Below are 141,014 nucleotides of genomic sequence, written 5' to 3' on the forward strand. Positions count from 1 at the left end.
GAGCAAAGGAAGACAAAACATACGTCAAACATTGGTAGTTTGACGATGGAATGTGTGGTGGTTGAAAAATAGATAGTGACTAGTTCAAAACACGATTAGAGATGCATTCGTGTCGGAATAGTGCCACACAATTTCAAAAAGGCGTTTGTGCTTCTTAGGTTTTTACTATGAAATTTGGATCTAAATCAAACTACAAAGATAGATTTACTCATCATGACGGCCTAGAAACTGGTAACATAAGTTCAGACCAATGAGAACAATGGTAACAAAGTTACGTGAACAAGTGACAACCAAATTAGAAAGAATTCATCATTGAGTAAGGATAACTTTAATTTCAAAAGTAAACGGCCAAGAAGAATTAATAAAACTACATCTTATGCCAAATCAGGCAGAAGAATCTATTCATGCATAATACAGGTACAAAACTTCCTTCACTATATCATATCCTTGTCTAAACAGCTCTAAATTATTGTTCAGATATCTTTAAATAAACCATCTGAGTGTATCCATTAAATACAGATTTGTCAAGGTTGGCCAAACCTAGCCTTTGGAACAAGCCATACCGACCATCTTCAACAATAGGAGGGGGTGTACGAGCAGGATCATATCTGGTTTGATGGGTGAGAGAAGGACCAGCAACTGGAGGTAGCTCCCAGTAAACATCAAGAATAGATTCAACATACCGGCTATTCTGGAAATGTTGTGCATAAGATATTGGCTTATTACTATGATTAAAATTATCCCGCATATAGCCTCTAACTCCCCACCATGCTTCATCTGGCCCACACAGTTCTTCTATATCAACTGCTTTCTCCCATAGTTTCTTCCTTCTTGACCTGATCCTAGCTTCATCACTGTCTATAAAGCAACTGTGCCCCCCACCTAAGATCAAAAGGAGAAAAATAAAGTGAATTTCTATATATGGATCAAGGTATTGCTTACCAGATACTGCTCCTAATGCTAATTGAATAATGAATTAAAATTTTAAAATAGAGAAAATTAGTTCCACACCACTTAAAGAATATTCGACAGGTATCTGAAACCTGTAAAGCATCGGTACTAAAATGTTTCACGTATTTGTATTCGATATCATACTCTAGGATATTTCAGCCATACATATCATACTCTAGGATATTTCAGCCATACATATCATACGTGTTGGTGAAGTATCCACACTTTTAAAGCATTTATATACAATAAAACTATAAGAAACATATAAATATATAGAAACTTCTCTCTTCATAAACCGAGGGAAACTGATCTCTTCATGAATCACTTTTAAAATGTAATGAGATTTGATAGTGTTATATATAAAAATAAAAGAAAGTAATTTACCATGACAACGATTTACATTTATTTATTTATTTCAGCAATGCCTAAGAAATGGTTTTTAGTTTGGATTTGAATAATTGCAATTGTACATTTATTATGTTTTATGATTTTGTTTTACACCAACCAAATACTTTCCAACTAGATGGTGCCCTTATTAAAGCAACAATGCAAAATTTTTGTAACTAAAACCATAAATTGAGAAAGTTTTTAGCATAGAATAAATCACTTTTCTAGGAATAACTCGGATGCAATTCCACATTTTCTGCTGCTTTCTCAAACTGTCTAGTGTTTCTAAGCCCTCAATTTATCTAATACAACACATCTCAGTCCTTCAAGTTTAATATTTAGTTAGTCTAGCCAAAAGCCATCAATACTAAATAATTGAAACATATCAAGCCTTCACAAATATGTCAAGAGGAAATTCAACACTGATGAGTGTCTATAACTCGAGTTACGTACAGTCCTCATTGAAACAAATAAAATTAAGTATAATAATTCTAGAAATTGAGAGTTGACATTACCTCTTATATAAGATTGATCACATATCTGTCTTAATGAATAATGATCACCAGTACCAGTGTCATAGTTATCCTCAAAGACAAGATGATGGAACCCAGCTTTCAAAGCTTGTTCAACTCTGCTCAGGACATATATAAAATATAATAGAACTAATCAATAACAGTTTCATCAGGAATCCTCAATTATAAAATTCTGCTTCTCAAAGATATTGTAAGTCACCTTTTCAATTCATTCTGATGGTCATCAAAAAATATAAGAACCCGACTAAGGTCCAAAATTCCGTGTTCTTTCAAGACTTTGGGCCAGTCAACACTCCCAAAATCCACAAAGTCCTTCCCAGCAAAATATGTGCAATTTCCGTCAACATAGGCCGGTCCCTTTTTCAGGTACTTTTCTGGATGCCTAGGCGAAAGAGAAATAATGGGTGTGTCTGGCATAGCCTGGCGCAAAACCCAAGTGGAATGTCCCTTGAAAGCACCACTCTCGATCATCAGATTTGGCTTCAGCCAGTGGGCAATAAACCAAAGCCCAAAGCTGTGGTCAAAACCCATCCCATACATGTTGTTCTTGATTGGCCGGGTTTCATATATAGGAACAAACTCTTCTAGACCCTTGAGCAAATCTTTTGATGTCCATTCCACAGTTTTACCATGTTTCGATCTGCCTTTACCAAGGATAAGCTTATAAGTATCCAACAACAATTCAATTGCGTGATTTCATGATTCCAAATACGTAAGGATGTGAAAGAAACAGCGTTAAAATTAAAAATCAAAATTTTACTCCAATTCCAGAGTGTTCAAAAGGACATGCTCATTCATTAGATATTATTTTGGCGACAAACACTTCACACATTTCCGTTACCTAATAACAATAGAATAGATCTGAATCCCCTATCCCCTACATCACGCACCTAATCCTGCTCCTCCTCCTTTTCTGTAGTCAGTATTGAATGTTGTTAATATTTCTAAGACATTAAATGCATTTACTCCTATATTTATATTTTCAATCAGGAAAATTATAGAAAGATTTCTAGGAAGCTATATTGGAGATACGACATTGACTACTGATATGTGTTTATAAGTGAATAACAACCTTCAATTCATAACTTACCTTTTGAGAGTGATTTAGGCTTAAATTTAAATTCTAAAACAGCATAGCAGTCTGTCTTAATAGTTCACATAGAGCACGTTGGGCCACCGAATATTGGGAGATCATCGTATCACTGGCAAATTGAAGTCCTCAGTGAAAGGAAGTGAGTTAGAGATCTTACAGCGATGTGGTAAAAATTGTGTATTAAATGGGCGACAAATCCAAATTCAAAGATGAAACAGTACTCAATAATACAAAGGAAACGTTTTATTGGAAATTAGAGCATTTATTTGAAACCAAAACTTTCCTTTTATTGAATTCTTAAGGATTAACTTAAGAGCAATGTTTAGCAGAATTGATAATTCAATTAAAGCACAGCTACATTACAACCTGTGAATAGCTGGCCAGTATAGCATACACTTCACCACAGGTTGGATTTCGTCAGTACTATGATAATGCCAAATCCAGAACAAAGAATTAAGGAACAACACAAGCAATTCCAGGATCCGGAACCAGAACTAGAAAATCGAACGCAGCATTTAATTATTTTATTTACTTTTTATCTTCCGCACCTCGGAACCAGGAATTACTTGCCCCCTGGATCCAGACGAAACCGAAAAAATAGCGAAGAAAGAGATCAGATCAGCGCAAAGAGACTTACAGCAGGGCACGCCGAGGGCTCCGAAATCCGCGTCGATGCCGTCGAAGTCGAAGAAGGCGGTGCTTGAGACGGGTCTGTAGGAAGAGGAGATGCAGACGAAGCCGCGAGAGGTGAAGAGGAATGAGAGGCAGAAGAAGAGGAAGAGGGAGACGACGATGCAAGGGAGGTAGAAGGAACCGGAACCGGCGATTCGGGCGAGGTAATTGGATGCTCGGGTGGTTAGGCGGAAGAAAATGTGTTGGTGCTTTTTGGTCTTTGATTCATCGGCGCCTCCGCCAGCTTCGGCGTCCCCTTCGCCGTAGGAGTTAACGCGGCGGGAGGAGAGTGTGCGCTCCAACATTGAGGGGGCGGAGAGATTCGGATAGCGGTGTGTTGGGGTGGTGCTCTGTACCTGTAACACTGGTCGAGGAGATGACATTCTTATTCTTTCTTTCTTCTTTTTCTTTTTTTTTCTTACTTATTTTAAATCAATAAATAACCTTTTCTATCTATCTAACACACCCCTCTCTTCTCTTTGTAAAAACCCGTCCTTTATTATTATCATATTATTTATTTAAAAAATAATAATAATATAGGCATAAATAATCTTATAATGACACACTTTTACATTTTTAAGTTTATTTGACACGTAACATAAGACTAAAATATTACAAAAATATAATTTTTTACACTTCTTTTAAAAAAAGTAAAAGATAAGAAAAATAGTATCAAATAAAACATTTTAGATATATTAAAAAATATTTTATTTTTATATTTCGTGCCAAAAATAAATGTAAAGGTACGTTATGATACCGTTACTCATGTGTATCTATAATCAAGTAAAGTACTTTTAAAAAATAAATAACAACACTTGTGTTATATCTATGTTATGTGATTAGAAATTATTGAAAAATAATTTTAAAAAAAATTCAAATTTTATGTCTGAGTTTCTGTAGAAAATTTTATGAAAAGGAAAAATATTCTTCTGTTTCAGAAGAACTTGTAATACAGGGATAGATTAATTTTTAATTAATTTGAATAAAAAAAATGTGGTGGAATTTGCAGGAATAGAAATAGTGAAAGCGTAGTACTTTGATTTATTCCTTATTTGATAAAGAAGGGACGAAAACGATGGTGTGCAAAGGCAAGAATACTCCTTGAAAACTCAAAAGTAATCTGCCATTAAAGGAATTCAAACCCTTATAAATTCTTCATCATCAATGCAAATAGCGTGTTCAAATTATGCCATGGTGTGTCTGGGAGCTCTGTTTGGATGCAGGCGCTCCAATTCCTTCGTAGCCTATCTTCTCTCTGCTTTGGTCTCCGTTTCAATTCTTTGCGTTTTGCGTTTGCTGTGTTACGGCCTTGCCCGGTTACTGAAAAGGTGGAGAGGTCGTAATCCAAACAGCTCCTTAGAAATGCAATCACACAACACAATTACAACGCATGTCCAATAGGTTCTTCTACCAACAAGACCTTTTCTTTCTTTCTTAATGTATTTTTCGCTCTAATCTATAGAAAAAGAGACATTGTTGTTCTTATGTTTCTAACAGAGCAAACTGACACTATGCATTTCTAAATTATGTCTTATTTTAGGCATTTTTCATCTTCTCTCTCTTCTAGCTCACGCACCAAAGTTGAAACTGTACCACGACTAGAACTACAAGCTTAACCATTAACACAGTTTTATTCTTCTCTGAGTATTCTTATTGAAATCATAATTTTTCTTTGATTAATGTTGTCGCTCGTTAATTTTAAACCATGTTATTCTTTCATCAAATTTACCTTCTCTTTTTAAGAAAAAGTGTCTCTATCAATCTGATTTTCTGTGCTACTTTTAATTATTTGATTCCACGTATGTACTTACCGATCACTTCTCTGTTGTTATTACATCATAAAACCTATTTTTTTCAATAAACAAAAAATAAATATGCTGCAATACTCAAATATTGGATTGATATTAGTTCTCAATATATGTTAGGGATACAACAAAAAGAAGTAAATGCTTCTGTTTTATTCTTTTGAATGATGGGTTGTGAGGAATATTTTTGTTCAGAAAAGACTGGTAAAAATGAAGTAAAGGAATTTTGATACATAAAAATGGCATGCAAAAAAGCATCACAATCGTGAAAGGAATTCCAACTGGAATATATATAGCACCTCACGAAAGAATGCATAATTTTTTTTAGAAATAATACCATCACACACTTTATATTCATTTCATACCTAACACAAAGGGTTATAAAAATATAAAATTTTGTACTTCAAAAAAAAGTAAATAAAGTAATGTCGTATAATTGTAAAAAAAAATGTAAGTGTGTCAAAGAATATTTTTTTTTTCTTTCTGTATTGTTTCGGTATATAGAATTAAGAATCACATCTTAATACTTTAGGTCATTTTTTTTATTTTGGATGGTCTTTCTTTCCACGATATCTTATTAAGTCTGTTTTCTTTAAAGTCGAACTTAATTCAATTTTTAGTTATATCAATTAGTTATCACGTTTAAATCTTAAATATTCAATAAATATAATTACATATTTTATTATTTTATTTTTATATTTATAGATTTTGAAATAAACCTTCTTATTAAAACTCATCGGTTCCAACCTAATATTTTATAAGCTAAACATTGTTAATTAAACTGAGTGTAATATCCTCAGTGTGTGTGAGATATCAAACGATTATTAACACTGATGAGCGATCGTTCTACACTGTTTAGGAGATTTTAGGAGATTAACCTACCGGATTGCGTTGACTGGTGAATCTATACGGTACACTTTCAAAATTCATTGTCTATATGGTACACTTTCAAAATTTAAGAAACTTGATTGTAAATTCAAAAATTTAAAAATAATATTGGCAGAGTAAGATTTAGTAAGTTCTAATTATATATATCTATGATTTTAAGATATTGAATAACCTAACGACTGTACAAAAATTTGAAACTAACAGTTACGTTGTGTGAAGCTTGAAGAATGCAAAGAAAGAAGAGTAGAAAGGTAAAAAAGAAAAAGAGTGATAGTAATATTGATCAAAGATGCTTGTAGAGTTCAAAATACTTGGTGGGAGCCCCGGGTGGCGATGAACAGTGATTATTAAGAGTCTTATGAGTAACACGCCAGACCTTGAGGACCCCATCAAGGCTACCAGTGCAAATGGTGCAACTATCTTGGTTATCTTCCACCAATCTTCCTCCCATGAATGCTGTCACACACCTAATTGGTCCTCTGTGACCCACCAGAACTGCCAGACACGTGTGTTGCCCATCTGCTTCTCTTCCTCAAACCCTGCTCGTCGAGTCAGCTGACCCACTTACCACATATTTGCCCACACTCGCCAGACACATCACTGCATGTGTGTGCCCTTGGATCGACCCTCCGTATTGTAACTGTCCTGCAAACCAACCCTTTAGCCAGTAGTGTATGTAGCCATCGGTGCACCCACCATACAATATTCCGGCATCTGGGGTCAGTGTCAGGGCCTTCACGGGTGAGTACTTGGCGTGCAAGGTTACCGTCAGAGAATGAGGCTGGTCATGGCTGCAAAAGTTTCTACGCCAAACTCTCACCGTGGCATCATCCGAGGCTGTGTATAGGACCCCATCATCAGCCACGATCATGGCGTTTATCGGTTCAGGGTGGGCCTTTATGGTCTCTATGCACTTCAGGTCTGAGATTCGCCACACTTTCACCGTTTTGTCCAGTGAAGCAGTGTATAGAATGTCCTCCGCCGTGTTGATTGCCATTGACGTGATTATCCCCTTGTGCATCTGTTAAGCCAAATAATCAACAAAGGTTTATCCTTTTTCCGATAACTAGTTTGCAGGGAAAAGATAATCATAAGAAATTCGTATGTAAATACTTGTTGTTAGGAGTCACTAAGATAAGGCCATATTTAAACAGCATTTTTAATGTATACCAGAGGCGGTTGATGAGATGGTGTAGATAGGATAGAAGGAGAAGCACGTGGGGGCACATAAAACACTGACAAACGTAGCAGATATATACTTACTGTCTTGTCTTTGCCGGCGATGTAGCTGCGGACATAGCCGAGTGCCTTAGGGATGGTAGCCAATCGGACATGCTTGAGAACCTTATCCCAAGTTCTTCTCCACACCCTTATCTTGCCATCACCATAGGCTGCATAGACGGTGTCATTGGAGACTTCGAGAGCGACCACCCTGCAAGCCTTGGTCCGGAGTTGGCCGCATTCGGTGAACTCAGGGAGCTTCCAAACTCTGAGAAAGTTGGAGTCAGAGCCAGTGTAGACCAAGCCGTTCGAGGAGAAGGCGATGGAGAGGATCTGGCCATCGTTTCTGAGGACAGAAGAGGCACAATGGTAAGTGGTTTGAGGGTCAGAATCAGAGAGTTTAGTAGGAGAAGGAGGAGAGAAGTGATGATGGGGATGAAAAGGAGATGAAATAGGAGAGTTTTGAAGGCTGCGAGAAAGAGTAGGGCAAGAGAGGCGTGGTGGGGAGTTAGGAATGTTTGAGAAAGGTGTTTCTTTTGTAGAATGGCTTCTCGAGAAGTTGTTCTGAGGAGTTGTGGGTGTTGATCTAAAAGCAAAGGATGCGTTTGGATGGGGTGAGTTGGAGTCATCCATTGATCGATGAGGTAAATGATCATTGATCTTCTCTTGCTCTCGACCAAAAGAAAGATCGTGGTGGCTTTGTGGTTATGAATTGTGAATGAAGTTGGTGTGGTGTGAAGACTGATTGGAAGGTGGTAGATGTTGGCTATTACTTCGTTTATTGCAATGGTTGAAAATGGAGATTTCACATTTATGCATTAAATAACTCAGAAGCATTGGTACATTGGCAGGCCATGGACATATACTTTGTTAGATGCGGCATTACTTGCTGCTTTACTCTAACTATCAACAACTTTTATGGAGCTCGTCTTTCTTTTCTTTGCCTTTAGTTCTGCAATTTGGACTTTTATTACATCAATGCAGTTTTTATACAGATTGCTAATGGTTTTAGTCTCTTTATCCATGCTAACTTGTGAAACAATACTTTAACCAATAAAAATTGTGGCAGAGTTTTTTGGTGCAGGAAAATACCATAGCGCATAAATGGAGAGTCCTTTTAAGATTATGACATGTGAAGGAGACTGGAAAGTGCGATGGGGTGTTAAACAGATTTTTTTTATTTTGTTGGAATTTGAAGTACAAGCATGTGAATGTGATAAATAAAAGGTTTGGCACCTATTATATGGATTATATGGTTTTATTACAATCTAGAAAGTTTTATGATTAAAAAGGGTGTACAGAAATTTACAATGCAATTTTATTTGAGAAACATCTATAAATATTTTATTATATTTGATATTTTTTAAATAAGGAGATTTGATTTTTCTTTTCTAATTTTTCGTCTTTTCCTCTAACAAATTATACCAGAGTTAGGTTTGATATTTGATATTTTTCATCTTTTCCTCTATCAATATTTGATTGTATTTGATATTTTTATGTGAGGAAATTTAAGTTTTTTTTACCTTCTTCCTCAGACGTATGGAAGAAGAATAATATACAGTGATTTGAAGGAAATTAAGAGAGAAGGACATATGCTTTTTCTACTCCAAGTTTTTTTGGTGAGTCATCTCACCTATGACATTAATTAGATGTTGTATTGTAGGAATTCCTTGAAGCTCCCATCATAAAATGGCTCACCAAACCCTCTGGAATTTGACATCATAATTCTCACTTAAATTTGGTTAGGCAATTGCTGAGGAAAAGAACAAATAAATGTGCAGAAACACAAATAGATGGCAGTGGTTACAGAAAAATTCACCAACTGCCACTGACATCATATTCACCACAACACAGAGTATATATCATCATTAGCCTCCAACTTTAACCAGCTAACTGTGGCTCAGTATTGATCATGAAAAATGTTTTTGTTTTCTCTGTTGTACTATTTTTAACTGCCACTCCATCTAGCTTTTTTCTTGCAAGTTTGAAAATGGAAGTGTTAGTCAGGTGAGTTTCTTTTATGAATTGGGTCCATAGATGTTAGCCAAATGGCCTAAAATTGTTTTTCTTTTTCCAGTAACAAACTATTTATTTATTTATTTATTTTGGAAATAGCTTTATAAATTTAGATAGACCTTCTCATGAATAATTTAAGGCATTGTTAAACAACTAATCTGTCACGAGATAATACTATTATATTTATAAACATAATTAATTTATTATGAAAATTAGTTTCTATGCCAAAATATAGATTGACCATGGATTTTAAATTGTTAATAAGAAATTAAAATACTTAACTTGTTTTTGCATATTTATTCCATATTGAATAGAATAAACATTCAAACTAATTCACTGGTTATTTAATTCTCACAACAGTCCTTCTGCTAACTCATTACATATACAAAACGTAATCAATGTTTTACAAAAACTTAACCGTAGTCCTTATTTATAAAAAGTACATCTACTATTAAGGCCCGTGCTTACCTCGTTACTCAAATCTAGAGTACCTGTAACCCTGTTTTCTAACAGAAGTATGAACAGAGCTGTTACTATATGGGTACACCCGACCCGCCCGGTAAGGCACGACAGCTAACCAAGTCCACTGGACCAAAGGGTCGGGTTACATAAAATGATTTCAATGTCGTTTGGTCACGATAATAGTTTGACTGCAATCAATACGGTAACGACTATTGATGATGGGTTAAGACATATATTAATGACCATTAAATGATAAATTAATTGGCTAGATTCTTATAAACTCTACAAATAGAGATTTAATTTTGTGGTAATGTTTACGCTTTCATAATCACATTACTTTAGACATCCAGAGTAAAATTCTAACGTGTATTCTGTAGATGACTCCCTCAAACCGATCAGTCACCCCGAGAGAGTTGAGTAGGAGTCATCTTCATGAGAAACAAGAGCCAAAATATAAAACAAAGAGAAACGTTTATATACACTCTGACTTTCTAGTTGGTAAAGTAACCAAGACCAAACAAAGAGTGAAAGATGAATCATGGCTTGTCATTTGATCATACCCCCTGGATTTTTGTTCCAAGACAAATAAGATGGATCCCCAAGAGGCCTGCAATTAACATCACCAAAAATTTCAGTTTGAAATTACAAGTTTGTGGTGTAATGGGAAACTGCCTCTGCAAAATCATGATCTTTGCACATAACTGAAAAAAGGGTAGATCCATATGATATGATATTACCTTGGCTTGATGACATAGAGAAGTATGAAGGCTATAGTGAAGAACAAGGAGAGACTACCAATGAAAAGGTATGCTGTCCCTACAAAGGGATTTCTTCCTCCCATAAGAGTTGCGGTTGAGAGAACCAGCTTCTTTGTCCCTCCAAACATGTACGTGTTATAGTTGTTTTCTATGACTATTTCTATCTCATCCTTCGCTTCAAGATCAACCTCTATCTTCCCATAGAGTTTTCTGAATGTGGGTAGTGCAGCCGTTCGCATCCAAACTATGAGATCCTCTTGCTGCCTCAACTATGCATGCAAGCCATAACACAACACAAAGGTTAAAGAAAAGGCAAAAGGCAAAGCAAGGTAACAATAGTTAAAAGGAATAAATATATGCGTTTACTGGTAGACTCTCATTGAGGTGTCCACCTCCAATCAAATCTCGCCTCTGAAAGTTTTTTGGATAAACATCAGAGCCAAATCTGAACCTTCGGTCACTCCCCCATGCAATGTCCTTTCTGTTCACCGTCAAGTTCTTGTTTTTGGATACAAATTCGTATGTGTCATTGAAGATGCTCCATGCAATGAGGCCGCAGGGAACAATTGGCTGTTTTTCCTTCGTCATGTCTTCAGGATAACAGTTCAATGTTTCCCCCTCTTCTGCCTTGCTCCACAGTTGCTTGTCGTTTCTACTCTTCATATATCTTCAACAACCACCCAAAAACCATGTCATCTTATGGATAAAGAACATGTTAATAGCTTTCCATGCTAAGAGTTCTTGCTAATTTGAACAGTCACTGATACGATTTTATAGCAGTATCAATTATGCCGAAATATGGCCTTATATGAATTTTTTATACGGAAGATGAATCTTCTGCAAAATGTAGATACAAACCTGCGATGGTTCTGATAGTAATTGTCGAGCTGATAATAGATATAAACAGGAGCTTCCATTCTATGCTCAACCTGTAAACTTGCAAAAAAACTGTTTTCAAACAAGTATCAAACGAGGAACTGTAGTTAAGAAAATAGTGAAGGAAAAGAAAAAAGTCTCTGGTGCCAAATAGGTTGGAGAAATTTGTTTAACAAAATTGAACATGTTTTCTTACAGAGGAAGTGTACTCACAGTCCATTTGGTGACGCAGGTCTTGTTGGTGGTATGGCTTTGAATATATGCCATTGGATCGTTGACATGTGAGCTAGGAAGGCAACTCTCATCATATTGTATTACAATTTCCTCCACCTGCATGCATCAGCATTTCTTCATTTATCAATGAAACATTCAGCTTCAGCACCAAATCCATTTCACGCTATGTAAGTATGTTATATGTATACGAGATGTTACACTCTCTGATGAAAACACAGTTGCAAGACCAATAGGGATGAATATGACTCCAACGGCAAAAAGTGTGGCAATAACCTGAGAAAGCAAAGATAAACTAGCCAATCAATTGTTAGAAGAACATTTGCAAAAACAGTGAGACAAGTTTGCGTTGAACGCCGTACCCATCCCGGTGTTAAAATTGGTTTCCATTCTGGAAGTTCTTGCTGTGAGAATTCCGTATCTACAAGAAACCAAAACTAAGATCATATTATGAGCGATAATAAATGCAAACACAACTTTGTCCATGAAATTCAAGTCCTCCATATTTTGGTGCAAACTTGGCATTTGAGCAATTGGCCTTACAATTTACAAATAACTGAACAAAGCATTGAAAAATGTTTCAAACTCCAAACAAACCATCGTAACAAAGGCATGGGCAGTTTAATGAGAGTAAAAAATTGTTACTTTTTTTATTTGTTGAATGTACTATTGTTTGAAGCTGCCCGTGAAATTTACATAAACTTGGTTAACACGGAATACAAAGAAATTAAAAGTCGCATTTATATATGTAACCGAAAGCAAGTAAGAACACACATATGGGTTTCTTGGAAGAACTGTGGGAAGTGGTAGCGTCGTCTTCATCGGACATATCGCTGGTTGTTGAGACGGACTAAACGAGGGGATGTGAAAAAAATTACAGAGCGAGAGAGACAGAGACAAAAACAGTAACTGTAATGTGGTTGTGGTTAAGATTTGGAGAGAAAGCGGTTGGGGCGGACCACAGAATCAGATTAACGTTGTTGATTGGGACCATTTCACCACCGTAACTAGCGTTCGCCCCGCCTTATTCGTCTACTCAAAATGAATTTCATTTTCCACTTTCACCATACTATAATGAGAAGGGAAAAAAAAATTAACAACCACTTTTTTTTTTCACGAACATTTAATTATTTGACAATATTTTTTTAATAATAAAACGTTTAACTAAAACGTAAATTAAATTATTTAATAAAAAATTATTAACATATCGAAACCCTACTAGATAAAGGATGGAGTACTTTTTTTTTACTAGTAATAACATATATCTATGGAATATAATTTTTTTAAACTTTTTACTCAATTGATACCATTAATTATCCATTAATTTTAGAGTTTTAACCTCTCATGTTGTATGTATACTTTTCTCCATATACAAAAGAAATATGGGGATAAATAATTTTTTTTTCAATAAGAATTTAACTGTTTGAAACCGTTTTTGGTATGAGAATACATACTAACTAAAACTTTAATTTTAATAATTCACAAACTTAAGTTTTGATTTTATTTTTCAATTTAGTTTTAAAAGTGAGTGTTTATTTATTTATTTAGGTTTGTGAGTTCTTAAGAACCAATATCTTATTGAGTTAAAATCATAAGGGTTCCTGAATGAAAAGCACATGGACGTATCTGTTAATGGTGTAAACAAAATACAAAAAAAGGTAATAAAATGAATAAATAAATATAAAAAATAATCAAGCTAAACATGTGCGAGAGAGACGGGACGAGATGACTTTGTTTTTGCCAGAACTAAAGAGGAACAAATTTTGTTAAATACAATGCTAAATGAACTTCCACAAATAATTTTGTCAATGGCACATGCCTGAACAAATTATTAGAAGGCATTCAGACCGTACTCCCTAAACAAACGCTACCATATTATTGTACGGCCTGTTATATGGGTATAATCATAATTAGAAATAAAAATAATACAACAATGAATGGGTCATTTTGTCAAGAACCTGAAGTCAAAGCCTCAATTACATCATCTGACTCGTCAACCGACATTTCATTTCTGAAAAGCAATTTCAAATATGGAAGAACCTTGGGAAGCACGGACAAATCAGCTGCATTGACACTCATCATGTCAAATGCAATACATGTTCTATGCATGTGTGCTTCATCGAACACTGGAATTTTAGGATATCTTTGGCTGAAATGAGTCAGTATGGTTCGATATGCATTAGCAGACTGTCCCATTTCTATGGCTTCGTTTGTGGTGCTGTGATTTCTTGCTATAGCCTCATCTACCATGGCATCCTCAAAAGTTGCCTGCAATTAAAATAGAAAAATTAAATGCGGCCTCACTAGTGATTGCATTACGAAAAGCCAATGTTGAAGGAAATACATTAACGTCGACGATAATATATATTATTAGGATTAAAGAATTCATTGCAGAAAGAATTGAAGTAAAAATATCATAAGACTATCACTTTCATATATAAAAGATCTAAGAAACATGTAATTTTTCGATCCAAAAAACAACTACGTAATTAAACGCAAAAGAATAAACAAGGATACAAATTCTAATGTAAGAATTAATGAGAAAGACGGTTGGTTTGGCAAAGATTTACCAAAGGGCCAAAAACTTCTAGATTTATAGCTTGTTGTGTTTATCATATTGTTGGATCAGAAATATGACTAGGATCGCTAATGTTTGAAATCGACTATAATCACCTTAGCTTTAACAAGGGAATAGTAGAACACTTAAGACAACATACTTCCTAAAGTGATCTCATTCCTCATCCTTTTATGATAATTCCAGCAAATGCTAAATAACCGTCAAAAGCTAAAACAAGATCAAGCAATTACTTGCCTCGTGTATAAGAACTGTTGCACCACGAGACGCTTCTATTAGCTCTGGGCAGGGCCTCGTGTCACCAGAATATACAATCTTCCAGCCAGGTATCACTTTTCCAACACTATTAGTCTTCTCTTCTGCTTTTAAAACAACACCAAATGCCTGAGGGCAATGTACAACGGGGAAACTAACCAAGGCCTTAAGACCAGCTTCCTGGATTACCTCCTTAAATTTCTTTAGGATAGGAGAAACTACATCTTTGTCAACAGGACTTCCTGGTCTTCTAAAAAAGCTTTGCATACGGGATCCTCTGGCAAACAAAGTTGAATCAACTTTTGATGCAATAAGGTCCCCATTGTTGTTGTTCAGAGTCTGAGAATTAACTGAATTTCCTTGGAAATCATCCTCAAAAGCATCCAATGAAGCTTCTGTAGTGTGCTTGCAGTCAAGAAACAGCAAATCTAAATCTTCAAGTCTTTGGTATGCATCTAAATATCTCTTAAGCTGTCTAGGTCCAACAACAAGAACTGGTTCGTGAGGTACCCCCTTCAGTAAATCACGGCGCAGAGCAAGAATCCTAGCCAAGCCTGTATGGTGATCAGCATGAATATGGGAGATCCAAATACACTTTAAAGTTCTCACGGCATCATCAGCACCAGTAACACCATATCTGTTTCCAAGGGATACATCAACCAATAGTTCATATCAAAAGATGAATGAATGTTAATTATATGGATAGACTTACCTTCTTTTAAGTTGTCCCAAGGTTCCTTCACCGCAATCCATGAGCAAACCTCCTCTCGAAAAAAGATTTATATATATTGAGCTAACATTTCGGTATTTTGATGGCTGGGATGAACCGGTTCCTAGAAGAACTATCTCCAAGTCATCTCTCCTTATATTTTCCAGACAAGCAGGAATACTATTTGCGCATAGCCATGGTTCTTCAATCATCATATTATGATCCACCACAGGAGTTAAGTCGTCCTTTGTCTGACTACATTCTTGCCAGAGCTGACTTACATGATTAGCTGCTTCAGAAACCTCTGGAATCTCTGACAGTAAATCATCAATGATTTCTGAGGAAGACACTGTAGTAGGAATACAAGATCTATCCAACCCAAGATGAGCATACGGACGCAAAGTAAACTGTACAGCAGAGTGGTACATCTATCAATATATAAACTTGGCAAAAGGAATAGACAAAGATCAATTAATTGAAACTATAGTCCTAACGTGACCACTGCTGACAAATGTATCTGGGGGATAATTGGTGCAGCACTATCAAGGAAAAGATGATAAGAAATCTCCTAAAGTGATTTGGTCATGTCAGAAGATTAAGAGAAGCTCCATTTAGGCAAAGTAGGTCAAATCAAAGATAACAATTAAAAAAGATCGTGAGAGTCTTCAAAAGAAACATGCTCAAATGATTACACATGAAAAATTGGAGTCTTAAGAACTTGCTTCAATATATTTGTTTTAAATTCGTGATCAGGTCCATGATGAACTAGTCTCCACTAGGACTTGACAAGAAGAATATCACTCTTATGTTCTTTCTAAGTGATGAATACAAAAATGTTGGACCACCAGAAATGTTTACTTAGAAAGTTATTTGAGCCTGTACATTAATTAGCCTATCAGACTCCAAAGGCTTTATTTTTTACTTCTTTGAGAACAAATAAGTTAACGGACAGGTGGCCAGACCACATCAATGTTTCATACCTTAAGAAGATTTTCAGCAGAAATTACTTCAGAAAGATCTGAAAAAGAACACTGCAATGGAATCAAATCAAACAATTTAGTTAGAATGGTTTATGTCTTAATTGCCTTTGTCAATCAAATTTCACCTTGTATCATGAGACAAACCTCATTTAAAGCAAGAGAGCCGAATTTTGAGCTATTATTAGGAACGGACCCACATCCTGGAGCTGGAAAGAACTGAGGACACAAGTAATTAAGTCGTGTTGCAATTCTTGCGCTAGCTTTCAAAATAGGAATCTCTACATTCTTCCTGCAAAGAGAACGAGCAACCAGGTTTAATCAGTGATAATGCAGGCAGGAGAACCACAAAAGAGACTCTCCAGAAAGACAAGCATCTTACTTTTCATGTCCAGCCATGATATGTTGTGCAGAACTGAATTTGTTCATCCATTTTTGGTAATTTGAACAACTCACAACAGATGCAGGAGTTAGATGAATTACACAATTGACAATCTTACTAGCCTGTGCTAGGTTGTCTGTTTGATCACAATAACTAGCAAGTGATTGTTCAGAAAATAATGCTTCCAAATGGGATTCTGTTGGGCAATCCACAAGAAGTACTATGGGGCCAGGAACAGAAGGACCCAGGACATCACTTGGATGAACCTATTATAGGTTGTAACAGAAAAGAAGTTACTTTACAAGGTACGGAAGCCCAACATTAAATTAAAATAAACAAATGCATTTCTTGAACAGATTGAAAGCTGTCTCAAATTCTAATTATTTTTCTAAATGTGCTTATACTCTGCTTTAGGTAAATAATGTGGAGTTTTGAGACTAACCATGATATTCTGGTGATCAGATTTCACCGAGTTTCCAAGTTGCAGTTCCCGATACTTGGGCCCAGGTTTAAGCCCAAGAGCCTTAGCTTTCTCTGGATCAAACTTTCCCTTGATTTCAGGAAGTTCACAAACGTATACCACAGACATATCACCAGGTTTTGAAGCAGGTAATTTTCTGCCATTGGGGGAATCAAGGGTATCTGGACTTTGGTCCATCCTCTTCTCTGAAGAGCTTTCAGAAGTTGTCAGACCTTCAACGAAATTTGGTTGTAGGATTATGGCTGATATTTTGACCACCTCATCGTTAATAAGAACAATGGGGTCCAAAAGCTTGCTTTGACGTGGCACAGTGGATCCATCGGTATTGAAGATAGGCCCAAAGCTTTTTGTGTGAACCATGGCAGCACTGGGAATAAAAGATCTCATGGCATCTACTAAATACTTAAGGTCTGAAGGCCCCCATATATTAAGCTACAAATTGAAAGAAACTATTTATTATAAGAAATATATATGAAGAGAATGGAAGATCAAAGGAAGCTAAATGCTACTTACGGACATCCCTTCTTCTCCAATGCCGGCCAAAGTAAGCAGTAAACCTGTGAGTTGAAAAAAAAAAAAAAAAAAAAAGCCCTCTAGTTGAATCACCAATCTTACCAGTAAAGAAGAAGCAATTTGCACGTCAAAGAAAACACTACATTATTAAAGAAAAAAAAAAGACGTGATATGCAATACACAACACGGATCATGACTAAAACCGTAAGGTTATCGACAGTCCAATACACACCTGGAAGGCCACCGGCAGTCTCAGAACAGACGCGTGAAAGAAATATGTGATCTATCTGAAGAAAGATGAACAACAGTAAGAGAAGAAACAAACTATATTTTTACGAGATGAAGCTAAAGATATAGGATACCTTTGATAACTTAATTTTATGCTCTGTGCAAAACCTTTGCAATCCCTGAATAGAAGATGGAATGTAAAACACAAGCCTCGACGCAGAGATAGAAAAGCAGATAATAATATGAAGCTGAAGAAAAGAGGAGTTATGGTTTGGAGTTACCTCTCCAGCATTGAATATAAACCTTTGATTGTCGAAGAAAAGCAGGACTGAAGGAGACGTATCCTGAGTATCCATTCCAGTCCCCAGTATCTGTGATTGAAAGCAGAGGAAAGCAAAATTGTAATTAGGCAAAATAAGTAACCGTTTTGGAAGAGGAAAGAAAATTTAGAGAGGAAGTTTAATACCTGAACATATGAGATGGTATTGATAGGGTTGAGCTTGCGAACTTTGAGTTGGAGGTTCTTCCTGGGGGCGTCGCCACTGTCTCTGCCCTCGGCCCTTCTTTTGTTGAAGCTGGATTCGTTCACTTCCATTGGTGTCGGCGTTGTGCTTTTCCTGCGGAGAGGAGGGATGTCACGGTGTCGTTTGGAGGAGGCGATAACGGTTAGGAGAGAACGGAATTGGACATTGAAGGGTTTGGAGAGAAAAAGGGGAGAGGAGGAATGACGGGGGAGAAGAAGAACGTTTCGAAACTTTGAAAGTTGGGCCATTTAACTGAAGAGGGTTTTAGACTTAGCCCTGATAAAACCCCCACTCCCACGCCACCTCTCTTTGCTCCCTTTCCTTCATTTTCCCTTTTCAACTTAATTTTTTTTCTTCTTTTATTATTATGATAAAAAATTATTATACTTATCTATATTTATATATAAAGAAATTTCTATAATTTTTTTCAATTTTATATTTTAAATAGTTTTTTAAATTAAAATCTATTAATTTTATACTTTAAGTAACTGTTTTTAAAATTTAACTATTTTTTAATATTTCACATTTTTTAAAATTTAGTATATTTTTAATTATAAAGCTATCTACAAAATAAATAAAATTTATTTATAATATAATTATAAATATTATTATTTCATGATTATAATATTAATAATAATTTTATTATTTTTTATTATCATAAAAAAATAATACACATATATTTTCAGTAGTTAAAATAATATATATATATAATGAATTGAAAATTATTTTTTATTATAAATAATTATTTGAGTTTGAAAAAATAGTTACTAAAAACCAACACTCAAGAAAATTGAGAACACCAAAAAATAAATTATCGTATAAATATATTAACAGATATAGATTATATGTTTTTTGGCCACTGTTTAAGTTAATTTTCATTAGAAGACTCAATTTTTTTACTATGAAGAGTTGTTACTACTTAATTTTTAAATTATGTATATATCTCATTACTTTACTCATAAATTTTTTTAAATTATTGATCATCCTTTTTTTTATTACTATTAAAATTTTAAGATGGGGAAATCAGATAACATAGTTCAAGTTAAATAAAATATTCAACTATCAATAAATGATGTTTTAAACACAGGACTTGTTCTATATCATACTGTGTCTTGCTTTACTCAGTCAACCTGGCATATATGAATTAGATGATGTAAGGACCATGCATATTTAAAAAAAAGAAGAAGAAGAAAGTGGTGGGGCAAAGGGAGGCACGTTCCTGGAAGAAAAAGGAGGGGCGGCTGCATTTTTGGAAGTGGATCTCTCCACCATTGCTGAACGTGCTCCAAGCACCACCAGGAAGCCTCCATCAGCATTATCTTCTATTGGGCAGCAGACATGGTGGTGGGTATTCCCACTTTGAAAGTGCTCCAAGCACCATGAGAACACCATCATCTCCTTCCTTGGTGGACATAGCACTGAGCAGTGGCTGTGAGAAGCAACGTGTCTTTCTTCTTAAAAAGGGAAATCAGGGAGTGAAGGAGGTTGGATGCTGCATCTGGAGAAGAGAGTAAGCTTGCTGCAGACTTGGGAGAAGTGAGGTAGAGGTCGTCCGACGTTGCAGCTGCAAGCTTGAGGCAGGTAGATTCAAGTGAAGTGTTGGGTGTTACATCCAGAGGTGAGGCAGAGAACGTCCAGAGCTTTACTGCATTCAAGATTGCTAGGAGGTCTTCAAGAGGTAAGGGGAGTTGGATTTTCTGGATGTTGATAGTGGTTGCATGAGTAGGATGCTGGAAAATTGTGGTTGTATGTATGGTTGGATTGAAATTGATGTGTTGATCCATGTATGTAATCTTGTATGCTTTGGAATTGAAGGAAATTGGAATTTCATAGCTTTTTAGTCATTTGGAGAGGAAGTGAGGTAGTAATTTTGAGCATTTGGGGTCTAGAGTGTTATTGAGCCTTTGGAACAGTTTCACCCACTGTATTATGACTTGTTAGAATCATCAAATTGATCAAAATAGGTGTAAAGTGGTAGAATTGGATTTTGAGTATCAAAGTTATGAAAATTGGTGTTTATGGTTAAATTTGAGTATGAATCCTTTAAGAATTGAATAAGGAACGGTTATAATCAATTAGGTAAGTCCAATATAGTATAAAACATGAATTAAGGGTGTTAGAAGTTAATTAGAAAGGGTTGGAAATGGTAAGAGAGGTTATGACCTCAAATCTGCAGAATTCTGCAGAATTCTGCATTCTGCATCTGTCGCGCACAGCATGTCGCGCTCGAGCGCGAGAGGCTGCAGAGTGCTTTCGTCCGAGCCAAATTGGACGTTCGTCCAATTTGCTCGACTAAGCGTTCGACCTTAAGTTTCAGTGACTGAGCGTTCGTCCATTCGTCCAAACTGAGCGTTCGTCCATTCGTCCAAACTGAGCGTTCGTCCATTCGTCCAAACTGAGCGTTCGTCCATTCGTCCAAACTGAGCGTTCGGCCTGCTTTTGTGAGTGAGCGTTCGTCCGAATAGTGTCCAGTAAATAGTGCTCGTCCAAATAGTATTTTGCAAATATGTTGAATTTTAAGTTCCTTTGCTTTTGGATTGAATTATGTACCAATGTTTGGAATATTATCTATGACATGAAATATGTGAATGTATGAAATATGTCGGATTTGTTGTGTTAATATGGAGGTATCTGATTATTCATAATTGTGGTTAATTTTCAAAGTAACAATATGATTCATGGACGTAATTCCATGATCCTCAAGGAGAGGATACATGGTGGTGTTTTGGGGTTGTATAGAATGATTACATGGTAGCTCAGTTTTGGGGGTCATCCTGAAACTCCAATGGTCTTTCTTCTCATGTAGAGAGGATTGAACATGTGGTGAGGAGTAGCAGGAGGTCCTAGTCTTGGATGCTTCCATATGATCCAAGGTGAGTGATAACGGATTAACCTCGTGATTGTGGCCGGGCGGGAGTGCCCAAAGTTTCACCAGGCGGGAGTGCTCAAGTTCCATAAAGCCACCACGAGTGCAAGACCCGCCATAGCTCGGTAATCATTCTGGTCCGGACGAGTCGGGATATAAAGTAATAAGTCGGGGTTTAACGTAATAAGTCTTGTGATATTGATTTACCATGTATGATTGACTTTTGTATATCACTTTAAATTGTATAACATGCTTTTTATATCTAGCTCACCCTTGCATCGTTTTTGTTATGTGCTGTTTGGGTATGTTTCTTTGACGATGATCATCCATTTGGATGGGAGTAGATGTTGTCGCGGAGTTTCCCTTGGATCAAGAGCTAGAGGTTGCGGATATTGTGGGGTAGTCTTCTTAGAATTTATTGATTGAACACTTGTAGTGTTTAATCCTTTCAACTGTTCAAGTTTAAATTTTCAGTTTCTTTTATTTATGGATGACTGTAATTTCACATTTAATTACACGTCATACTCCGACTGTTCTCTATATTTGGATGTTAACGTCTTTATTATATAATATTAATTATTATATAATTGGGATGTTACATTAATGGTATCAGAGCCTAGCCTCTCCCAGTACGGTGTGGTTCGAGGACGAACCAGACGGAAGCTGGTGGGCATGTGACACCCGGGCACGGAGACGAGGGCGGGGAGTGACGCCGGTGCAAGAGGCATGGTGCAGGGGGCACAGACAAGGAGCGGCTCCTGGCAGCTTCGGGTGGAAGGGGTACATGGATGAATCGAACATACACCGGAATGAGAGGGATTTGGAGACTGTGTAGGTATGGGACTATACAGTTGAAGGATAACTTAAAGGAATTGATTTGACTACTCATATCACCAAAATGCATTTGCTTTTCGGTAGCCTGACCCATAAGAACTCCATGGTTAAGCGTGCTTAGCTTGGAGTAATTCTGGGCAGTTTTCGTTCAGGGTGTTTTCTCTTCTGTTATTCCGGTCCAAGAGTGGAACTTGGAAGACTTTCTACAACATCATCCAGCCCGGTTTGATGGAACTACAGTTCGAATGAAGCTGATAAGTGGTTTAAGGACATTGAGAGAATTTGTAGTGTTAAGAGATGTCCAGATGAGGACGAGGTATCATATGATGAGTACTTCCGTACAGTGTAAGGTATGACCTGGAGATTGAATTCCTTCAGTTAATACCAGGAAATAGGTTGGGACTGAGTATGCATACAGGTTCGAGCACTTGCTCTGATTGTACACCATGACTTCGGTTACTTATAAAATAAAATAAATAAATAAAATTTGTTATCCATTATGAATTTAATTCTCCCTGTCTTAACCTAGATGATGTGTTGTGTTTGGTCCATCGCTCGTGTTTAAGCCTAAACACTGTTTAAACCGTTTTTGTCATCAAGTTAATGTCTTAATCCAGTCACGCTCAACCTTGAACATTTATTCATTTCATTAACATGTATCATTTTTGGGTTATCAACCTCTATGTGTCTAAACCAGATTTCAGCTCCCGTTCATATGTCTTTTGTTTTCAATGTCATTGTGAGCCAATCTAATTTTTCAGTTTCACCCAGTTCAGGTTGTGTTAAACATGTGTTTTGTGTTTTCAAAGTTCATTAATACTTTGTTATTTTTGCCTTAATGTGAAATCCTATAGATTAAATTGGAGTCTACGAACACAAAGGTTGTTTTAAAATTGGGGCAAATTCGTGTTCTGTTTACCTTATCGAGTATTGTAGCATTGTTAAAATCTTGATCAATTTTAGACATAATTTTCATGCGTTTCAAACTCATTGATAACTTATTATGTTTTTCGTTTGGGCCTGAAAAAAAATAAAAAAAAAAATAATAATAGTTGAGAATAACTCTGAGTCAAATTTCAAAATTTTGTAATAAATTAATTTATATGAATTTATGAACAAGTACATATATATATATATTTTAAATAAATACAATAAAAATTACAAACAGGTGGTTGTGTTTCTGTGAAGTTTTTCTCTTCTGATATTCTTGAGTTTGGTAAGACGTTAACCTGTAAATAAATCGTTAGAAAAATATATAACTAGCAGGGCAGATAAATATTATAATGCATAATTAAAATAAAGATGTTCTAGAGTCGATCATACGTAATCGTTAAATATTACAGTCCATAAAATACGCAAATAAGGCAAATAAACAAAAGCAAATAAAGGGTGTTCGGGATTCGATCACTCGTGATCGTTAAGTTACAGACAAAAATAAAAATAAAAATTTAATGGAAAAATTCTCGAACGGGTTGTGGTGGTCTAAGGGAGAGCTCCGTCGAGGGAGCTCTGGTTCGGAACGTGAGAAGCATGGGTGGAGGGATTTGTCGTTCGTCCCTGTCATCGTCGATGATGATCGGAACGGGAAACAAATTCAGCAGCCTCGGCGCCCTCATAATTACCCAGCCATATTCTTCAAACAAAAAAAATTGTGTAAACGATAGAAGGGGAAGAATAATATAATTTAAATAAAAATGAAAATAGTGGTAATTAGGGTTCTTACCATACATGTACAGCGGCATCTGAGAAAATACGGTGCCAGTGGGGTCTAATTCCGCTTGCCAGCGCCTGACCCGGTTACCATGATTGTTGAACCAGCAGTGTACATTATATTCACTGACTTCTCCAAAGGCCCTGAGTCGAGATGCAATCTCGACGACTTGGGCTCTGCTGGGATGTGTGACCCCGTAGTTGAAGATATTGGTCATCATTTTGACCTGATCATCAGTAGGTTTCCACCGCTGACCGGTGTACCTCTCCATCTCCATCTCACTCATCCTTCCTTTCAAAGTGTTTCTAAAGCATAAAATAAAGAGAACAAAACAAAAATCGTCAGTGTTTATTGATTTGTTTTGGTTCCTTTTAAGTTTACTTCGTCCAGGCGGTCTTTGTTGTTTCGGTGTCTAGTCTCTGGTATGTTTCACGGTCCTCGCAAATGTTCCTAAACGGATCTATGTCCATTTGTCTTTGTCCATTATTGTCCATGTTCGGTTCATACAAATGAAATTCCTCTTTTTAAGTTTTCTGTTTTTATGGGGTACGTGGCGTTGTTCTACCCGATTGTCTCTGCCATACCCTCAATCGAGGGGAGATTAACGTCTGGTTTCCAGCCGATATACCCCTTATCTTTGTTAAGGCAGTGTGTTCTTAGATTTTAGTTAATAAAAGGAAAATAGAAGAAGAAGAAAGTAAATGCAGGAGCAGAAGTGAAAATAACAAAACGGAAAGTAAAGAAGAAAGTAGAATGTAAGTGCGAGTAATAAAAGCTCAGAAAAGAAATAGTGTGTGAAAGGAAGCAAGGAAAAGAAAGGAAAGAGAAGAAGGAAGAAGTAAAGAAGAAGGAGAAGCTGGGTAAAAGAAAGAAAGAAATAAGAGAAAAGAAGTACTTACTCGAGGCGGAGCAAAACCTTGGAACGGGAAGATTGAGTTTGGCTAGAAAGGGCTCCCGATCTCACGTCCAAGATCTCCGATCTCCAACTCTCAGGGGTTCAGATCTCGCAAGCTCCCATACTCAGAACTCTCTGTGCTCAGATCTCTCTCAGATACTCTAAAATCTCAACGTTTCGAAATGTCGCCCAACGCGGCTAGCATATTGTTTTATAGCCAAGGAACCTCACTGTGTCCACAGTTCCGGTCACGCATACCGGAACCTTCTATAGTATCGGTTAAAAAAAAAAAATTATAGTATGCGGTTTTTGCCACATTTTGGGAGTAAGAAACATTCAATTGGAAAGGATCTCTTGCTATGTGAGTAAGTGTAGTTTTGACCTGTTTTTGGTGTGAGATGTGTTATGTATGTTGATCTAGAATTGTCTCTTTGTGTGTGGTGGGAGTTGTCCTAATGAGCTCTTTAAACGGTGGGAACTGTCCAGATAAGTTTGCTATATGAGTTGTGGTATGGCAACTCTACCTAAGAGTTAGAGGACAAGATGAGAGAGACGTATATCAACTTGTTTTGGGTAAGCCTAATTTTCGAGGACGAAAATTTTGTTGTTGGGGAGAATGTAAGGACCATGCATATTTAAAAAAAAAAGAAGAAGAAAGTGGTGGGGCAAAGGGAGGCACGTTCCTGGAAGAAAAAGGAGGGGCGGCTGCATTTTTGGAAGTGGATCTCTCCACCATTGCTGAACGTGCTCCAAGCACCACTAGGAAGCCTCCATCAGCATTATCTTCTATTGGGCAGCAGACATGGTGGTGGGTATTGTAACATCCCGATTATATAATAATCAATATTATATAATAATGGACATTATCATTCAAATATAGAGAACAGTCGGAGTATGACGTGTAATTAAATGTGAAATTACAGTCATCCAGAAATAAAAGAAACTGAAAATTTAAACTTGAACATTTGAAAGGATTAAACACTACGAGTGTTTAATCAAGAAATTCTAAGAAGACTATCCTGCAATATCAGCAACCTCTAACTCTTGCTCCAAGGGAATCTCTTCGACAACGTCTGCTCCCATCCAAGTGGATGATCATCGCCAAAGAAACATACCCAAACAGCACATAACAAAAACAATGCAAGGGTGAGCTGGATATAAAAGCATGTTATACATATAACATAGGTATTTCATATAATCATACTTAGATTTGTATAAGAGAACAATTAGAGCATACTCATTAAACCACAATTCACCTACTTACACGACATGCAAAAGTCATTCAAACATGGTAGACTAACATTACAATACTTGTTACTTTATACCCCGACTTGTTACTTTATAGACCGACTCGTTACTTCATAGACAGACTCGTCCGGACTAGAATGTATGTAGAGCTGGGGCGGGTTGTGCACTTGTGATGGCCTCTACTGCTTTGCAAAGCCATTGCCGAGGGGTTTCACCCGACCATACACAAGGTTAGTCCGTTACCGCGGAATAGACCTCCAGTGATAGCGCCTACCCTGGGACCTCCCTCTACTCCCACCACACGCGTCAATCCTCTCTAAGTGAGAATGAAAGACCGTTGGAGTGTAGGGATAACCCCCCATATGGAAGCCTCTTACATTCATTCAATACACCAACTGATCCCACCGAGAGATCTAAATTTCCGATTCAATCCGACCATTTTAAATCTCATGATATTTCTTTTGGATCAACAATGTACATCATAAACCACTTATAACCATACTCTTTCAACCAATCTTGATTACATGAACATGCATTTATAAATTGCAACCGAAATATTTAAATAACATAACTTACTGTTACTTTGAACCTTAACCCCAATTATGAAAAATCAGATACCACCATATTATCCCAACAATTCCAACATATCTCATACATTCACATAATTCATGTCATAGATAATATTCCAAACATTAGTACACATAATTCAATCCGAAAGCAAAGGAACTTAAAATTCAACATATTTGTAAAATACTATTTGGAAGATCACTATTCACTTAACCCATTCTGGAACGAACGTTACTGGACGAACGTCGTTTTCTAAGCATTTAAACCGAACCCTAATTTGGACGTACGTCAAATCCGTACACCAGGACGAACACAATTTAACCGAACGTCACAAAATAGTTTTGGACGAACGCTATAGGACGAACGCTCAACAACAGGCCTAACTGGACGAACGCTACGGGACGAACGCTTAACAACAAGCAGAACACTTCTCTGGACGAACGCTGTGGGACGAGCGCTATAGAACAGGCCGAACGCTCACTTCAATACTTAAGAACGAACGCTCACCACCAGAATCAAATAAAGGTCGAACGATATACTCATATTTGAAGGACAAACACTATACTCATATTGGGAGGACGAACGCTTAAGATTCACACTTAACACTATCAAGTTAAGAACGAACGCTTATACTTTCTACTAAGACCGAACGCTCAGGATAGCATACCGAATCAGGGACGAACACTTACAATCTCTAATCTACTAAGACCGAACGCCATAAATTTCATCTGATTAAGGACGAACACCTAACATTACTAATTCACTGGGTATTGATTGGACGAACGTCTAGTGTATTTCTAACTTTACTTAAGGACGAACGCTCAACAACTTGGACGAACGCTCCACTAGCGAACGCTCACTGGGAAGGACGAACGCTCACTGGGACGAACGCTCGCTGGGAAGGACGAACGCTCACTCAAATGTAGAACGAACGCTAATCTCAAACGAACGCGAACGATCGTCAACTGAAAACCGAACGCTCAGCGTATTAAAAACCGGACGTTCAGACTTTGGCTATATTGGACGAACGGTCAGAAAATACCGAACGTTCACAAATTGGCTAAGCCATTTTGGGACGAACGTCCAATTTGAAACCAAATTGGACGAACGGTTCTGCAGAATTTCTGCAGAATTGCAGATTTCCAGAAACATCAAATTCAACCCTTTCTTCCCAGATTTTACCCAGATTTGTATCATACAAAGCATATACAATCAATCAAACAAAAGATCTAGCTCCCCTTACCTGGTTTTCTCCAAGCACTATGTCCAGCACCCGCAATCCCATATCCCGGACTAGCACCTTCACCTCTTCCAGCTTCTTCCATCACCATAACCACCCCCTTTTGCTCCATCTCCGCCAAACCGGCCACCGCGCCACTGAACCAGCCACCGCGACCCAACCTCCGATCCTCCTCTCAGCTCTTCTAAAATCGGTACTGCTTCCCATGGTGTTCTTTGGACGGCTGGAAAATGGAGGAAGGAAGGCTCCCTTCCTCTGGCTGCTTTCTCGCTCCCTCTCCCATGCCAAAATGAAGACACCCACTTTTCTCAGCTTCCTCCCTGCCCCTTCAATAATGCAGCCCAAATAGATGAAAAAGTGGTGCCCACCATGCCCAAAATTCACGGGTCTTACATTCTCCCCAACAACAAAAATTTTTGTCTTCGAAAATTAAGCTTATCGGAACAATCCTAGGTAGGTTTCTCCCATATTATCCTTTAACTTCGAGATAGAGTTGCCTTTATACCATCCCAGATGACCTTGACTCACTTGACAGTTCGTCCTCAATCCTTACTTGTTGCACTTGAACTGACAAATCCTTTCTGGCTTGCATACTCTCAACCTCCAACACTGACCTTAGGTGATCTTCATGTCCCTCTCAAGTCTTAGAATAGACCAGTATGCCATCTATAAATACTACCACAAACTTGTCCAAGAAGGGTCTAAAATTTCAATTCATATAGTCCATGAAAATGGCTGGAGCATTAGTTACGCCAAACGACATAACCACATACTCGTAGTGACCATATCTAGACCTGAACGCCGTCTACTGCACATCATCCGCTTTCACTTAAGATGTGATGATAGCCAAACTTCAGATCAATCTTAGAGAATACTGTAGCTCCGTGTAGTTTATCCATCAAATCATCTATTCTCAGCAACGGATACTTACTCTTGATCGTCTGTTAACATAACCTTACCTCTAGATTGCCACTATAACTCAAGACCACAACTCAAATAGTCTCCTTCGCCCATTGACCCACTCTTCTCATTCCAAAGCCACTAACACTTTCTCACTTTAAAGTTGACCCTGTAGCTTGCAACCCAAAAGCTCACTTATCTTCCCTGCCTGACACATGTTTCTTTCACACCTAAACTCACTTCTGACTCTTGAAGATTACCAAACACCCCCGACTCATGCTCATATAACAACACCAATACTGTTTCAAAGAACTCGTCCCTCACAACCACAAATCCACAATTTTGAAAGTTCTTCATGCATACCTGTTACTGACAATAACATGCTCACCATCATCCGCTGCGCTACTCTGATACTTATACTTCCTTACTCACCAATTTACTTAAAAGAACACTTCCTTCATGACAACTGTAACCAGCAAAAGATCACCCTCGAAGAACCTGTTTCAGGACTTCTATATAACCTTACAAAACCTTGAAAACTCTTCCCTTGCATAATAGCTTTGTCATTCCATTTCCTCAACACTGTTTTCTTCTCCACAAAGCGACCATGCCCAAAATCACTCCTGATTTAAAACTTATACTAGACTATACCAACATGTCCTCTATTTCTCTTCTGCGATTCTTCAACCTTGTAGTTCTCCCTATGATTATACTGAGTCCAAAATATTATTGCTCTAACTCAACATCCATTTCCCTCTTGCACTACACGGCTTAAACATGAATCACCCAAAAATTTCGGACACTGGTGTTGCCTAAGACCTCACTCCAAAGTGAATTCTACTTTTCCAAGTTATAAAATCCCATACTTGTTGCAGAAAACCAACCAAAACCCTTACACCAGAAAAAATGTATCTTCTCTTTTTCACATATTCATCACTCATAATTCTTCTTGCACTCACCCCGTCCAGATTAACTTAAAACCTTCTTCTTCAAGAATTGCCCTCTTCAACTCAGAATCGTCAAAATACAAACCCTATCTTTAATCCTCCAAACTTCAAGATACTCTTAACCAACACCACTAATCTTCTGACCTTATCTGAACTTATCAACTCACTGCCTTTTGCAATCCATCATTCAACATCCACTTCTCTCTTGATCAAACTCAGCCGAACACTGAACATCACCATAAAACCATACCCAAAGAAAATTAACTTTATCACCACATGCAACTTCATAACTCTAAACATCTCAACCAACCCAAACTCTTCTGATCATTCTCGATACCCTCTTTAGCAACTTATACTACAACCATCCTTTATCATCTATTCTAAAACCTTTCTCCATCCACTGTGCTCTTAATTCTCTGACCTTATACTTTCTTACCAAACTGACATTCTGACGTATTCCTTCCCTCACAATTTGAAATCTCTCATCTCAGCCAATGATCAAACATTTATTCTATACGAACCACTAATCTTGAAACATTCTTCTGAACTTGACTATGCATTCTCCAATAGCAATTAATGCTTAACCACTCCATTTGGTTATTCAACTCACAGTCCTATAATACTCCAATCCTCCTCACACACTTTAGGTTCCCTCAACTTGGAGATCCGACTTCTATTACACCCTCTTTAAATCCGTTCTATGTTTTACACATTGTTCCTCAAACCCTTCTTCTTCTATTTCCTATCAAAATAACGATTTCCCGTGGTCCACTTATTTCTTTCTTAACTTAAGCTTCAAACCATCTATCACTTCTCTTATTCAGATTCCAACCATCACTGATATATTGGTCCATGTTACAAATCTCACCCAATGCTACTCCGTCGCTCACCAACACTTCCCTTTCTTCTAACCTCTGACGTTACTGATACACTGAACTAAATTGATCTCTCAAACTTTGTCACACCCGTGCTTACCCAAAGCTCATCTTATTATAACCTTTAAACCCAACTCTTCTTGTGGAATACACGGTATCTGACCTTCTGACTTTGTTTTCTTGAAATTTTCTTCATCCATAACATTACTTCTAAACTCCAATATCTTACCTCGACCTCCGAAGCTTAACTTTTAGTCTCCAATCTCCTATCTTCAAGGCAAGAATTTGTCTCAAAGGCTTAACCCAATTCCAATAAAGGTATACAACTCAAGTTATCCTCGAATATGCATTCCAATACTACTATAGAGCACATAACGCTACCACAAAACAAGAACAAGACAGGAATTTCTAAGGGAAACAACACTGAAACTCTAACTCTTTCTTACCTCAAACCTTAATAATTAAGAAAGGAAAATCATCTACGGTAAAAGTCATGAGTGTGCACCCCCATTACTCTTATCAAGACGTTTTCTGTTCTCAAAACTTCTAGTTAGATACACACATTACTATATAGACTTGAAAGAAATGGTAAATCATACCATCTACACTCAAGTCTTCACAGAGAAGACACGGTAAACCCACAACACAAGGTCATCCTAAGGACGAACTGCTCTGATACCATTAATGTAACATCCCGATTATATAATAATCAATATTATATAATAATGGACATTATCATTCAAATATAGAGAACAGTCGGAGTATGACGTGTAATTAAATGTGAAATTACAGTCATCCAGAAATAAAAGAAACTGAAAATTTAAACTTGAACATTTGAAAGGATTAAACACTACGAGTGTTTAATCAAGAAATTCTAAGAAGACTATCCTGCAATATCAGCAACCTCTAACTCTTGCTCCAAGGGAATCTCTTCGACAACGTCTGCTCCCATCCAAGTGGATGATCATAGCCAAAGAAACATACCCAAACAGCACATAACAAAAACAATGCAAGGGTGAGCTGGATATAAAAGCATGTTATACATATAACATAGGTATTTCATATAATCATACTTAGATTTGTATAAGAGAACAATTAGAGCATACTCATTAAACCACAATTCACCTACTTACACGACATGCAAAAGTCATTCAAACATGGTAGACTAACATTACAATACTTGTTACTTTATACCCCGACTTGTTACTTTATAGACCGACTCGTTACTTCATAGACAGACTCGTCCGGACTAGAATGTATGTAGAGCTGGGGCGGGTTGTGCACTTGTGATGGCCTCTACTGCTTTGCAAAGCCATTGCCGAGGGGTTTCACCCGACCATACACAAGGTTAGTCCGTTACCGCGGAATAGACCTCCAGTGATAGCGCCTACCCTGGGACCTCCCTCTACTCCCACCACACGCGCCAATCCTCTCTAAGTGAGAATGAAAGACCGTTGGAGTGTAGGGATAACCCCCAATATGGAAGCCTCTTACATTCATTCAATACACCAACTGATCCCACCGAGAGATCTAAATTTCCGATTCAATCCGACCATTTTAAATCTCATGATATTTCTTTTGGATCAACAATGTACATCATAAACCACTTATAACCATACTCTTTCAACCAATCTTGATTACATGAACATGCATTCATAAATTGCAACCGAAATATTTAAATAACATAACTTACTGTTACTTTGAACCTTAACCCCAATTATGAAAAATCAGATACCACCATATTATCCCAACAATTCCAACATATCTCATACATTCACATAATTCATGTCATAGATAATATTCCAAACATTAGTACACATAATTCAATCCGAAAGCAAAGGAACTTAAAATTCAACATATTTGTAAAATACTATTTGGAAGATCACTATTCACTTAACCCATTCTGGAACGAACGTTACTGGACGAACGTCGTTTTCTAAGCATTTAAACCGAACCCTAATTTGGACGTACGTCAAATCCGTACACCAGGACGAACACAATTTAACCGAACGTCACAAAATAGTTTTGGACGAACGCTATAGGACGAACGCTCAACAACAGGCCTAACTGGACGAACGCTACGGGACGAACGCTTAACAACAAGCAGAACACTTCTCTGGACGAACGCTGTGGGACGAGCGCTATAGAACAGGCCGAACGCTCACTTCAATACTTAAGAACGAACGCTCACCACCAGAATCAAATAAAGGTCGAACGATATACTCATATTTGAAGGACAAACACTATACTCATATTGGGAGGACGAACGCTTAAGATTCACACTTAACACTATCAAGTTAAGAACGAACGCTTATACTTTCTACTAAGACCGAACGCTCAGGATAGCATACCGAATCAGGGACGAACACTTACAATCTCTAATCTACTAAGACCGAACGCCATAAATTTCATCTGATTAAGGACGAACACCTAACATTACTAATTCACTGGGTATTGATTGGACGAACGTCTAGTGTATTTCTAACTTTACTTAAGGACGAACGCTCAACAACTTGGACGAACGCTCCACTAGCGAACGCTCACTGGGAAGGACGAACGCTCACTGGGACGAACGCTCGCTGGGAAGGACGAACGCTCACTCAAATGTAGAACGAACGCTAATCTCAAACGAACGCGAACGATCGTCAACTGAAAACCGAACGCTCAGCGTATTAAAAACCGGACGTTCAGACTTTGGCTATATTGGACGAACGGTCAGAAAATACCGAACGTTCACAAATTGGCTAAGCCATTTTGGGACGAACGTCCAATTTGAAACCAAATTGGACGAACGGTTCTGCAGAATTTCTGCAGAATTGCAGATTTCCAGAAACATCAAATTCAACCCTTTCTTCCCAGATTTTACCCAGATTTGTATCATACAAAGCATATACAATCAATCAAACAAAAGATCTAGCTCCCCTTACCTGGTTTTCTCCAAGCACTATGTCCAGCACCCGCAATCCCATATCCCGGACTAGCACCTTCACCTCTTCCAGCTTCTTCCATCACCATAACCACCCCCTTTTGCTCCATCTCCGCCAAACCGGCCACCGCGCCACTGAACCAGCCACCGCGACCCAACCTCCGATCCTCCTCTCAGCTCTTCTAAAATCGGTACTGCTTCCCATGGTGTTCTTTGGACGGCTGGAAAATGGAGGAAGGAAGGCTCCCTTCCTCTGGCTGCTTTCTCGCTCCCTCTCCCATGCCAAAATGAAGACACCCACTTTTCTCAGCTTCCTCCCTGCCCCTTCAATAATGCAGCCCAAATAGATGAAAAAGTGGTGCCCACCATGCCCAAAATTCACGGGTCTTACAGGTATTCCCACTTTGAAAGTGCTCCAAGCACCATGAGAACACCATCATCTCCTTCCTTGGTGGACATAGCACTGAGCAGTGGCTGTGAGAAGCAACGTGTCTTTCTTCTTAAAAAGGGAAATCAGGGAGTGAAGGAGGTTGGATGCTGCATCTGGAGAAGAGAGTAAGCTTGCTGCAGACTTGGGAGAAGTGAGGTAGAGGTCGTCCGACGTTGCAGCTGCAAGCTTGAGGCAGGTAGATTCAAGTGAAGTGTTGGGTGTTACATCCAGAGGTGAGGCAGAGAACGTCCAGAGCTTTACTGCATTCAAGATTGCTAGGAGGTCTTCAAGAGGTAAGGGGAGTTGGATTTTCTGGATGTTGATAGTGGTTGCATGAGTAGGATGCTGGAAAATTGTGGTTGTATGTATGGTTGGATTGAAATTGATGTGTTGATCCATGTATGTAATCTTGTATGCTTTGGAATTGAAGGAAATTGGAATTTCATAGCTTTTTAGTCATTTGGAGAGGAAGTGAGGTAGTAATTTTGAGCATTTGGGGTCTAGAGTGTTATTGAGCCTTTGGAACAGTTTCACCCACTGTATTATGACTTGTTAGAATCATCAAATTGATCAAAATAGGTGTAAAGTGGTAGAATTGGATTTTGAGTATCAAAGTTATGAAAATTGGTGTTTATGGTTAAATTTGAGTATGAATCCTTTAAGAATTGAATAAGGAACGGTTATAATCAATTAGGTAAGTCCAATATAGTATAAAACATGAATTAAGGGTGTTAGAAGTTAATTAGAAAGGGTTGGAAATGGTAAGAGAGGTTATGACCTCAAATCTGCAGAATTCTGCAGAATTCTGCATTCTGCATCTGTCGCGCACAGCATGTCGCGCTCGAGCGCGAGAGGCTGCAGAGTGCTTTCGTCCGAGCCAAATTGGACGTTCGTCCAATTTGCTCGACTAAGCGTTCGGCCTTAAGTTTCAGTGACTGAGCGTTCGTCCATTCGTCCAAACTGAGCGTTCGTCCATTCGTCCAAACTGAGCGTTCGTCCATTCGTCCAAACTGAGCGTTCGTCCATTCGTCCAAACTGAGCGTTCGGCCTGCTTTTGTGAGTGAGCGTTCGTCCGAATAGTGTCCAGTAAATAGTGCTCGTCCAAATAGTATTTTGCAAATATGTTGAATTTTAAGTTCCTTTGCTTTTGGATTGAATTATGTACCAATGTTTGGAATATTATCTATGACATGAAATATGTGAATGTATGAAATATGTCGGATTTGTTGTGTTAATATGGAGGTATCTGATTATTCATAATTGTGGTTAATTTTCAAAGTAACAATATGATTCATGGACGTAATTCCATGATCCTCAAGGAGAGGATACATGGTGGTGTTTTGGGGTTGTATAGAATGATTACATGGTAGCTCAGTTTTGGGGGTCATCCTGAAACTCCAATGGTCTTTCTTCTCATGTAGAGAGGATTGAACATGTGGTGAGGAGTAGCAGGAGGTCCTAGTCTTGGATGCTTCCATATGATCCAAGGTGAGTGATAACGGATTAACCTCGTGATTGTGGCCGGGCGGGAGTGCCCAAAGTTTCACCAGGCGGGAGTGCTCAAGTTCCATAAAGCCACCACGAGTGCAAGACCCGCCATAGCTCGGTAATCATTCTGGTCCGGACGAGTCGGGATATAAAGTAATAAGTCGGGGTTTAACGTAATAAGTCTTGTGATATTGATTTACCATGTATGATTGACTTTTGTATATCACTTTAAATTGTATAACATGCTTTTTATATCTAGCTCACCCTTGCATCGTTTTTGTTATGTGCTGTTTGGGTATGTTTCTTTGACGATGATCATCCATTTGGATGGGAGTAGATGTTGTCGCGGAGTTTCCCTTGGATCAAGAGCTAGAGGTTGCGGATATTGTGGGGTAGTCTTCTTAGAATTTATTGATTGAACACTTGTAGTGTTTAATCCTTTCAACTGTTCAAGTTTAAATTTTCAGTTTCTTTTATTTATGGATGACTGTAATTTCACATTTAATTACACGTCATACTCCGACTGTTCTCTATATTTGGATGTTAACGTCTTTATTATATAATATTAATTATTATATAATTGGGATGTTACAGATGACACGCACAAATTTATTCAACTAAGATTTTAAACTATTTAGAACAAATTTAATATTTAATAAAGTCTGTCAAACAAAATTTGGTAAGTAAATTGAAAATTTAAAATATTAGAATATATTGAATTCAAAATCATATAAACTTCAAAACGGAAAAATTTCTTAAAAATTAATTTAAATAAAAAATATACTGAGTAAATATTTCCAATCTTTTTGCTTATCTAATAATGGCTTGTTTTAAAATATCTTTAATAGATTACAATGATATTTGGTTAAAAGAAACGTGATTTTTCAGGAATTCTACTAAATTGAATAAAAAAACAATCAAAAAATGTAAATAGTTCAACGTTATTTTAATATTTTCTATTTTTATATCACAATAATTTTCTTTTGACACATTAAACCAAATTGATTGGATCTAAAAAATATACTTAAAAAAGTTTGTAACTAAATAATAATCTTTAATATACTTTTTAGTTTTATGGAATTTTCACTTTTCTATAAAATATTTTACAAATAAAATCTAAATACTAATTTTTTCTAAATTATCTAATATAAAATGTTAATTCACTAACAAAAATAAGGATTATAACTTATGATATTTTAGACTTTTTTATTACTTTTGCATGACATTTATTACAGAGACAACAAACATTAATTTGTGAGGTTTTTTTAAAAAAAATTCTAATATTTTTCTTCACTAAATCTATGAAAAATTAATATACAATATAAAATACACTTACAAAAAAATTTAAAATTTTGTAAATACTTTACACATCTCAAATAAGTTATAAAGTATGAAAATTTAATAAAAAAAGAAAAAAAAACACCTTAATTTTATCTTGATAACAATAACAAATAATTTGTTTGTGTTTTTTTTTTCTTTTGTTTGTCACTAATTTAGTTGGAAAATAATGTTATCTTTTGTTGCTTTTAAGGAAAGTTTGGATTAATGATTCAATAAAATGATATTTTTACAATTTTTTTTAACAAATTTTTTATAATAGACTAGGTATCAGTGTTTTATTGGTTCGTATATTTGAAATGAATCAATTACAAATCACTAGATAAGATATTGTAAAAAAATTGTTAAAAAAATATTTTCAAAAAAGAAATAGCAAAAACTGATTAAATCTACCTCTATAGTAAACTTGAATGTACATGAAAAAACCAACTCTACATGAAACCTAAACATAATGAAAAAGAACAAACTAAAGATCTATCCACATAGTGTTTGTTTTGTGCTTTTAGTTAGTATTTAAAATGTCGAACTCAACTCAAAAAGCTCTATCCAAATTTCTCATTCAATCCACAAAGCCGAACTCAACCTCAACCATTGTTTGCCCTCACCTTATCCCTTTATTAATTCATTTTTCTTTCACAGTACTACCAAAATGTTCCATTGCTATTGTAACTAACAAACTCTATCAGATAAGATCATCGCAGAAACAACCACAAACGACAAGCCCCATTCATTCTACTACGCTCAAATCCCCTGCAACCAAAATATCATCAGTTCAACAAACCACAGGACAAGAACCTTTGAAAATATCACTGATGTCACTCCTCCAACTCCAATTCACTTCTCAAGCATTGCGTCCTTCTTCCCACAACTTCAGGCCCAAAAACATACCTCTTTATGCCTCCAAGCGTGTTTCCTTTGTAAGAACCAAAATCAGAGCTGTCAGCACAGTCCCTGAGAAGGACTCAGGCTCAGACACAGACACAGTATTAGACATCGATGACCCCAACAAGCCACCTTATGTTGGCTTCGTATTTGTCAGTGTAAGTACTTCAACAACTTCGATGATGCTACATTCATTTTTCTAAATTAATCTCACTGATGATTTTGGTGCTCTCTTCTGGGTTGGTTTGGTTAGTCTGTGCTGCTGCCAGATGGAACACCAGACGTGCACTTTCGTTCTGCTTGTGGCGGCCAGACGCTTAGGAAGATAATGATGGATTCCAACATTGAGCTCTATGGACCCTATGTAATAACCTCAGCAATTTCAAACCAAACAGTTTCTTTTATCAAACAGTTTCATGTTAACAACGTTCCTGTTTTCCAGCTTACAAAACAAACTTTGTTTGCTCTTTGCAATAGTTTGATCTGAATACCTATTTTATTGTGTGAATATGCTTTTGGTAATTAACTTGTTACCTTCCCCAGGCCAGAGCTCTGTTAAATTGTGCAGGAGGTGGAACTTGTGGCACATGTATGGTGGAGGTGAGCTATATAATGATAACCTTAAACTCTTCTATTTCATGTTTGGTATGAACTGTTCTAGAAAACTTCTCCTAAAACTGTTTTTACGAACAGAATTTCATCGAAAATATGAGAATCCAAAATGCATTCATAACATTCTTACTAACTATGATTTCCAAATTCTTAAGAAATTTAATTCCTAACAATACCTTTTACTGAACAACATCTCAGAATAAACAACAATGGATACTTTTCCCGTGAAATTGAGTCGATAATCTGTAATTACATGGTAATATAGTTAGAAGACGATCGAATAATGTACACTGCTAATTCTACTTTGCATTCCTTAGGTTCTTGAAGGTCAGGAGCTTCTAAACCCTCGCACTGATAAAGAGAAAAAGTTACTGAAGAAGGTAATATAGATAGTGGGATTCAGTTGAAAATTTGTTTGTGGCATTTAAGAAGAAAGTTAAGGTTGTCATGTGTGTTCTTTCTCCTTTTACCAGAAACCAAAGAACTGGAGATTAGCATGTCAAACAGTTGTTGGTGAACCAGACACGAGAGGAGGGGTTCGTGATTTATGTTACTGTTACTTCTTTATGCAATCGTAATTTATTTTTATATATAAGTAAAACATTAATTTATATATCTAAAGAACAGATTAAGAATGTGTCATATATAATTTTTTTATGCATTCTCCTTTATATTTAATGTATATTAAAAAATAATAAATGATCGTGTACATGTGGATTTTTATATTTAGTATTTATTATATTTTTAATTAGTTTTGATTTGATGCAGCTTGTGATTCAACAACTGCCTGAGTGGAAAGGGCATGAATGGAGATACACAAAGCGTGGGGAGCCCAGCTGGGATTCAGAGGAGTCTCTGTGAAGCCCAAAACCAAATAATAATAATAATAATAATATAAATTCAATTCTTCCTAGTTATATATGCCGTGCATTTTAGTTTTGCTTTATCTTATTTTTTCACATAATCAACAAAATCTTGAAAACCTGCAATTACCACCTCTAAATATTTTTTTTACAATAATAACATGATAATTAAATTATTTTAAAGTTTAATTCATAAAAAATTAATTATAGTTTTTTTTTCATAAATATTATTTTAGATAATTAGTTTATAAATTAATATTTAAATTTTACAATAGAACGTGAGAGCAGTTTTCCTCCTTCTTAGGAATTGAACGTGAGAGCAGCAAATTGCTTTTATGTAGTGCTTTGCAACGAAAATGAAAGACTTTGCAAAGACGCTCCAACTAGTTCATATAATGTTAATCGTGCGGGTTTTTTCCAAAAATGAGCAAGTTTACACGAAAAATAGTTTTGTAATAAAATTAAAATATTCTTTCACAATCTAAATTTTTTACATTCATTTAATATTATTCTTACTTATTTTATTCTCTTTCTTTAAAAAAAATACAAAAAATTTACATTCATATATGACCATGTTATCTTATTTGTATTAAATTGTATTAAATGGACGTAAAAGTGTAATGATTTTATCATAAAACTAATTACGCACTTTTCTAATTACGGGAGATATTTTGTACAGGTTTGCGTTTTTGGTTTGAGTTCGATGAATTTACTTAAACACAAAATTTAAGCTTTTTTTAATATAGTTCCTCAGAATAAACATTACTGTGAAATGAAGATGACTCTCCAGAATATGTGGTTCCCTAAAAAGTACATTTGTTCAGCATCATAAAACAGGTAGAGAGCTACTCCATATTGGAATTGGAATTACAGGTTGGTGGAGTGCAATGGTGAAACTCTTGAACACTTAAAAGTACTACAACTTTTTGCCATCCCGGCCCTCCCTCTACCAAAATGTTTTTCATTGGTGTCACTTGTTCTTACTTCCTTGTCTTCTATTGCTTGGATTCCTTTCCTTCTAACCTTTTTAAATGTAATAATTCCCTCTTGCTGGCCCCATTCACACCAACACCTATTGCCCACCACCCATATGCCCTTTTTCCATGTCCATCCTAAATTTGCAGCACTATGCACAGATTCTTCAATTTTCATCTTACATTTTTACCCTGCATGATAAAAGCCTAAAAGACAAACCTTTCAGTTCCACTTTCTGGTACATTATAGTCAACCACAAATTACACCATTGTTCATTAATAGTATAAGATGTTTCTCTTTTGTATCTGCTTTATCATTGCTCACTTTCATTTATCAAACGCTCACTAAACTTCTGCCTCACCGGTTGATGTTAATGATGGCACACTATACTGGTTAGTCCTCCTGGTTTAAAACTAAAAATTAAGCTATAAATGAGATACAACAATGTTTTAAGAAAAACTACATCAGCAACCTCATGAATTCGTACAAGAAAACAATGACTCCAACTTTACATTAAAAGCAAAATGAAAAAGAAAAGGCTGAGATGAAAAGAAGGAAAAACAAGACTGAGTTTTCCTCCTTTATTACATAGAAACTAAACCATGATGCGATTAACAAAGGGTATTATTGAGTGAATCAAAAATCAGTGGCGAGAGGTGCATGGTGCTGGGTGGGAATGAAGGCATAGGTGTAGATAAGACCAGCCAAACCACCACCAACAAGAGGGCCAATCCAGTAGATCCAGTTGTCATGAAAGTCACCGCTGACAACTGCAGGGCCAAAGGAACGTGCAGGGTTCATGGATCCCCCAGAAAATGGTGCTGCAGCTAAGATGTTTGCACCAACGATGAAACCTATGGCAATGGGTGCAATTGTACCAAGTGAACCCTTCTTTGGGTCTGCAGCTGTAGCATACACTGTGTACACTAATCCAAATGTGATGATGATCTCAGTAACAACTCCTTCTCCGGCTCCAACTCCCGCAGCAACACCGTGGATAGGAATACTCTGACAACAGATAATGCCCACTGTTACTATCTTTTTTCTAACAACAACAGTATCAGACTTTATTAATTTTAATCATACGGGGCAATAGCACATTTACATTTAAATATAAACAAAGATATTTATTTAGTTTCACATTGATTAGGAGTATCAGTAAGATGCATGAATGAGAATTTTACCATGTTTGTGACTGTGACACAATTGAAATCTTATATGGATGGGTTGAGTTTGAACTTACATAGCCAGTGACAAACTTGAGGAGAAAGCAGGCCACTATGGAGCCAAGGAGCTGCGCAATCCAGTAGAAGAGACCAGTGAGGATGGTGATGTGACCTCCAAGAGCCAACCCAAAGGTCACAGCAGGGTTAACATGGCCACCAGAAATGTTGGCTCCGACTGAAACAGCAACGAAGAGAGCAAAACCATGGCCAATGGCAACAGCTACCAACCCAGCAGGATCAAGAGCTGCATCTGATGTCAACTTAGCTGCAAAAGATTTGGTACAAGTCAGGTTCAAGTTGAAATTATGGAAACAACGTTTTTCAGGAGTTTGGTTATCCAAAATTTCTGCATGTATACGTACATAGTTCAAAACACTTCGTTTTAAGAGTTGTTTTTTGCAATGTTAGATCTAATAAAGTGTTGTGCTAGTTGAATTAATGTATAAAGAAATGGCATTGCGAATATAGAGGTGTGAGGTTTGTAAATTGTCCATTAAAACAGAAAAACTGACCATAGGCTATGGCTGAACCGACACCAGCAAAAACAAAGAGAAGGGTTGAGATGAACTCAGCAATGTAGGCCTTGATGGAGGCAAAACTAAAAGAATCATCGAAGCGTCCGAATGCTATGCCAGCCATCTTGAGAGATTTTTGTGAGAAGCTGAAAGAAGGTGCAGTTGGGAGTTAGAAATATGTCACAAAAGGCTTCCATATCAGAAGCTATATAAATAGAAGAAATTGTCAAGCACAGTGTAAAGCTTATTAAATAAGTTAATGACAGCAATGTTATTGGTCGGTTTGTCTATCATTAATTTTAGTTAAAGAACTTGGTTAATGACTTTTGTCAAAAATCTCATATTCTAAACTTTTTGTTTTTCTAAATTTGAATGTGATAAATAGAAGTAATCTGAGTGAGATATTGAATGCATATTGAAGGTGTTCTTTTTGTGGGAAGCTTAGCTGTCAATGGCGTGAAACGCGATTTATTAGAAATGTCGAGAAGCTGATGAATGATTGGTTCATGTGGGTAGTGTTTGGTGGGGACAACTACAATGCAATGTGAAGCAAATAATCACACAACAAAATGAAGTCAAGATAAATGGAGTACATGAATAACTTTTAAGTAATGGTAGAGTGAGAGACTTTTTAAGTTCATTTGATATAGGATAAAATGGTTATCAATAAATAATTTTTTATATTTTAAAAAAAAAGTAAAAAAAAAAAAATAGTATCAAATGAATGAAAAAAAATTATATATGTCAATTTATCATTTCTCATATTTAAAATGTCTTGTTTGTTTGGGTGTTAATGTCACGTAATGCTCCATGATTTTGAAAAATGTGATCGGCAAATTGGAGCTAAATAAAGTATAGTCTTTTTAATACATTTTGGCCTCTCTTCTTTTTTATTGCTGAAACGACTTTTTGTAAATAGCTAGTTTAGGATCATGTCATAATTAATCTAGATTCAAATTGTTTGTCTCATTTTACTAGTTTTTCTGTCCTCTAATTTAATTGAATAAAGTAGCATTTTCTTTCTTTTACACTTCTTGTTAGTTACAATATGCAAATTCTATGTATTATCAATGAAAATATTGTGTGGTTATCTAATTAAATTTTATTTTATAAAATACGTTGTTAATTTTTATGATAATTATATTTAAAAGTTAAAATCATCATAAAATTGACAATATGAAATCTTTAGACTGTGAGAAGTTAAACTTAAATGAAAAGCCCTCAAAAGTAAAGTTGGGTGGAAAGTGTCCATTATCACTCTTTTTTTTCACTTTTTTCAACTATTCACATCATTTTTTCCCTAAAACATCATTGACTAAAATGGACACTTTAGAAGTCCATCATTTTAATTAGACATAAAACATGGAATAAGACATTACTTTCAATTTATTTTGAAAATAAAATGAAACAAAGATCATCTCCTTTAGACTAGGCTCAGAATTAGATACTTCGTGCACTAAAATTGTTTCACGTGCATTTATGGAGAAAATATACAATGTGATGCTGAAATTTAAAAAAAAAAAATGAATGTATGAGAGACTTGAAAAGATGAAAAAGAAAAAAAAATGCTTTTGAATATCGACCCGTTATCCATCCAGCATGATGATTTTGTCCTCTCCTACATATGCCAAACTGGAACATGAAATGTCTGGTAGTTAGTTATGGAGCTTTCGTTACATGTTTTAAACACAGCTTAAAGTTGTTCATTTCTAAGCACCAAAAAAACAATTAGATAGGAACCCTTCTTCCTATACTGATCAATTTTCCAGAAAGATTCATTCATATAAGCCACAATTGCTAATCAAAGAACTTCTCTAAGCTACTTTACAGTTATTTATAGCTGGCAGACCCACTTTCCCCTGTTTTAATTTTTCTTATTTTTATCCAAGAAAAAAAAATGAATGTTTATTTAGTGAAATAAGTGCTTAATATTTTTAATTTAATTACTTCTTAACGGGTATTTTGTTACTATTAAGACAGTAATTCTGTCAAAGGAATCTTTATCTGCCAACTTTTCATATAATAATATTTTTATTTTACTATGAAGTATAAATAATTTAATTTTACTTAATATTTTTGGGCAAAATTTTACTTTTTTGTATTGGATTATTCCAAAATAAATCAAGGTAATTTAACACGAGGGGATAAACGTTAGAGCCGAAAGATTTAAGCTTACTTTATATAGCATATATTTCGTAATCCAAGATCCAATCATTTGGATAAATACAAAGTCTGTCATTGACACACAAAAAACCAATTACTAAACCGACTTTACTTACTTTCTAACCAAACATGATTAATCTAAAACAGTATTTTGACACCGACGATCATGTCCATAAAAAAAAAAACTAATCTTCAGTACTCTGCAATTTCATAAGAAAACACTAACACTGAAAATTGATCTAACCACAGGCATTTTCTTTAAGTGGTAGAAAGTTTAATATATTTCATGAAGCTACCACTTAAATCCTTATTCCACAGAAAAGATAGTGCGGTAATAATGAACAAAACATCAATCATTCCACCTGCACATTTCCAGGAAAAGGAATTGAAGCACAACAATGATAGTATCCATTTTCGTCGAAAGAAAATCTCTGCGAAAGATGAGCTTCATGAATAAGATACTGCCCCCAGTCCTCCGATCCATACTGCTCAAATATGCCTCGTGCATCAAAAGAATAAACCTTTCTTTTCCACTTAGTCCTAAACACAAGCAGCACATATCAGCTTACTGAGAAATCACCAAAACCTTTACAAAGGAGATTGTCGAGCAGATAAAAAGGGTGGGGGGAGTCGCACCTTTCACTATGTCCCGTGTTCATCACAGTGGCGTGTAGCTGAAAAACAGGAGAAAAATAGAGTTTGGTGTTAAGGTTTCCTAGCACGGCCATGAAAAAAAATAGTATTTCCAAACTTTAATAATCTAATGCTGGAAAGGGACTATCATTCGGATAATTAAAAACTAAAAATAATGTACAAAGAGCACTCGGTAAATGGGAATTTGTCCCTAATATACAAATGCTTGGATGATTTATATGCCAAAACATGAGCTGACACGATATTAAGAAAAATCTGACATTCTGAAATGGAAAAATAAAATATATCATAAAAAATTGACATGATAAACAGTAGATCAGTACAGTAAAAATGGCCTTTAATAAAGTCATTTAATTGAAGGTAAGTTCAAACAAACACCTCTTTATAATTTATCCAAAAGCAACAGATATAATTCGGATAAATTTAGTTTACCTTCAGTTTGTGTTTAGCATCACGCTCTAAGACGAGTCCAGCTTCAACATATGCATCAATAATGACTTCTAAAAATGCTTAGAAAAAGACAATTCTTTGAGAACAATATATAATCAAAATCAGCAACCAAACACTGATCCATAATTATATGAGCTTTTCATAAAACTAAAAATGAATCCTTAACTAAGCACCACCGTCCAAAAAAAAAAAATCAAAAAGAACAATCCACATATGGATACGACAAGCACGTAAAAGACGGCCCTCACTGCCAATTTCTTCCACAGGAGCATACAGAACACGGGCTTTTGCCAAAGAACCTTTCATGCATTCCTACAAGAGTAAACATAAGTTTCTCTCGTCAAAGATATCAAACAAAATCACAAAGAGGATCAATTTGATAGTAAAAGTTTCTATCATACACGGTAGGAAATCTTCCAGTGAAGCCTAAAAGTTTACACGCAAGCTTTCAAAAGGGAAATAAAAAACTACATATCAACCTTTTAACTAGTATATTGTTCGATTACATCATTCCCTAAATTTAGTGAATGTACTATTAGGAATGTCATTCTACATCTTGTCAGATAAGCAGCACTTCATATGAATAATATCATTAAAATGGTACTTAAAGTAGATGCATACCAGTCCCTTTAATCTTATAGAGAGTGGCCGATTATCCAAGGCTTCCATAACTTTCGAGGAGATACTCTACACAGCATCAAAAACATAAATGAAAAAATCTAATTCTTAGAATATATTATTATGATGAATTTAACAAAACTTACCTGCAGAACCTCAGTGGCTGTCTTAATTCGTTCTTTGTTCCATAGCTTAAGCATCAGTACTGTAAGGTGAAATGTTTTAGGCCTGATGAATATAGATTTGTCAATACCCAGATCTGTAAGTGCAATATAACAGAAAAGCTGTTATTTAGCATAAACATGTGATCCCTGCTGAGTTTTTACATGACAGTGAATTCATTAACCATGAAAACAACTGGTTACTAGGTAATATGGATATGTTTTAGGGTTTGGGGAAGTAGCCATGACACCCTATATAATTTAACAAGAATTCGGGGAACAAGATCCACAAGCGGAAATTGTGGAGTACAGTAATATAACAAAGCACGTGAAATGGATATAATTTCACTGTTGATTCAAATTCCCTCAGCTATAAATATCGTAAACAAAGGAAACCAGATTGTTTTGATACCGGATGAAGCAGCAGACTGGAATGCTTTAGGTTTGTAACTGACAAGGGGTATCTCGGTAAGATTAACTTTATGTTCAACTGCAACACCAGCATTTTTACCTTTGGTGTCAGTAGTACCCTCCTCTTCATTGGAATCAGTATAAGTGCTCCTATCCTTGTAAGAAACATTTCCCAAAATTGAGTGTTCAAAATTAATGAGTTTCTTAACTAACCCAGGATGAATTGCCAGTGGAATGGATATGAAGTGTGAATAATCAACGTTTCGACTATTAACACTCTGTCATAAAAACAAGAAAACACAAGAATATTAGTCTGTGACTGCAAAGTAAACATAGGAAACAAAAAGAAAAAATGAGATAAATATAATCAAAGAGGCTTGTTGAATCAGAGAGACTGCCGACAGGCAAACTGACCTCATCAATTATATCCTGTATCCTCTCCGAAGCTGAATTCACACTGTCGATTGAAATGCCTTCAATGGCTGCAACAGACATTTATATTGAATAGTTTAGAGATCAAATTCCGTTCCACTCTTATGAGCGTAATCATGGTTGAGAGCAGCTCCCAGGCTATAGAGGAGGGTGGAGCCTCTACTTTAAACAGAAGTTCTGTATCACACTCAATCAATCTCATACTCCTGTCAAACATATTTATGTTTTGGCCTTTCAAAGGAATTGGACTTTTGCTTAGAAAGAGTGAACAAACACAACTTGAACCAAAGACCTATTGACATCATTATGATTGTCAAATGACAATACGCTCTATTCTTTTGAACAAAAGAGAATTATAACAAATCAAATATAACTTAAATATCTCAAAGAATGACAATAATCAAAGTCATAACACAAACATGGAAAAGGATAACTATCTCATAGCTGACCAACACAAAATAGACAGCAGATTAGGTAACCAAAACTTACAAATGAAATCGTCATCTTTTGAAGTAGGCATTATTATTTTAACCCCCATCTCCTCTTCTATCCTTTTCTGTGTGGATCCCCTGAAATAGTATCAAGCATATAGAAGCATTTAATTTAATTAACATGTCATAAGAACAATCCTCTACCCTTTCCCTTTGATAATAATAACAGCAAAAAGATTTGGGCAATCGTATCCCACATGGTGTAGGCAACATGAATCTCAAGTCAAAATTGATACAATTCTTGACATGAATATAACTATTCTTTTCAGCCTATTTTATCGAAGCATATTTTCCTCTGTCCCTTCACAATCATAAAAATATTTTTCTTTAGCACTTTCACCTATGTTTTTTATACCTATAATTAGAAATCATTATAATAGGGAGAAAAGGAGGGTCAAAGGGGTTATATTCTGTATATAAATAAAGGTAGAGGGAATCAGAGAGGGGTATTGAGAAATTTTATAAAATAGAGACGCAAGATTTACACAATCTTGAGAGGGTAGGACTATTCCATAATCTGAGAAGCTTTTACGTTCTTGACTTGTAATTCTTTCTACTTCACATTGGAGGAGCCTGTTATTGCAATTAAAGTTTACATTTTTCATATTCCATCCCAGACAGTTTCTATCAATGTCATATTGAGCCTCTCCTTATCTGATATTTATCTACTTCAAGTTGGTTAAGAAATGTTATTATAATGCCATTATGCCAAAGAGAAATTAAAATGTAGGTTTTTACCATTGTCCTTTAATAAAAGGAAATAGAGAAGCACCAACCTGCAGAACAAACACAAAATTAAAACAGAGATGAAAGACTAAAGCATTTGACTGTCCAACATAATCAGAAAAGAGACCAAAACCAAGGACCAAGAAAGATAGTTCGAATGAAATATTCTGAAAAAGCAACAAATAGCAAACAATTAAAACTATGGAAAGATTCAAATAAAATCTAGGAGAGAACATATAGGTAACATAAACTTTAATGAAAGTCTTCTTATGAATTCCTTCCTTATTTTGTTGAATTCATAACAAACTGACTAATTCTAGCACTAGAGTAACCTTTAACGTACATGAAGCAGCCAATACTGCATGAAACCTAAACATAACGAGCAAGAACTAACTAAAGATGTATGGTCATAAACAGCATGTAACAGACGCAAAGAACAAATATTGGTTTGTATCTTCGTAAATATGAACTATCAATTCAAGTAAAGTAAAAGGATGTGAAAAATTATAATCTTGCCTGCACAGAAATTGAATGCTTTTCAGAGGAGACAGAAGAATCTCCTCGTAGCACTCTGTTTTCAACATTATCCTGCAATTGGCTTGAACTAGTAGCTGATTTAGCTATTGCATCTATAGCTTCAGTAGCTACCTTCATGACATGATCATTTGAAACAGTGGTAGATGTGCTACCGCCCGTTTCCTGAACTGTGCCTCGATCTGACTCAACAATTGCATCCTTTATCAAGCTTTCGTAAAAACCAAATCATATAATATGAATAAACGGCCTACCCAGACTCTTATCCTATGGAGTAATAAGTATCATGTTTTTCAAAAATCACACTACCCCATAGCATCGAGTGATTGTCAAGTAAATAGCATGAAATATACAAAAATGCTAATTTTGATTGAGGAACTAAACCGTATGCATATAAATATAAGAAAAAAGCAACTAGTTCCAAAATGTCGCATTTCGCAAAAGAAATAATAAAAATCATAGGCATAACACAAAATTGTTGGTAGTTGCTACAACCGGAAGTTGAACAGCGGCATGTCCCAGGACAAAAAAAGACAAACCTTCACAAGCACTGGCCTTAGTGGCAACTGGTCTCCATATAGAATTCACATTTTTCTGTTCCATGCTAAGGTCTTCAAGATATATTTTCTTCTGCCTACCACCCGTCATAAAAAAAAAATCAGAAGATAACTCCAAGTGTGTGCTCAAACACAATAGTTTTAAAATTACAGATCATAACATTAATATCGAGATACCAAATTCGCAGTTCCTGATTTTGTGAGAAAAATTGTTTGTTAGACGAACCTGGTGAGAGACCTGCTGCAAGGTATTATCCCAACGAATGGATAAGGATGTGTGCTCAAATGTCGGCTGAGGGCAAGGCCTGTTTGCTGAGTTCAATTTTTCTTTTTTTTTCTTGTTGGTTTAAATCCTAGTTTGGTGCTTATATTTACTCGTGAATTTCAAATGTGTCATTTTTTTTTCGGTTTCAATTAGGTTCATAAACTTATAAATTATCTCAATTTAGTCTAAATATTTGAAAATTGAGTCAATTAAGTCATGTCTGTTAACTTTTCACAAACGACGTTAAAATTAGCTGATGTGGTACACACTTAATGTGGTGATGTGGTACACACTTAATGTGCTGACGTAAAACTAATATACTATATGGAATTTTTAAACTTAATTAACCGTGTTTGACGTGGCACAGTGAATTAGCAGTGTTAAGAATTTTTTAGGATTAGAAAGTTTTTAATAAAATAGGGTTAGAAAAAGGGAATTATGAATTTCATCTCTAAATCCAGTAGAAGAACACACGAGACAACACTCAACCATTGTTCTCCACCATCATGCAAGCCCTAAACTCACTCACCCTCCGCGTTTCTCCCTTGGACATGATTCGCGCTCCCAACAATGCCGCCAACAGAAGGGTCGCCACTGCTAAACGCGTCTTCTTCGTCTCCGCCACGACGTCATTCATGTTTCACAGACAACAACCACCCCTCGTTTTTGTTGGGAAACAGCGGTACTTTTTCCCTCCTCTGTGAACCCCAAAATGGGCACTATGCGGAAGCGTAAAATGAAAGCGTAGAGAAAAATAACACCTGGAATTTTAACGTGGAAAATCCTCTCGGAAAAAACCACGGGACCTAGTCCAGAAAAATATCTCCACTATGAAAGTAGGATTACAGTGTTTCTCTCACTCTCTGAGGATCTCTCAATAAATATCTCACCCTCTCGGATGGTACACAAAACTCTCAGTTTTTCACACTCACAAAATAGACTCTCTCTGTTTTTCACTCACACTACCGTGGCTTCACTTCACCGAAATTTTCTTCTTGGTGAATGTCTTCACCTTCACTCTCTCACGGAAAGTTTCTTCTCGGTGGAGGATTCTTACTCTGCTGCACACACTGGCTTCCAATTTATAAAGGAAAAGAAGCAAATAAAACAAAGCTTGGGTGGCTGTGCTGAAAAACCGGAAAAGTTGGCACCATTATTTGTGGTATGGGAACAAAAGTTCCTGAATTCCAGCTTATTGGGACCCATACTTTTCGTTTTATCCCAACAAAACTCCCCCATAAAACAAATAAATGGGTCTTCTATCTGGAAGATACCACCAGACCAGCACCTTGGCAACAATCTTCAACCTTCTTGGTTGGTACTGATTTAGTCATCATGTCAGACCAATTCAAGTCTGTATGGATTTTTTCTATCTTCAATTTCTTCTCATCCAGCGCTTCTCGTATCCAGTGATACCGCACGTCGATATGCTTCGAGCGTGAATGGAACATGGGGTTCTTGGTTAGATGAATGGTACTTTGATTATCACAATTCACCACATAATCATCTTGATCATGTCCTAATTCACTTAGGAAATTCTTCATCCATAGCATCTCTTTAGAGGCTTCAGTCACCGCTACATACTCTGCTTCAGCAGTAGACAATGTCACACATTTTTGTAGTTTTGACTGCCAAGAAACAGCTCCCCCTGCAAAAGTAATCAGATAACCTGATGTTGACTTCCTTGAATCGACATCTCCAGCCATGTCTGAGTCTGAATATCCGATTAGCTTTAGATTTCCATTGCCAAAACACAAGCTTCTTTTGGCAGATCCTCTTAGATACCTCAGTATCCACTTAACAGCTTCCCAATGCTCCTTTCGTGGATTTGACAGGAATATGCTCACAACTCCTACAGCATAGCCAATATCTGGCCTTGTACAAACCATTGCATACATAAGGCTACCCACGGCAGAAGAGTAGGGTACCTTGCTCATTTCTTCTTTTTCTTCTTCATTCTTTGGACATTGCGACTTGCTGAGTTTGAAATGTCCAGCGATTGGAACACGAGCAGGTTTGGCATTGTGCATGTTGAACCTTTTGAGAATCTTCTCAATGTAATCTTCTTGAGATATCCATAGCATTCTTCTAGAACGATCTCTGGAGATTTTCATTCCAAGTATCTTCTTTACTGCACCCAGGTCTTTCATGGCAAAAGACTTGCTCAATGCCTTCTTGAGAGCAGCTATTTTAATTTTGTCCTTCCTTACAATCAACATATCATCAACATACAAGAGAAGTATGATGGACTCACCATTTTCGTAATGCTTCACAAACACGCAGTGGTCTGCGGAGGTCTTCTTGAAATTATGTTGGATCATGAAGGAATCAAATTTCTTGTACCATTGTCTTGGAGCTTGCTTCAGACCATATAGACTTTTCTTCAGACGACACACAAAGTGTTCTTTGCCTGGTTCTTCAAAACCCTCTGGTTGCTTCATGTAAATTTCTTCCTCTAGGTCTCCATGTAAGAATGCTGTCTTGACGTCCAGTTGTTCAATCTCCAGGTCTAGTGTTGCTGCCAGACCGAGAATTGCTCTAATGGATGTCATCTTCACTACTGGTGAAAATATTTCGTCAAAATCTATTCCTTTCTTCTGGTTGCACCCCTTCACGACAATTTGTGCTTTGTACCTTGGGCTTGGGTTGTTCTCTTCATTCTTGAGCTTGAACACCCATTTGTTCTGCAATGCTCTTCTTTCTTTTGGTAATTCTACCAAATCATAAGTTTGATTTTCCTTTAAGGATTGCATCTCCTCTTCCATGGCTTGCAACCATTTGCCTTTGTCTTCCGTCTCCATTGCTTCTACAAAGCTTTGAGGTTCACCTTCATCAGTAAAATTAACATATTCACCTGAAAAATACCTTCTTGACGGTTGCTTCTGTCTTGTTGATCATCTCAATTGGGGTTCTTGTTGCGGAGCATCCTCAATTGGTTGATCTTCTTCCGTCAGATTAGGTTGATCTGTTTCTTCAGTCATCTCATCAAGTTGTAACTCCTGATTTGGCTCAGCTTGATGAGTCTCTCCCCCTGAGTTGTTCATCACAATAGGGCTTTGATCACTTATCAGCTTAAGTGTTGGTTTCTCCACTTTCTTGATGTCTTGGATTGTCTGATCTTCAAAGAACACCACATCTCTGCTTCGAACAATCTTTCTGTTTACAGGATCCCATAATCTGAAACCAAATTCATCTCTTGGAAAACCAAGGTATATGCACTCTTTCGCTTTAGCATCGAGCTTTGCTCTTTCATCTTTCGGAATGTGAACTGATGCCTTACATCCGAAGACTCTCAAGTTGCAATATGAGGCCTTTTTACCAGACCATACTTCTTCTGGGATCTTACCATTCAATGGTCTTGATGGTGATAAGTTGATCAATTGAGTTGCTGTTAGCACTGCCTCCCCCCAGAATGTCTTGGGAAGTTTTGCGTGAGACAACATGCTTCTGACCTTCTCGGCAATCGTTCTGTTGAATCTTTCAGCTACACCGTTCATTTGAGGTGTTTTGGGAGGTACTTTCTCATGTCTGATCCCATGAGTCTTGCAATAGTGCTCGAATGGACCTTTGTACTCTCCACCATTATCACTTCTCAAGCATTTCAACTTTCTACCAGTTTCACGTTCAACAGAGGCGTGAAACTCCTTGAAGATTCGTAGAACTTCGTCTTTTCTTTTCAATGGATAGACCCACAATCTTCTAGAGTGGTCATCAATGAAGGTAACAAAATATTGAGCACCACCAAGGGACCTTTCGGATGTTGAACAGACATCTGAATACACAAGATCCAAAATATGCTCTCTTCTACTTCTATTATCAGATTTATGGAAAGATACTCTGTGCTGCTTACCTGATAGGCAGTGTAACACCCAAATATTTTAAAGGATATTACTGATAGTAGAGACTAAATTAATTCGATATCTCATATAAACAATCAAACTTTATTTCAATTACTCCAAAGTACAATACCAAACTTACAAACTTTAAACAATATAGTATTCACCGTTGACATTTCAACTTTTAAATTTTACACAACATAATCTTCCCAATACAAATTTATTCTTTTTACAAAAATCCATGAAAGGTTTTCCCCACATCTCTCTCATCTCTAAGCTTTTTCAACCACATCTGCAACATTATCTAATCACATATAACATGAGTTATATGATCATAGCATAAACAAATAAGGGTAAGCCAACCATATCAAATCCATCATTAAACTTGTAATAAGCATAGTTTAATCATTTATTTCTACAATTACTCAAATATTATTACCCCGATGTCATTAATTCATCATTATCAAAATCATCTTCCTCAATTTCATAAACCTTACAATTTATACTATGCTTACTCATGAAGCCTTATGGTCAGACCGCTCTCTGCCTGCTTCCTTAAGCCTCACCTGTATACTATGTCTTACTCTCTGAAGCCTTATGGTCAGACCGCTCTCTGCCTGCTTCTATAAAACTTATGAACCACATATTTATGTCAAAGCCTTATGGTCAGACCACTTGCTGCCTGCTTTCATTAACCTCAGGTGTTACTTTGTTCATACCAAGCTCTCATGGTATAACCGAACATACTACTTCTCGTAGGAAACATCATTTCATAAGCAATAATTTCTTATATCCACTCCAACATTTCATCACATCAATATTTCATACTCTCTTCTCCACTCCAACATTTCATCAAATCAACAATTCATAACCTCTTCTCCACATAACTCAATCATGTTCATTCTCTAATCATAATTTGACAATAACCTATTTTGGTGTCAATAAATTAAACATATCGCCAGCTATCATACTTCATATTATGAACTCATTTTTGACCATAACAAGTATAACTCAACATATTTTCACCAATTAAAGATTCATAGATCAACCAAAACATTTCATCATATCTTAGCCACTACGTATTAAAGTCTGAACTCAATGTAACGATAAATAAAATATATATGAAGTTTTTACCATGATAACTTTATGCATCTCTAATTAACTTATTTTATTTTAATTTCATCCTATTAGAGATCTTTCTTTACCCCAATTGGTCATCGGAGAGGACCCAGATGTCTGAACGCATCAAACTCACCTTCGACGCCAACACATATGACTAGTTACAACTGACTGGACCAGGCCAGGGCTGCTCTATGATCAGGGATGTGCCAACTCAGGTTTTTAAGGTTCCTCTATCCTACCAACAAAGGGAGGCTTTCAATAATTAACAATTTATTTATTTAAATTATCTACCTTGTTCGCTTATGCTCTAAATCTAAAATGCCTAATTTTAATATTTTTACTTCCTCTTACAACAACCTCAAATAGTATCACTACATCTATTTAATACTCATATACAAGTTATTACAGAATCCTTACTCCAGACCTTCCAACAAGATCAATTTCAGCCAAGAAACTCATTCATGATAGAATTCATACAAGATAATTATAAACAATTACCCATAATAAGATATTACTATAAATGGTCATAGAAGAATACAATATTTGACAATCATAAGAATAATCTTAATATAAAAATTCATGGGAAACAAGAAGTTGAATCTGGCAGAGCCGGTTAGACAACTTCTAATCCATCCCAAAATACAATATAATTAAATAACAAGAACAATACATGTCTGGGGAAATAAGAAGTTGAATATGGCAGAGCCGGTTAGACAACTTCTAATCCTTCCAAAAATGCAATAAAATAAATAAGTAAAGCAATAAATAGTTTGGGGAAACAAGAAGTTGAATCTGGCAGAGCCGGTTAGACAACTTCTAATCCTTCCAAAAGTGCAATAAAATAAATAACTGAAGCAATAGAAAGTTTGGGGAAACAAGAAATTGAATCTGGCAGAGCCGGTTAGACAATTTCTAATCCTTCCAAAATACAATAAAATTAAATAAGGAAAACAATAGAATGTTTGGGGAAACAAGAAATTGAATCTGGCAGAGCCGGTTAGACAATTTCTAATCCTTCCAAAATACAAAAATAAACAACTAATAACATACAAGTGGCATAACATAATCAACATTACATTTTACAACTATCACACTTGGTTATCAACACAAAGCATACTCTCATTAAAAATTTAAGATCATACAGAAACAAAATACTCCATATTCAAGATATAAGATCAGAAAAAGCAAAATATAGCATATCCAAGACTCAAGATAATACAAAAGGAAATACTCAAAGTTTGGTCCCCTTACCTCTATTACAGACTTAATCCCCTCGTCCTCTGAAAACTTCCAGAATATCCCCTTTGCAAAATTTGAAATTCTTCCAACTCTCTTCTCTCAAAAATTTTCTAAGTTCTTTGGTGTAAATTTTCAGCCTCCCCCCCTTGGCTATTTATAGTAAAAAAATTTACTATTCATTTTTACTATTCATTTTAACTATTCATTTTTTTATTCATTTTACTATTACAAAAATAATTTTTTATTTGCAATTTGATAAATTCTGATCTCAAAGCTACGTGGAACACTTATCCTTTCCAAAAATATTTTTATTTATTTTTTTTTTTACTATTCACTTTTTACTATTCACCTTTTACTATTCACTTTTTTTTTATCTAGTATTTAACTTACAAATATTTTTCAAGGATCTTACAATCTCCCCAACAACAATTATTTTCGCCCTCGAAAATTATTTATTTAAACAAAGACTATCTAACAAAAGATTACTTACAAAAGAGATATGGATATTCCTTTATCATAAATTCTTCCAATTCCCAAGTCATTTCCTGTGTGTCTTCATTCCAAAGTACTTTTACTGTGCGAATATCTTTCCCTCTTAGCTTTTTCATTTGAACATCTAGTATACGCACTGGTCCAACTTCCATTGTTAAATTTTCCTTGACCTGAATTTCATCAACTTCTAACACATGCTTTGGATCTGGAATATACTTCCTCAGTTGGGATACATGAAAAATGTTATGCAAATTTGCCAATCCAGGTGGTAATGCTACCTCATAAGCCACTGGCCCAATCTTTTTGAGAATCTGATACGGTCCGAGAAATTTTGGTGTCAGTTTCCTCATCTTGATAGCTCTCCCGACTCCTGTAGTTGGTGTTACTCGTAAGAATACATGATCTCCTTCTTCAAATTCTAACGGTCTTCTTCTTTTGTCGGCATATGACTTTTGTCTACTTTGAGTTGCTTTCATCCGATCTTGGATTAATTTTATTTTTTCTGTGGTTCGCTGTAATAGCTCGGGTCCCACTGTTAGTGCTTCCCCATCTTGAAACCAACACAACGGGGTTCTACATCTTCTTCCATATAAAGCTTCATATGGTGGCATACCAATACTGGAATGATAACTGTTGTTGTAAGTAAATTCTACTAATGGTAGTATCTCATTCCAACTTCCAAGATGATCTAATACACAAGTTCTTAGCAAATCCTCCAAAGACTGAATAGTCCTTTCTGTTTGACCATCAGTCTGAGGGTGATAAGCCGAACTCATCCTCAACTGCGTTCCCAGAGCCTTCTGTAGCGTCTGCCAAAACCTTGAAGTAAACCTTGGATCTCTGTCTGACACAATGCTTGTAGGTATTCCATGCAACCTCACTACTTCCCTAATGTATAACTCCGTCAGCTTTTCTAGAGACATACGTTGATTAATGGGAAAAAAGTGAGCGCTCTTGGTTAGTCTATCAACGATAACCCAGATAGAATCGTGACCTTTTGATGATTTTGGTAAATGTGTTACAAAGTCCATCGAGATACTGTCCCACTTCCATTGAGGAATGTCTAACTGTCGTAACATCCCTCCCGGTTTTTGATGCTCCACTTTTGCCTTCTGACACACCAAGCAGGCTGCTACAAACTCGGCCACATCTCTCTTCATTCCATTCCACCAAATTCAAGTGGTTGGCCTTTTATACTCTGGAGATGATCTTTCGCAAGGATCTCTAATCCTTTCTCGCTCATGTGGCCCAGTCTTTTGTGCCATAACTCCTTACTTTCTTCTTGAGCAACATTTGTCTCTCCTTTGCATATCTTTCCTTGCATGACGTACAAGGAGCCTTCCTTTTTGCCTCGAGCAACAATCATGCTTCCTCGGCTAAGTTTCCATTTTCCATCTCCAAACTGGTTGTTCATTCCAGCATCATCTAGCTTACCAACTGAGATAAGGTTTAGACGCATTTCTGGTACACGTCTTACCTCTTTCAGCACAAGTTTGTTTCCATTTTCTGCTGTCAAAGTCACTTCTCCTATGCCCACAATTTTGCTTGTGACATGATTACCCATCTTCACTGTTCCAAAATCTCCTTTTTGATAGGATGAGAAGAATCCCTCGTGAGGAGTAACATGGAAAGATGCTCCGGTATCTACTATCCAAGTGCAATCATCAAAAGCAATATTTAGATAGTTTACCTCAGTGATAAGGAACACATTCTCATCATTTGATACCACCGCTGTTGTAGTCTTTTCCTCCAACTTCTTTTTGGGATCTACCACATCAGGGTGTACAGTTCCATTCTTCTGATCTCTTTTCAGGAATCTACATTCTTGCTTCTTGTGACCATCTTTTCCACAATAGAAGCATGTCAGACCTTTGGAACGAGACTTGAATCTTCCTCGTGACTTTTCACGTTTTCCTTTGCTTCTGTTTCCACTCCTTTCTCTATTCTCAACATCATTGGCTTCTGAGTGACTACTCGATCCCCTTTCTTTCCTTCTGGATTCTTCATTCAGTAAACTGTCTGTGATGTTATCCAGACTGAGCTTTCCATCTGGTGCTGAGTTACTGAGAGTGACCACCAACGTGTCCCAACTCTCCGGTAGAGAACTAAGGAGTAAAAGAGCTTGTAACTCGTCATCAATCTTCATATCCGCCTTCATTAGTTGGTTCACAATACCTTTGAAGGTGTTGAGATGCTCGATTATATTCTGGTCGTCAGTGTACTCCAATTTTACGAGTCGTCTGACAAGGTGAGCTTTATTTCTGGGAGTCTTCTTTTGAATCATTGATTCAAGCTTTGTCCATAACTCATACGCATTGGTATAAGTCGATACATGCTCAAAGAGACTTCTGTCGATGTATTTCCGAATCATAGCCACTGTTTTACGATTCAGAATCTCTTAGTCTTTTTCGGCCTTCCCTTCTGGAATTTCCGGATTTGTGATCGGTTCATACAAATCCTTGCAGTATAGATGGTCTTCCATCATCGGCTTCCAGTAGGAGTAATTATCCGCAGTTAACTTGAACATGTCTCCTTCCATCTTGAGTTTCACAGGACCGTGACTTTTCGAACCGGTAGCTCTGATACCACTGTTGGAAAACAGCGGTACTTGTTCCCTCCTCTGTGAACCCCAAAATGGGCACTATGCGGAAGCGTAAAATGAAAGCGTAGAGAAAAATAACACCTGAAATTTTAACGTGGAAAATCCTCTCGGAAAAAACCACGGGACCTAGTCCAGAAAAATATCTCCACTATGAAAGTAGGATTACAGTGTTTCTCTCACTCTCTGAGGATCTCTCAATAAATATCTCACCCTCTCGGATGGTACACAAAACTCTCAGTTTTTCACACTCACAAAACAGACTCTCTCTGTTTTTCACTCACACTACCGTGGCTTCACTTCACCGAAATTTTCTTCTTGGTGAATGTCTTCACCTTCACTCTCTCACGGAAAGTTTCTTCTCGGTGGAGGACTCTTACTCTGCTGCACACACTGGCTTCCAATTTATAAAGGAAAAGAAGCAAATAAAACAAAGCTTGGGTGGCTGTGCTGAAAAACCGGAAAAGTTGGCACCATTATTTGTGGTATGGGAACAAAAGTTCCTGAATTCCAGCTTATTGGGACCCATACTTTTCGTTTTATCCCAACAGTTTTGCACCCTTTTCTCTATCTGTACCAAGGCCCGTTTTTTATCGCACCCCAACTCTTCTCCCACCTAATATTTTGATGCCCACCACTCATCTGCTCATTTCTGGATTTCAACACTACGCTATTGTTTCGCCTCTACACTTCCACTGTGTTGGGATTCAACTTTTTCCGTTAGGGTTTTAACCATCTAAACTCTTCTCTTATTGCAACCAAGCAACTCTGTTATTGTTTGATTCATTTGGGTGTTTTGCAAAATCTGGTTTTGGTAACTTTTGGGGATTCGATTGGTGCTTGGTGGGTTCTCCGAAATTGTGTCGTTCCATCTATCTGTGTTAATTTTGGGTAATACCCATAATTAGTTTGTTGAATTTCAAACTTTTTTCCCTTATTTTTACTGTTTAATGTTTTTTGACTATTGAGGGAATTAAGTTATGTCTTGGTCTGTTTGTTGTGCAAGGGGAGAAAAATTTCCCCTTCCGAACCCTGTGGAAGAACCCTGAGATAATAACTATCGCTCCATTGTGATTCTCATTGTTATCCATATTGTCATTCTTCTTTAACTTATCCAGTTTCTTTGTCCTCCGTTTCACTATTGTTCTCCCTATTATCCTTCAATGTACTCTGACTCTCCTTGTTGTCCATATTTTGATTCTTTGGATTTGTTTCTGCTTTGGAGGGTACCCTTCTCTCAAGTTAAAGTGTCAGATTTGCAAAGCTCTTAATTCTAAGATATGTCAACTGGCATAGATGAATCCTAATAATACTTAGACAATACTTAATAACAAATTAAATAACAAATTCCACGTAACATAAGACATCAGCAGATTAAGTGTGCATCATGTCAGCCAATTTTAACGTCGTTTGTGAAAACTTAACGGACATGGCTTAATTGACTCAATTTTTCAAATATTTTGACCTAATTGAGATAATTTACAAGTTTATGGACTTAATTGAGACTGAAAAAAAACACGATGACCCACTTGAGATTGATCAACCAATATGAGGACCAAATGAGAGTTTAAACCTATTTTGTTTAAAGTTTTTCCATTAAGAAAGATTCAACTTGAGGTAACGGAGTTTTATTTTGTCGAATTGTTTCCATTATCCAAACACGGCGTAATGACACGTTCTAATGTGCGCTGGGAGCGTAGGAATAAGTTTCAACATGCCGTGGGTGAGTCAGCAACTGACGTGTGACGTCCTAGGTGAATTTTATGTTTTCATGGTAAAAAGCCTTCGTCTCTGTTTTTACAACAATTTACAATAATAAAGTTCGTGAACAAGCTAATTATAAGGTAAGTGTGGTTTTTTTTAATCTTGTTTTCTAATAGTTGATTGTTTTTGTTGTTGCACACAAAAGTCCGGACACTTGTTCACAATTTTTTAATATAAAAAATATCCATTTTGGTGTTCATGCATCTATATAATGTCTTGAATGGTGTCAACTATAAGAACCTAATAAACCAAACTTGGCAATGGAACAAATTTTGGACACGAAATTTCACTTTTTTCTTCATAAATGTTTAATAGAAAAAGTATTCATTCTCATATTCCTAAAGTCATCAATGGTGGAAATTATGACCAAATAATAAATCAAATTTATCAATTGAACATTCAAAATGATGAAGAAAAAAAACTATAGAATTAGGGGGAGCATAGTTTGATTAAGTGAAGACCTACGTGTAAACCTTTTTCTAAAAAGGTCCACAAACTTTTTCACATATGTTTTTTGAAAAAAAAAATTAATTTACATGTTAATACAACCTAAGGTCATCAATTGTAGAATTTAAAAAACCATATAACAAACGAAATCTATCAACAAAACATCCAAAATGAGGAAAAAATAATTTGGTCCTCACTTATTTGAACTGTGCTCCCAACCTAATTTTGAAGAATTTTTTACTCTTTTTTTATATTCTGTTGACAGATTTTGTTTATTATGTTGTCTCCATTTCTACCATTGATGATGTTAGGTGTGCATTAGAACGAGAATGACTATTTTTTTGTATTTAATATTTGTGAAAAAGAAGGTGGACCTTCGTGTTAAAAAATTTAAACATGAGTTTTCACTTATTTGAATTGTGTTTTCTACCTAATTCTGTAGGTTTTTTTTCTTATTTTAGATTTTTTGTTGACAAATTTTGTTTATTAAGTGGTCATAGTTCCACCATTTTATGACCTTATGGGTGCATTAACTTGAAAATGAATTTTTTGTTTTTATTGAAAATTGATGAACAAGTGTTTAAACCTTCATGTGAAAAAGTTTACACGTACATCCCCACTAATTTGAACTGCGTTTCTTACCTAATTCTAGAGGATAGTTTTTTTCTTATTTTAGATTTTCTATTGACATATTTGGTTTATTATGTGATCATAATTTCACCATTGATAATCTTAGAGGTGCATTAACATGAGAATGAATATTTTTTCTACTAAACATGTCGAAGAAGAGGGTCATTGATAATCTTAGAGGTTCATTAACACGAGAATGAATATTTTTTCAATTCAATATGTTTGAAGAAGGGGGTGAACCTTCTTGTCCAAAATTTTAGTTGAACTATGTTCTCCACCCAATTCTGCAGGTTTTTTTACTCATTTTGGATGTTCTCTTTCGATTTATTATGTGGTCATAATTGTTACCATTGATGATCTTGGAGGTGCATTAACTTCAGAATAAATATTTTTTATTTTAAAAATTTATAAACAAGTATATGGAACAAAAGACAAAACAATCAACCATTAGAAAACGAGATTCAACATAAAAAAACAATTTCACTTATATATATTTACTTACTTTGCTTTCACGTTTATTCTGAAATGGCTTCCATTATTGTAAAAATAGAAAATCATAACATCCAAACAAACAAAATCGAAACAGAGTCAACTCAACGAAAGAGGACACCAAACAATAAATCCTACAATGCACAACCATAAAAGAACAAAACAAACCCAAACAAGAATGCAAAACTAAGAAATAGGAAAAACCTAATTTTCATGAAAAAATAAAAATTCAAAACAAAGCAAAAAAACATAAAATTTTCAATGTTGTAAAAAAGAGACCGAAAACCTAAAGCAGAAAACAAAGACAAAAATTTAAGGTCAATGAACGACAGAACTTCAACATGAACAAGGGTGAAATGGTGATTTGATGAATAATGTTCTTTTGTTAATAAGGTCTCAAAACGAAGAAGAATTTTAAATCCTTAATATGAACCCACGAAACCAAATATCTCAAAATGAGTTTTTCACATCACTTCATTCATTTAAAAAATCATGTTAATTATACCAATGACTATTTTTTTGACAATGTTAAAAAGTTGTTAAAAAAATGTTATGAATATATCATTATGCTGTTTAGAATGCCTCAATATAAGCAATTTTTTGGGTCTTAATGTCACATAATGCTCCATGATCATGAAAAATGTGGTCGGCGAATTGGAACTAAATCAAGTATAGTCTTTAGCATTTTTTGGCCCCTCTCTTTTTTTCTCGCTGAAATCACTTTTTGTAAATAGCTAGTTTGGTTAATTAGGATCATGTCATCATTAATCTAGATTCAAGTTGCTTCTCATTTTACTAGTTCCTCTATTCTCCAATTTAATTGAATAAAGTAGCAATTTTTTTTCTTTTACACTTGTTAGGTACAATATGCAAATTCTGTGTATTATCAATGAAAATATTGTGTGGTTATCCAATTGCAATTTATTTTATAAAATAAGTTGTTAATTTTTATGATAATAACATTTAAAAGTTAAAATCACCAAAAAATTTACAATATGAAATCTTTACACTGTGAATGTGGGAAGTTAAACTTAAATGAAAAGCCCTCAAAAGTAAAGTTGGGTGGAAAGTGTCCATCATCACTTTCTTTTTTCACTTTTTTCAACTATTCACACCATTTTTTCCCTAAAACATCATTGACTAAAATTGACACTTTATAAGTCCATCATTTTAATTAGACATAAAACATGGAATAAGACATTACTCTTAATTTATTTTGAAAATAAAATAAAACAATATTAAAAAAGAGAGAACAAGATCATCTCCTAGACTAGGCTCAGAATTAGATACTTCGTGCACTAAAATTGTTTCACATGCATTTATGGAGAAAATATACAATGTGATGCTGAAATTAAAAAAAAAATATGAACGTATGAAAATGAAAAAAAAAAATGCATTTGAATATCGACCCGTTATCCATCCAGCATGATGATTTTGTCCTTTCCTACATATGGAACATGAAATGTGTGGTAGTTAGTCATGGAGCTTTGGTTACATGTTTTAAACACAGCTTAAAGTTGTTCATTCTAAACACCAATAAAACAATTAGATAGGAACCCTTCTTCCTATACTGATCAATTTTCCAGAAAGATTCATTCATATAAGCCACAATTGCTAATCAAAGAACTTCTCTAAGCTACTTCACAGTTATTTATAGCTGGCAGACCCACTTTCCCCTGTTTTAATTTTTCTTATTTTTATCCAAGAAAAAAAAATGAATGTTTATTTAGTGAAATAAGTGCTTAATATTTTTAATTTAATTACTTCTTAACGATTATTTTGTACTATTAAGACAGTAATTCTGCCAAAGGAATCTTTATCTGCCAACTTTTCATATAATAATATTTTTATTTTACTATGAGGTATAAATAATTTAATTTTACTTAATATTTTTGGGCTAAATTTTACTTTTTTGTATTGGATTATTCCAAAATAAATCAAGGTAATTTAACACGAGGAGATGAACGTTAGAGCCGAAAGATTTAAGCTTACTTTATATAGCATATATTTCGTAATTCAAGATCCAATCATTTGGATAAATACAAACTGTCATTGACACAAAAAACCAATTACTAAACCGACTTTACTTACTTTCTAACCAAACATGATTAATCGAAAACAGTATTTTGACACCGACGATCATGTCCATAAAAAAAAAAAACTAATCTTCAGTACTCTGCAATCTCATAAGAAAACACTAACACTGAAAATTGATCTAACCACAGGCATTTTCTTTGGGTGGTAGAAAGTTTAATATATTTCATGAAACTACCACTTAAATCCTTATTCCACATAAAAGATAGTGCGGTAATAATGAACAAAACATCAATCATTCCACCTGCACATTTCCAGGAAAAGGAATTGAAGCACAACAATGATAGTATCCATTTTCGTCGAAAGAAAATATCTGCGAAAGATGAGCTTCATGAATAAGATACTGCCCCCAGTCCTCCGATCCATACTGCTCAAATATGCCTCGTGCATCAAAAGAATAAGCCGTTCTTTTCCACGTAGTCCTAAACAAAAGCACATATCAGCTTACTGAGAAATCACCAAAACCTTTACAAAGGAGATTGTCGAGCAGATAAAAAGGGTGGGGGGAGTCGCACCTTTGACTATATCTCGTGTTCATCACAGTGGCGTGTAGCTGAAAAACAGGAGAAAAATAGTATTTCCAAAGTTTAATAATCTAATGCTGGAAAGGGATTATCATTCGGATAATTAAAAACTAAAAATAATGTACAAAGGGCACTCGGTAAATGGGAATTTGTCCCTCATATACAAATGCTTGGATGATTTATATGCCAAAACATGAGCTGACACGATATTAAGAAAAATCTGACATTCTGAAATGGAAAAATAAAATATATCATAAAAAATTGACATGATAAACAGTAGATCAGTACAGTAAAAATGGCCTTTAATAAAGTAATTTAATTCAAGGTAAGTTCAAACAAACACCTCTTCATTAATTTATCCAAAAGCAACAGATATAATTCGGATAAATTTAGTTTACCTTCAGTTTGTGTTTAGCATCACGCTCTAAGACGAGTCCAGCTTCAACATATGCATCAATAATGACTTCTAAAAATGCTTAGAAAAAGACAATTCTTTGAGAACAATATATACTCAAAATCAGCAACCAAACACTGATCCATAATTATATGAGCTTTTCATAAAACTAAAAATGAATCCTTAACTAAGCACCACCTTCCAAAAAAAAAAATCAAAAAGAACAATCCACATATGGATACGACAAGCACGTAAAAGACGGCCCTCGCTGCCAATTTCTTCCACAGGAGCATATAAAACACGGGCTTTTGCCAAAGAACCTTTCATGAGTTCCTACAAGAGTAAACATAAGTTTCTCTCGTCAAAGATATCAAACAAAATCACAAAGAGGATCAATTTGATAGTAAAAGTTTCTATCATACACGGTAGGAAATCTTCCAGTGAAGCCTAAAAGTTTACACGCAAGCTTTCAAAAGGGAAATAAAAAACTACATATCAACCTTTTAACTAGTATATTGTTCGATTACATCATTCCCTAAGTTTAGTGATTGTACTATTAGGAATGTCATTCTACGTCTTGTCAGATAAGCAGCACTTCATATGAATAATATCATTAAAATGGTACTTAAAGTAGATGCATACCAGTCCCTTTAATCTTATAGAGAGTGGCCGATTATCCAAGGCTTCCATAACTTTCGAGGAGATACTCTACACAGCATCAAAAACATAAATGAAAAAAAATCTAATTCTTAGAACATATTATTATGATGAATTTAACAAAACTTACCTGCAGGACCTCAGTGGCTGTCTTAATTCGTTCTTTGTTCCATAGCTTAAGCATCAGTACTGTAAGGTGAAATGTTTTAGGCCTGGTGAATATAGATTTGTCAATACCCAGATCTGCAAGTGCAATATAACAGAAAAGCTGTTATTTAGCATAAACATGTGATCCCTGCTGAGTTTTTACATGACAGTGAATTCATTAACCATGAAAACAACTGGTTACTAGGTAATATGGATATGTTTTAGGGTTTGGGGAAGTAGCCATGACACCCTATATAATTTAACAAGAATTCAGGGAACAAGATCCACAAGCGGAAATTGTGGAGTACAGTAATATAACAAAGCACGTGAAATGGATATAATTTCACTGTTGATTCAAATTCCCTCAGCTACAAATATCGTAAACAAAGGAAACCAGATTGTTTTGATACCGGATGAAGCAGCAGACTGGAATGCTTTAGGTTTGTAACTGACAAGGGGTATCTCGGTAAGATTAACTTTATGTTCAACTGCAACACCAGCATTTTTACCTTTGGTGTCAGTAGTACCCTCCACTTCATTGGAATCAGTATAAGTGCTCCTATCCTTGTAAGAAACATTTCCCAAAATTGAGTGTTCAAAATTAATGAGTTTCTTAACTAACTCAGGATGAATTGCCAGTGGAATGGATATGAAGTGTGAATAATCAACGTTTCGACTATTAACACTCTGTCATAAAAACAAGAAAACACAAGAATATTAGTCTGTGACTGCAAAGTAAACATAGGAAACAAAAAGAAAAAATGAGATAAATATAATCAAAGAGGCTTGTTGAATCTGAGAGACTGCCGACAGGCAAACTGACCTCATCAATTATATCCTGTATCCTCTCCGAAGCTGAATTCACACTGTCGATTGAAATGCCTTCAATGGCTGCAACAGACATTTATATTGAATAGTTTAGAGATCAAATTCCGTTCCACTCTCATGAGCGTAATCATGGTTGAGAGCAGCTCCCAGGCTATAGAGGAGGGTGGAGCCTCTACTTTAAACAGAAGTTCTGTATCACACTCAATCAATCTCATACTCCTGTCAAACATATTTATGTTTTGGCCTTTCAAAGGAATTGGACTTTTGCTTAGAAAGAGTGAACAAACACAACTTTAACCACAGACCTATTGACATCATTATGATTGTCAAATGACAATACGCTCTATTCTTTTGAACAAAAGAGAATTATAACAAATCAAATATAACTTAAATATCTCAAAGAATGACAATAATCAAAGTCATAACACAAACATGGAAAAGGATAACTATCTCATAGCTGACCAACACAAGATAGACAGCAGATTAGGTAACCAAAACTTACAAATGAAATCGTCATCTTTTGAAGTAGGCATTATTATTTTAACCCCCATCTCCTCTTCTATCCTTTTCTGTGTGGATCCCCTGAAATAGTATCAAGCATATAGAAGCATTTAATTTAATTAACATGTCATAAGAACAATCCTCTACCCTTTCCCTTTGATAATAATAACAGCAAAAAGATTTGGGCAATCGTATCCCACATGGTGTAGGCAACATGAATCTCAAGTCAAAATTGATACAATTCTTGACATGAATATAACTATTCTTTTCAGCCTATTTTATCGAAGCATATTTTCCTCTGTCCCTTCACAATCATAAAAATATTTTTCTTTAGCACTTTCACCTATGTTTTTTATACCTATAATTAGAAATCATTATAATAGGGAGAAAAGGAGGGTCAAAGGGGTTATATTCTGTATATAAATAAAGGTAGAGGGAATCAGAGAGGGGTATTGAGCAATTTTATAAAATAGAGACGCAAGATTTACACAATCTTGAGAGGGTAGGACTATTCCATAATCTGAGAAGCTTTTACGTTCTTGACTTGTAATTCTTTCTACTTCACATTGGAGGAGCCTGTTATTGCAATTAAAGTTTACACTTTTCATATTCCATCCCAGACAGTTTCTATCAATGTCATATTGAGCCTCTCCTTATCTGATATTTATCTACTTCAAGTTGGTTAAGAAATGTTATTATAATGCCATTATGCCAAAGAGAAATTAAAATGTAGGTTTTTACCATTGTCCTTTAATAAAAGGAAATAGAGAAGCACCAACCTGCAGAACAAACACAAAATTAAAACAGAGATGAAAGACTAAAGCATTTGACTGTCCAACATAATCAGAAAAGAGACCAAAACCAAGGACCAAGAAAGATAGTTCGAATGAAATATTCTGAAAAAGCAACAAATAGCAAACAATTAAAACTATGGAAAGATTCAAATAAAATCTAGGAGAGAACATATAGGTAACATAAACTTTAATGAAAGTCTTCTTATGAATTCCTTCCTTATTTTGTTGAATTCATAACAAACTGACTAATTCTAGCACTAGAGTAACCTTTAACGTACATGAAGCAGCCAATACTGCATGAAACCTAAACATAACGAGCGAGAACTAACTAAAGATGTATGGTCATAAACAGCATGTAACAGACGCAAAGAACAAATATTGGTTTGTATCTTCGTAAATATGAACTATCAATTCAAGTAAAGTAAAAGGATGTGAAAAATTATAATCTTGCCTGCACAGAAATTGAATGCTTTTCAGAGGAGACAGAAGAATCTCCTCGTAGCACTCTGTTTTCAACATTATCCTGCAATTGGCTTGAACTAGTAGCTGATTTAGCTATTGCATCTATAGCTTCAGTAGCTACCTTCATAACATGATCATTTGAAACAGTGGAAGATGTGCTGCCGCCCATTCCCTGAACTGTGCCTCGATCTGACTCAACAATTGCACCTTTATCAAGCTTTCGTAAAAACCAGATCATATAATATGAATAACCGGCCTACCCAGACTCTTATCCTACGGAGTAATAAGTATCATGTTTTTCAAAAATCACACTACCCCATAGCATGGAGTGATTGTCAAGTAAATAGCATGAAATATACAAAAATACTAATTTTGATTGAGGAACTAGACCGTATGCATATAAATATAAGAAAAAAGCAACTAGTTCCAAAATGTCGCATTTCGCAAAAGAAATAATAAAAATCATAGGCATAACACAAAATTGTTGGTAGTTGCTACAACCGGAAGTTGAACAGCGGCATGTCCCAGGACAAAAAAAGACAAACCTTCACAAGCACTGGCCTTAGTGGCAACTGGTCTCCATATAGAATTCACATTTTTCTGTTCCATGCTAAGGTCTTCAAGATATATTTTCTTCTGCCTACCACCCGTCATAAAAAAAAAAATCAGAAGATAACTCCAAGTGTGTGCTCAAACACAATAGTTTTAAAATTGCAGATCATAACATTAATATCGAGATACCAAATTCGCAGTTCCTGATTTTGTGAGAAAAATTGTTTGTTAGACGAACCTGGTGAGAGACCTGCTGCAAGGTATTATCCCAACGAATGGATAAGGATGTGTGCTCAAATGTCGGCTGAGGGCAAGGCCTGTTTGCTGAGTTCAATTTTTCTTTTTTCTTTCTTTATTTTGTTTAAAGTTTTTCTATTAAGAAAGATTCGACTTGAGGTAAAGGAGTTTTATTTTGTCGAATTGTTTCCAATATCCAAACACGGCGTAATGGCACGCTCTAATGTGCGCTGGGAGCGTAGGAATAAGTTTCGACATGGCGTGGGTGAGTCAGCAACTGACGTGTGACGTCTGGGTGAATTTTATGTAAGGTCATGAATGATGTGAATTATAACAACCTAATAAACCAAATTTGACAATGGAACAAATTTTGGACACGAAATTTCTCTTTTTTTTCTTCATAAATGTTTAATAAAAAAAATATTCATTCTCATATTCCTAAAGTCATCAATGGTGGAAATTACGATCGAATAATAAATCAAATTTATCAATTGAACATTCAAAATGATGAAAAAAAAAAACCTGTAAAATTAGGTGGGTTTTTTTATAAAAAGATCGACAAACTTTTTCACATACGATTTTTGAAAAAATTATTAATTTACATGTTAAGCAACCTAAGGTGATCAATTGTAGGATTTAAAACCACATAACAAACGAAATCTATCATCAAAACATTCAAAATGAGTAAAAAAAACTATAGAATTGGTTAAGAAGGATAGTAAATCAAATTTGTCAACAAAAAATCTAAAATGAGGAAAAAAATAATTTGGTCCTCACTTATTTGAAGTGTGTTCCCAACCTAATTTTAAAGAATTTTTTTACTCGTTTTTTATATTCTGTTGACAGATTTGGTTTATTATGTTGTCTTAATTCCTACCATTGATGATGTTAGGTATGCATTAGCACGAGAATGACTATTTTTTTTTGTATTTAACATTTGTGAAAAAGAAGGTGGACCTTCTTGTTAAAAATTTTAAACATGGGTTTTCACTTATTTGAATTGTGTTTCCCACCTAATTCTGTAGGTTTTTTTTCTTACTTTAGATTTTTTGTTGACAAATTTTGTTTATTAAGTGGTCATAGTTCCACCATTTTATGACCTTATGGGTGCATTAACTTGAAAATGAATTTTTGTTTCTATTGAAAATTGATGAACAAGTGTTTAAACCTTCATGTGAAAAAGTTTACACGTACATCCCCACTAATTTGAACTGCGTTTCTTACCTAATTCTACAGGATAGTTTTTTTCTTATTTTATATTTTCTATTGACATATTTGGTTTATCATGTGATCATAATTTCACCATTGATAATCTTAGAGGTGCATTAACATGAGAATGAATATTTTTTCTATTAAACATGTCGAAGAAGAGGGTCATTGATAATCTTAGAGGTTCATTAACACGAGAATGAATATTTTTTCAATTCAATATGTTTGAAGAAGGGGGTGAACCTTCTTGTCCAAATTTTTAGTTGAACTATGTTCTCCACCCAATTCTGCAGGTTTTTTTACTCATTTTGGATGTTCTCTTTCGAATTATTATGTGGTCATAATTGTTACCATTGATGACCTTAGAGGTGCATTAACTTCAGAATAAATATTTTTTATTTTAAAAATTTATAAACAAGTATATGGAACAAAAGACAAAATAATCAACCATTAGAAAACGAGATTTAACATAAAAAAACAATTTCACTTATATATATTTACTTACTTTGCTTTCCCGTCTATTCTGAGATGGCTTCCATTATTGTAAAAATAGAAAATCATAATGTCCAAACAAACAAAATCGAAACAAAGTCAAATCAACGAAAGAGGACACCAAACAATAAATCCCATAAAAAAACAAAACAAACCCAAACAAGAATGCAAAACTAAGAAATAGGAAAAACCTAATTTTCATGAAAAAAAAATAATTCTAAAAATGCAAAACAAAGCAAAAAAACATAAAATTTTCAATGTTGTAAAAAAGAGACCGAAAACCTGAAGCAGAAAACAAAGACAAAAATTTAAGGTCAATGAACGACAGAACTTCAACATGAACAAGGGTGAAATGGTGATTTGACGAATAATGTTTTTTTGTTAATAAGGTCTCAAAACGAAGAAGAATTTTAAATCTTTAATACGAATCCACGAAACCAAATATCTCAAAATGAGTTTTTTACATCACTTCATTCATTTAAAAAAATCATGTTAATTACACCAATGACTTTTTTTTTACAATGTTAAAAAGTTGTTAAAAAAAATGTTATGAATTTAGAATGCCTCGATATAAGCAATTTTTTTGGCTCTTAATGTCACATAATGCTCCATGATCATGAGAAATGTGGTCGGCGAATTGGAACTAGATCAAGTATAGTCTTTAGCACTTTTTGGCCCCTCTCTTTTTTTCTCGCTGAAACCACTTTTTGTAAATAGCTAGTTTGGTTAATTAGGATCATGTCATCATTAATCTAGATTCAAGTTGCTTCTCATTTTACTAGTTTCTCTGTTCTCCAATTTAATTGAATAAAGTAGCAATTCTTTTTCTTTTACACTTGTTAGGTACAATATAAAAATTATGTGCATTATCAATGAAAATATTGTGTGGTTATCCAATTGCAATTTATTTTATAAAATAAGTTGTTAATTTTTGTGATAATAACATTTAAAAGTTAAAATCACCAAAAAAATTTACAATATGAAATCTTTACACTGTGAACGTGGGAAGTTAAACTTAAATGAAAAGCCCTCAAAAGTAAAGTTGGGTGGAAAGTGTCCATCATCACTTTCTTTTTTCACTTTTTTCAACTATTCACACCATTTTTTCCCTAAAACATCATTGACTAAAATGGACACTTTAGAAGTCCATCATTTTAATTAGGCATAAAACATGGAATAAGACATTACTCTCAATTTATTTTGAAAATAAAATGAAACAAAGATCATCTCCTTTAGACTAGGCTCAGAATTAGATACTTCGTGCACTAAAATTGTTTCACATGCATTTATGGAGAAAATATACAATGTGATGCTGAAATTTAAAAAAAAATGAATGTATGAGAGACTTGAAAAGATGAAAATGAAAAAAAAATGTTTTTGAATATCGACCCCGTTATCCATCCAGCATGATGATTTTGTCCTCTCCTACATATGCCAAACTGGAACATCAAATGTGTGGTAGTTAGTCATGGAGCTTTCGTTACATGTTTTAAACACAGCTTAAAGTTGTTCATTTCTAAGCACCAAAAAAACAATTAGATAGGAACCCTTCTTCCTATACTGATCAATTTTCCAGAAAGATTCATTCATATAAGCCATAATTGCTAATCAAAGAACTTCTCTAAGCTACTTTACAGTTATTTATAGCTGGCAGACCCACTTTCCCCTGTTTTAATTTTTCTTATTTTTATCAAAGAAAAAAAAATGAATGTTTATTTAGTGAAATAAGTGCTTAATATTTTTAATTTAATTACTTCTTAACGGGTATTTTGTTACTATTAAGACAGTAATTCTGCCAAAAGGAATCTTTATCTGCCAACTTTTCATATAATAATATTTTTTTATGAGGTATATATAATTTAAGTTTACTTAATATTTTTGGGCTAAATTCTACTTTTTTGTATTGGATTATTCCAAAATAAATCAAGTAATTTAACAGGAGGGGATGAACGTTAGAGACGAAAGATTTAAGCTCACTTTATATAGGATATAAATTTCGTAAACCAAGATACAATCATTTGGATAAATACAAACTGTAATTTGACAAGAAAAACAATTACTAAACCGACTTTACTTACTTTCTAACCAAACATACACGATTAATCTAAAAGATTATTTTGATACCCACAATCATGTCCATAAAAAAAATACTAATTGTATGGTATACAGTATGAACCGTTTGGTCCATTCACTCAGGACTGTTTGGTCCATCTGCTACTTCAACAATGTTAAGCCCTAATTGGACCAACATTTAAGTTACTATTGGACTAATAGTCCAATAGACAATAAAATAATTAAAGATATTTGATTAAAGATAGATAAACTGTTTATCACTAACTGACCCAACATAAAAGTATGTTTGTTTTTATTCTATTGGATCAGTGTTAGTTTAAGATCCATTAGATGACTTATAAATATAAGGGCAGGACCAAAAGTCAGATACGTTCTACCCACTCTCTATTACGTCCAAATATTCAATAGTGATAACAATTCACTGAACATTCAATTGTAAGCAAAAGTTCTTCAAACACATACCTAACTAGGCAAAAACAACTAACACTGAAATTTGATCTAAGCCGCAGGCATTTTCTTTAACTGGTAGAAAGTTTAATATATTTCATGAAACTACCACTTAAATCCTTATTCCACATAAAAGATAGTGCGGTAATAATGAACAAAACATCAATCATTCCACATGCACATTTCCAGGAAAAGGAATTGAAGCACAACAATGATAGTATCCATTTTCGTCGAAAGAAAATCTCTGCGAAAGATGAGCCTCATGAATAAGATACTGCCCCCAGTCCTCCGATCCATACTGCTCAAATATGCCTCGTGCATAAAAAGAATCAACCTTTCTTTTCCACTTATTCCTAAACACAAGTAGCACATATCAGCTTACTGAGAAATCACCAAAACTTTACAAAGGAGATTGTCGAGCAGAAAAAATGGGTCGGGGGGAGTAGCACCTTTTCCTGTGCCTTGCGTTCATCACAGTGGCGTGTAGCTGAAAAACAGGAGAAAAATATAGTTTGGTGTTAAGGTTTCCTAGCAGGGCCTCGAAAAAAAATTAGTATTTCCAAACTTTCATAATCTAATGCTGGAAAGGGATTATCATTCGGATAATTAAAATTTAAAAGGAATGTACAAAGAACACTCGGTACATGGGAATTTGTCTCTAATATACAAATGCTTGGATGATTTATATACCAAAACATGAGCTGACACCATATTAAGAAAAATCTGACACATTCTGAAATTGAAAAATACAATATATCATAAAAAACTTACATGATAAACAGTAGATCAGTACAGTAAAAATGGCCTTTAATAAAGTAATTTAATTGAAGGTGAGTTAAAACAAACACTTCTTTATAATTCATACAAAAGCAACGGATATGAATCGGATAAATTTAGTTTACCTTCAGTTTGTCTTTAGCATCACTCTCTAAGACGAGTCCAGCTTCAACATATGCATCAATAATGACTTCTAAAAATGCTTAGAAAAAACAATTCTTTGAGAACAATATATAATCAAAATCAGGAACCAAACACTGATCCATAATTATATGAGCTTCATAAAACTAAAAATGAATCCTTAACTAAACACCACCGCCCAAAAAAAAATCAAAAACAACAATCCACATATGGATACGACAAGCACGTAAAAGACGGCCCTCACTGCCAATTTCTTCCACAGGAGCATACAGAACACGGGCTTTTGCCAAAGAGCCTTTCATGCATTCCTACAAGAGTAAACATAAGTTTCTCTCGTCAAAGATATCAAACAAAATCACAAAGAGGATTAATTTGATGGTAAAAGTTTCTAGCAGACACGGTAGGAAATCTTTCAGGAAGCCTAAAAGTTTACACGCAAGCTTTCAAAAGGGAAATAAAAAACTACATATCGACCTTTTAACTTGCATATTGTTCGATTACTTCATTCTAAATTTAGTGAACGTACTAGTAGGAATGTCATTCTATATCTTGTCAGATAAGCAGCACTTCATATGAATAATATCAGTAAAATGGTGCTTAAAGTAGATGCATACCAGTCCCTTTAATCTTATAGAGAGTGGCCGATTATCCAAGGTTTCCATAACTTTCGAGGAGATACTCTACACAGCATCAAAAACATAAATGAAAAAAATCTAATTCTTAGAATATATTATTATGATGAATTTAACAAAACTTACCTGCAGGACCTCAGTGGCTGTCTTAATTCGTTCTTTGTTCCATAGCTTAAGCATCAGTACTGTAAGGTGAAATGTTTTAGGCTTGATGAATATAGATTTGTCAATACCCAGATCTGCAAGAGCAAAATAACAGAAAAGCTGTTATTTAGCATAAACATGTCATCCCTGCTGAGTTTTTACATGACAAAGTAAATTCATTAACCATGAAAACAACTGGTTACTAGGTAATATGGACATGTTTTAGGGTTTGGGAAGTAGCCATGACACCATATATAATTTAACAAGAATTCATGGAACAAGATCCACGAGTGGAAAATGATGGAGAACAGTAATATAACAAAACACGTGAAATAGATATAATTTCACTGTTGATTCAAATTCCCTCCGCTATAATATAAATTTCATTGTTTTGATACCAGATGAAGCAGAAGACTTGGATGCTTTAGGTTTGTAACTGACAAGGGGTATCTTGGAAAGATTAACTTTAACTGATTCACTGTTATCATCAACTTTAAGTTCAACTGCAACACCAGCATTTTCCTTTGGCAGTTGATCCACACCTTTGGGGTCAGTAGTACCCTCCTCTTCATTGGAATCAGTATCAGTGCTCTCATCCTTGTAAGAAACATTTCCCAAAATTGAGTGTTGAAAATTAATGAGTTTATTAACTAACTCAGGATGAATTGCCAGTGGAAGGGATATGAAGTGTGAATAATCAAGATTTCGACTATTAACACTCTGTCATAAAAACAAGAAAACACCAGAATATTAGTCTGTGACAGCAAAGTAAACACAGGAAACAAAAAGCAAAAATGAGATAAATATAATCAAAGAGTGAATCTGAGAGACTGCCCAGAAAGGCAAACTGACCTCATCAATTATATCCTGTATCCTCTTCGAAGCTGAATTCACACTGTCGATTGAAATGCCTTCAATGGCTGCCATAGACATTTATATCGAATAGTTAAGATATCAAATTCCGTTATCCACTCTTATGAGAGTAATCATGATTTAGAGGAGCTCCCAGGCTATAGAGGAGGGTGGAGCCTCTACTTTAAACAGAAGTTCTGTATCTCACACTCAACCAATCTCATGCTCCTGTTACACATATTTATGTTTTGGCCTTTCAAAGGAATTGGACTTTTGCTTAGAAAGAGTGAAAAGACAACTTGAACCAAAGACCTATTGACATCATTATGATTGTCAAATGACAATACACTCTATTCTTTTGAATGAAAGAGAATTATGTCAAATCAAATTTAACTTAAATATCTCAAAGAATGACAATAATCGAAGTTAAAACACAAACAAGGTAAAAGAATAACTATCTCAAAGCTGACCTACACAAGATAGACAGAAGATTAGGTAACCAAAACTTACAAATGAAATCCTCTTCTTTTGAAGTAGGTATTATTATTTTAACCCCCATCTGCTCTTCTATCCTTTTCTGTGTGGATCCCCTGAAATAGTATCAAGTATATAGAAGCATTTAATTTAATTAACATGTCATAAGAACAATCTTCTACCCTTTCCCTTTGATATAACAACAACAACAAGATTAGGGCAATCGTATCCCACATGATGTAGGCAACATGAATCTCAAGTCAAAATTGATACAATTCCTAACATGAATATAACTATTCTTTTCAGCCTATTTTATCAAAGCATATTTTCATCTGTTCCTTCACAATCATAAAATTATTTTTCTTTATCAATTTCACCTATGCTTGTATACCTATTATTAGAAATCCTTATAATAGGGAGAAAAGGTGGGTCAAGGGGGAATATTCTGTATATAAATAAAGGTAGAGGGAATCAGAGAGGGATATTGAGGAATTTTATAAAATAGAGAAGCAAGATTTACACAATCTTGAGAGGGTAGGATTATTCCGTAATCTGACAAGATTATACGTTCTTGAATTGTAATTCTTTCTACTTCACATTGGAGGAGCCTGTTATAGCAATTAAAGTTTACGTTTTCTTTTTCTTTCCCAGACAGTTTCTATCAATGTCATATTGAGCCTCTCTTCATCTGATATCTATCTACTTAAGTTGGTTAAGTAATGTTATTATTAATACCATTATGCCAAAAGAGAAATTAAAATATAGGTTTTACCCTTTTCCTTTAATAAAACGAAATAGAGAAGCACCGACCTGCAGAAAAAAACACAAAATTAAAACAGAGATGAAAGACTAAATCATTTGACTGTCCAACATAATCAGAAAAGAGAGCCAAAGGGAAGTGTAACTCTTCCTTGTAAAACAATACAAACTAGAGACCAAAACCAAGGACCAAGAAAGATAGTTCGAATGAAATATTCTGAAAAAGCAACAAATAATAACATTACTTTTCACAGTAAAATAGTGACAAAAAAAAGAGAAGAAAAATAGCAAACAATTAAAACTATGGCAAGATTCAAATAAAATCTAGGAGAGAACATATCAGCAACATAAGCTTTTATGAAAGTCTTCTTATGAATTCCTTCCTTATTTTGTTGAATTCATAACAAACTGACTAATTCTAGCACTAGAGTAACTTTTAACGTACATGAAGCAGCCAATACTGCATGAAACCTAAACATAACGAACAAGAACCAACTAAAGATATATGGTGATAACCAGCATGTAACAGAAGCAAACAAAAAATATTGGTTTGTATCCTCGTAAATATGAACTATCAATTCAAGTAAAGTAAAATGAAGTGAAAAATTATAATCTTGCCTGCACAGAAATTGCATGCTTTTCAGAGGAGACAGAGGAATCTCCTTGTAGCACTCTGTTTTCAACATTATCCTGCAATTGGCTTGAACTTGTAGCTGATTTAGCAATTTCATCTATAGCTTCAGCAGCTACCTTCATGACATGATCACTTGAAACAGTGGTGGATGTGCTACAGCCCGCTTCCTGAACTGTGCCTCGATCTGACTCAACAATTGCATCCTTTAGCAAGCTTTCGTAAAAACCAGATCATTTAATATGAATAACCGGCGTACCCAGAATCTTATCGTACGAAGTAATAAGTATCATGCTTTTCAAAAATCACACTACCCCATAGCATTGAGCGCTTGTCAAGTAAATAGCATGAAATATACAAAAAGGCTAATTTTGATTGAGGAACTGGACCATATGCATATAAACATAAGGAAAAAGCAACTAGTTCTTCCGTGTATTACATTTTCCAAAATGTCGCATCACGCAAAAGAAATAATAAAAATCATAGGCATAACGCAAAATTGTTGGTAGTTGCTACAACCGGAAGTTGAACAGCGGCATGTCCCAGGACAAAAAAGACAAACCTTCACAAGCACTGGCCTTAGTGGCAACTGGTCTCCATATAGAATTCACTTTTTTCTGTTTCATGCTATCGTCTTCAAGACAAATTTTCTTCTTCCTACCACCCGTCATAAAATTGTAGCTTAAACAATGATAAGCACCTTGGCCCAGCTGTTAAATGAAATAACTTTAAGTTGAAAAAAGGAGTTCAAAGTTCTTAGACTACTGATAGAAAATTTGAAACAATAACAACTCAGTGAGACATCATCTCAGTCCAGTACAGTATTAAATGTACAAGTAGACGCAACATAACCAGTGTAAAACAATTCTTTGCGAGGGTAAAAGTGATTAGATAAGGACTAAATTAGATTACAATATACAAACAAATCACGGGAATAGAAGCCGGGAACCTGTAAGTAATAACGTGTAGGCCTTGAATTTGACGCAAGATATGTATTGGTAAACTTGAGAACTCGGTCCACTCTACAAAGCAAAAGCACAACAAACTTTTAGTTTTGCAAGGAGAGTGCGATGCAAAATGAATAGAAAAAAAAAAATCAGAAGATAACTCCAAGTGTGTGCTCAAACACAAGAGTTTTGAAATTGCAGATCCTAACATTGATATCGAGATACCAAATTCGTAGTTATTGATTTTGTGAGAAAAATTGTTTGTTAGACGAACCTGGTGAGAGACCTGCTGCAAGCTATCATCCCAACGAATGAGTGAGGATGTCTCGAGTGTAGACTGTGGAATGAGGGCAAGGCCTGTTTGGTGAGGTCAGGTAACGGAATTTTATTTTGTCGAATTGATTCTAATATCCAAACACGGCGTAATGGCACGTTCTAATGTGCGCTGGGGGCGTAGGATAAGTTTCCAAATGGCGTGGGTGAGTCAGCAACTGACGTGTCACATCCTGGGTGAATTTTCTGTTTTCGTGGCAAAAAGCCTTCGTCTCTGTTCAATTACGTTCCTTCATCGCTCTGTTTCTCAGTTCCATTCCGAATCTCGAACTTCAACTATTTAGATATAGAAACTAGAGAACAGCGTCATCAAATTGCAAGGTGTTTTACTCACTGTAGAGCGAAGTTGAGAATTGTGTTGCCATAAATATAAATAAATTAAATCTGTGTAGGTGAAGAGAATGGAATCGAGTCGAAGAGCGGTGGAATCGTACTGGCGGTGGCGCTTGATCGATTCAGCTACCTCCGATGAAGAGAAAGTCACACCTGTCTATAAACTTGACGAAATCTGCGAGCTCCTACGCTCTTCTCATCCTGGCATCGTCAAGGAGCTCTCAGAATTCATCCTTAAACGCCTCGACAATAAAAGCCCCGTCGTCAAACACAAGGTATGCATGCAGCTTTTTATTTATCATTGTTATTATTATTCCCTGGAATATGAATAAAAAATATATTGAAATCAGATTCCGATCATTGTGTTGGTTTGCATTTGACAGGCTTTGAGATTGATCAAGTATGCGGTTGGAAAGTGTGTAGAGTTTAGAAGGGAAATGCAGAGACATTCAGTGGCAATTCGGCAGATGTTACAGTACAAGGGTCAATTGGATCCTCTGAAAGGCGATGCACTCAACAAGGCTGTTAGAGACACTGCTCAAGAGGCTATCTCTGCTATTTTTTCTCCAGATGATAACATCAGCAAGCCACAGTCTTTGGCTTCTGCTTCCGCTGATCTCAATAGACGGATCGAAGGGTTTGGGAACACCAACTATCAAGCTCCTTCTCAGGATAAGAAATCGTTTCTCAGTGAGGTTGTGGATATTGGAAGTGCAACCATTAAGCAAGGACTCAGTGCCTTCACACAGGGCCATTCTTCGCTTATCAAGAATGAAGCTGCGAGTGGAACATACAAGGACAGATATGAACCCACTGCGTATGATAGTGGAATTACGTCGGCACTTTCGAAGAATCAAACTGGTGGCCCTTGGAATCAGGATGCAGGCGTAACTAGGATGGAAATGTCGAATGGGAAAACTGGTGCTGGTTATGCAGAGAGTAAGACACAAGAGGAGAGATTGCTCGAGACAGTTGCAAGTTCTGGAGGCGTGCGCCTGCAGCCCAGTCGAGATGCCATTCAAGTTTTCCTAAGAGAGGCTTCAAAGTTGGATGCCATGTCTTTATGTCATGCCCTTGAACAAAAGCTCCAATCCCCAATGTGGCAGGCATGTGTATTTTGTTGACATTTCTGTGAAAATTAGAATTCATACATGTTTTCGATATCAAGTCAATTACACAACTCTGCACTTGATATTTGCTGCATATTGATGTATGTGTCATCTCATCTCATTTTGACTTCTTTTGGGGACTACATTTTCAGGTTCGTGTCAAAGCTGTTTGTGTCCTAGAATCTATCCTTAGAAACAAAGATGATGATATTTTTTTACGTATGGCTATTTACTTTGCTGAGAACAAGGATCTGGTGTTGAGATGTTCGGATTCCCCCCAAGCCTCTTTAAGGGAAAAGGCAAACAAGGTACACAATTTCAACTTCTCATTAATTTCATTTTTTCTTATATCAAGTCATATTGTTCTTTTCTAAATTACTTTTAGTAGTTTTGACTTTAACCAGAGCTATTGAACCATGATTGGTTAAAACTGAAATACTGGTTATAGGCATATAAATAAATGCATGCCTAGGCCTAAATATATAAGATACAAAGCTTCCCCTCTTTATTTATTTTTCTCCTTGTTCCCACTTAATCGGATAACCTGCCTTTTATTTTATTTCCCATTTTTCTATTCACTCAATTATGTTTGTCATTTACACAGGTTTCATTTTTAAGATCTTAATTCTTTCTTATTTACCATCATGTCCCTCTGTCATCATCCCACTAAGAGCTGATATCCTATATAGAATATTAGAAGGAAGTCTAAATTGTGAGAAAAAACTTTGATAGCTGATGGCAGTTAGTAGTATGAAATTATAGATGCTGGTAAAATTTCAGTTATTTCTCAGAACGGTGCAAAATATTTTGCAGTTCTCTCTTTTTTTTGGGTAAAGTTACAGAAACAAAAGGAATCACCCTATACCAAATTGCTTAGAAAGAAGCTTTCAAATTTAAGAGCAACCTTTGGAGTGCAAGATTAATATTTTGTAATTAAATTTAGCTCTTGGCCATTTGATGGACAGGTTCTTGGTCTTTTAGGTGGAGGCCAACCAAACAGTTCCATTAATTCAGAGAAGGCTATGAAGATGGATAGTGCTGCTGTTGCTGAGTTTCCTGACTTGTTAGACACTGGTGATTTTAATGACTATCATGGAACAGGCGATGCTACAAAGAGAACAAATGACACAAATATAGCAAATTTGACACCATCCATACCTCCGGCTCTGGCTGATGATTTATTTGGAAATTTTAGTAACTCTGGAGTAGCTAGTAGCGAACGAAAAAATGATGATGACCCCTTTGCCGATGTGTCATTTCATTCTAATGAAAACAAAGAGCATAGCGATGTCTTTTCAAGGATGACTGTTGGAAATGATAAACTGGGTCATCATGTGAGTAATGACATTTTTGCCACTAATTCCAGGCACGGAAATAATGGAGAGTTTGTTGATCATTTATTGGCTGGCTTGTCTGTAGATGAAAATACATCCAGTGCAAAACAGAAAGCAACATCCCCTGCCATGCAATCTGATTATTTTTTTTCTGGTTTAAATAATCATGCTAGTCATCTGAGACCGGACAACGGTTTTGGTGGCATGTTGGGCTCTCAGGCAGTTGGCTTCAATGTAAATTCCGTATTTCCTTCTGGCCATCCATCTTATACTGCACAACCTGGCATTATGTTGAACCAACCATATTCTTCTCAGCCACTTAATTGTGGTGCCATGGGAAATCTCTTGGCTCAGCAGCAATTTCTGGCAACAGTGACTAATTTCCAAAACCTCAATATTGTCAACAGGCATGATGCCAGTTCTGCTAAAAATGCTGGAAGCAATGAAAGAACACCTCTACCGGACATATTCCAATCAAAATTTTCAGCGCAAACTCCTAGCTCAATGATCAGCAGTTCAAAGAAAGAAGAAACTAAAGCATTTGATTTTATCTCAGTAAGTCTTGAACTAAATTTATTAACCGAAAAATGATATACTTTAAGGATCTTAATGATCTGCAATGAATTTTTTTGCTTTGTAGAATACAAACTTGTTCGGTAAAGTTTAACTGCATGAAAGGAATTCAGTCATTTGAATGTGATTTATCGTAAGAAATTAGTCATTTCATTTGTTTTGTTGTACAAGCCCTTTTTTTATTTGGAATGGTAGAAGTCATAAGAAATTCATATTTGAACACCTTGAATACCGCCAGGATGAACAATTTAGCCGTCAGGTCATGGTTTCTGTTTTATGGAAACTATAGGTTGAGTTTGATATACTGGATTATTTCATAATAGGGTTGTTGCTCATATATTATTATCATTATTCCCTTTTATTTTCCTAAGATTTAATTTGATCTGTTTAGGACTGATTACTCATTTGGAGTAGTCAGACCAGTTTTCCTGCCCATAATTCTAGACTGGCATACATTATGAAAGCGCTAAATCCGCTCTGTACAATTTTCAGTTATCTAAAATCATGTTCATTTTTCCTCACATTTCAAGATATAGCTTTAAGAATACTTTACCTAGTTTTTGGTTGACGCACTTAATCATGTTATTTCGTGCTTGTAGGACCATCTTGCTACAGCAAATGATTCAAGGAGAGTGATTTGAAATTTCAATATCTTACTATTGTTGACAAAGATTTATGGTGCTTTACAACGCTGTGGTGGATTTCACACGAATAAATCAAACCGGTTCATAATTTCCGATGAAGAAAGTTGATTTTCTTTGGCATGATGGAGCATTGTCGATGTTTTTCTATTGCCCATGTCGTCAACAAAATATGAGCACAGTTATAGCAATTGGAAGAATATGAAATGGTTACTACCAGTTCCCAATATTTTGAACTCTTTTGCCGTTTTATTCATTTAGTTTTTTTTGTAAGTGTGAAAATGGTATTGTATTGAATGAAATGGTTCTCTTACATGTTACATTCCTTCTCCTTAATCCTATACTTATAGGATTAAGGGAGTGGTACACACCTCACACACACTCACATACAGCACACTCACAACTCACACCTAAATACAAATACAATGATTCTAACAGTAAGTAGTTGAGATTTTTTTATCTGTAGTACGAGCACTATCAGCAATACCATATGCATCCGGCGCAATGTCTTACTTTTCCTGCAGCAATGTTTGAGTTCTGTTTTTCCCTTTCTTTATAGTTTTTTCTCAATGGAAAATGATCCGTCCTGTCTCCTTAATGTCCAATGTAAATCTAGCACCCCTTAGAAACAAATTCCATGCTTTGTTCAATTGTTTGCTCGGATTCAGCTTGCTTGGAGTGTGTTGAAATCTTAATTTCTTTTACAGAACCAAAGGCTGTGCAGAGCAGAAAATGAAATTGTTAATGTGGATCACAACTCGAAGGTAAATTATTGACAGTGAAGGGCCCTCAATAGCCCAAGCCAAGTCCTTCCAAGATTTAATTCTTCACATCAAAATAGTTTTTAAGGATTTTGTTTAATCATTTTAATCTTTTATAAAGATTAGTCAGATGATTTTTTTTTATCTTTAAAAGGTTAGTTCGCTGACAAATTTGAAAGAAAAAAATGTCAGGATCTTATCAAAATTTTAAAGACTTTTCAGCAAACAAAAAATTTAAGGCAAAACAAATAATGTAAGTTTTCTTAGATTAGTTACTTGTTTCATAACCAAAGATAACAATGGCGGAAGAGTTGCATTTAAAGGCAGGATACCAACGCCACTCTTTTCTAATAATTTTAAACATTGCTTAATCAATTTTAATCCATTTGCTACAGTTTTTCTATTAAATATGTTGGATTAAGCACACTTTCGTTTTTCCGAGGCACCTTAAGTTATCGTGGTATACTATTTTGAGCTCCTTGACTCAGACAACCAACATTTCCCATGTTATTTGTCCTATTTTATTTCATTTTATTGTTGTTATTTTGAAGGTTTAAAATATTCATGAATATGTGAGATGAACAAGAATGATCTCTAACCACGACATCCAAATTCTTATATTGGAAGAAAAATATAAATACATCCAAGGTACAGTACCTGGATTAGTCAGTGGTTTCTTTTTACTTACTGAGATAAATGTTGGGGATGAAAAGAAGTTTATATATCTCCCATTGCTTTTCAACATTAAAGGGATTAAGTACTCAATAGCATAATAAAAGAAGAATTATAATAAAATCCCATTTTCAAGTGTCACATCTCAGGCAATTTGGATAAGGATAGGTTCTAAATAATCCATAGCAAGAGGTGCCCCTGTCCCTCTGGACGTTGGAAATTTGGAATCCTGGGACGGAAGGCGTGCTTTTGAATCATCAAAGCATCCTAGGATGGAGATATATGTTTCTTCTGTTAGTATCAATACGTCGGATGATTATGACATTATAGAATATTAGACTCCCTAAAAAGCCCTCGTGACCAAATTATTGAACCTCTTTTCGTACAAGGATGCTTAATTTTCTTACCAATTAACGTCACAAGGTCTTGTCCGAAACTATGAATAAAAAATAGCAGAAATTTGAAGAAAGGAAAAAAGAACGATGGCTAGTAGCGTCTGCAGCCACCACACCACCAATTGGTTGTGAATTTCTTTATACAAATGGAGAATGGAAATTGCACAAAGCAACAATTCGACCTCAACGGACACAAGAAACGTGCGATGTTGACACCATGAGACTTGGCCAGACATGTAACACTAAACTAAACGTATATTCAACAAAAATACGATGTCTGGGTGGGGCCAATGTACCCTGTAAAACCTTATACTTAACCCAATAAATCTTGTGCAAGAAAAGAAAAACTTTATGCATTTCTATTCTTTAACAGTGTTAGTTCTATTACTCATAAAGTCTTCTGTATTTTCTTCTTGTTTCCCATCGTACTAGTAAACCTAAACTTAACACATTATGCATTGTCACGATTCACGAAGTATATTATTGGTAGGTTAAGGGTCGCTTTATCGATAATCTATCCTTCACCACAACAAAGCCCACCCATATGCTCTGTTTCTTCCTCACTCCTTATCATTCACAACCTCTAATCTTCTCTCAAACATTCCCATTCTGATTACAATGATCGATACGCCGTGTCACAAAACTCCTGGCAGTAGCACCAACAACCCCTCCACTTCAAAACCCCATAAAACAGAGACTCCAAAACAGAGCAAGACCCAAAAACAGAGCAAGCTCAAGAGAAACAGAGACCCCACCAAGCATCCCGTCTACCACGGCGTTCGAATGCGCAATTGGGGCAAATGGGTGTCCGAAATTCGCGAGCCACGCAAGAAATCACGCATATGGCTCGGAACTTTTGCCACGCCTGAAATGGCGGCACGCGCGCACGATGTTGCAGCTCTGAGCATCAAGGGCCACACGGCCGTTCTCAATTTCCCTAACCTAGTAAATATGCTTCCCAGACCCGTGACGTGTGCCCCACGTGACATCCAAGTGGCCGCGGCGGAAGCCGCCGCGATGGTGGAGTTCGACCGCGAGTGTTCTGATGAGGCGGAGTCGTCTGAGCTAAGTGAGATTGTGGAACTGCCGAACATAGAAGAGAGCTTGGAATCGGTGGAGTCGAGAAGTGAGTTCGCGTTTATTGACTCAGTGGATAGTTGGTTGTACCCTCCAATGGCAGTGGGAAGCATTTGTGAGATGATGGTTGGTGAAGATGAGTGTGGATTCTTCCACTTTCAGACTGATCATCAAAAAACATGTTCCGTTCAGTTTCAACTCTTTTAATTGTTTCTCAGATTATCAAACATGTTCCACTTTTCTGTTATCTCATTCAAATCCCTGTTTGCATTTTTGCTTCTTCACTCGCTCTAATTCGTGGCTCTGTGTTTCACTTTTCCAAGAAGAATATTAATTTTTGAAAAATATTAATTAGTAAAACTTAGCGTGATAGAAAATATATTCTGAGTTTTTTTTATTTCAATTAAGTTCCAAAAAGTGTGTGTCAGTGTTTTTTAAGATTGTGTCGGTGTTTCTAGTTTTTTTTATTAAATTAATTTGTTTCTTATTCTAGAAAAAATTCAGAAGGAAAAATGCTTTTATGTTTTTTCGTAATTTTCTTAAATAGGTGGAAGAAATCATGAAATAAATACATTATATAAAAATATTGAAAAATATAAAATTAGTCCAAAATCATTAAAAAATATTCTCAGCTTTTCTTTTTTTAGTTTAAAGACTTTAGATTGGATCAATGTTGGATTGGATCGGATCCATTGGACTCTAGCCTTTTAACTTTCACATTCAAACACTCAAATTACTATGTTGTATAGCTTCTATATGGGATGAATACTTGATACTATTATACTCATTCTACCTATAATCATTTTACCGTTAAATCGGATTAATAATCAATCTGATTAAATTAATCCAAAATAAGTTGTATGTTTCATGTTATAGAAAATATTTTACTTTTTCAAGAACTTGAAACAAAATAAACAAATAAAACTTTCAATGTTATTATTTCATGCGAAGGGAATATCTTTTTATTATTGAAATTTTTTTTCCAATATTATTCAAAATTTTAGATAAAGTTAATTTAATATATATCTATATATTCAGTTTAATATATATATATATATATATATATATATATATATTCAGTTTATAAATCAGTTTTATGAAATTTAAAATTCACTTTGAAGAATGGAACTTCAGTGTTATTTTAGTAGAAAGAGATAAACTAAAATACAAATTAGGTTTCGTGTTGTTCATGGCAATTGATTTTGGTATAGAGAATACATGTCCATTGTCTCTTCTCACACAAGGTTGTCGGAAACCTTTTTAATTTAAATATTTGCATTAAATGTGTTTTTAATATATGTAAAGCTAATAAATACAGATTTTTATTTTTATTTCCATCTTAAATTTTTAAATATCTTTCTAATCTCTAATATTTTAAAATAGATAAAAAAAAATTCATCTTAATGAACTCACATAAAATAAGAGATATATATGGTTATATAATTCATTTTTTTTAACTTGTTTTATAATTTTTTATTAAATTCTAACATTGACGAGAAAAGTGATTATATGTTTATTTTCTGTATGAGTGAAAGATTGTGCATCTAGGGATTTAATAAAAAAATATGAAAAAATATATATTGATATGTTTAATAATACATGTTGTTGACAAATAATGAGTCTAAATTCTGGTGTGGTTTCATAATTCATTCATGGCATTTGAAGATTTATTTTCCGTTTGTCACATATTAATGAAATTGACGAAATAAACCTCCACAGTCTTTTAACACTAATATTTAAAGATTTGAAAAAATAATTATACTTTTTGGAAGACTAATTTATGTACCTTTTTAAACAATAAAAAACAATTATATCAAATTCTGTTGGAAGTTCTATATCGACTAGAAATAAGATCAATTCATAGTTTATAAGTGAGTGCAAACCTCACCCTACAAGCTCGTTTTGTGGAGTTGAGTTAGACTTAAAGTTCACTTCTAACATGGTATCAGAGTCATGGTTAGAGCCTATCATAATGATATTTGTTGTTTGTTGAACATATTGTTCCACTTACTATCGGGCTGCTATCGGACCACCCATTAAAAATATTTAATCCCACGCTATATACCTCGGCGTGAGGGGGTGTGTTGGAAGTTCTACATCGACTAGAAATAAGATCAATTCATAGTTTATAAGTGGGTGCAAACCTCACCTTACAAACCAACTTTGTGGAGTTGAGTTAAGCTTAAAGTCCACTTCTACCAAATTCAATTATTAAAAACCAATATAAGAATTTAGGTATGAAGTATGTAATCGAAACTATTGCTGGGCTTTTTTTGGAGTGAAAATTTAGCACAGTTGCAATTAATACTCTAAAAATTTTCCTTCTCTGTAATAGTTGATGAATCAGCATTTTGTGTGTAAATATGAATGGTTGAAGAATTAGGTATGAACGTGCGACTTTGTGATGAACCCATAAATGTTGCACAGTGGTTGGTGGTTGTTGGAGGTGTTTGATTAATTTGCAATGTTTTTCTGATTAATTAAGCCTGAAGAATTACTGGTACAATCAAACTTCAACTTCAACACAAAATACAGTTCAAATAAATAGATGGAAAGGAGAAAAAAGTACTTCTTCAATTGAAAAGATTACACACGGTTCCTTGTACATGAACCTAAGAAAGTTAATAAAACATGTTTCATGGGAGAAGTACGACATTTGAAAACAGTATATGAATAAGTGAAATTGATGAAAATATGTGGTTGTTGTGTAGTGATGAGTGAAGGGAGTGTTGAAATCTGTGTGGTGTGTCCATTGGGTTTGGAATTTGTACGAAAGTAGCCTAAATCAATTCGAACTTGGCAGTTCAGTTCAGTCGCTGTTTAAATCTTTGTTTCTTACCAAAAGAACATAACCTCGTACTACATAAGACATTGACGTTGTCTCTAATTCAAAAAAAATCTATGTTTAATTTTTTCATTTTTACTTTACCATATTTAAATTCATCCTTATATTAGACTATTGGAGATATAAAAAACACTTATTTATCTGTCTCTCTCCTTTTCAAATCCAGATTCTTCGAGAAAAAGAAAATAGAACTTGAGATTCCCACTCTTTTTCTTTTTCTTTGAGTTAACAAAACATTAAGTACGAAATATTTTTCTACCAATTTAAATCATATAATTAAGTTCACAATTATAAATTATGTTTAATTTGTGTTTTTTTAAGTAGGTTTTTTAGTATCAATATTTAAAAGGTAAAAAATTATAAATAATTAAAATGATACCTAAATAAAATTAAAAAAATTATAATATAAATTTAAATAAATAAAATATAAATTATATTTTAATTTTAATTTAATTTAATTTAATTTAATAAAATATAAAAAAAATTATTTTTATGAATAATTAATGCATACATATATAATACAAGTAGCATAATATCCTTACATCTCCCTCATTTATAAGGAAATATTAAATTAATTTTATTCATAAATACAAATATTTTTATCACTTTTAAAAGTTAATTATTACTTTACGAGCATGAGTCCAATATTTCTTAAAGTAATAAATATATAATTAAAATATTTTTTATCATCAGTATATATGGTTAAATGGTCAAGATTATAAATCTTCTAATTCTGTTATCATTAGTGTGTACAGTTAAATGATCAAGCTAACTAAGTTATCTAAAAAAAAGCCAACTAGCAAACTGATAATAGTGTATAACAATGAAAACGCTAAATTTACCCGCATCGTGTCTATTGTTAAAAAACAGTGAGGTTCTAATTATTTTAAAAGATTTGTAACAAATCAATTTAAAAAAAAAATTGTCAAATCATATTTAAAAATGATTTATAATAAATAAATAAATTAAATTAAACTTGATTTTTATAAGAAATATCATACCTAACTTTCAAATGCTAATAAAAGTGTAGCATTTGTTTGAAAAAACTGATCATATGATAAAATATATGCCAACATGTTATATTGAGTTTTTCATATATTCCAGCTTATTTTGAGCAGCTAAAATGGAGTTAGAGTAGCATAATAAAATTTATAGACTATTTTTCTTGGTCAGTCGTCACATATAAAATTTTTTAGAAAGAAGTTTGAATATGATTATAACCTTTTAATTTTGAGTGAGTCCCTCATAAAAATTAATATACTAATATTGTATCAATTGTCCAGCGATCCTTCATAGTCATTTGTACGATCGACTGGCAGATTCAAGGCAGAACGAATCTAATCACGTGTTAGCGCTATTTCAATGTCTCCATATTTCATATTTATTTATCTAAACTTATTAATGTCTCAATACCATATAATATTCATTTTCTTTTAATTCTTATTAATTTTTGTTAGATGATTATGAATTGAATTTCTTAAAATTTAGTTTAAATTTAATAAAAAAATATTGGATATAAAATCCAATTTCATTTTAATTAAATTATATTAATTTTAGTTTTGTTAATTTAATTTAATTTAATTCATCTTATTTAATATTTGATTTTACATGATCCAATTCAGTTTAGCATGATCACGTAAAATTGATATACGGGTTATACACATACTAACTTGAATTGGAATGATTTAATCTAATTTTTTTTATCTCATAATTTTTCTTGATCTCATCTAAATTTAACTCAATTTAAATTTTTTAAATTCGATTCTATTTGAATTTGAACTAACTTAATTTAAATGAAGTGCCAATGAACTTATTTCAACATTTTTCTATATCGGCTCAATTTTGCTAACTCAAATCCGACTATACATCATGATCGTTTGGACCAACTTAACATTTATTAAAATTAGAATAACATAGATAAATTTTATATTTTTAAAATTCAATAAATATATTAAACTTAAGATCTAAAATAATAAATTTAAATTTGATATAAATCCGTTTAAATGAATTTAAGAGAACATAGACTTTGCTACCCTTAATTTATTTCTTCATATATAAAATATTATAACTGAATAAAACAATTATATAGTTTCTCTTAATTAATAAAATATAAACCTAAAAAACACAAAACACTACACGCCCAGTGGGACTCGAACCCACAATCGCTTGATTAGAAGTCAAGCGCCTTATCCATTAGGCCATGGGCGCTTAGCTGGTGTATGAACACAACATACAAACTTAATAACTTTATAAAAATAGATACAAAAGTATACAATCATTAATGTGACTGATAACAGGTAGAATTCACAGGCTTAATATCCTGTTTTGTTCCCAGTTTCGCTCGAAAATGTTAAATTAGTCTATCCTTTAAAAAGTGTGTCAATTACGTCCTTACTTAATAAAATTTATATCAATGAAATCTCTTCCGTTAAATCCGTACAAACGGAAATAGGATATTAAACCTAACTTTAAAAAGTTAGTTTTCAACCAGACCTTCAAATCCTATAAATATAAAATTCACAAAAACTGAGAGGTGCATGGAATCAAATTCACGAAGCTTTAGATAATTTACATCTGTTTATGTATTATAAAATCGATTTATCTTAAATAACGTGAGATTTTTACAAAAAATACTTTAAAATTGAGTTCTTTACCCTACAAAAATAATATTTTCATTGATATATATTTTAGATTCTTTTTGTGAAAAAGATTTAAAACATGAGATCTTCATATGTGATAGTTTGAAGTAAAAGCAATAAAGAAGGTTTTCTCTAAAATATATTCTAAGCACTACAATGGTGAAACAGGTGAGATAATCTCACTAAGCAATTAAAAAATATGAAACTAGAACTCTATTATTAAAAATCTCAAATCGATTAAAAATATGATTAATTTATAGTTTATAAGATAATGCAAATCTCACTTTACAAGTCTATTATTTTGTTAAACATAAAGCTAAAAATTTATCATTGGAAAATAGCAAAGGTGAAATGTTAGATACATGTATACAGAATATAACATTAAGGAATTGGTTTCTTATCATACATAACTATAAAATTAATGCAATGGATTTTTCACGTTTAGATTGCATAGTCCGCTGAACAAGAAAAAGATAAAGATACCCCACTGTGAGTAATTTCACCCAAAAGGTAGCATAAATTAAACTTTCTAAAAAATAACCAATATTTGTTTTTTCAGTACACCATATTGATTTAACTCATGTAGTTAGTCAAGATTAATCATAATATAAACAAAAAAAAGTATATGCTATGATCACATCGTACTGTTTTTTTATTTGCCTAGTAGTTATAAATTAATGAAAAAGATAGTAATGTATATATATATATATATATATATATATATATATATATATATATATATATATATATATATATATATATATATATATATATATATATATATATATATATATATATATATATATATATATATATATATATATATATATATATATATATATATATATATATATATATATATATATATATAAGGGTTTGCTAACGCACAAATGTCTATTTTTTATTTGGTACATTTTAGCAATGTGTATCGGGTTTTAGTAGACAAAAATATACTTATATATCATGGATTCTAATTCCTACTGTAGTCCCAATTGAAAAATCAGAAACATTTTCCGTTAAACAATTTGTCTTTGTAAAGACATATTCACCTTCACGCAAAGGTTCATTAAAGATCTCTTCAATTTCACCATCTTCACTAACCTCTTTAATTTCATCATCTACATATGTTGAATCATCATCTCTAAAAAAAACCCTTCAGGCCAATTATCAATTCCTTCAGATATCATTATGGTTGTGAAAATTAGATAAAATTATATACGGCAAAAATTTAAAATGAAAACTCATTATAAAATCATTTTTTATAAGAAATTGTTTAACAACGAGTGTAAATTATAAAATGAAAACTCATTAAAAAATCATTTTTTTGTAAAATTGTTTAATAGTCAGTGTTTCTGATTTTTTTCAGAGAAATGAGGGAGGTGAGCAAGGGTTTGGGGTTTCTTTTTTTTTTAATTTTAAAAATAAAAATTATTAAAATACCCTTAAGCTTAAAACTTAGAATCCATGGCATACGCGTTAACAAACCCATATATATATATATATATATATATATATATATATATATATATATATATATATATATATATATATATATATATATATATATATTTATTTATTTATTTATTTATCAATATAAATCTTCCAATATAAAACTAATAATATAAATAATATCAATCCAGTAAAAATTCTCACAAATAGATTGTGAAGACTCTAAGTGCATTTATTTCAAACTTCCCCAAATTAAATTAATTTATGAAGACTACAAATTTCTATAAATTGAAAAAATAAAATTCATTAAATAACAATATTTTCTATTCATTAAGTATTTAAGGATAATTTTTGCAAAATATATAATACAAATGTAAAATAGTATTTAACACATTTATTTTGTAAGAATATCATATTTTTGTATTTAGATTCTCACTTATTCTAATGTGTTTTCTCTGTGGTATTTTGTACATATTTAACATAGAGTAAGAAAGAAAAACAAAAATATATTTTAAAAAAATTATATTAGACTTTGGTTATAATTAAAATTGGAACATAGAGTAGTAGTGAGCTTTGGTTACGATGATAACTGAAACCTAATATCCTTTAATAAAAAAATACATTTAAAAAAAATTCTACATTCAATTTTAGCTAGAATCATAATCAAAACATAAAATAATATTTTGCTTTGATTATGTTGATAGTTGAAGCCTACTACCTTTTTCATTTAAAAATATTTTTAATTTTTTATTTCAGTCAAATAAATCTGAAGCTTAATATCTTTTTGATTTAAAATATTATTTATTATTTATTTATGGTTTCATGTTTTGATGTTTTGATTATGAAGAAACATAAACATAAAAATAAAAATAATCTTTATATTTTGGTTAATAATCAAAACCAAAAAATCATCATTTTTCTATTTCACTTTAATATGTTTTGGTTATAAAATCAAAACTCAATATCCAAAATAACAAACAACAAAACTTTTTCCTAAATTTTTATATTTACATGTTCTTATAATATCAAAACTCAATATTCAAAATTACTAGTAACAAAACTTTTTCCTAAACTTTTAGATATTTACATAAACTAAACCGACCTATATTAACAAACTCATTTATAAATATTTCTTATGAAAATAAAATATATCAACGAATGAAGACATTTACATAATATTAAGATAAGTATTTTTCTAACTTGTATCATCACATTGTATACAATTATTATCCATAAAAAAGAAAGCAAAAAAGAGTTATTGATTTTTTAAATCCTTCAATAAAACTAGAAACAAAATAAAAAATTTAATTACACGCCCAGTGGGACTCGAACCCACAATCGTTTGATTAGAAGTCAAACGCCTTATCCATTAGGCCATGGGCGCCATTTAGAAAATAGGACTTTTTTTACCTAATATAACGAAAATAAAATGTCTTTAAATTTTAGATAAGAAAAAAGAATACTCAATTATGCTAATAACTAAAAAAAAAAAATTAAAATTACAAAGTACTGAACTTTTCATAAAAACCAAATGAGCTTTTCCACTATATAAAATTTCCAATTTAAAAAGCACGTTCAATAAATTAATCAAAAGAGAATTAAACACAAAAAAAAAAACACTCATCTTCACAACTAATATTATTAATATTTGAATCCTAACATGTTAACAATTTTTTACAAGAAAACATGCATGCCACTTTATTGGTCTGTTTGAATTTAATTTTAGAAAAATATTTAAAACAGACCAATCAAATGCATGGTCAAAAAGTTGTAAAACAAACTGTTTCCTTAATATTTAGTTGAAGTTAACTTTGTTTTAGCTCATTAGCATTATTTTTTAACATTGCGATTGTGCAAGACGTTTAACCTAAAGTTAAAATATGATATTTTTATACTTATAATATAATCACATATAAATATTAGTCTTAATTATTTACATATGATTAAATGTTATAACAAATTATTATTTGTTTTGACGTTCCAACTTGACCTCAAAAAAAGCAACGAAAACATTAGTGGTGTGTTTTGTCATCTATTAGTTTGTACGAGGAGTTGGTGAAGTAGGTAGGGCATTCATCCTTCATTGTCGACTGGGTTGAAAGATAGTTAGATAATTAGCTTCATCATCTTATCCATGTGAGGACTGAGGAAGAGCCTTCATATAGAGACAGGGAGAACAGCACGACCCAGCATCACCTTCGCTTATGATATGGAACACAAAGTCTGTGTCACTGGGGCGTCGGGCTTTCTCGCTTCTTGGCTCATTAAGCGACTTCTTTCCTCTGGCTATCATGTCATTGGAACAGTCAGAGATTCAGGTTTCTCTCTCACCCTCTCTTCCGTCGGAAAAATGCCTGTTCCATAAGTTTCTCATCTAACTACGCAGGGAAGCAGAAAAAATATGAATACCTATGGAGTCTAGAAGGAGCAACTGAGAGACTCCAACTAGTCCAAGCTGATTTGATGGAGGAAGGAAGCTTCGACAACGCAATCATCGGATGCAAAGGTGTCTTCCATGTCGCTTCTCCTGTACTCAGCATTATAACTGATCCTAAGGTATATCTCACACACATCGTACATGGTACCAAAAAAAAAATGGTTTTTAACTGTTTGCTAGTATAATGGTCCGTAAACGTGAAGTATTTTAACTTGGTTGTCAAAAAAATAGACTCAGATCTTGGAACCAGCAGTAAAAGGCACTCTTAACGTGTTGCGCTCTTGTCGGAAGAACGCAGCTCTTGGTCGTGTTGTATTAACCTCGTCATCTTCGACTCTTAGGGTACGAGATGATTTTGATCCAAACATACCACTAGATGAATCATCCTGGAGCTCCTTGGAGTACTGCGAGAAACTCCAGGTAATAAGAATTTATGCTTTTGGCATCTAATGAAAACGTGGGTGGATTCTAATTTGTAGCATGTGTATATGTTGAAGGCATGGTATGCGATGTCGAAGATCGAGGCAGAAAGAGCAGCATGGGAATTCTGCAGAGAGAATGGGATAGATTTGGTGACAGTTCTACCATCATTCATCATTGGACCCTGTTTGCCACCAAATTTATGTTCTACTGCATCTGATGTGCTGGGCTTGCTCAAAGGTACAGGCTTTGCCCTTAAGGTTGGTACATTTTCAATAATGATTGATTATTGTAATTGATTTAACAGGGGAAACGAAGAGATTTCAAGTGCTTGGAAGAATGGGATATGTTCATATAGATGATGTTGCCCTTTGCCAAATCCTTGTTTATGAAGATGCAGGCTCCCATGGTAGATACCTTTGCAGCTCTGTAGTGATGAACGAAGATGAATTAGCTGCATTGCTAGCCAACCGTTATCCTACTCTCTCCATCTCCCGGTTCGTCAATCAAATAATATATCTTTAAAGTTAAATATGTTTTTTATCTTTAAATTATATGTTTTTAAAGTGTGTTTTGTTTTTAAATTAAACTTATGTATAATTTATTAAAGTATGTAAAACATGTATAAAGTATTTTTTATATAACAAACAGAGTTTCATAAGAAATTATAATTTATCTTTCGCGTGTTGTTTGATGGTAAAATATTTTATCCAGAAAAAAAAAAAATATATATATATATATATATATATATTAAAATACATACAAATTTAGTTTAAAAAAAACAAATTTTAAAAATACTTTGAGAAAAAAATTAATTACATTAAATAATTATCATTATATATCACTCAACTTATAAAACTTTAATCATTATCTAGTAACTTGTTCATGTTTTCTTAGAGATATAGAATAAGAAAAGTATATACGAAAATAATATTTCAAAATTTGAAATAGACACTAGAACATTTTATTATTATGTCCAACATTTTATAGAAAATAAAATAGCAGTGATAAGTAAATTAAATATTGTCTTTTGTGATTTTCAGGTTCGAGAAAGTAGATAGACCACATTACGAACTCAACACTCAAAAGCTGAAGAGTCTAGGATTTAAATTTAAGAGCATTGAAGAAATGTTTGATGATTGCATTGCATCTCTTGTTAAGCAAGGTCATCTCACAATTCCTAAATGCCAAGATAACATTTGATGAACTTCGCTGTTAGTTTGAGACTGTGATATGAAGCTGAACCAATAACATTATTTAAGTTTATAGTGTATGTCATATAAGAGATCTATATGCATTGTGATGCTTATATATATATTTTTTTTAATTTTCAAATGTTAGTGTTAATAGTATAAAAATATTAAATAAAAAATTATAGAAATGATTATTCAAATTCACATAGGAAAAAACGTATCAATCTAACTATTAAGAATAATATTCTAATAACTGTTACGAACATCATTTTTTACTACTACATTGTATCGAACACTTTATCATACAACCCGACATTAACAAATTAACAAACACACAAATAAGAGATATAAATCAACAAATTTCATTTGACTTTGAGAATAGTTTTTCACCATATCAATGTTATCATACCATTGTTTTTATCAAATCAGGATGAAAATTTTAGGTTTTGAAAAATAAGAGATATATGTTATATTTATTTATTACTTAAATTTAAGATATTAATATTGAGATATTGTAATATTTAATATTCTGATATTTTATTTTATATATAAAATACATGAATAAAATTAGATGACAAACTTCTGAAAATAACATTTCTTATATTTTCAAATAGTCTTGATTCTTCTTTGGACAAATAATATGGAAAAGCAAATTTCTTACAAAGTCATTATTTTACTCTTAGACGGTATGAGAAGTAACATTCTTGATCTGTTGCTTGGAAATTTTATCACAGTCCAAATTAAAATACAAAAGAAAAAAATAAAGACAAAGAAGACAAATGTGAAATTATTTTTTCTTTGCAAATGTTTCACGAATGATTCTCACGAGAATTATGACCTTAATGTTGGTTCATTCAAATGTGAGTCTAAGTTTCACGTTAAGTAAAAAGTTGAATACTAGAAGAACAATAAATTTATTGTTTTAAGATTTTGGGTTATGTTAGTTAGGTTGTCTTCATATTTATTGGTATTGTGTATCTATGATAAGATTTGAGAGATAAAGATGAAAGAAGATTGTGTGATTGAAAGTACTTTAATTTATATTGGCAAAATTGTTTTCAAAATAAAAAACTATAACAAATCAAATATTTTTGAAGTGTCATTAATTTTTTATATTTTATGTGTTCCTTAAATTAATTAAAATTTGATGAGAGTTGTTTAACTTGTAGAAAAAGGTTATAAAGTGTATTTTGAAACACCAATTTTGTATGATAATATATACTAACAAACTAAAAAATCTCAAAGTTCATATGAAAAAAAAGAGTTTTGCTTTATATTTGATGGAATAGGAGTTTACTATAAATGAAAAAATTATAAAGGAATAATCAAGATAAAAAAAAAGATTAATATTTCTTGAAAATTTTGAAATTCAAGTGAAAAAAAAAAAGAAGAATAACATTCTAATATTCATAAAAAAATCTAACGCTATTACCATGAAATTTGTAGTAAATAAAAAGATTAAATTAATAAAATAAGACATATATTAATGCTGTCAAAATGGGTTAAAACCCTCGAATCAACCCGTTCCACCATGAGTTCGGGTCGGGTTGGGTTTGAAAACATGAAATTTTTTTATATGGACCAATTTTCAATCTGGCTCACCAATCCACCTAGTTTAATTTAATTATTAATTATTTAGTTTCAATATTATTAGTTAACATTTTCTTTATTGTATTGTAATTGGAAATAAAGAAAAAGTTGTTTCAAGACATCAAAATATTATAAATTTATCCATTTAAGACTCTAATTTTATAAATAAATAAATGACACAAAAATTATCAATATTATAAACTTGTTTATTCACTTTTTTGGGTTTGCTTTTGGATTACATTTGAGTTGTATATTAATTTTTTTTATTTAGAATTGTCTTTCGAGTTTAACATCATTTTAAAGTGATAAATTTGAATTACAAAAAAATTATATATTTTTTAATTTTAAAAAAAACTTGTAATTAAGTGAGTCAGTGAGCTAATTTGTTTAACCCATTAATCCGTGGTGAGCCGAGCTGGGAGTTCAAATTGTTTCAACTTGCTAATAAATGAGCCGGATTACATTGACTCACTAAGTGGTCAATCCGTATTGAGCAGGGTCGAGTTGGACTGGATGACCTCTTTTGATAATACTCATCAAAGATTTAACACTATTACCATGAGATCTGTAGTAAATAAAAAGTTTAAATTAATAAAAGAAGACACCTATTGAAGAATGTGAAAATAATCTCATGAAAAAAAGAAAAAAAAACAATAATAACAAACAAAAGAAAAGAAAAGAAAAGAGAGGAAATCAATATAAAAACAAAGAAAAAAGTTGAGAATATTTGCTTAATATATTTTTTTATTAAAATTAATTTTAAAAAATCTTTCAGCTTTTATAAATATCTTTTAAATTAAAATAAATAAATAAATTTATTTATTATATTTAAGAAATTAAGATGGATATATTATAAGTATTTGACATTCTACTGCATTTCTTTTACATAAAGAGTAAATAAATGAAATAAGATGATAATTTCTTTTATATAACATTTTTTTATATTTCTTGTATTTTCAAAATCCCAGCAAATTCAAACACTATTTAAAATTGGTTATAAAATATGTTGTGAACATATATTTCTAAAAACGGTACGCCAGAAAAATATTAATATCAAACACAGATATTTAATTTTTTTTCAACATAAATAATCTCTTTATAAATGATGAATAATTATGAAAATGTCTCTAAATAATATTTTATATTTTTCAATGATATATAAAAATAATTTTAAAATAGTTTTCAACAATTTTACCATCGTTTTTTTTAATAATTTTATATAATTTTCTTAGGCCAAATAGACATCAATAGACGCTCAAAACTAGTTATCAATCACACCAAGAACCATTACCCGAGACGAAAAGAAAAATCAGAAAAACTTATTTTACATTAAAACATATTATTCTTTTAATAAAGTGAAACGTGCATACTAAAATAAGAGGAAAAGGTGTAATCTTAGTTTATGAATTGAATAATAATCAAAATTAGTTTATTCTTGAGAAAATATATAACCAGGTTAAGAAAAAAAAAAGTTGTGCGAATGCCGAATGACTATCATATTGAATACGTCTTCCGCGTTTCTTTTTTAAAACGGCCGCACAAAAATGGAGTGTGCTTGCGTTTTAGTTACCATTCATTGCACACGTGTGGGGCATTCACGTGTGGGGCATTCACGTGTGGGGCATCCACGACTTTAGTCTACAAGTAAAGACAAGAACAATCAAGCATGCATCTCAATTTTTCTTTCTCTTTCTTATATTTTATATCACAATGTCTAAGTCAACTTTATATATACATAAGTATAATTTATTTAAGGATTTGACACTAGTTTTAATAAAAAAAGAAATTATATTTTTTTCTTACATATTAATTAATTTTTATTCAATATAAAACTTACCTTAACATTTAAATTATTTTCAAAAAAAACTTCTAAGACGAAGCTTCAATTGTTTCCAACATAAATTTCTAAGAAGAAGCTCCGGCGGAACTAACATGTTTTTACTCCATGTATTAGCAACATAAATTTATTTTCTTAAAAACAGGGATGTTTTATTTTGTTAATCGTAAAAAAAAAAAACGATGATAATCTAAACCATTTCTAGAAGGAAAAAGTTAGTTTGACACGGATTAAAAAAAAGTCATATGACACTACTTTTAATAATATAATAATATATATTATGATTTTTAATTAAAAGAATGATATAATTATAATCAAAATATTATTATTTAAAAATGTCTGGACGTAATTTTTCGTTTTGCAGGTATCACTGTTGTTACTAGAATCTACTGTACCGAATAAACAATTGACTTTCAGCACGTACAGAAGCTTCTTGGAAAATATTTGTAAACAACCTCTACTTTGAGGTGGTTCTGACACAAGATTTTTCCTTGAGAATGTTGAACCGTGAGTTCCGACAATCTAAAACACACGCTTAAATCCTCATAAGTCAATGTTCACCTTTTCTACCATAATTTTCCAAGCTTTTTCTTCATGTTCTTGTATAAGAACCTTTATCTAAATAAGCTGTTTTCAAGCTCAAGAATATGGATCCAAAGTTCTATCTTGCAGTTAGGACCAACGACATAACCACATTTTCAAGCCTGGTTAAAGAGAATGAAGATATTCTCCAGCAGAGAACAGCTGATTCCTTGAGCACTCCATTACACCTTGCTTCCAGGTACGGCTGCACCGAAATAGTATCTGATATTGTGAGATTATGTCCTGACATGGTTTCTGCTGAGGACAAAAACCTGGAGACACCAGTTCACGAGGCTTGCAGACAAGATAACGTTGTCATCTTAAAGTTGCTGTTGGATGCCAATTCCTCAGCTGTTTGTAAGCTTAATCTGGATGGGAAAAACGCTTGTTTACTAGCTTGCAGCCATGGCCATCTTGACATGGTGAAACTCCTGCTCAATCTATCTGAGATGGTGGGGCCAGTGGCAGCAGGGTTTGATCAATCTTGTATTCATATTGCTGCATCAAGAGGGCACACAGGTAGACATAAAAATACCTTTTCTCCATTGATTTTGAGTGATTTTTTAAATTTTTATCAATTTTGTTGAAAACTTGAACCCCGGACCCACGTAAGTATTGACACCAACTTTATGATATAACTAATCTAAGGATTTTAAATTTTCTGGGCAGATGTTGTTAGAGAATTGTTGAATAAATGGTCAAAACTTACTCAAGTGAGAGATGATAATGGAAACTCACCATTGCATCATGCTTGTGAGAGGGGACACAGAGAGATTGCATGGATCCTACTAAAACGTGATCCAAATCTTGGTTTACTAACCAACGACAATGGCTATACACCGTTGCACCTGGCAGTGATGAACGGGAAAGTCTCCATCCTTAAAGATTTTGCTTCAAGCACTCCTGCCTCACTAAACCTGATCACTGGAGAGGAAGAGACAGTGTTCCATTTAGCTGTGAGATACGGATGGCACGATGCATTGGAATTCTTGGTACATGCCTCCAATGGTATCAATCTATTGCACTGTCAAGATCGTTATGGCAACACTGTCTTACACCTTGCAGTCATAGGCAAACGCTACAAGGTTAGCAAGTAACATTTTACAGATCTATTCATGATATTTATATCAACTATGTCATGTATTATGTGTTGGGAGTCCAAGTGCGACAGTTGGATAGAAATAAAAAAAAGTAGAGCACTAAAAAGACACGTTAACCCATTAATTTAATGTTTTGAATAGAGAGTGGTATCAATCTTTTATATAGTTGAGTTTATATGAGGTGAACCTTCTTCTCGATAAACCTAACACTAATATCAGAGCCAATAGTTTATCTTGTTGACCGGCTCTAAAATACTATATAAAGATAAAAGACTCATTGTTTTAAGGTTTTGAGTAGAAAAAATAGTGTGAGATGGTGTTTGTATCTACACAGTGAATTTCACCCAACAGAATGCCTTTACTTTACTTCTGTCCCTTTTTTTAATATCATTTAATTGTTGACTCTGCGATGAAAACTTGCTTGGACTTTAATCCATATAGTTCCAATTATTAGATAACACTGTATACTTTGCTGACATCTCAAAATCCATCAACCTCATTTTTCACTAGTTGTACTAATAGTTTCTTTTATGATAATTGCAGATGGCAGAGTTCTTGATCAACAAGACAAAGATGGATATTAATGCTCGGAACTCCGAAGGGGTCACAGCACTTGACATCCTAGTTCAGTCTAAGGACAGAGCAGAAAATAGGCAATTGGAAGCCACTTTTATCAGAGCTGGTGGTAGAAGAAGCATCCAATCCGTGTCTCCAGTAGCATCTAATTCTGTGTCTCCAGTAGCATCTAGTCTTTCTATGTCATGGAGGTTTACACGTAATCCAGTGGAATTGCCGAATCAAAATGAATTGATTGAGACAATTGAGAATGGAAACTATAAACCATATTACTTCTCCCCAACAAATTCAGGGAAACAGAAGAAGTGTCAGACCAAAAAAAAAGTGGAAAATCCAAGTCACTTTTGCTATAGTCAGAGCGACAGGAAGAAGCACTATGAGATGCACAGAGAGGCAGTACTAAATGCGAGGAATACCATTATAATAGTTGCTGTTTTGATTGCTACTGTAACTTTTGCTGCTGGTATTAGCCCCCCTGGTGGTGTGCACCAAGAAGGAAAAGTGAAAGGTGAGTCAACGGTGGGAGAAACAACAGCCTTCAAGGTGTTTGTAATAAGCAACAACATAGCTCTATTCACGTCTCTAAGTATAGTAATTGTGCTTGTTAGTATCATTCCATTTAGAAGAAAGGCACACAGAAGACTGTTGACAATCACTCACAAGGTAATGTGGGTGGCTGTGGCATTTATGGCTACTGGCTATGTTGCAGCCATATGGGTGATCTTGCCACACAATCCAGAGATGAAATGGCTATCTGTTGTGCTACTTGCTCTTGGTGGTGGCTCTCTGGGCACAGTCTTCATTGGTCTCAATGTGATGCTGGTTGAGCACTGGCTCAGAAAATCAAAGTGGAAAAAGACTAGGAAGGAAGAAGGAGTGGATGTAGCTGCAGACAACGAAAAGGAAAGTCAAAATTCAGATATTGAGAGCTCTTATTCAAAGGGTTACCATTCATACTGATTAATCTGGCTCCCAAAATCAGAATGTTGTGTGAAAAAATTTGTATTCTACCCTTTGTACAATAATTCTATTGATTTATATCGATGAATATTCTTCTAAAACTACGTTACAAACTAAAATAACAAAAGAAAAAGTCTAAAACTGAAATGAGGGTAAGAGTATTGGAAATTTTTTATGAAAAATGACAATCACACACATAAATTTTTATTTATTTATTTGATATTATTCTTTTTTACTTTTTAATTTTTTTAAAAAAATACAAAATTTACTTTTTATAACTAATTTATCTTTATATTATGTGTATCGTAAAAGTATGTTATTCTATTATTATTGTTTGAGTACAAATAAATTTAGACAAAAAAAATAGTATTTGAATTTAAGGTGTTATTCTTTGAATACAGATAAATTTAGACAAAGGAAATAGCGTCTGAATTTAAGGTGTGAAGTGGAGAGTTTTCAACCACTTAAATGAAAATTCAAACATCTGAATTAAACATGATATGATTGTTAAATACTTTTATTATAAAAATAAGAAACTAACAAAACACCTACCTCAATGCTTTGATTTATTCAGATTATCGTTAAAATATCTGTATGGATGTTAAACCTTTTAATACAAATGAGTTATATTTTTCACCTGATCTTGTCTCATGCAAATTTTCTCATTCTATCGTAAGAAAGTGATTCAACAAAAGCAATTCGCTTAGATTTCATTTTTTTCTTAAATAAACTTAGCCTTTTCTTACTATACAATGGCCATGGTTTTCTTTCTGTAAATTGAAGATCTATGTTTTTATATTATCTAATAAATAAATCAATTAAAGTAAAATTTTCTTTTCATTCATTTCAAAATGTCTTCAATCCAATATAGCCATTAAAATTGAATTAGTGGTCAACACTTTGAATAATTTACACGAAGTTGAACCCCAGTGTTCTAGTAATAAAAATCTGTTTTTTTGTTAAAGTTACACAGCATTGCTGAATAATAGATAGAATTCTTTATAAATCTTACTATTCAAACTATATGATGTCATCTTGCACCTGTAAATTTATAAATACATCACAAAATTAATTTTTTTATTAATTCATGGATGAAACTAACATATATATATATATATATATATATATATATATATATTTATAAAGTGAAACAAATTATCCAAGGCCTGAAAATTTGTCATCAAAACCATATACTGAATGATTTTCTTTTCACAGATTCCAAATCATGAATTACGCACTTATCGATGAATTGTAGAGTGGAAAATCAAGATATCAGATAATAAAATAAAAAATTGATACAAGTGTTTGTCTCTGGTTTTTACTTCTTTTCTGGTAATCAAACTCATTTATTAAGAAAAAAATCAGACTCTTGCAGACACATGTCCATAAATACTAAAACCAACAATGATCTTAAAGTAACTAAAAAAAAAGAAAAGAAAAGAGTTGTAACTATAATAACTAACCTAAACATTCTAGAAACAAACAAAAACACAAGAACTACTAGGTCATTGTAACCTTAACAACACATTCAAGGTGCTAACAGCACCACAATAACAAACGTGATCACCAAAACAGACACAGAAGTTGCAGTAATCATCACTGAGGCAGATGTTGAATCCTCAAAGCTTTGATCAGGTGGAGAAGCCATTGGTGGAAAGCCTTGTGGTGGAAGAGAAATGGGTGGCGGAGATGTAAAATGATGTTCATGAATCACATCCACCACTAATCTTTGCCCATTCTTGCAGTGTTCACCGGTTCCACTGATGAAGTAGAAGTCCCCAGGCCTGTCAAGAATAAAAGTGCTCTTACCATTGTCAAAAGCTATGATGGGGTTACTTGCATCACAATTCATGTAATCCAATTTCTCCACCCTGAGAACTGAGTCATTCTGGTACTCAAAAACTGCATAAAGAATACCATTAATATATATTTGTTTCCATCTATAGGAATGGAGTTTGTAAAAAACTGACCAAATAAAAATCACGCTATGCATATAGTAATAATGAAAGTGAACTGATTCAAGAAGCTTACCAAGAGCATCACCGACTTGAAACCTGTTCCTTTGAGCCCATTGGCTATAAAATTCAGTATTGTTGGGGTCAGGTTCGTGCCAACCAAGGCTGCCACCAACTTGGAAATGAATGGAAGCTTGAACAGAAGTGTTCGTGGCAGCCATGAAAATGATGAGACAAGAACATAGGACGATCGAAAGGGATGCCATGGTTGTTTTTTGCTGTTTTTCTGCCAACGATGTATAGAAGCAATGGATGGTGGTAAACGAATAGAAATGGAAGAGAGGAGTATATATAGAGAAGATGAAATATTGAGTGAGAAAAGGTTTAGTTAGTGGGCAGTTTTAGTGATAACGTGTGGCAGTGTTCATGCAGCTGAATTTGTGGAGAACGAAAGTATGTAACTGATCACTAAATCTCTTAATTAGAGTAACCGCCGTTTTGTAATATATAATTTCAATAGTAAAATATATGATTGAAACTAAAATATTATAATTCAAAAATATAATTGAAATAAATAAAAATGATTTGTGTGAGAAAATAGTAGAATTCCTTTATTAATTGTTCCTCTTGCACTGTTACATTACACCTATCTAAGCATGTTTATATGAACATTTGAGATTTTTTTCAAGTGTATTGAACGCTTAATTACATGTTTTTTCACAGAAAAATGAGCAGGTAAAAACGTCAATTTATTTAATTTAAAAATGAGAGATTTAGTGATCATGTTACCTATTTTCTCGACCTCATCCTAAATTTAACGGCACGAACAAGATGATCGTGTAACCGCCATTAAGTACTACCCACACTTTATTGATAAGTGCTTAGATTATTTAATTTGAAATATAATTTTAAGACTTGAATGTGTAAGAAATTGATATTTCTTTTAATAAATTAAATTCAAATATAAAATATGATAATGAGAATTATTTACTAACGAACGGTTACACATTACACACTCATGCAACTAACGAGGTGGAGAAAGTAGGTAACGTGATCTTTAAATCTCTCATTTTGCAAATGGGCTTTCATGTTATTTTAATATGTTGTATATTAAATACATTTGCAAAGTTAAAAAAGTGTAATATTTTGCTTAAACCGATAAAAGCAAGCAGTGTTTTTTATTGGGGCAAGTAGCATGAGTGATCATACACAAAGATACTTTTACATAACGTGACTTTTTTTTAAGATTTTATATCATATACTCTAAAGTTACTACTTTTTATTATCACTTTCTTTTTATTATATCATATTTCTTATTAAATTATAAATATACTAACTTTTCTTTTCCACCAAAGAAATACTTTCTTTCTATTAAAAAAAAATTGCTTAAATTGGAAATACACTATCACAATTGAGAACCATTTTTTTTCTATTTTCATATAATCAAGACCATAGAAATCATTCTCTTTATTTTATTTCAATTATGTTTTTAAATTATAACATTTTAGTTACAATTATATATTCTACTATTGAAGTTATATATAACAAAAACAATCACGGCTAAAACATATGTAACAGTAAAAACAAAGAGAAAACTATTTTCAATAACTAACCTAACACAGAAAACTCAATAAAAAGAACCACCAATATAACAAAATTAAGTAAACCAAAAAAGAAAATAGAATTACGTTCTGGCAAAGGCTAACTCTCTAAAGATCCAACAAAATTATGTCCATACTCTGTAAGGACTTGTGGTAAAGAATGTAATATAATACAAAAAGAAGGTATAGTAAATGTTCATACAGTAGAAATATTCCCCAAAATCTGCAATTTCTTATGCGTGGCTACTCAAACTTGCTTCCTTTCCACTATCCATCAATTTTTGGAATTCTCTACACTTGGCAATTCGTATGTCAAGTATGCTGGGAGGCATTGGTTCAAGGGAGCCGTGCAAATCTACTAGACGGAAGAACTCTTGTTTGGTTAAGCTTTTCTTCTCAACCAGTTCATTCACTATAGCATCCATCAGCCTTCTATTTTTCTCAAGGATCTGAAATACAAAATAAAGTTTTCACAGTCAAGACTAATGCAAAATGAGGTTGAGACTATTACTAAATAAACAGAAGCATATCGTTCTATAATAATCCTTCTCCCCCTTCCATTACAACATACCTCTTTTGCTCGTTCATAACAAGAGTCCAGAATTCGCATTGCTTCCGAATCAATATCCTGACAATGAAACATATTGAAATTGTAAGTTGGCCAAATACTATCATTGCCAAAGAAGCAAATAAGAAACATCGTGGAAAATAAAACTCAAGACATAATCCATACATTAATTCGGTCAGACACCCAGAAGTTGGACATTCCATGATACTTCTCGGAAAGCCCACCAAGAACAAACGTCCTTGCTGCAGACCTAGCATTGTCTGCAGTTTCAGCCCATATCGTACTCAACTGAAAGATTGAAAATTAAGTTAAATATTTCTTGCAGCTCTAAAACGTACCTATAATATGATATCAGCAAATAAAAAGGACCAACAAAATAAACATTTGACACATAACATGTGTACTGATATAAAACCTGTAGTTTACAAAGGTAAAAATATAAAGCAATAAATCATAACGAATAGCATCAATGAAGAACTCGGAAAAAAGTAATTTCTCGATTTTCTCCGACCCATATAGAAATCTGAAGTCCATGTACTTTAATTAATTTTCCTCTGATCCCTCTCAGATTTTATGGATACGTGTTTGTCATCCCACTCAGACAAATCCGAAGTCCCTAGAAAAAACATATTCGTATGCCATTCATTAAGGCTAGTTGGTTAACCAACACCTTAAAACATGAACGATGTTGGAAACAATTTTTTTATTGCATTATTTGTTTGTCCTGCTAGTGTGTTTACCTTTAGCTTTATAAATGCAAAAATAGAGTAAGGAAGTCTGTGGAAAGCATGTAAAACTATTCTATTACCTGACCGCTCCCAAACCAAAGTTCATCAGCTGCACGTGGAGCTAGTTGAACAGTAATATGATCAAGGAGGGATTGCCGACTGCACGATAGTAGCAGTTAAAAATTAAGAGGAAAATAATATGGGAAGCACTAAACACAGATTGTAAATGCAATTTGATCGAGCAGTAATAATTTAAAATGCATAATGCAGGCAGCCTTCGAAAACATCATGGATCTTTTTCTACTAGTTATAAACAGAAGCATTTCAGTTGGAAAGCATTCTCCAATAGCTAAATATATGGAGGACAGGTTTAATCAAATAACCCATACGTGAGCATTCCATTATTAAATTTGACTGAATCCATCTTCACCCGAACATAGCCCAATTCCCTACCAGCTCTAGGAGCAATTGTGACCTACACCAATGCAAACAAAAATCTAAAATGTCACATTTCTTGTCAGCAACATTCAGATAACAGATATTCATACAACAGAGTAACGAAAACTTTTGTTACGAAAATAAACCCAACAAAAAGTAAATTTCAAAAAGATATAGAACAAAATACCAAACTCTGAAGGTCAACTTCCCGAATTGCTAAACTATAATGTCTACTCTGGAGCATTGTGGAAGCATACAGATAACCAGAAACAAAGGACAAGCTTCTACTTTGCAAGCTATTGTCCTAAGATGCAGCCATTTTCCATTCAATATAACAGTTAGCTTATGTTTTGGCTAAATGTTCCTTTTACCATTGCATTTGTACTGTTGTATTCTCAACTTCAAATATTATCCATAAGTACAAAATTATGACTCAAACACAAACAGCATGACACACTTTAATAATATTCATAGTAAAAGGAATGGAAAAAAAATATTTTTAAGATGTAGGACAAACAGAATCTTGCCTGGATCCTTTTTCGATCAACTTAGTTTCTTTCAAAAAAGCTCAGTTTTTTTTTCTAATAAAATTGGCCTTTTACTAATATTTGGCATGTATACCAGCAGGAAAGATTGCATGCAAATGACTTTGCATATGAAAATACTTGATATAATGATATAACTATTCAAGAAAGTAAAATAGTTTTAAGGCGTTGACAAAATAATTTAATTCTAACAGAATTCATCGTTTCAAACATGACAAAATATGGCCAACCAAAAAATAAAAATGGATAGTGTTAAGCCCTTACAAACTCTATATTTTTAAGATCAGGAAAGTTCACAGCCACGACAGCCATTGCAGCTTCGTTTATAGCTACTTGTTTCCATGTCTCGGTGCTTCTTTCCTTTCTATCTAGCATTCCTCTTTCCTCCATTTGTGCAGCTTGCAATAAGTCATCAGTAGTAATCTGCAATAGTGAAAGAAAGAAACGAAGCACTGTGAACTACAACGATACAGCAACTAGTAAATCCTTTTCTTATTACTTCCTCTTTCGAGCCTCTATCCCCTTTATGTACATGTATGAAATGTGTCCCCTTTTACCTTATGACAATAAATAAAAATTAATTCTTCTAATTATGATTAAAATAAAAAATATTATTAAATTTATAAAAAAATTATTCTCAAAAAATAATTATAAAAAAATAGTTACAAAATGTAAAGTGTAAAATGATTAATAAGGTAGTTTATATCGATAAGGGTAAAATGGCTAGTGAAACGTGTATACCAAAAAGTTACAAAAAACAATCCCTTTTATTAATAGTTATAGATGTATGAAAGTTTTATTGTGCCATATTAAGAAACTTATTATTGTAGAGACTGGAGACACATTTAAGAGTTACAAAGTAAATGAATGTACTATTCAATGAAGCTTGCCCTTACAGACAGAGAAACACTTTCATTTGCATGCTTGATTTTGAAAAGTGTTAAGGATATTGAGCGCGAGATGCCATACACAATTTCATCATCGACTTTACCAATTTCCTATAAGGAAATTTCTGAACAGTAACTATCTGGCAATATTGTATATTGAAGCCATTACCTCAGTTCTCGAGTCACGCATCATATTGATGGCAGCAACCTCAATTATGTTGGCTAACTCTGCACCAACCATTCCATCAGTCATACTAGCAACAGCCATGTAATCCACATCTTCAGCCATTGGCTTTTTACGAGCATGGACCTATTACACCAGGGTGGAAAATTTAATAGGCAAACTACTTAATGGACCATTAATCACAAATCAACAACTATTAATGCAATAAAATAAATAACCAAATCCTGAATGCTACATGCAAGTGAAATATATAGAGGAACTGCTACCTGTAGAATTTCTATGCGTCCAATTAAACCAGGCTTGGGGATATATATTTTCCTATCAAACCTGCCCGGCCTCACAAGTGCAGGATCCAGAATGTCTGGTCGGTTTGTCGATGCAATGGTGATCACCTCTCCCCTTCCTTCAAACCCATCTAAGCACACCAGGAGCTGGAGCATTCAGTCAATAAGAAACATCAACCAATATAAACACAATTTTACTTAAGAAATGCAGTTGAGAAGTTTAGCATTGCCAGCTTAACCTGATTAAGAGTAGCATCACGTTCCTGTCCACCGGAACCTTTAATCAAGCCACGCTCCCTTCCAACGGCATCCAGCTCATCAATGAAGACAACAGATGGGGCCTGAAAAATAATATACAGAAATGGAGTCTGATGACCGAAGCTGGGAAAAAAAAGGTAGATTTCAAGAGAAGACAAAAAAATGCTGTATAATAAAAAAGAAAGGTCTCCAGTCAGCTCGAAACAAATATAATGAGTAACAAGGGGAAATGTCAAGTTTACATGCTAATGGACAAATAAATCTATTGATGGAAGCCAGTTGCAAAATCCAACTTATAATTTGACTTTAAAAAAGTAAGAAAATTTGATAGAACACAGCGGAAAAGATAAAAAAAAAATATCACTTACATTTTCTCTGGCTTCCTGGTAAAGTGCACGGACACGAGAAGCCCCAACACCAACATATATTTCCACGAACTGTGAAGCAGAAATAGAGAAGAAATTAACCCCTGCCTCACCAGCCACTGCCTTGGCCAGCAATGTCTTTCCCACTCCAGGGGGTCCACAGAGAAGTATGCCACCTGATGAAGTGACCAATTAAAATTTCAACTTTCAACAACTCAAGTGTAAAGCGCAGTGAAATCAAATATTTCTTCCTTTACTTGTTTTTACATTGGATAAATGATATAAATACTACTTGAAAATAACCGATAATCAAATATGTATCCAAGCGCAAGATTTTGGAAAAATGCCAGAGCTAGTCCCTGAAAAATGTCCTATAAAATTCCATGAATTTTTTGTTTTCCCGAGTGCTAAGTTTGTTCGTTCAAATTACCCTGTTAAAAGTTTATCACAGTTGAGCAAAAAGAGACCTGGTATTTTCACTCCCCTCCTTCGGTACATCTCTCCATGAGTAAAGAACTTGACAATCTCCTCAAGTTCAAGCCGAATTTTACCCAAACCTGCAACATCACTAAATTTGACATCCACGCCTCTCTCTAGATACTGAGGAAGCCTTCTGTTCTGTGCTCGCCTCACACGCGCTCCTGATCTCATAAACTGCTTTGCCACTTTCAAATAATTATTCTCCTCCCCTTTCCCCTGCTCAATCTCCTCATCATCACCCTCAATCCCCTCCATCTCCCTCTCCAACTCCCTCATCTTCTTCCTCTCCTCGGCCTCAGCCTGCTCGATCTTGAGCCTGTCCTCATAGTCTTTCTTATGCTTCCTATAACTAAGCACCACAGTCCGGTAAAAAATGTAGAAGAACAGCACCCCAAGTGCATTAGCCACATTGCTGTTGTTAGCCAAATCGGACCAAAAATAGGCCATTCTCTCGTTCCGATCACTCGCCTGGCGCATCGATTCCCGGTACCTCCTCTTTTTCATCTCCCTCCTCCTTCTCCTCTCCTCCTCCTTCTTCTGAGCCTTAATATTCCTCTCCGCGGTCTCCCTCTCTTGCCTCAACCTCCTCAGCTCCTCTTCCTTCTCCCTCTTCAAGTCCATCCTCATTTTTCTATACTCCGCAGCCTTCTTCGACTCCTTTTTGGGCTTTGTTTCGATATCTTCAGGACTGCCAAAAAGGAATTTCTGCAAAAAAGGGGGCAAGTAAATGTTTGACAACAGAGGAGAAGGCCACTCCGGCCTCTTAATGGGCGGTGTGTATGCGTTCACACACACTGAATCAATCTTCAACGCATCCCATGAGTCCCAAAACTCCCTGTGACTCTCAACCGAAGGCAATACTGTCCTCAACACTCTCGAATCATCCAAAACAACCAGAACCGCTTCGCTGCGCTGCCTCAATTTCGCAGAAATAGGTTTGATTATGTGCTTCAACTTGCCATCCTTCTTGAGCTCGACGATTTCGCTGTAGGGAAGGCGATCGGAGACCACGGGAAGCCCTCGAGACCATGTTTTAAGCTCCTCCGGCGAGAGAGCTTCGGATTTTTTGGCGGACTGCTTTTTGGAAGAGCGTTTCTTGCCCTTGGTAACGGCGGCAGCGGCGGCGGCGTGTTGGGGGAGGGAGGCAGAGATGACGGTAAGGGTTACGGAGAGTTTGAGGAAGTCGAAGCGGTTGTGGTTTGGGGTTTTGTGGTTGTCGTCTTTGTTGTCGTCATTGTCGGATTTTGGGGTCGGAATTCGCGAGAAGACGGAAGGGTAATAAGGGGATTTTGGAGGGCTTCTGAATTTGGGGTCTAGGAGAAATGAGGATGAAGAATAACGAAGGAAGCAATGTGAAGCCATGGAACAATGTTGAGTGTTACATTCTCAGATAATGGCTGCTCTCCATGAACCTGCTTCCTTTCAGGATAAGTAGCTCCTTTTCCTGTAACTAATAATAACATGCATATACATTTCTTTCAAAATAAAAAGTAATAATTTATCCTCTACTATATTATAAAGCATTTTCAACATGGCTAGGAAAAAAAATCCTCTGAATTTGAATATGAAAGAAAGTCAATTAAATGCATCGTCGTTATACTGGTTTGCTTATGTGTTAGCTAATGTGACATGATAATTTCTTTTTTATTTATAACATGTATATAAAGTTTATCTTGTTTTTTTATCCATTTATTTTATTTTTAAATTAATTTGTTTATACTATTTTTTATTTTTTATTTTATCATTTTATAATTTCTAATCAAATTAGTCATTTACTAAAATTCTTAAAGAATAACTTATATTTAAAGTATAAGTTTTTTATATTATTTTTCCATTAATAATTTTATTTTTTACGATTTAGAATTATTTGATCTTAAATTTAGAAACATACAAAAAGTAGAGTTGAAAAAATCATAAAATAAATAAAAGACATGCCCACAACCAATTGCAAAACATCTTTACCTAATGCTTGCGTCTACGAAATAATCATTTAACTGAAGCTTTACACCTTTCTAAAAAGGTAGAGACATGGGAAACAACCTCCAATGTTATTGAACATAACAACTACACTTCCAAATTATGTTGACAGAAGTGTTCTATTCAGCCATTAATAAATTAATAGTCAATTAAAGACTTCCAAACTTGAATCACCACATATTTTATATAAGGGCAGAAAAGTTCTTTTACCAGATCAGATTAACATCAATAGCATAGGTTCCTGGACAAAAAAACAACCAAAGTCTTTTATCCCATTGCGTCAGATCGAACCATGAATCAAACATTATGCTATAACAAAAAATCTCAAGTGCATGGACAATCATCAGACTTACATCGACATTTAGTTATATATTGTGTTCTCGTTTCTCAAAACACAGGAGCACTGATCTGTGTAGTGTAGTTATTGATAAAATTGATACACTCAAATGCCACAAATTCTAACAATTGAGATCCATAGAGTATATATTCCAACTCAATCCAATGAACAAGACATGCCGAACTTCTTCAAGGTGTACGAAGAAAGTAAAATCATTGCTTACAACAAAACAGAACGATACTTAATTTGATTCAGCTGAACAGCTAATTTAGACTCCAAACATCAAGTCCATGATTTTGGACACCAAAGATTTTGTTGGGGAAGCAATGGTTCCTCCGGTCTGCCGTGCAGTGGAGTTGCCATTCTGCGCATAGTAAGATCGAGCAGGCGCTTTCAATGTGCTCACTTCTGAATTTCTAACAGAGGGTAGAGGTAAGGGCATAAATCCTTGATTATTAAGCCTTTCATTTAAAGCTTGGCGTTGCATGGGATCCAACAGTTTCACACCAACAATTAGTACTCCATTAATTTGCATTCCATTCTTGTTAAGAGCTTTATGTGCATCGGATCGATTCTGTATCAGCAATAAATCAAGTTGGTTGACAAACAATAGAAAATCACTTTGAAAGAGAGTATAGCAAGGTTCAAAAATGGAATCACTTCTTAATATATCAAAAAAATGACAACAACAAGCACAGGGATAGTCTTGGAATAAAATATAACTATTGATTTATAACGAAAAAAATAATTACATTCACGCAAGGAAAAGATTGCCAACCTGATACAAAATGTGCATCCAGTTAGCATCTCTAGGACCAGGAACATGTTTCAAAATTTCACCACATTTTTCAAACTCTCTTAAAACCATGTTAGTATCACCTGGTGAAAACCTGCAGAAAAAGAGCATTGTTAAAAAAACGCATATTGCTATATATAAATACAAAATTAAACTCTGCAAGGTTCATTTTACTTTAAAAATGTCCTTTGATTTCTTTTTCAGAGATTTGTGTGACAGACAGTGAAGCCAAGGTATTATTTTCACCATCGAAATACATGAGAAGGGAAAATCATAGAACTGGATAAAAAGGTATGTATAAAAAAAGCATCAAGGTCAAGTATTGCAAGAAATGAGTATGAATGTGTTTTAGGTCTGAGAGTGAATACAAGCAAGTGAAATATATATGATGTGTATCCCATCACCCCACAAATTTCAAGTAAATAAAACACTAGATATATTATAGAAAACGGTCAATGCCTCACCAACAAGGTCACTGTCAAATTCTTGTGAGTTATTCCACACCTCTCTCCACATTACACCACAGTTCATGTACTTCTATATGTAATCACCACAACTACTCTTAACTCTTTTTCTATTTTATCCCTTTAATATTCCCCAATGGCCCTCTTTGTCTACCCTCCCTCTCTCCCCCTTTTTCTCTTTCAAATAATCTTGAACAAAATTCACTACTTCCTCTGTCCTCCTCCACCACATTGGTATTCCCATAGCGAATTTTCCTTTCAGCTAACTACCACACTGTCCACGTGGTTGTCTAGTGCCTCAAGGCCATTTACTCCTATATTACTGTCACATGCACACAAGGTAATCCAATTGCAGCCTTCCTAGAATTACCAATAGTTCTCCACCAGATATCCAAAAATGAAATTTTATAGAAGAAGGAATTCAATCCTCACTGAGAATTTGAGGTAAATTACGCCAGCAACATTTTCTACTAACTCCCTTGGCAATCACAGGATTTTTCATCTTATACTAACAATTTTAAAACAACGAGAATAAAAAACCTCTACTAAAATTCCTTGTAGGAAGTTAGAATAACAGTAATGAAATATTACAAACTTTCATAGTACACCACAGTTTTTCCCCTACTAATATTGCACAATCTTGCAAGATTAGTCATTCTTAATCAGAAATAGTTGTAAGTTTTTTCTCACCAAATGCATTGCAAAGCAGTCTTGGCAATTGGAATAAGATCTTTCTGTGCTTAAGGAGCAGGGTTATACTCCAGCGTTTGGAGCAAGTTTTCTTGATCTTTTAGGAGTACAGAAGTAAAAATCTATGCGGATATTGTTCACACAATTTTAAGTAAGATAGAAGTAAATTGGGTAGAATTCAAAGGACAATCATAGATTTGTAGTGGAATGCATGTATTCCCCAAAAATAGACAAACATAAATGCTAAAGCAAAGTTAAGACATACCCATATACAGTTACCCATTCTTCCTCATTGAGATTCCCAGCTGGCAACGAATTCCTCTGAACCTCAGGCCTTGCCACTTCCAGCGGTGGAGGAAGAGTTATCAAAGCACCAGGCTGAACCACACCCTCAACTGGTGAACTTTTTCCCTTCTCATCTTGTTCCCCACCACTCTTTGCAGTTGCAGGTGACCACCAACTCATACCCGGTGAGGTCTGCTGGTTTTGTTGTACCCCTCTCAAAGCATAAGATGTGCTAGCCTCAGATTTGTTTTTCCCAGGAGTTGAAAATTCCCTATTGGAAGTTTGGATAGGAGTTCTCGTGTCTGACTTAATCTCAGGTGATACTTGATAATCTAGTATGCCTGATTCAGGAGAAAAGTCTGATCTGTCCTCCAAGGTGAAAACAGGTGGAGGAGGAAGGTCAGAACTGCCAAAGTTCTCACGCCACAGTGCAGATACTGCAGCTGCCTGACCGGGACTTGAAACTTTTCCTCTACGGGTGGAAACAGGTGAAGCTAAATCCTGGAAAAATAAAGACTGCCTCCCGGACCTTGGAGTTCTTTGCACCGTAGCACTCATGTTATATTTTTAACAATGGAATCAGTACCTGCAAACAAGCAGACAGAACAGATGCATTGAAATCAAATTGGCTTAAAGAACTGAGGTAAGACTATGTCTCGGTTCCTCAGTATGAGGAATGAGAAATGGCACATGTCAGAACCTAAGAAATTTATCTACTAATTCAAATTTTCTTTTCATTTACCCTGGAAACTTGAACCAAGGAAAAAGAGAGCAAAATAATAGGATTTGACTCCTCTAAACCGAGGAAAAAAATTTGTAAATAATCTCAATCATTGATAAGAAAAATAGTTATCAAACATCAATGATTCGTGTACATATGCACTGCAAATAATATTAGCTATTAATTTTCTCATGAACTCACTTTTTAGAAGCTGGATCCAATAAAATAACTAAGCAGTAAGCAGATTTTACTAATTCATAAGAAAAAAAACAAGTTTAAAATCACGAAGAAAGACTTAAACAAACAGACAATCCCCAAATTAAGATCTCCATTTCAGACACTCAATCAATGTACTCTACAACCAGTAAGAAATTAGAAAATAACAGAAATTTACAACAAAATATGTTAAAAGTGTCTGGGCCAAAAAAAGTGGAGGACGACTTATCAATATAACAATAACGCATGAAACTACACCAAAAACAAACAATTAGTTTATCCCCTTCGCATAAAACAATGGGTTCTGAAGTCCCCCTTGACATTGGGGGCTGAAATTCAATGGATATAGAGTGAGCAGAAGAGAGAGAAAGAGAGAATACCTGGTGTATGGAAATGAATTTGAATGCAATCAAATCTTGAGTTGATTGAGACTCAACTTTTGAAGATTTGGTATTTTCCCTCCCAAACAAAGGGCGGAAGCTCTGCAATGAGAGACCACTTCGCGAAGGAGCAATTCTATGTATTTTGAAATAATGCTGTAAGTGGTTTTAAATTGTTCATTCAAAACCCTAATTCTCCTTTCTTGTCTTGAAGGTATTAACATATTTCTATATAAAAAATGTTATGCCTAAAATATTGATTATTTATATATTTAATTTCGTTAATATTTTTATTCTATTTCTATTTTTTAAAATACATTCACTTAATATCAGTATTTTAATTAATGATAAAAGTTATACACAAAACTCGTAAGTTAAAATAAATATAAACGCTAAATTAAAATTTAAAATATAAAATATTTTTAAATTTTCAAAATAACAATTTTCAATTAAATAATAATAATGAGTAGACCAACAAAAGTTTAAAAAAGATAATGAAATTATGGTAAAGGTATGCATGTAAGCATAATTTCAATTTAAAACAGTTATGCACCCCAGTAAAAATAAATTTAAAAAATTATAAAATCAAAAAACACATTTACAGGAACTATTTTTGAAAAACATTAAATAAATAACAATTATGTTCTTGGACATGATTTCTAGAAAAACAAAAACATGTTTTGAATGTGCAAAAAAGAATTTAATTAACTCAAAATAAGATTTGAAAACAAGATTTCTTCTTTTTTTCTTAACTTTAATTTTAAATACAGTTTATTTAAATGGATAATTCTTTTTAATTTTTCCATTTATGTAACAATATAATAGAATTGCATTAGTAAAAAAAATGTTAATTTGAGTTGTAATTTTATTACTCTCTTTTTTCAAATATAATTTGTCCTGTCTTCTTGTATAAATGTAACTCAAATTTATGTTTTATATAACATTATATAAATAATAGCAACACTCATTAGCAACATGTTTATGGATTTGGATTTCTATTATTAGGACCTGTCTTTGTGGATGAACTTTTTTGGATTTTTTATTATTTTCATATTTTCTTAGGCTATTTCATAAATATAAAAATCTTCATTCTGTTTTTAAAATTTAATTTTTAAATTGAATGATCTATTTTTTTTTAATTTATATTATGTAGTTCAAAAATTAATTTTTATTTTTAAATTATACCAATTATGAGTTTTTTATATTTGTGTAAAAAAATGCAATTATATAATTTTAATTTATTTTTAAAAAATACTTTCAGATTTAAAGAATATATATCAAATTATACAATCCAATTTTTTTTCAAAATATCTCAAATTATATAAATTTAAAAATAAGTAATTTGCAAAATATTCAATTTAACTTTCTTAAACAAATACATTTATCTCTCCATTTTTTATTTTTATAGATTAATATATAAATAAAAACATTTTTTAGTTTTAGCATATTTTATATTTTTATTACTCTTGAAAATTTGTATATATTTATTTTTACACTTATTTTAAAAATGTGTACGTTGACAAAAGTAAAGATGGTGAAAAATCAAGATAGTTTGATGATGGAAAAAATAAGTCAAAGAATTCAAATATGCAAAAAAAATTAGAAGAATTGTATCTTAGTGTTAAGCGTTTTCAATAAATCTTATATATTTATGTATACGACTTAGTTTAAAGATATACACAATATTTACATAATATCACTTAAGAATATTTTTAAAAAAAATTTATAATAATTAATTAACTAAAGTGGTAATTAACTATCCAAATTGATTTCAGATTTTTATAAAAAAAATTCTATATTAATTGATTATCATTTTTAGTAATTAATTATCTCATTGAGAAAAATTTTTTTGAAATGTTTTGTTAAAAATCAATTATCAACAACAATTGTAACCAAATTCTTCGATTATTTTGATCTATTTTTCAAAAATAAGAGTCTATATATTTTATGTATAGAACTTTAAAAATATACAAAATAGCTTGCATAATATACTTAAAAACATTTTTAAAAAAGTTCTATAATAATGGATTAACTAAAGTTGTAATAGACAATTCAAATTAATTTCAAATTAATTTCAAATTTGTAGAAAAATTTTTAGAATAATTTTTAGAATAGTTGTTGTACATTTGATTGTCACATCGAGACAAGTTTTTGAAATGTTTTATAGACAATCAATTATCAACGACAACTATAACTAAATTCTTCCGTTTTTTAATCTAATTTTAAAAAATAAGAATCTATATATTTTATTTAAACCTAGTTTCAAAAATAATTTTTCTTTTGATTTAGGTAAAAAAAATCCTATATTGATAAAATGAATGTAAAATGTTTGAAATTCAAATTAAACAATCAAAGATTACTGTAATAATAAAATTATAAAACCTAGCAACTATATTAATGGCGACTCTGTTTTTGGAATGTTAAAAAAACACGAATAATAACTATGGCACTTGAACAAAGAAGAAGACCAAAGAAGAAAAAAAGAACTTCGCCTTCAAGTCTAAAGTTACAAAGAACAAAAGCCCTGGATAAAGACTCAAATGACACAATTTTATAATATGTAAAAAGTTAATTTTAACAACTTTACAAAAAATTTATATATTAAATATACATTTAATTTAAACATATTATTTTGATGCAAAAGATTATTAGCAAAAATCAATTATTAATTAGAATTATTATATATATGTGTTTCAACCATAATCATTCTAGTTTTGAGTTATTCTTCTCCCCGTCAAATCCATTTCAATCCTTCAATAAAAACAAAATCCAAAATATCACAAACACGTTTCTCTTAAGATTTTTTTTTTCAAAGTTTAATCAATTGAGCGAAAGACATTCCACCTGTTTAAGAACTAGCAGATAAAAGAAGTTTAAATTGATTGATGTTAGGACAGAATTAGGAGTTAAAACTTGAAGGACTAATTATATAAAGTAAATTTTATTAAATCAACATATAGATCTTAATATCCAAAACTGTATTTTCTAAAATATTGTTGAATACATAATAAAAACATACTTTATTGTAAAAACATAATTGTATTTTCTAAACCCTATAACAGAAACATATTTTAAAAAAGACAAAAAAATATCTTTTGTAAAAGATTTTCTATTAGATTCCTAGCTTAAAATACACTTACCTGCCAACTAAGCATGGATCTTCCACTCAACCACACTCAGTCTTAAAGGAGTGTCTCTTCCCCAGTAACTTATAGTTTCAAAGGAGTGTCAATTTATTCACTCAATTTTTTCTTCTATTTTTTTAATTTTTTCATTTTACTTTCTTTATTGTTTTTGACAGACAATTCTCAAGTAACCAAGCAGTGAGTGTCACCATAGAAATCTAACAAAAAATCTTTTTTATCTTATTTATGTACATCTCAAATATTATCTTCCTTAACTGTCAATGTGTCAAGCTCACTGTGTAGTGTGTGAAGTTTCCCAACAAGTAATCATAAATAGATATTCACATTATGATTAGAAGATGTCACTGAACAAGCATAGAACTCAGAGTTAAGATGATACATTTCTATTTAAACATAAGATACAACGTATGTAGTCTATGCAAATGTAAAAATGATGTAAGATGGCTTGCACAAGAGTGTGTTTCTACTAATTGAAAATAAAAGAAATAAGGAATCCAAGAGAATTATTTTTATTTATGAAAAAATGCATCTAGCGAGAGTACATTTTTCCAATTTTATCCATATGTAAGGAAAAGAAAATAAAAGTGGGGGCAAACTTAAAAAGAATTACAGGTGAGCTAAAAGGTAATGATAATCCATATTTAGCAAGAGTATTTGCTACTGAGTTGGTTTCTCTGAACACATGATTCCAAGTAATGTAATCAACCTTTGCATCCATATGAATTATTGAGGAGACAAGAGCATAAAAAGGATGGCCTTGTTGGAGGGATCTCCTGTTAATAAGTTGTATGGCTGTTAGACAATCACTTTCGACAATCACATTTTTGTATCCCATTGATATAGCTATAGTGGCATATTTTGCTAGGAATTCAGTATTGAATTAGAGAAAATATCAACTCTTTCTCATCCTTTTTACCTTGTAAATCCTAGTTTTCATTTAGTTTAAGAAGTGGTTTCATCTTAAGCTTTAATTAGATAAATTGATCATTAACCCCTTTATTTATACAAGTTAATTAGTTGGAAGAAGTCTCTGCATCAAATGAAGAGTGCTGGAACCAGAGAAAACAAGAAAACAGCAAAAACAGCAAAAATATGAAGAACCAGAATCTGGAAAAAAGTTAGCTGGAGCGCCCTTTTTCCATGGGCGCTGGAGCGGGCTCTGCACCAGGACTGGAGCTAGCTGGAGCGCCCCCTACAAAAGGGCGCTGGAGCGCCCTTTTTCCTGTTTTCGCGCGCTGGAGCGCGGTCTCAAGCGCGCCTGCTGCTGATTTGGCAGATTGGGTTTATTTAACCCCAAATTAGAAGGACTTTGATATTTTTGGCATCCCAGACACAAATTCTCTCAATTGGAGCGTCCAGAGGCGAGCTAGGAGCTGTGGGAACAGCCCTTCTTCATCCTTGGGTCCTCCTCCTTCTTCCATTTCCACCATTGTTGTAAGCTCAAGCTCTCCATTCATGGAGAGCTAGTTTCATTCTTGTTGGGGATTGATGTAACCACGGATCTTTTATGTAATTACAGTTGTTTTGAATGATTATATGCCTCTTTCATTGATTGTTAGTGTTTAATTCCTCTACTTAAAGCTTGTATGAGTAATTCAACCATATCATGATTTTAGGGTTTGCTTGATATTGGGAAATATTGGGTGAATCTAGAACTGGATTAAACACCTAAAGGAAATTGTATCTAGGGATAGAACTAGGACCTTTGGTTGTCTTGAATCTCAATTCTTAAAGCGGATGAACTTGTTAGGTTTTCCAAGGGATTGGAGTTTAAGAAGTAAGTCTAGGCTCTCTCTACCAAGGGATTGGGTTTGAGTAAATTAGAAGATTGACATTGGCTAATTAATGAAGAGGAAGTGATTTTCTATACATAAGAGTGAAGTAGGTGAAATCAACCCCCAACAATATCATTCCATATCATTTCTAATCTTTCCATTTCAAAGTGTTTGCATAATCAAAGATCACTTTTACCCTTTATGTTTTATCTTTAATTTAATTGCATGAAAATCCCAAAAACATGGAATCATTCTTTAGTCTAAATTAGTTAGATATTATACGATTGTCTAGGACACGAGTCTCTTGGGAAACGATATCCGGTCTTACCGGTTTTATTACTTGAACGATTTAGTACACTTGCCAAAGTCTCAACAAGTTTTTGGCGCCGTTGCCGGGGACCCGTGTTAAACTAGCTTTTTGTGTGATTTTTAACCGATTTAGACTTTATCTTTTTGTGTATAATTTTCTAATTTTTTGTAATTATTATCTTTATTTTTGGGCTGACTTGTGGCACGAGTTTGGTTGTTTTCTAGTGTATGCAGGGAAACATCCGTACAAGGAGGACTGTGTCATCTGAACCACTCCTTGTGGATCCTGAGATCGAGAAAACAGCTCGTAGAAACAATAGTGACACCAGGAGACAGCGAGCTCTAAGTCAACAAGCTGCCCCGCAATCCTCATTTCCTTTCAACAATCAAGAAATAGAATCTTTTGATTCTTCTTCTGTGAACGGGATGGCTGGCGCAGGACCACCTCCAAGGAGAACCATAGGGGACTCAATCACTTACAGAAGCCCGAGAAATTTCTCAAGCATTGTGAGGCCCACTATGAGTGACAAGCTGGCAGAAATGAAGCCTGCTCTACTCCAGCTCATTAGTTCCAATCAATTTTCTGGCCTAGACAATGAAGACCCCCATGCTCATTTGGTCACTTTCTATGAGCTATGTGGTACTATGGGTGTAAAAGGGGAGGATGAAGAAGCATTGTACATGAGACTCTTCCCATTTTCTCTGAATGGCAAAGCAAAGGCTTGGCTCCAGTCACAGCCTAATCAAAGTCTTACGAGCTGGGAGGATGTGGAATATAAATTTCTAGCACGCTTCTTTCCACCATCAAAGAGCACAGAGGTGAAGGCTGCCATTGCTACCTTCGTACAAGGAGTAGATGAACCACTTTGTGAAGCCTGGGAAAGATTTAAATCTTTATTGAGAAAGTGTCCCAGCCATGGATTCAGTCTAGAAATGCAAGTGCAAACTTTCTGTAATGGTTTGCAACCTCATACAAAGATGATATTAGACGCATCCTTTGGTGGTTCAGTACTTTTTAAGACTGCTGATGAAGCCATTGCTGTGATAGAAAATATGGCTTCCACTGATTTGAGGAGCCAACATGGGAGAATTCCAGCACAGAGGAGAGGAGTGTATGAACTGAGTGCCCAGGATGCTTTACTTGCACAAAATAAGATTCTGGCCCAACAGATGGAACTCCTAACTCAACATATGGCCAAACTACCTCAGCAGTTGCAAGCAATGCAAGCTCAACCTCAACCACATCATCAAGCAATGAGATGTGATTTCTGTGGAGATAGCCACCCCAACGGCCATTGTCAAAGTCCTAGTAGTTCCCAACATGAAGAAGTCAACTATATGGGAAATCAAGGACGACAACACTTCTTCAACAATCATTTCCCTAATCCTTCCAATCAAGGGTGGAGACAAAATCAAGAAGCTTCTAGCAGTAAAAATCCGTATCAACCTGCTCAACATTATCCACCTCAAAATGATCGGACTTCAAAGCTAGAAGACACATTGCAGATGTTTATGCAGCAGTCCATCCAAAACCAGAAAAACACTGATGCATCCATAAAGAACCTGGAAGTGCAAGTTGGTCAATTGGCTAAGCAATTAGCAAACCAACAGGGTGGACATTTTACTGCAAATACTCAAGCCAACCCGAAGGAGGAGTGTAATGTAATATTCACAAGAAGTGGGAAAGAGGTTGGAAGAAAAGAAGAAGAAGAAGAAAAGCCAGAAGAAGAAGATCAGAAAGAAAATGAAGAAGAAGAAGACATGATTGTTGAAGGTGGAGAAGAGAATAAAAAATCTGAAAAAGAGAAAAACCAAAAAGAGAAAGAAATAGTGAAACACCTCCCTTACCCAAAAATTCCATGTACTAAAGGGAAGGAGAAACAGTTGGCTCGGTTCAAGCAAATATTCGATCAACTTGAGATCACCATGCCATTGACCGAAGCACTGCAACAAATTCCTGCTTATGCGAAGTACATGAAGCAAATCCTCAGCAAGAAGAAATACTTAGATGAGGAAACAATTGAAGTGCAGGGAAATTGCAGTGCCATCATGCAGAAGACTCTTCCTCCAAAATTTAAAGATCCAGGGAGTTTCACCATTCCATGCACTATTGGAAACCAGGAGATAGGTAGAGCTCTCGTTGACTTGGGGGCTAGTATCAATATGATACCCCTATCTATGCTTAAGAAGATTGGTGGTCTTGAAGTCAAGCCTACGAGAATGATGCTGCAGCTGGCGGATAGATCCATCAAGTATCCCTATGGTGTTGTGGAAGATGTGGTGGTCAAAATAGATAAACTCCAATTCCCGGTGGATTTTGTAGTTATGGACATGGAGGAATCTGCAGATATCCCACTCATCCTTGGAAGACCTTTCATGAAGACAGCCAAGGTTGTCATTCATGTGGAAGAAGGAACAGTGAAATTGAAAGACCAAGATGAGGAGGTGACTTTCAACGTCTTTGGGGTTGAGCAGCAAAATCATGAAAAAGAGACTAGTCTTGAAGCTACAGATGAACTTCTATCAATTACTAGTCTAACAGAGCAAGCTGCCAAGTGGGTAAAGAGGAGCCTTAGTTGTTTATCTCCAAGAGTAAAGGGAGAAGAAGAAGAAAAGGAAGAGGAACTAGTTCACCAAAATCCTGTGATGGCAAGCGATGAGCCCAAACCTGGCAAACCAGTGAGATTCAAGAATAGGTTATGGGTCATCAAGAACATAAAGATAAATGGAGTGCTTGAGATAGAGGCTCCATATTCTAGGAGAGTCAAGGTGGTGACTAGGAAATTGCTGAGAGGATGTTGGTGTCATGACAAGAAGAAGCATTCCAACATCAAAAATCAAACTTGAGCTTAATGGTGTCAAGCTAATGACGTTAAACAAGCGCTTACTGGGAGGCAACCCAGCTTTCTAACCCTTTCTCTTGTGTGATTTTGTTATTTGAGTGTGTTTTGATTGTTTGAATTTGCTTCAGAATGTTTTGATTTGATTTGGTTATTTTGGAGCATGTTAGTTTCAATTGTAGTTTTTGTGTTGTTTATGGTTAACTTGTGTAATGTTGAGTTTTATTGTGTTTTGTTGTATTTTAGAATTGTTCAATCTGTTTTTATGTGTTCTAGTGTGATTGAGTATGTTTTGAATGGTTATGTTGAGTTTTGGTATGTTTAAAGTGTAAAATTTGAAGCCTTGAGTTGTAGAATTAGAAAGCTTTGGAAGTATGCACCTAAATTGGCATTCTTGCACTCAATTTCAATCCTTATGGATTTGATCAAGTTTGTATAGTGAAAACATGTTAATCTGGGCTGAATTGAGCATCAAGAAGTGCCAAATTCCAAAAATCGTAGGTGTAGTTGTGAAATTCTGCAAATCTGCAATCTGGTATGGCGCTCCAGCGCCCTCTGCTCAGGGGCGCTCCAGCGCGCTCAGCACGAATCCAGTTTCTGGCATTCTGACCCATAGCTAGCTCCAGCGCCCTCTGCTTAGGGGCGCTCCAGCTAACTTTTTCCAACCAGACCAGATTTTTCAGCAACTCTATTTTTCTCTTCTGCTTCAAATTTTTCATGCTCCAGGCTGTGTTTTGTGATTTTTCTTGCATATTTAGTGTGCGTTTGACCTTGTGAACTCATGATCATGTGATCTAATGATTGTTTGTTACAAATACATACTTTGTGAGCTCACATTTGCAAACTTTATTTTCAATCTTTTGTGCAGAAATGACTTCTTCATCCAACTCCAAGAGAATAAAAACAAACGCCGCCACAAAGTAGAGATGTCAACAGAGGAATATGCGACCCAAGTAGCATGGCTTGGGGACCAACCCAATTTATTGGGGGAGGTGGTGCAGAAAATGAAGGAGTCTGACAATGAGCTACAAATCATGAGTCACAGGACCTTTTATTTTGCTTTCTTTTACTTTGGTTGCTAGTTAGCTTTTGTTTTTCAATTTTAGTTAAGTTGTTTTAGTTATCTGGCTTGTTAGACTTATGCTGATTCATAATGCTTATGGTTTGATATGAAATGATGCTTGAGATGGGTCAATTTAGTTCAAATTGTATTGCTTCCTTCATGAAAAAGTCTGAGAATGCTGTATGCTTAACTGAGATCATTATTCATGGCAGTTGCTTGATGTTATTGTGGAACCTCGAGTTGACCTTGTGAGATGTTGTGCCTTAGAATTTTCTTGTGAATGCTATCATATTTGATCACAATTGACTTTGCCTGAGTTTCTCTGATATGAACCATTTGCTTGTTAGTTGCACATGATCAAGGCCATCTTGCTCTCCTACTTCTTCCACATATTGCCAAAAGAAACCAATTCAAAACCTTTCGACCTTGATTGATAAATGACTCTTTTTGAACCTTAAAGCCCAAATGAAATTTCCTTATTTTCCTTACCTTGAGCTAAATAGAGAAATCATCTGTACTGCAGGAGAATGATTTAAGTTTGGGGGAGTTGTTATGAAAGGATGAATTGAGAAAAATTTGAAAGTTACAAAAGTGACAAAAAGGAAGAAAGAAGAAGATAAAGAAAAAGAACTGAATGAAAGAAAGTTGGGTGTAAGTTCGACATTGGTGGTAATCTAAGTGAAGCAAAAGAGAACTTTTATTCATGATTGTAATTGTTTGATCTCTTAGCTCAAGGTGCTTTGTTATCCAGAAAAACCATGTTCCTTCTTAGCCCAGCCACAATACAAGCCAATGAAAGTCCTTGTGATGTTGACTTACTTGTGCATGTGTTTAATTTGGTTGAAACAAATGGCAAAGTTGATTTGTGTGACAGTTTGATAGTAGAGTGATAGACACACATCCTTATACACCAGTGCATTAGAGTGAAACACTATCTTAAGTGAGGATTGGTTCTACATAATTCAGTAAAGCATCCTGCCATGACTGTTGATCTCTTATAAACTATGGCATTTGATTGATTGATTGTGTTGTGAGCATCATAGTGGAAAACTAACATGATACACATTTCTAGTTGTTTCAAGTTAAGCAATGTATTATGAATCCAGTTGTTATCTTTGAAAAATATGTTTTGTTTGACAGTCAGATACCTTTTGCTTGAGGACAAGCAAGGTTCTAAGTTTGGGGGAGTTGATAGTGGCATATTTTGCTATGAATTCAGTATTGAATTAGAGAAAATATCAACTCTTTCTCATCCTTTTTACCTTGTAAATCCTAGTTTTCATTTAGTTTAAGAAGTGGTTTCATCTTAAGCTTTAATTAGATAAATTGATCATTAACCCCTTTATTTATACAAGTTAATTAGTTGGAAGAAGTCTCTGCATCAAATGAAGAGTGCTGGAACCAGAGAAAACAAGAAAACAGCAAAAACAGCAAAAATATGAAGAACCAGAATCTGGAAAAAAGTTAGCTGGAGCGCCCTTTTTCCATGGGCGCTGGAGCGGGCTCTGCACCAGGACTGGAGCTAGCTGGAGCGCCCCCTACAAAAGGGCGCTGGAGCGCCCTTTTTCCTGTTTTCGCGCGCTGGAGCGCGGTCTCAAGCGCGCCTGCTGCTGATTTGGCAGATTGGGTTTATTTAACCCCAAATTAGAAGGACTTTGATATTTTTGGCATCCCAGACACAAATTCTCTCAATTGGAGCGTCCAGAGGCGAGCTAGGAGCTGTGGGAACAGCCCTTCTTCATCCTTGGGTCCTCCTCCTTCTTCCATTTCCACCATTGTTGTAAGCTCAAGCTCTCCATTCATGGAGAGCTAGTTTCATTCTTGTTGGGGATTGATGTAACCACGGATCTTTTATGTAATTACAGTTGTTTTGAATGATTATATGCCTCTTTCATTGATTGTTAGTGTTTAATTCCTCTACTTAAAGCTTGTATGAGTAATTCAACCATATCATGATTTTAGGGTTTGCTTGATATTGGGAAATATTGGGTGAATCTAGAACTGGATTAAACACCTAAAGGAAATTGTATCTAGGGATAGAACTAGGACCTTTGGTTGTCTTGAATCTCAATTCTTAAAGCGGATGAACTTGTTAGGTTTTCCAAGGGATTGGAGTTTAAGAAGTAAGTCTAGGCTCTCTCTACCAAGGGATTGGGTTTGAGTAAATTAGAAGATTGACATTGGCTAATTAATGAAGAGGAAGTGATTTTCTATACATAAGAGTGAAGTAGGTGAAATCAACCCCCAACAATATCATTCCATATCATTTCTAATCTTTCCATTTCAAAGTGTTTGCATAATCAAAGATCACTTTTACCCTTTATGTTTTATCTTTAATTTAATTGCATGAAAATCCCAAAAACATGGAATCATTCTTTAGTCTAAATTAGTTAGATATTATACGATTGTCTAGGACACGAGTCTCTTGGGAAACGATATCCGGTCTTACCGGTTTTATTACTTGAACGATTTGGTACACTTGCCAAAGTCTCAACAATATAGCTATTTCCATTCCAAACTTAATCGCGAATAATTCAGCCTCTGCTGCTGAGTCAACTCTTAAGACACTAGAGAAGGCAAAAAGAAATTCACCATCAGAATTTCTAATAATACCTCCCGCAGCTGCCTTTTTTCCATTATAAGTGTAAGCTCCATCACAATTAATCTTTATAAATCCCTTTGGAGGCGGAATCCAACGTACTATTCTTGTCGTCCTTGATTTATTTATCTAGAAAAAGTTTTTGTAAAAACTGATGAGTAAACTATAATATAAAATGATGTAAAAAACGAAATAAACATCAACTTTTAACATCTCACTACAAATGAAAATAAAATAAAAACACTAATAATAGAATAACAATTATAATAATAATAACAATTATAATAATAAAAATAGCTTTTATATTATTGAAAGATGATAAGAAAAACATGTTATGAATGAATGCCTTTTCTTCATTAAAATAATACATATAATATAATTAATATTATACATGGATTGATAAACAATAGAAAATCACTTCGAAAGAGAGTATAGCAAGCTTCAAAACTGGAATCACTTTTTAATATATCAAAAAAATGACAACGACAAGCACAACAGATAGTTTTGGATTAAAATATAACTATTGATTTATAACGAAAAAATAATTACATTCATGCAAGAAAAAGAACTCACCTCCTTGTTGTCAAAGTTGTTGGTGTCAATCCACCAATGTAAGTTTGGACATTTTTCACCTTTTGAACAATTTCCATTCATCCAATCCATACATGTTATTGGTGATGATCTTTGAAAAACTTTAGTTTCTACCTCCATTGTTTGTAAAAATGAATAATATTTTTGTAAGAAAATGGTTGTATGGATCATGAAACTTGAAGGAAATGATGATTTACAGGAGTGATGGAATACATTTCCTTTTAAATAAGAAAGAATGAAAGATAAAGCCCAAGAAACGAAAGATAAAGCCCAAACAAATAAAAAATAATAATAATTTATTAAAATCTTAACTTCTTTATTTAATAAACCAAGCTAGTTTTAGATCCTAACAATAAATTGATATTATATAAGATAATTCTAATCACAATCAAATCACAATTTCTATTATAATATTATTAGATAGTTTATATTTATCAATTTATTTATATATAATATTAATTGTATTTTATGTACTATCCTGTAATTATATATATATATATATATATATATATATATATATATATATATATATATATATATATATATGTGTGTGTGTGTGTGTGTATCTATAATATAATTAATATTATACATTGATAAATAGATAGCATAATATTATCATAGAAATTATGATTTGGTTATCTGATAAGATATGAAACTAACTTGGTTTATTCACTAAAGAAATTAAGATTTTAATAAATTATTCATTTTTATTTCTTTATTTTCTACCTTTAATTTCTTTTTGTTTAAATGAAATGTATTCATCATCATTTTTAAAATACAACCATTTCTTATAGAGATATTTTTCATTTTTAAAAACAATGAAAATAGAAATTAAAGGTTTTCAAAAAGCATCATCAACAAAGTGTTTATACGGGATAAATGAAAATTATTCAAAAGCTAAAAAATATCTAAATTTATATTGCTAAATTCACAAACAATAGAAAATCATTTCGAAAGAGAGTATAGCAACTTTAAAAAATGGAATCACTTCTTAATATATTAAAAAGATGACAACTACAAGCGTCACGGATAAGCTTGGATAAAAAATATAACACGAAAAAAATAATTACATGCAAGGAAAAGATTGCCAACCTGATACAAAATGTGCATCCAGTTAGCATCTCTAGGACCAGGAACATGTTTCAAAATTTCAACACATTTTTCAAACTCCCTTAAAACCATGTTAGTATCACCTTGTGAAAACCTGCAGAAAAAGAACATTGTTAAAAAAACGCATATTGCTATATATAAATACAAAATTAAACTCTGCAAGGTTCATTTTACTTTAAAAATGTCCTTTGATTTATTTTTCAGAGATTTGTGTGACAGACAGAAGCCACGGTATTATTTTCACCATCGAAATACATGAGAAGGGAAGATCATAGAACTGGATAAAAAGGTATGTATAAAAAAAAGCATCAAGGTCAAGTATTGCAAGAAATGAGTATGAATATGTTTTAGGTCTGAGTCTCACTCTCAAGAGGAGACACTTGCAGAGAGGAGGAACCATGAAACTCACTACTTCCTTCTTTCAGAATCACAGTGTTAACACAAGTTTGAAGAAGCAGAACAGGCACAAGAAGAAGACCAAAACAGTCACTATTGTCAACGAGCTCGGTGGCCAATATGTGAAGACACTTTTCATGATGTTAAAAAGGTACTCAAAATAGTAAACAAATTGTTCAGTGCTGCCATAATCTTGGTACCACACGTAAAATAATGTAAATAATTTTCTGTAAGTTTATAATATTGATATTACTGTTGCTTGTTTGCAATTTGATTAGCTTCACCTTTGGATACATACAACAAATACTCAATTATTTCACGTATTGTGAGGACTGTTCTTCAGTAGTTGTATGAGATGAATCACCTCAACATACGTGGTTCCTATAAATAAGTCGAATACTTATTGTAGCAAGAATGTTAACTTGTAATTATTTGTTTTGGTCGTTTTCATCATGTGATATGTAAAGTATTTAAGTTCCTAAGCTTTTGACATGGTTGTTCAACCTGAACTTCTGAAAAAGAGAAGATTGCAGACATTCTATATAAAAAGTTTCTCAGATGTGCTGGTTCAGTTTGATTATTTTACTTGAACTGGGTCATTCAATGCCCGTCTCATATTCAGATTTCAGATCATGTTTAATTTCAGTGGATCTGGTTATAAATCCAACCACTCATTATCTGAATGTTTTGAGAAAGTGGTATCAAATCTCTGTGAGTTTGACTTATTATTAGTGTTGTATATTTTTAGTGAATTATGTTGATCGTATCAGTGCATAATATATCAAAAATTGTATTGTATTTACGGAGATGTCCTGTCCGAATGAGACTCTCTATTTCATTTTTCAGCGTAATGCATTCTTGTGTAGTATGTCCATAGTTTTGATGGAAATGGCAGCTCTTTATTTCGTTTGTGTTTTTTGGAGATGGTTTCCATCAGAGTATGAGAAGTTCAGCATTAAGGACTTCTTCGAGAACTTTTACCCTAAGTGCATTGAGGGTTGTATAATGGTTAAACTTAAGTGTTCGGAAAACTCCCCACTCTTATCATTATTGTCGAACGGTCGTTTTCCCTCCTTCATGCTTCCACTTGCAGAAGCTTCCTGCCATTGTTTCTTTTGTGAGTTTCTCATATCTTCAATACGAATATATTTAGTAGCTCTTTCCTGGAGTTCATTCATGGTTTTAGGCAGTTCCACATATATACTTTCAGCAAATGAGCCGACCCTTAAGCATGAAGACAAAGTGTTGATGATGAATTTGTGATTTATATCCTTAACTCGTCGTGCGGTTTCATTATACCTTTTCATTAAGGCCTTCAAGGTTTTCTCCTTTTTCTTGCTTAGTGTTCACCAATTCTGCGGGTGTTAGCTCTTGTGCTCAGGTGGATGCGAATTGACTTCCAAAAAGAGATTCTACAGTGGCAAAGTTGTCCACTGTATTCGGGGGAAGGGTGTTGTACCACGCCAATGCCTCTCCCGTGAGTGATAATGAAAAAGCTCTGCGCACAACCGGGTCACTGTTTGAATAAAAAGTCATTGCATTGGCGAACGCCCTAAGATGATCATTTGGATCGGTTGATCCATCATACTTATCCAATGCAGGAGGAGTTTTTTCTGGCATTGGAGTTTGCATGATGGTTGCCGTGAAAGAAAGTAGGCCGATAGGTCGAATGGTTTGCAGGGGTGTTGGCTCTCTTCTTTTTCGGTGGCCGTTCGGATTGGAATGAGGGGACGACTGTCGGTTATGGCTGCCATCATTTTCATTCTCTCGGTTTGAGATAAACCGCTCGATTGGAACTCGTTCCACCCTTAGCGTCGCAATCTCCTCGGCGAGCTTCCGATGCCTCTCTTGGTGTATAACATATTTAATAATGCTGTAAGTGGTTTTAAATTGTTCATTCAAAACCCTAATTCTCCTTTCTTGTCTTGAAGGTATTAACATATTTCCATATAAAAAATGTTATGCCTAAAATATTGATTATTTATATATTTAATTTCGTTAATATTTTTATTCAAGTTATCGATGTATTTATTATTCTATTTCTATTTTTTAAAATACATTCACTTAATATCAGTATTTTAATTAATGACAAAAGTTATACACAAAACTCGCAAGTTAAAATAAATATAAACGCTAAATTAAACTTTCAAAATAACAATTTTCAATTAAATAATAATAATGAGTAGACCAACAAAAGTTTAAAAAAGATAATGAAATTGTGGTAAAGGTATGCATGTAAGCATAATTTCAATTTAAAACAGTTATGCACCCCAGTAAAAATAAATTTAAAAAATTATAAAATCAAAAAACACATTTACAGGAACTATTTTTGAAAAACATTAAATAAATAACAATTATGTTCTTGGACATGATTTCTAGAAAAACAAAAACATGTTTTGAATGTGCAAAAAAGAATTTAATTAACTCAAAATAAGATTTGAAAACAAGATTTCTTCTTTTTTTTCTTAACTTTAATTTTAAATACAGTTTATTTAAATGGATAACTCTTTTTAATTTTTCCATTTATGTAACAATATAATAGAAATGCATTAGTAAAAAAAATGTTAATTTGAGTTGTAATTTTATTACTCTTTTTTTTCAAATATAATTTGTCCTGTCTTCTTGTATAAATGTAACTCAAATTTAGGTTTTATATAACATTATATAAATAATAGCAACACTCATTAGAACATGTTTATGGCTTTGCATTTCTATGATTAGGACGTGTCTTTGTGGATGAACTTTTTTGGATTTTTCATTATTTTCATATTTTTCTTAGGCTATTTCATAAATATTAAAATCTTCATTCTGTTTTTAAAATTTAATTTTTAAATTGTATGATCTATTTTTTTTAATTTATATCATGTAGTTCAAAAATTAATTTTTATTTTTAAATTATACCAATTATGAGTTTTTTATATTTGTGTAAAAAAATGGAATTATATAATTTTAATTTTATCTTTTTAAAAAGGAACTTTCAGATTTAAAGAATATATATCAAATTATACAATCCAATTTTTTTTCAAAATATCTCAAATTATATAAATTTAAAAATAAGTAATTTTCAAAATATGCAATTTAACTTTCCTAAACAAATACATTTATCTCTCCATTTTTATTTTTTATTTTTATAGATTAATACATAAATAAAAAAAATAGTTTTTAGCATATTTTATATTTTTATTACTCTTGGAATTTTGTATATATTTATTTTTGCACCTATTTTAAAAATGCGCAGGTTGACAAAAGAAAATATGGTGAAAAATAAAGATAGTTTGATGATGATAAAAATAAGTCAAAGAATTTAAATATGCAAACAAGAATTAGAATAATTGTGTCTTAGTGTTAAGCTTTTTCAATAAATCTTATATATTTATGTAAATATACACAATATTTGCATAATATCACTTAAGAACATTTTAAAAAAAATTCTATAATAATCAGTTAACTAAAGTGGTAATTAACTATCTAAATTAATTTCAGATTTTTATAAAAAAAAATTCTATATTAATTTATTATATTTTTAGTAGTCGATTATCTCGTCGAGAAAAAGGTTTTTGAAATGTTTTGTTAAAAATCAATTATCAACAATTGCAACCAAATTCTTTGAATTATTTTGATCTATTTTTCAAAAATAAAAGTTTATATATTTTATGTATAGGACTTACTTTAAAAATATACAAAATAACTTGCATAATATACTTAAAAACATTTTTAAAAAACGTTCTATGATAATCGATTAACTAAAGTTGTAATAGATAATTCAAATTGATTTCAAATTTTTAGAAAAGTTTTTATAATAGCTTTTTGTACATTGATTGTCTGAGTTTTTCAAATGTTTTATAGACAATCAATTATTAACTATAATTAAATTCTTGAGTTTCTTAATCTAGTTTTCAAAAATAAGAGTCTCTATATTTTATTTAAAACTAGTTTCAAAATTAACTTTTCTTTTGATTAAGGTAAAAAATTCTATATTGATGAAATGAATGTAAAATTTTTGAAATTCTAGTTAAACAACTAAAGGTTAGTGTAATAATAAAATTATAAAACCTAACAACTATATTAATGGTGACTCTGTTTTTGAAAGGTTAAAAGAACAAGAATTTTAAATATGGCGCTTGAAGGAAGAAGACCAAAGAAGAAAAAATAACTTGGCTTTCAAGTCTAAAGTTACAAAGAACAAAAGTACTAGATAAAGACTCAAATGACACAATTTTATAATATGTAAAAAGTTAATTTTAACAACTTTGCAAAAGATTTATATATTAAATATACATTTAATTTAAACATATTATTTTGATGCAAGAGATTATTAGCAAAAAACAATTATTAATTAGAATTATTATATATATGTGTTTCAATCATAATCATTTGAGTTATACTTCTCCCCGTCAAATCCATTTCAATCCTTTAATAAAAACAAAATCCAAAATATCACAAACACGTTTCTCTTAAGAATTTTTTTTTTCAAAGTTTAATCAATTGAGTGAAAGACATTCCTGTTTAAGAACTAGCACATAAAAGAAGTTTAAATTGATTGATGTTAGGACAGAATTAGGAGTTAAAACTTGAAGGACTAATTATATAAAGTAAATTTTATTAAATCAACATATAGATCTTAAAATCCAAAACTGTATTTTCAAAATTTGTTGAATACATAATAAAAACATATTTTATTGTAAAAACATAATTCTACTTTCTAAACCCTATAACAGAAACATATTTAAAAAAAGACAAGAAAAATATCTTTTGTAAAAGATTTTCTATTAGATTCCTAGCTTAAAAGACACTTACCTCCTAACTAAGCATGGATCTTCCACTCAACCACACTCAGTCTCAAAGGAGTGTCTCTTCTCCAATAACTTATAGTCTCAAAGGAGTGTCAATTTATTCACTCAATTTTTTTTTCTATTTTTTTAAATTTTTTCATTTTACTTTCTTTATTGTTTTTGACAGACAATTCTCCAGTAACCAAGCAGTGAGTGTCACCATAGAAACCTAACAAAAAATCTTTTTTATCTTATTTATGTACATCTCAAATATTATCTTCCTTAACTGTCAATGTGTCAAGCTCACTGTGTAGTGTGTGAAGTTTCCCAACAAGTAATCATAAATAGATATTCACATTGTGATTAGAAGATGTCACTGAACAAACATAGAACTCAGAGTTAAGATGATACATTTCTATTTAAACATGAGATACAATGTATGTAGTCTATGCAAATGTAAAAATGATGTAAGATGGCTTGCACAAGAGTGTGTTTCTACTAATTGAAAATAAAAGAAATAAGGAATCCAAGAGAATTATTTTTATTTATGAAAAAATGCATTTAGCGAGAGTACATTTTTCCAATTTTATCCATATGTAAGGAAAAGAAAATAAAAGTGGGGGCAAACTTAAAAAGAATTACAGGTGAGCTAAAAGGTAATGATAATCCATATTTAGCAAGAGTATCTGCTACTGAGTTGGTTTCTCTGAACACATGATTCCAAGTAATGTAATCAACCATTGCATCCATATGAATTATTGAGGAGACAAGAGCATAAAAAGGATGGCCTTGTTGGAGGGATCTCCTGTTAATAAGTTGTATGGCTGTTAGACAATCACTTTCAACAATCACATTTTTGTATCCCATTGATATAGCTATTTCCATTCCAAGCTTAATCGCGAATAATTCAGCCTCTGCTGCTGAGTCAACTCTTAAGACACTACAGAAGGCAAAAAGAAATTCACCATCAGAATTTCTAATAATACCTCCCGCAGCTGCCTTTTTTCCATTATAAGTGTAAGCTCCATCACAATTAATCTTTATAAATCCCTTTGGAGGCGGAATCCAACGTACTAATCTTGCCGTCCTTGATTTATTTATCTAGAAAAATGTTTTGTAAAAACTGATGAGTAAACTATAATGTAAAATGATGTAAAAAACGAAATAAACATAAACTTTTAACATCTCACTACAAATGAAAATAAAATAAAAACACTAATAACATAATAACAATTATAATAATAAAAATAGCTTTTATATTATTGAAAAATGATAAGAAAAGCATGCTATGAATGAATGCCTTTTCTTCATTAAAATAATACATATAATATAATTAATATTATACATGGATTGATAAACAATAGAAAATCACTTCGAAAGAGAGTATAGCAAGCTTCAAAACTGGAATCACTTCTTAATATATCAAAAAAATGACAACGACAAGCGTAACGAATAGTCTTGGATTAAAATATAACTATTGATTTATAACGAAAAAATAATTACATTCATGCAAGAAAAAGAACTCACCTCCTTATTGTCAAAGTTGTTGGTGTCAATCCACCAATGTAAGTTTGGACATTTTTCACCTTTTGAACAATTTCCATTCATCCAATCCATACATGTTATTGGTGATGATCTTTGAAAAACTTTAGTTTCTACCTCCATTGTTTGTAAAAATGAATAATATTTCTGTAAGAAAATAGTTGTATGGATCATGAAACTTGAAGGAAATGATGATTTACAGCAGTGATGTAATACATTTCCTTTTAAATAAGAAGGAATGAAAGATAAAGCCCAAGGAACAAAAGATAAAGCCCAAACAAATAAAAAAAATATAATAATTTATTAAAATCTTAACTTCTTTATTTAATAAACCAAGCTAGTTTTAGATCCTATCAATAAATTAATATTATATAAGATAATTCTAATCACAATCAAATCACAATTTCTATTATAATATTATTAGATAGTTTATATTTATCAATTTATATAATTTTTATATAATTATAGTTTGCAATTTTGTTTAGAATAATTATATGATAATATTAGGAATTTTTGCTAGAGAAATTATATTAGAAGATTTGTAATTTTTGTAAAAAGAAAATAGAAAAATATTTACAGTTTTTGTTAATAATGGTTTCGTTGAATATTTGATGTATGACAAAAATCAAATACTAAGTAATAATATTTTTTTGTTGAGATTCACTTAGACATTGAGATAACGAAATACATTAAATTCCATCATACGTTCTGACGGAAGAATTTAATTTATATTACACAATATGTGAAATAAAATAAAATATTTTAATATTTATCATAACATCGTGAATATAGGATTTTCATAAAAATAAAACAAAATTATTTTGATATTTATTATGTTTTTTCTATTGTAGATATTATTATTATATATTTTTAATATATTCTTGTGAGTTTGGTTCTGAGCGTTGTAATCTTTTACCGTTTGATAAATTACAGTATAAAAATTAATTTAATTATGATATAATTTATATAAATACATCATGATAATGTCTGTGTTTAAATTGTTATCATGTCATTTTAAAATTTGAAATTAAAAAGGAAAGACTATATACTAATATGATAATTATTAGTGTCAGAACCACTCAAATCCACGTACGTGCCGTTTTAGTGGATTCCATGTGTCAAGCGAGAGGTTCGACATTCAGATGGGCGTAGGCAGGTGTTGGCAGATGAGCGGACGCTTGTTTTGACGTTGGAAGAAAAACTTGATTTTCAGAAATTCAGGCCACTCTCTCTGCATGCACCCTTCTTCCCCAGATTTTGAAAAATCTCATTTTCTCCTCCTTCTCACTACATCTCCTTCATCTTCTCTCTAAGAAATCCTCACCGTTTCTTACTCCGATCACCATTCAGGCATCGTAGAAGCACTTCCGGCGTCAAGAGCTTCCAGTTAAACCGTTCGGTTTGTGAAGCTGAGATGGTAAGTTCTTTTCTTCACTTAGTCGTGCGTTTACTTTTACATGCAAACCAAGTTATGGTTTCATGTGTTGATCGCTCCTCTAAAATGAGAGGTTCTGATTGTGTTTTGGTTTTAATTGGTTTAGTTGGAAAATTGTCGAGCGTTGAGGGTAGAAGAACTGGTAGTGGTGAAATGGTACTCTGTCTCTGTGAACGTTCGGTCACGCTAGAGGTAAGAGAAGCTTATATAATTTAATTTGTATGTTGCTTGTACTGCATGTACGTTCGTTGAATTGACTGAATTAATATGAAATATGATTGTTGCTATGTTTTGATTGTGTGAAGTATGGAAATTTACTATGATATGAATGTATGAAATTATGAAGATAAATGTTGAGAAATGAGTTGAGATAAATAATTCTAAGTATGAAATTCCCTATGATAATGTACGTTCGTTATTGAATGGTCTTTGGCCGTTCGGTTTTTCTCGAGGACTCGTTTAGAACTGGATTCTTTCATTTGGAAGGAATTTATGTTGAGGACGAGTGTCTTCGTCTAGTACAATTTGTGTACAGGCGTTCCACCAAGGATATCCTTTCCTTGGTATTTTTATATAAATTTAAGTATATCTGTGTAGTAGTATGTCCGTTCGTTCTTGAACATTAGTCAAACGATATCTTATATTAAGCAAGCGCTCGTACTATTCTGTGCTAGGTCTTTCACCAAGCGCTCGTATTATTTAATGCTAGGTCTTTCACCAAGCGCTCGTACGATTTATATCTAGGTCTTTCACCAAGCGTTCGTACTATTTAGTGCTGGGTCTTACACCAAGCGCTCATTCTCTTTTCTATAATCTATCTTGATGAAAATAGCGTTCGTCCAAATTCAATAGAGTTCTCTCTCTATCGTGTTCGGTCATTGACTAGCATTCGGTTTTCTTGATGTTAAACTCAAATAAGCTAAGTATTTATAAGCGTTCGGTTTCTTCATGTGAATTCTTCTAAGTATTATTCTTTGAATGTCTTGAAGTGTCTGTATCCATTGGTTTCGGCCTAGAGTCTTAGTACTTGGCATGGTCTTTTCGGTGTTCGGTTTGAGCTCTCAAGGGTCAGTTCATTTAATTGGCTCACTTTGTAAATAACATTCGTTCCATTCGTTCTTGTGATATCTAATTGTACTCGGTTTCTTTCTCAACCCGATAGTAACCCTCTCGGCCTTAATATGTTCTGGAATTGGAGACCTCTCGGTCTCGCTCCAAGTGTTCGGTCTCGTTAAAGGTTAAAAGTTTAACGTTCGATATTTGGTACCCTTAGTGATCTTTGTACGAAGGGTTTAATTGAGATTATTAATAATGAAAGATGAATGAGATATGATATGAACGAAATGTTTTGGATTATGGACGAGCGTTCTGGGGAAGAATAGCTCATGAATGTATATTGGAATTTGTAAAGTATGAATGTGGGCATGCTAAGCTGGCGGTTCATCTTGTTGTTCTGTGAGTACTCGTCCTCACGTAGAGGAGGGTAAGTCATGTGTGGGAACGGTAGGAGGTCCTAGTCCTTATGGTTAATTTGGACAGATAGGACTAACCTCGGGTGACAACTATTGAGGGCATCCCAGTTACTATATCACCCGGGTACACGAACGTCGTAGCTACACAGATTTCATACAGTCCGGATAGTCAGTCTAGTATTAGGTTTTGCATGAACGAATGATGAATTATCTTGTTTGGTTGATT

General features: G+C 33.8%; 16 protein-coding genes and 2 non-coding genes across 40 annotated transcripts; 5 read left to right on the forward strand and 13 right to left on the reverse strand.

The window, feature by feature from the left end:
• Positions 1-358: 358 nt before the first annotated feature.
• Positions 359-4,081, reverse strand: LOC108332308 (uncharacterized). The gene is made up of 4 exons (XM_017567494.2): positions 3,602-4,081; positions 2,071-2,515; positions 1,854-1,969; positions 359-882 (listed from the first exon to the last, which is right to left on the reverse strand). The coding sequence occupies exons 1-4, from the start codon at positions 4,017-4,019 to the stop codon at positions 467-469; spliced, it is 1,395 nt and encodes a 464-aa protein (XP_017422983.1). The 5' UTR covers positions 4,020-4,081; the 3' UTR covers positions 359-466.
• Positions 4,082-6,581: 2,500 nt separating this feature from the next.
• LOC108333617 (protein JINGUBANG) lies at positions 6,582-8,763 on the reverse strand. The gene is made up of 2 exons (XM_017569088.2): positions 7,593-8,763; positions 6,582-7,350 (listed from the first exon to the last, which is right to left on the reverse strand). The coding sequence occupies exons 1-2, from the start codon at positions 8,181-8,183 to the stop codon at positions 6,862-6,864; spliced, it is 1,080 nt and encodes a 359-aa protein (XP_017424577.1). The 5' UTR covers positions 8,184-8,763; the 3' UTR covers positions 6,582-6,861.
• Positions 8,764-10,285: 1,522 nt separating this feature from the next.
• Positions 10,286-12,939, reverse strand: LOC108333559 (putative ALA-interacting subunit 4). Of its 3 annotated transcripts, XM_017569022.2 has the most exons (8): positions 12,668-12,939; positions 12,256-12,314; positions 12,095-12,169; positions 11,876-11,992; positions 11,645-11,715; positions 11,153-11,453; positions 10,766-11,055; positions 10,287-10,635 (listed from the first exon to the last, which is right to left on the reverse strand). In XM_017569022.2, exons 1-8 carry the CDS (start codon positions 12,720-12,722, stop codon positions 10,575-10,577), a joined length of 1,029 nt encoding a protein of 342 aa, XP_017424511.1. In that variant the 5' UTR covers positions 12,723-12,939; the 3' UTR covers positions 10,287-10,574. The 3 variants fall into 3 exon arrangements, with proteins under 3 accessions (XP_052726418.1, XP_017424512.2, XP_017424511.1); XM_052870458.1 differs by lacking the exons at positions 12,095-12,169; positions 12,256-12,314; positions 12,668-12,939 and having other exon boundaries at positions 10,286-10,635; positions 11,645-11,722; XM_017569023.2 differs by lacking the exons at positions 12,095-12,169; positions 12,256-12,314; positions 12,668-12,939 and having other exon boundaries at positions 10,286-10,635; positions 11,645-11,734; positions 11,876-11,987.
• Positions 12,940-13,640: 701 nt separating this feature from the next.
• On the reverse strand, positions 13,641-18,860 carry LOC108334334 (tRNase Z TRZ3, mitochondrial). 2 transcript variants are annotated; one of them, XR_008246056.1, is made up of 13 exons: positions 18,480-18,860; positions 18,295-18,384; positions 18,148-18,192; positions 18,018-18,072; positions 17,786-17,829; positions 17,234-17,704; positions 16,792-17,057; positions 16,557-16,701; positions 16,413-16,463; positions 15,436-15,839; positions 14,913-15,360; positions 14,706-14,827; positions 14,022-14,161 (listed from the first exon to the last, which is right to left on the reverse strand). XR_008246056.1 is itself a non-coding variant. In XM_017570113.2 (12 exons), the coding sequence occupies exons 1-12, from the start codon at positions 18,783-18,785 to the stop codon at positions 13,844-13,846; spliced, it is 2,850 nt and encodes a 949-aa protein (XP_017425602.1). In that variant the 5' UTR covers positions 18,786-18,859; the 3' UTR covers positions 13,641-13,843. The 2 variants fall into 2 exon arrangements, 1 of the variants encoding a protein (XP_017425602.1); XM_017570113.2 differs by having other exon boundaries at positions 13,641-14,161; positions 14,706-15,360; positions 18,480-18,859.
• Positions 18,861-37,375: 18,515 nt separating this feature from the next.
• On the forward strand, positions 37,376-39,213 carry LOC108333630 (photosynthetic NDH subunit of subcomplex B 3, chloroplastic). Its single transcript, XM_017569100.2, has 6 exons — positions 37,376-37,842; positions 37,938-38,048; positions 38,228-38,284; positions 38,614-38,676; positions 38,770-38,832; positions 39,065-39,213. The coding sequence occupies exons 1-6, from the start codon at positions 37,615-37,617 to the stop codon at positions 39,155-39,157; spliced, it is 615 nt and encodes a 204-aa protein (XP_017424589.1). The 5' UTR covers positions 37,376-37,614; the 3' UTR covers positions 39,158-39,213.
• A 1,368-nt stretch (positions 39,214-40,581) lies between these two features.
• Positions 40,582-42,069, reverse strand: LOC108333816 (aquaporin TIP2-1). The gene is made up of 3 exons (XM_017569274.2): positions 41,873-42,069; positions 41,378-41,625; positions 40,582-41,142 (listed from the first exon to the last, which is right to left on the reverse strand). Exons 1-3 carry the CDS (start codon positions 41,997-41,999, stop codon positions 40,771-40,773), a joined length of 747 nt encoding a protein of 248 aa, XP_017424763.1. The 5' UTR covers positions 42,000-42,069; the 3' UTR covers positions 40,582-40,770.
• A 1,971-nt stretch (positions 42,070-44,040) lies between these two features.
• On the reverse strand, positions 44,041-49,409 carry LOC108333814 (uncharacterized). Of its 6 annotated transcripts, none has more exons than XM_052871004.1 (13): positions 49,299-49,409; positions 49,055-49,149; positions 48,498-48,697; positions 47,994-48,031; positions 47,254-47,333; positions 46,747-46,814; positions 46,334-46,610; positions 45,907-46,019; positions 45,764-45,829; positions 45,364-45,454; positions 45,125-45,192; positions 44,675-44,712; positions 44,041-44,578 (listed from the first exon to the last, which is right to left on the reverse strand). In XM_052871004.1, exons 2-13 carry the CDS (start codon positions 49,116-49,118, stop codon positions 44,392-44,394), a joined length of 1,290 nt encoding a protein of 429 aa, XP_052726964.1. In that variant the 5' UTR covers positions 49,119-49,149; positions 49,299-49,409; the 3' UTR covers positions 44,041-44,391. The 6 variants fall into 6 exon arrangements, with proteins under 6 accessions (XP_052726964.1, XP_017424760.2, XP_052726966.1 ...); XM_017569271.2 differs by having other exon boundaries at positions 49,055-49,145; positions 49,299-49,403; XM_052871006.1 differs by having other exon boundaries at positions 46,433-46,610; positions 49,299-49,403.
• A 14,513-nt stretch (positions 49,410-63,922) lies between these two features.
• On the reverse strand, positions 63,923-69,297 carry LOC108333815 (uncharacterized). 12 transcript variants are annotated; one of them, XR_008246190.1, is made up of 14 exons: positions 69,082-69,279; positions 68,902-68,996; positions 68,346-68,563; positions 67,842-67,879; positions 67,102-67,181; positions 66,595-66,662; positions 66,182-66,458; positions 65,755-65,867; positions 65,610-65,675; positions 65,210-65,300; positions 64,972-65,039; positions 64,699-64,801; positions 64,565-64,602; positions 64,398-64,471 (listed from the first exon to the last, which is right to left on the reverse strand). XR_008246190.1 is itself a non-coding variant. In XM_052871013.1 (13 exons), the coding sequence occupies exons 2-13, from the start codon at positions 68,963-68,965 to the stop codon at positions 64,285-64,287; spliced, it is 1,290 nt and encodes a 429-aa protein (XP_052726973.1). In that variant the 5' UTR covers positions 68,966-68,996; positions 69,147-69,297; the 3' UTR covers positions 63,923-64,284. The 12 variants fall into 12 exon arrangements, 11 of the variants coding, with proteins under 11 accessions (XP_052726973.1, XP_052726970.1, XP_052726972.1 ...); XM_052871013.1 differs by lacking the exon at positions 64,699-64,801 and having other exon boundaries at positions 63,923-64,471; positions 68,346-68,545; positions 69,147-69,297; XM_052871010.1 differs by lacking the exon at positions 64,699-64,801 and having other exon boundaries at positions 63,923-64,471; positions 69,147-69,297.
• Positions 69,298-73,411: 4,114 nt separating this feature from the next.
• LOC108334018 (uncharacterized) lies at positions 73,412-79,149 on the reverse strand. Of its 3 annotated transcripts, none has more exons than XM_017569600.2 (14): positions 78,998-79,149; positions 78,726-78,798; positions 78,339-78,486; positions 77,764-77,963; positions 77,159-77,196; positions 76,423-76,502; positions 75,913-75,980; positions 75,603-75,780; positions 75,043-75,155; positions 74,899-74,964; positions 74,502-74,592; positions 74,269-74,336; positions 73,816-73,853; positions 73,412-73,719 (listed from the first exon to the last, which is right to left on the reverse strand). In XM_017569600.2, exons 1-14 carry the CDS (start codon positions 79,024-79,026, stop codon positions 73,533-73,535), a joined length of 1,377 nt encoding a protein of 458 aa, XP_017425089.1. In that variant the 5' UTR covers positions 79,027-79,149; the 3' UTR covers positions 73,412-73,532. The 3 variants fall into 3 exon arrangements, with proteins under 3 accessions (XP_017425089.1, XP_017425088.1, XP_052726980.1); XM_017569599.2 differs by having other exon boundaries at positions 75,459-75,780; XM_052871020.1 differs by lacking the exons at positions 78,726-78,798; positions 78,998-79,149 and having other exon boundaries at positions 75,459-75,780; positions 77,764-77,992; positions 78,339-78,478.
• Positions 79,150-79,244: 95 nt separating this feature from the next.
• LOC108334017 (protein MODIFIED TRANSPORT TO THE VACUOLE 1) lies at positions 79,245-83,865 on the forward strand. 2 transcript variants are annotated; one of them, XM_052871019.1, is made up of 6 exons: positions 79,245-79,377; positions 79,449-79,664; positions 79,773-80,495; positions 80,651-80,806; positions 81,464-82,387; positions 83,005-83,361. In XM_052871019.1, the coding sequence occupies exons 2-6, from the start codon at positions 79,458-79,460 to the stop codon at positions 83,044-83,046; spliced, it is 2,052 nt and encodes a 683-aa protein (XP_052726979.1). In that variant the 5' UTR covers positions 79,245-79,377; positions 79,449-79,457; the 3' UTR covers positions 83,047-83,361. The 2 variants fall into 2 exon arrangements, 1 of the variants encoding a protein (XP_052726979.1); XR_008246191.1 differs by adding an exon at positions 83,754-83,865 and having other exon boundaries at positions 79,272-79,664; positions 83,005-83,255.
• Positions 83,866-85,323: 1,458 nt separating this feature from the next.
• Positions 85,324-86,229, forward strand: LOC108333672 (dehydration-responsive element-binding protein 3). Its single transcript, XM_017569148.2, has one exon. The coding sequence runs from the start codon at positions 85,493-85,495 to the stop codon at positions 86,156-86,158; it is 666 nt and encodes a 221-aa protein (XP_017424637.1). The 5' UTR covers positions 85,324-85,492; the 3' UTR covers positions 86,159-86,229.
• A 4,702-nt stretch (positions 86,230-90,931) lies between these two features.
• On the reverse strand, positions 90,932-91,004 carry TRNAR-UCU (transfer RNA arginine (anticodon UCU)). Its single transcript has one exon. It is a non-coding gene; the product is annotated as a tRNA-Arg (tRNA).
• Positions 91,005-94,195: 3,191 nt separating this feature from the next.
• Positions 94,196-94,268, reverse strand: TRNAR-UCU (transfer RNA arginine (anticodon UCU)). Its single transcript has one exon. It is a non-coding gene; the product is annotated as a tRNA-Arg (tRNA).
• A 696-nt stretch (positions 94,269-94,964) lies between these two features.
• LOC108333609 (tetraketide alpha-pyrone reductase 1) lies at positions 94,965-97,038 on the forward strand. The gene is made up of 6 exons (XM_017569078.1): positions 94,965-95,202; positions 95,271-95,440; positions 95,553-95,741; positions 95,819-95,981; positions 96,049-96,238; positions 96,785-97,038. Exons 1-6 carry the CDS (start codon positions 95,094-95,096, stop codon positions 96,942-96,944), a joined length of 981 nt encoding a protein of 326 aa, XP_017424567.1. The 5' UTR covers positions 94,965-95,093; the 3' UTR covers positions 96,945-97,038.
• A 3,970-nt stretch (positions 97,039-101,008) lies between these two features.
• On the forward strand, positions 101,009-103,609 carry LOC108332969 (ankyrin repeat-containing protein At5g02620). The gene is made up of 3 exons (XM_017568267.2): positions 101,009-101,462; positions 101,613-102,028; positions 102,587-103,609. Exons 1-3 carry the CDS (start codon positions 101,009-101,011, stop codon positions 103,577-103,579), a joined length of 1,863 nt encoding a protein of 620 aa, XP_017423756.1. The 3' UTR covers positions 103,580-103,609.
• Positions 103,610-105,107: 1,498 nt separating this feature from the next.
• Positions 105,108-105,816, reverse strand: LOC108332968 (mavicyanin). The gene is made up of 2 exons (XM_017568266.2): positions 105,611-105,816; positions 105,108-105,481 (listed from the first exon to the last, which is right to left on the reverse strand). The coding sequence occupies exons 1-2, from the start codon at positions 105,798-105,800 to the stop codon at positions 105,108-105,110; spliced, it is 564 nt and encodes a 187-aa protein (XP_017423755.1). The 5' UTR covers positions 105,801-105,816.
• A 1,380-nt stretch (positions 105,817-107,196) lies between these two features.
• Positions 107,197-113,340, reverse strand: LOC108334179 (probable inactive ATP-dependent zinc metalloprotease FTSHI 2, chloroplastic). Its single transcript, XM_052870742.1, has 11 exons — positions 111,860-113,340; positions 111,396-111,568; positions 111,009-111,110; positions 110,752-110,916; positions 110,471-110,611; positions 109,679-109,837; positions 108,821-108,906; positions 108,512-108,590; positions 107,869-107,991; positions 107,707-107,763; positions 107,197-107,584 (listed from the first exon to the last, which is right to left on the reverse strand). Exons 1-11 carry the CDS (start codon positions 113,232-113,234, stop codon positions 107,369-107,371), a joined length of 2,676 nt encoding a protein of 891 aa, XP_052726702.1. The 5' UTR covers positions 113,235-113,340; the 3' UTR covers positions 107,197-107,368.
• Positions 113,341-114,188: 848 nt separating this feature from the next.
• Positions 114,189-117,924, reverse strand: LOC108332330 (nuclear pore complex protein NUP35). Its single transcript, XM_017567541.2, has 4 exons — positions 117,739-117,924; positions 116,402-117,007; positions 114,965-115,076; positions 114,189-114,760 (listed from the first exon to the last, which is right to left on the reverse strand). The coding sequence occupies exons 2-4, from the start codon at positions 116,977-116,979 to the stop codon at positions 114,455-114,457; spliced, it is 996 nt and encodes a 331-aa protein (XP_017423030.1). The 5' UTR covers positions 116,980-117,007; positions 117,739-117,924; the 3' UTR covers positions 114,189-114,454.
• Positions 117,925-141,014: the final 23,090 nt, after the last annotated feature.

Source organism: Vigna angularis, chromosome 11 (assembly GCF_016808095.1).
Source record: "Vigna angularis cultivar LongXiaoDou No.4 chromosome 11, ASM1680809v1, whole genome shotgun sequence".
Classification (NCBI taxonomy): Eukaryota; Viridiplantae; Streptophyta; class Magnoliopsida; order Fabales; family Fabaceae; genus Vigna; species Vigna angularis.

Bases quoted from the DNA above. Each gene is read 5' to 3' on its own strand.
- LOC108334334 (XM_017570113.2), bottom strand. From the start codon at position 18,785: ATGGCCCAACTTTCAAAGTTTCGAAACGTTCTTCTTCTCCCCCGTCAT. The intron at 18,193-18,294 runs GTAACTCCAAAC...TCTTCTATTCAG, and splicing joins TTATATTCAATGCTGGAGAG to GGATTGCAAAGGTTTTGCAC. The intron at 18,073-18,147 runs GTATCCTATATC...ATCTTTCTTCAG, and splicing joins ATAAAATTAAGTTATCAAAG to ATAGATCACATATTTCTTTC.
- LOC108333559 (XM_017569022.2), bottom strand. From the start codon at position 12,722: ATGTCCGATGAAGACGACGCTACCACTTCCCACAGTTCTTCCAAGAAA. The intron at 11,454-11,644 runs GTTTGTATCTAC...TGGTTGTTGAAG, and splicing joins TACTATCAGAACCATCGCAG to ATATATGAAGAGTAGAAACG. The intron at 10,636-10,765 runs GTAATATCATAT...TGTTAATTGCAG, and splicing joins CTCTATGTCATCAAGCCAAG to GCCTCTTGGGGATCCATCTT.
- LOC108332969 (XM_017568267.2), top strand. From the start codon at position 101,009: ATGGATCCAAAGTTCTATCTTGCAGTTAGGACCAACGACATAACCACA. The intron at 101,463-101,612 runs GTAGACATAAAA...TTTTCTGGGCAG, and splicing joins TGCATCAAGAGGGCACACAG to ATGTTGTTAGAGAATTGTTG. The intron at 102,029-102,586 runs GTTAGCAAGTAA...TGATAATTGCAG, and splicing joins TCATAGGCAAACGCTACAAG to ATGGCAGAGTTCTTGATCAA.
- LOC108333672 (XM_017569148.2), top strand. From the start codon at position 85,493: ATGATCGATACGCCGTGTCACAAAACTCCTGGCAGTAGCACCAACAAC.
- LOC108333816 (XM_017569274.2), bottom strand. From the start codon at position 41,999: ATGGCTGGCATAGCATTCGGACGCTTCGATGATTCTTTTAGTTTTGCC. The intron at 41,626-41,872 runs GTCAGTTTTTCT...AATCTTTTGCAG, and splicing joins CGGTTCAGCCATAGCCTATG to CTAAGTTGACATCAGATGCA. The intron at 41,143-41,377 runs GTAAGTTCAAAC...ATCTGTTGTCAG, and splicing joins TCAAGTTTGTCACTGGCTAT to AGTATTCCTATCCACGGTGT.
- LOC108334018 (XM_017569599.2), bottom strand. From the start codon at position 79,026: ATGATAGCTTGCAGCAGGTCTCTCACCAG. The intron at 78,799-78,997 runs GTTCGTCTAACA...TTTGCTTTGTAG, and splicing joins TGCAGCAGGTCTCTCACCAG to AGTGGACCGAGTTCTCAAGT. The intron at 78,487-78,725 runs GTTCCCGGCTTC...TTCATTTAACAG, and splicing joins CTACACGTTATTACTTACAG to CTGGGCCAAGGTGCTTATCA.
- LOC108333617 (XM_017569088.2), bottom strand. From the start codon at position 8,183: ATGGATGACTCCAACTCACCCCATCCAAACGCATCCTTTGCTTTTAGA. The intron at 7,351-7,592 runs GTAAGTATATAT...TTGGCTTAACAG, and splicing joins TCGCCGGCAAAGACAAGACA to ATGCACAAGGGGATAATCAC.
- LOC108332968 (XM_017568266.2), bottom strand. From the start codon at position 105,800: ATGGCATCCCTTTCGATCGTCCTATGTTCTTGTCTCATCATTTTCATG. The intron at 105,482-105,610 runs GTAAGCTTCTTG...TTCTTTATGCAG, and splicing joins TCAAGTCGGTGATGCTCTTG to TTTTTGAGTACCAGAATGAC.
- LOC108332308 (XM_017567494.2), bottom strand. From the start codon at position 4,019: ATGTCATCTCCTCGACCAGTGTTACAGGTACAGAGCACCACCCCAACA. The intron at 2,516-3,601 runs GTAAGTCTCTTT...TCCTTGGTAAAG, and splicing joins AGCCCTCGGCGTGCCCTGCT to GCAGATCGAAACATGGTAAA. The intron at 883-1,853 runs GTAATGTCAACT...TTTTGATCTTAG, and splicing joins TGATCAATCTTATATAAGAG to GTGGGGGGCACAGTTGCTTT.
- LOC108333815 (XM_052871008.1), bottom strand. The intron at 66,663-67,101 runs GTAAGTTTTGGT...TGTCTGTTGCAG, and splicing joins AAAAGATGACGATTTCATTT to CCATTGAAGGCATTTCAATC. The intron at 65,040-65,209 runs GTATCCATATGT...AAGCATTTTTAG, and splicing joins CCGTCTTTTACGTGCTTGTC to AAGTCATTATTGATGCATAT.
- LOC108334017 (XM_052871019.1), top strand. From the start codon at position 79,458: ATGGAATCGAGTCGAAGAGCGGTGGAATCGTACTGGCGGTGGCGCTTG. The intron at 79,665-79,772 runs GTATGCATGCAG...TGCATTTGACAG, and splicing joins GCCCCGTCGTCAAACACAAG to GCTTTGAGATTGATCAAGTA. The intron at 80,807-81,463 runs GTACACAATTTC...TTTGATGGACAG, and splicing joins TAAGGGAAAAGGCAAACAAG to GTTCTTGGTCTTTTAGGTGG.
- LOC108333609 (XM_017569078.1), top strand. From the start codon at position 95,094: ATGGAACACAAAGTCTGTGTCACTGGGGCGTCGGGCTTTCTCGCTTCT. The intron at 95,742-95,818 runs GTAATAAGAATT...TATATGTTGAAG, and splicing joins AGTACTGCGAGAAACTCCAG to GCATGGTATGCGATGTCGAA. The intron at 96,239-96,784 runs GTTCGTCAATCA...TGTGATTTTCAG, and splicing joins CCTACTCTCTCCATCTCCCG to GTTCGAGAAAGTAGATAGAC.
- LOC108333630 (XM_017569100.2), top strand. From the start codon at position 37,615: ATGTCACTCCTCCAACTCCAATTCACTTCTCAAGCATTGCGTCCTTCT. The intron at 38,049-38,227 runs GTAATAACCTCA...TACCTTCCCCAG, and splicing joins TTGAGCTCTATGGACCCTAT to GCCAGAGCTCTGTTAAATTG. The intron at 38,285-38,613 runs GTGAGCTATATA...TGCATTCCTTAG, and splicing joins GTGGCACATGTATGGTGGAG to GTTCTTGAAGGTCAGGAGCT.
- LOC108334179 (XM_052870742.1), bottom strand. From the start codon at position 113,234: ATGGCTTCACATTGCTTCCTTCGTTATTCTTCATCCTCATTTCTCCTA. The intron at 111,111-111,395 runs GTAAGTGATATT...ATTATTTTTCAG, and splicing joins ACCAGGAAGCCAGAGAAAAT to GCCCCATCTGTTGTCTTCAT. The intron at 107,992-108,511 runs GTAATAGAATAG...TCAATCTTTCAG, and splicing joins TTTGGTTTGGGAGCGGTCAG to TTGAGTACGATATGGGCTGA.
- LOC108333814 (XM_052871003.1), bottom strand. The intron at 48,032-48,497 runs GCAAGATTATAA...TTTGTTCTGCAG, and splicing joins AGCATTCAATTTCTGTGCAG to GTTGGTGCTTCTCTATTTCC. The intron at 46,815-47,253 runs GTAAGTTTTGGT...TGTCTGTTGCAG, and splicing joins AAAAGATGACGATTTCATTT to CCATTGAAGGCATTTCAATC.
- LOC108332330 (XM_017567541.2), bottom strand. From the start codon at position 116,979: ATGAGTGCTACGGTGCAAAGAACTCCAAGGTCCGGGAGGCAGTCTTTA. The intron at 115,077-116,401 runs GTATGTCTTAAC...CTTTTTCTGCAG, and splicing joins GAATGGGTAACTGTATATGG to GTTTTCACCAGGTGATACTA. The intron at 114,761-114,964 runs GTTGGCAATCTT...TTGCTGATACAG, and splicing joins GGATGCACATTTTGTATCAG to AATCGATCCGATGCACATAA.